The following is a 121,691-nucleotide window of genomic DNA, read 5'->3' as shown; positions in this document are numbered from 1 at the left end:
TAGATCTACACAGTGGCGGACCCAGGATTTATCTTGAGTGGGGGGCGGAAAAGTAAGGGGAAAATGTTTTAAAATGTTCAGATACAAGATTCAAATACAAAATATCAAATACAAATAAAATTGTTAAAATACAAAATAAATTATAAAATCACAACACAAAATTTATGATAAACTACGGGATAATACTCCTCTACTCCTCAATACAAGGCCTTGTACTTGACACTTAGCGACTACCTAGATGAATCCTCAAAAGTTGATTTTCTATTTTTCCATTCTTGAACCAAATGTTATTACAACCAAATGCTATTTCAGTTTCTAAGTTCTAACTAAAATAATTACATAAGAAAAAATTAAGCAATACATTATACATAAATCAGTCCATCACGGCCAGATATGCATAGTATCATACTATCATATTCAATTCCTCATATTACATAAGCAAAAACGTTCAACACAGATTACCAATATATCATATATGCATAGTAAGATATTCAATTCCTCATTTTTTTTTATGCAACACCATAGCTAAATGCCTAAATCAAAGATTCACATTCACAGAATTCCAATTTCCAAATAAGCATAAATCACCATAGCTAAATCACAGATTCACAATTCAAAGAATTCCAATTTCCAAATAAGCATAAATCAGTCCATCACGGTCATTCACGTCATCAACCGCATCACATAATTACATAAATTAAACCAGCAACAAAGCCAACAAACAAAATTAGGGCAAAACCATAATTAGGGAAATTAAAGAAATTAGGGCAAAAACAAGATTACGGAAATTAAAGAAATTAGGGCAAAAACAAGATTAGGGAAATTAAAGAAAATAGGGCAAACAAAAAATTAGAGAAGTTGCTTATTGAATTATTGAAATTAAGCAAACAATTGAAAAAAATTGAACAAGGGTGAGAAGTTGAACCTGGACAGTTGGCGAAGCACAGGCGGTGAGGTGAGGCCTGAGGCAAAAGACGGTGGCCGGTGGCGACTGGAGAGGAAGAGGCGCCTTCTGGTCGACTGGTGGTGGCGAGCGGTGGCGGGTGGCGATGTAGGCGCAGACGCGAGAGGCCGAGAGGAGAGGCGAGGCGCAGAGAGAAAAAGATGAGAGCAGTCTATCTCGCATAACAAATGAAAATAAAATATAAAAAATAGTTTTATATATAACAACCCCAAAACGACGTTGTTTTGGGGCTGTCTAATTTTGGGCAGTGCCCCATGGCAGGTCCGCCACTGGATCTACACTTCTCACAAAATTTCAAGTCTTATTGTTAGCAAAGGGAATGAAACTAGAGATTACCTTCTAAATCTAAAGATTTCCGATGACGATGGAAGAAATCGGGTTGATAGATGTATTGACACCATTTTTTAAATCGAGAGACGAGAGTCAAAAGATATTGAGAGTGAGAGAGAAGATTAAAGTGAGAGGAGTCTTGAGAGAAATGATTTCAGTGCTGAGAGAGAGAGAGAGATAGGGTAGTGGGTAGAGGGGGGAAATGGCCAGGAGCATTAAATTGTTAAGGTTAGGCATTTAGACTGGAGGAAATTCGGCGGGCTGAAAAAAAATCCATTTAGAGATTTGGACCTATTTGTTTTCCATTTAAAAAAAGGTTAAGAGTATAAATAATGGAAACATATGAAATGGAAAGGGATGAATAAGAGAGAGGATTTTGGTGCTTATAAAGAGAGAATTAAAGGGGGGAAATGGTAAACAGCAAATAAATTGTTAGGGTTCGACATTTGGACTAGAGGAAATTAGGCGGGCTGAAAAAGACAAATTCTGTTTAGAGAATTGGGCCTATTTGTTTTCCATATAGAAAAGGTAAAGAGTATAAATAATAGAAATATATGAAATGGAAAGGGAGGAATAAGAGAGAGGATTTTGGTGCGTAGAGAGAGAGAGAGAGAGAGAGAGAGAGAGAGAGAGAGAGAGAGAGAGAGAGAGAGAGAGAGAGAGAAATCATAATTATCATATAAAGGGTTAGGGTTAGATATTTGGAGTTGGAGGAAATTGGGTGGGTCGACGAAGAAAAAATTTCATTTAGATAATTGGATCTATTTGTTTTCAATGTAGAAAAGGTAAAGAGTATACAAATGGAAATGTAAGAAACGGAAATGGAAAAAAATTTGACCATACTAAGTAGCCCTTAAATATTCAAGAGGGAATCGAAAAGCAATAAGATATTGAATAGAAATTACATTCCACTATTTGGTTTTCGGAAGAAATATATTTTAGAAAATGTATGTATATTTTGGTTCGGTTTAGAAATAGAAAAGTGCTAGATATATTAAATATAATATATTTAATATAATATATATTAAATATAATATAATATATCTATAATATAAATATATATATATATATATATATATATATATATATATATATATATATATATATATATAATATATTTGAGAAGAGAGAGAGGGTGAGGAATGCTTAACACTTGGTTGATCATAAAAGCTTGAATACAAAGACTATTTATACTAGATAAGATAACTCAAATGCTAAAATTAAGGAATTAATGCTCCATGTAAAGCTAACATCATGGCAATGTACTGCACCTATAATTACTCCCATTATTTTTAACCAACTAACTCATCTTACTTGGTTTAATATAATAATAATAATAATATTATTATTATTATTATTATTATTATTATAACATTGCCTCCTTTAAACCAAGTTGGATATATTGGTCATCCCAATATCTCCTTCTTCAATTTAAGAAATGTCTCCGTCTTCAAGTTGGATATACGGTCTTGTATTTCGTTCTGTAAACCCACTTTACTCCAATTGGCTTCTTCCCAAGAGGTACATCTGTTAACTCCCAGGTACCATTCTTCTCCATGGCACGTATCTCCTCATCCATCGCCTTAAGCCAATGAGTTTCTGTAGCAGCCTCCTCAAAAGATAAAGGATCACAATCTGCAAAAAGAGCAAATTGAATAATCTCTTCATCCGACAAGTCATTATCATGACCCAAAACATAATCTTGCAAGCGAGCTGGTAAGTGGCGCTCGCGTTGTGATCGTCGAACTGACGACTCTGGCTGTGAAGGAGACTGGACATTATCTGGAATCGGTTGCTCATAAACAATATTTTCAACAACAGGAATAACAACTGAACTTTCATCTTTAGCTAACCAATCCCAGGCACCATATTCATCAAAAGTGACATCACGACTTATAACAACCTTTTTAGTTTCAGGATTGTAGAGTTTATAAGCCTTTGAAGCGTCACTATAACCAATGAATATGCACTTCTCACCTTTATCATCCAACTTCTTTCTCAACGGATCTGGCACATGTGCATATGCCAAACATCCAAAAACCTTGAGATATTTGATAGAGGGTTTTCTCCCACTCCATGCTTCTTCGGGTGTCTTATCACGGACACTTTTAGTTGGACACCTATTCAACACATAGACAGCACAAGCAACAGCTTCTGCCCAAAAAGGCTTAGGCAGATTCTTGGATTTCAACATGCACCTTACCATATCCATGATAGACCTATTCTTCCTCTCAGCCACTCCATTTTGTTGTGGAGTGTATCTAGCTGTCATCTGGTGCTGAATGCCCTTCTCTTTCAGAAAATTATCACAGGCAATATATTTTGTACCTCTATCAGTTCTCAAGATTTTAATTTCATAACCACTCTGCTTTTCAACAAAAGCCTTAAATTGTTTGAAAACATCACATGCTTCAGACTTTTGCTTCAGAAAGTAAACCCATGTTTTCCTACTAAAATCATCAATGAAAGTAATAAAGTACTTACAACCTCCATGTGAGGGAACCTCCAACGAACACAGGTCTGAGTGAACAATCTCCAACTGTTTTGTAGCTCTCCTTGACTTGCCCACGGGAAAGGGATCTCTATGCTTCTTCCCAATCACACAAATCTCACAGATACGATCAGGGACATTCACAACAGGTAAATCAGAAACAAGTTCCTTTCTCGCAAGATAGTTCTACCCAGAAAAATGAAAATGCCCAAACCGCATATGCCATAACCAATTATCATCACAAACTTCAGAATTAAAGCAATCAAGGAGAGTATGCTTAATTTTCAAAGGAAATAGTCGATTTTGGGACATATTTACCTTTGCAATCAAAACTCCTTTAGCATCTTCAATGGTACAACACCCTTGAGCAATATGTATCTTATATCCTTTTTCTGACAACTGACCCAAACTCAACAAATTTTGGTGTAGTTCAGGAACATAGAACACATCGGATATAAAATTGTGAGTACCATCCTTCAACTGAATAGAGATTTTACCTTTTCCCAAAATTGGCACCTTTGACTTATTGCCAAACGTTACTTCAGACCGGACTGATTCATCTAGTTCGGAAAACAATTCTTTCTTCCCACACATATGGTTACTACACCCAGTATCCAAGAACCATATGTTCTTATCAGCAGAAAAACTATCACTGGCCAAAAGTAAGGTTTCAGAATTCTCACCAGACTTTTCAGCAGTATTTTCAGCAATGTTTGCTTGATTTCCACGATTGTTGTCCTCATTATACCAACAATCTGCAATCTTGTGCCCATACTTGCCACAATTGTAGCAATGAAATGGAAATTTACCTTGTTTGGTATTACCTCCACCTCTTCCTTGGTTGGAGTTACCACGTCCTCCTCCTTGGTTGAAGTTACCACGACCTCTTCCACTAGAACCTCCTCTTCCTCTTCCCCGACCTCTACCAGATCCTCCACCTCTTTGATTAGTGCCAGTCACATTAAGGGTGACTTGGCTCTTCAAAGCTTCTTCTGCTAGTGGTTCCGATTTTGACGCAATCCTGTCAATATGACTTTCTACCATACCTTTCAGCTCTGCAATTGATAAGAGCTCGGTTTTGTGTGACTCTGTTATTGAAGCCACCACATGGTCATACTTCATCGGCATAGTTCGAAGAACTTTTTCAACCACTGCACCATCTTCAATCGTATCTCCATATAGCCTCATCTTATTCATCATATCAATAAGACGAGTGAAATACGCATCTACTGTTTCTGTAGAGGTCATCTCACAATTATCGTACAACCTTCTCAACGACTGCAACTTAGACTTCTGTGCCCGATCGACTCCTTTGTGTGACACCTTTAAGATGTCCCAAGCTTGTTTTGCTGTTTGAGCACGAGCTAATTGCCCAAAAATGGAATAATGAACACCTTGGTGAATCTGACCCAAGGCCAATTTATCTCGCCGTATAGCGGCTATTTCAGCTCCTTCGGGTAGACCGGGATCAACAAAGCTCCAAAGATTTTGAGCTTGCAAATGTGTGGACATCATAATTTGCCAATAATTGTAATCGAGTTTCCCGTCCAATTTGGGACCCGTCCATACAATATTGAAATTTGCAGCCATATTTCACTACGGGAAATATCTCGGGGTTGAAAGGTTGACTGGCTCTGATACCAAATGTTAGATATATTAAATATAATATATTTAATATAATATATATTAAATATAATATAATATATATTTGAGAAGAGAGAGAGGGTGAGGAATGCTTAACACTTGGTTGATCATAAAAGCTTGAATACAAAGACTATTTATACTAGATTAGATAACTCAAATGCTAAAATTAAGGAATTAATGCTCCATGTAAAGCTAACATCATGGCCATGTACTGCACCTATAATTACTCCCATTATTTTTAACCAACTAACTCATCTTACTTGGTTTAATATAATAATAATAATATTATTATTATAACAAAAAGCAAGATATTGATAGGAATTATGTTCCACCATTATCTTTACTTATGCACATTCACTTTACTTATTTTTATATCATTACCTTCACCCACCAACCAAACCATCTAGTTACCACCACCTACCTACCTCAACAATCACTATTTCCTATTTTCCTCTAGTATAATCATATCAGTTTTACTCACCATGGCCTATTTATTTATTCCTACTACCACCTACCTATTTAGAGAAAATTTCAATTTTGGTCCACTGACTATTGGAGTTGTGTTAATTGTAACACTTGACTTTCAAAAATGTTAATTTAGTACCTTGACTATGCAATTTCATCAATTTTGGTCACGCCGACTAAATTACCGGCGAATTGTGACGGGAAAATCTTAATTCAAAATTTGAACCTAATTAGAAGGGGTAAAATCGTCTTTTCTTGTTCCTTTCAATTTGGGAAAGCTAATTGTCGACCAAAATTAAACCCCTCCAACTCCGGCGTCTGCTAATAAGCTATGAGCGGCGTGGAATTAAACCCCTCCATCTCCTCCGACCATGTGCAGCGACTACGACGGTGACGAAGAAAATATACATCGTGCACATGAAACATCACGAAAAGCCTTCTTCATTCGAAACCCACCAAGGTTGGTACGCCGCCCATCTCCAATCCTCAGAGGACTCCCTTTTGTACACCGCCCATCTCCAATCCTCACACACATTAATCTTGAAAATTGAAACTATTGGCAAACAAATAAAATATGCTAATAACCAATAATGCTCCACATAGCAGTGTTCAGAAATTGACAACTTGACAATGGAGGAATTAAACACAAAGAATTGCTACTTGTTGATGAAAAGGAAAGCAAACCCTGGAGAATAGGATGTCAAACTTTCATTGATGTCACCAATATTCTTCGCCTAGAAATAAGAAATGCAGATGCCTATAACGAATTGCTGTCGAGCCTAATCGACACTGCCGCCACCAGAATTCCGTCGCCGCCGATCAGAAATCTCTGCCACCTCCGGAATTAGTCCGGAGTGAATTCATGCCCTCTTCTCTGATTTCGCACTTCTTTTATACATCTAGCTCCTAACTGTACCTCCTATTGCAATTCCTACAGAACGCTCAGAGTTTCATGATCCACACCGCTCAGAGCTTCATTAGCCGACGCCGGAGATGGAGGTGTTTAATTTGGGTCAACAATTAACTTTTCCAAATTGGAAGGAACAAGAAAAGACGATTTTACCCCTTCTAATTAGGTTTAAATTTTGACTTAAGATTTTCCGGCCACAATTCGCCGGTAATTTGGCCGGCGTGACCAATATTGATATAAATTGTATAGTCAAGGTACTAATTTAACATTTTTAAAAGTCAAGTGTTGAAATTTTCTCTACCTATTTAATAGGCCCCTAACTATTAATATCCCACAATTTTGTGCTTACTTACCCATTACTACATATGCATTTATTGCATTCATATTTCTTTTACTTGTTTTACCATTATTTCACTAACTTAATCCCATCTACCAACACACAAGGCCACAACAAGCTACATAACTTCAACATTACTTGATATTTTTATCATTTACCACTACAATTTTATTGCTTTATGAAGAAAAGAATTTAATGCCAATTAATTTCATATTTTCTAAATTGACAAATATGTAGATTTAAACATATTATATAGCTTTCTAATGAAAATGAAAACAAGAAATTTTTTAAGAAATTATATATATATATATATATATATATATATATATATATATATATATATATATATATATATATATATATATAAAGAGAGAGAGAGAGAGAGATAAATAGATATGTAACAAAATAATACAAAAGCTATTTTTAGTTTGATAGTGGTTTATATCTCTTTTTCACTTTTAATTTCAGAAAAACTTGCAAATTCGGGCGTATTAGTTAAGCAAAATTAAGGAAATATAGAAAATGTATTTAATAAAATATGTTTCAAAATGAAAAAAACTTTCGCAATTTCAATTTCTTTACAAAGAAAACAATTTTTTTGTAGTCTAAATGGAAAACATAGATTTACACGGAAAAAAAAAATCATCTCTTATAGCTAGCAAAGGAGGTGAGACTAGAGATTACCTTCTCAATCTACGGAGTTTCGATTACAATGGAAGAGATTGGGTTGATAGATGTATAGACACCTTGTTTTTCAATCGAGAGACGAGAGTCAAAAGTGATTGAAAGTGAGAGAGAAGATTAAAGTGAGATGAGAATTGATACAGAGGATTTCAGTGTTTAGAGAGAGAGAGAGAGAGAGAGGGAGAGGGGTAGGTAGTAGATGGAAATGGTAAAGGGCATATAAAGGGTTAGGGTTAGACATTTGGACTTGTAGAAAATTCGGCGGCCCAACGAAAACAAATACCATTCAGAGAATTGGGCCTATTTGTTTTCCATTTAGAGAGAAAACCTAGAGAGAGAATGTAATCTACTATATAGAACAATGTAATATTTCGTATTTCCCTATTCTAATCTCATCCTAGCCTATTAAATAGCTTCCCTCCAATTAGCCTTCAAAAATCCACCAACCTTGCACTGCCAATTGCCCCGGCCCACGTGCGTGGGCCGGTCACTTATTCGTCACATGCCCATCCCACGCACTCCCCACGTCCGTTGGGTGATCCTAGCCCGCCTCTGGTTCGCTCCTTGTCTTGTAATGCTCCGACTTACGCCACCATGTCTCCTTTGAGCTGAATCTTTATAAATTCACAAGAATACAAAGTGTGGTAATAATTCATAACAGAGTGCACATTTATAGTTTAAATGTTCACTAATTGTACACAAAGGATTACAAATAGGCTCAAAACACACCCTTAAAAGACCTTAATTCTAGGTGTGTTTGGCACTTATCACAAAGGTACATTGAGCTTGATGAAAACATTGGAGATTAAATCTCTACTTGAGGGTCGTATTCCATGTAAACACTGGTGGAGCGATGGGTGAATCACTAAGTCGGACAGTTAAAACATGGATCTCCGATCTCCTTCGGATAGCTGAAAGTGTGGTTCTCCAAGCTCTTTATCCCATCTATGGAGCTTCAGCTGGTGCCCAACCATCATGAGAATATCACCTTTTTTAGAAACATGTGCAATTGAGAGTTTAGCATTACACAAAGCCATGTATGCAGTATTCTCTAAACTCCGGGGAAGTGGATCATGAACTGGTAAGTTTGAAATGCAGAGTAGTTTTGTCCAAGATTCTTTAACTCCATACTCATTCATTACCCAAACTTCCATTTGACGTTTATAATGAAAACCTGAAAAAAGCAATCATCTTGATCCACTTATACAAATGGCAGCCCCATGTTCAGGGATGGATAACGCTATAGATTTGGCAGCATGAGTGGTTAAATTAAAAGAAATTACGTTCCAATTCCAGTCACTGTCATCTAAGTTGTTGTTGCACCAGTAGAGACTACTACTCATAAACACAACAATTATGGGATTAACAAACCCACTAATAAACCCTCTTTTTCTTCTTTTCCAGGACCCATACTTAAAACTGTACACCAAAACCAAATTCTCATCACTATAGTCAGCATAATAAGCATAAATAACCTTGTAATCATCATTATACTCGTCGTATCCAAATCCAAATATTCTCATGTAGCCCAACTACCAGACATCTGGGATTGTCTTGAGGTTTACATTTGATGAAGGGTTCCAAATTATTATATTATAAGATTTTGCATGAAAACAAAACAGCCCTGTCCAAGAAGCCGAAAATTCAAAACCACCTCTAGGGACTAAGAGTGAGCGGTCATATGTAAAAAGCATGTGAAATGATGATTGCTTTTTTTCTGTTAGAGAAAACAATTATCTATAGCTAATCTGATTTACACTACTATATGTCAAGATCATATTATCCATTTTTGAATGCAATGACAATTTAGATGCAATTTGGCTAATTTTGGAGATGAGATTAAAGCACGCAAAGCTTTTGAAACACACCAAAATTATAATAGAGACTTCACAGGCAATCGTTTAAGGATTTCGATGATTATATCTTGATTCAATTTTGGTTGTGCTAGCTTAGGAGTTAGGAGTAGTGAATAACCACATTCACTTGGTCCTTAGCCTTCATGCCCACCTTCCCCCTCCCAAGCCTACACTTGGCCCGACCTACGCCTCCATCCCATCTAGGACTAGACTTGACTTTCACCTCACCATCGATTAGAACTCGTGACCTCCCCTCTGATACCAATCAAAAGACCTGAGCACAACACTATGCTTACTCCCCAAGGGGTCACCCATCTTGCGACTTCTGTAAGTCAAGCACACTAAACCACAGAGTCTTTGACTATTTGATTGTCATATCCTACTTAAAACCAATTGGTGATAACTAGGTAGACATTAATCATTTAATCACATCCCTCTATGGGTAGAGAGAGAGAGAGAGAGAGAGATAGATAGATATGTAACAAAATAATCCAAAAGCTATTTGAAGTTTGGTAGTGGTTTATATCTCTTTTTTACTTTTAATTGCCGAAAAACTTGCAAATTCGGGCGTATTAATTAAGCAAAATTTAGGAAATAAAGAAATAAAATATGTTTCGAAATGAAAAAACTTTCCCAATTTCAATTTCTTTACAAAGAAAACAATTTTTTTGTAGTCTAAATGGAAAACATAGATTTACACTTCTCAAAAAAAAAAATCAAGAAAGACAGATATAGAATGGGTTAGGTTTCAAGAAAGACAATTGGCTCAAGTGGTTTAGGGGTTGGGTAGAAAAGAAATAAGCTAAGGTTTAAAACTCAAAGATTACAATTAAACTTTAGGCTTGGTTTTTAAGCTACACAAGGAGAGGTTTTTGGTATGGATTTTGCTATTCTCCCAAATCAAAGAATACTTGGAAAAATTTAAGAAATGCACAAGGAATTATTGTAAGAACAACCAAGTGTAGGGATTGAAGGATTGGGCTAAGCACAAGGTAACTCAAGGATAGATGGCTACCACACAACAAGATTTAGATGCTAACTAAAGAAGTCACTTAGCAAGAAGAGAGTCTATACTAAGCATCCAACGAATTACTAACAAGGAAAACATGCCAAGGTTTGCCAAACAAAGACAACTACGAAACACAAGAGAACACTCAAGGCAGTAAAGAGCACAACACTCTCGGGAAACAAGGATAGGCTTGAAAACAAGGGTTACCTGCTAACTCTTCCTCCACCAGACCCTCCGACTCCGCCTGCGAACGCGCCATCACGAAGACTCTTCCCGGCGGCCTAGCTCCGACAGCTCCGCGACCTGAACTCCCTCCTGGTGCTCCTCCGACTCTCGGGGGTGGCGGCAACGCTCTCTGACCGGCAAGCTAGGGATACTTCGCGACTCTGTGACCATGATCCCCGCATCTGAAGCACTTGAACGCCTGGCCATAACAATCATGGCCCGCGTGCACCTTCCCACACCTACGACAACCAACCGACTTAGCTTGATCCTGAAGCTCCATTCTGATAGGTCCTTGAGAAGAAGATGACGCAACTCTAGCCGGGAAACTCGGTCGGGACTTCTTGAAGGTGGAAGAACCTCCACTCTCAACTCTCTTCCTGGCCAACTCCAACGAACCCCTCTGAAGCTGCTGAACACGAAACAGATCCGCAGCACACAGATACACATCCTTAAGGGAACTGGGCCTACTCACCGTCAACGCTTTTCGTGCCTCATAGTTTAGACCGGCAACGAAACGCTCAACCTTGGCAAGCTCTGTAGGCACCAGCATCCTTACGAAGCGCGCCAGCTCTAAGAACTTCTTGTGGTACTCAACCACAGATAGGGGTCCTTGCTGCAGATGAAGGAACTCATCAAACATGGCGGCTCGCACATGCGCTGGGTAGAACCTTTCGCACATTATGTCCTTGAGCGCGGTCCAATCAAACCCAGGCTCTTCAAGGAAGGTCGGACTTTCGTGGACCCACCACAAATCCGCTTCTTGGCAGAAGTCGAACGTTGCCAGTTCTACTCTCCTCTCTTCGGGGCAGCCCACCACGGTGAAGATCTTATCAAACATCCGTAGCCACTCTTCTAGGACTACAGGGTCTTTCTCGCCAGCGAAGGTTGGCGGCCGATGCCCTGACACCAAACGACCTACATCGCGATGCCCAGCAGGGGGAGGAGGCGGCACAGCTTAATTGTTGTTCAGCAAGGCTTCACTGAGCGACTGCATCGTCTGCGTCAGCTGATGGAGATTCTGAGCGAGCTGCTCGTTGGTCAGGGTCTCTCGGGTGCGAGCGCGGGGACGAGGAGGCATCGCAAACTACTACGACAATAACGAGATTACCAAAAGAGTAAACACGCAAGACAGAAAGCAACACAAATCTCACCGCGCAACCTAGAGTCCTAAGCCTAACACTTAGCTTCTTAAGGTCGCTTAGAGGTCTCAAAGCACACTTAACCACTTAGAAAGTCTAGACTTAACTCTTCCTAGGCTCAAACCTAGGCTCTGATACCAACTGTAACACCCCCCAAACAAGGCCTATATAAAAGCCCTAACACATGCAGATTAAACAACAAAACTAGCACAGCGGAAGATAAAACGGAAACTGGATAAAAAGAAATCCAACGGGGTGTTATGCCACGTCTATCGAACCCGGTAAACGCTAAGGCGAACAATCTGCAAGTGTATACAACTATCCCAAAACATCAGTCTATCTAACTACATTGGCGCACAGTCCACAAAAACCACAAAGCTAAAGGAGCTAAGCTACCAAGCTCTAGACATCGCGCTCGTCTAAACATCACCTGAAAGATAAAAAGATAAACATCGGGACGACGCCCGGTCAGCGAATAATGCTGGTAACCCACCAATACCGTTAAGTATCATATATAGATAGATATAAGTCATAAAACCATTTTCGAAACGGAATACATAAGTATATAAGTCAAAAGCCAAGATCAATAGACAACACGAGACTCATCACTCTCAAAGATAACACCGGGAACACATCCCAAACCACAAAGGTTAACCACAACACAAAGGATAAAGACTCACCCAACGGCAACACATGCCAAACAACACAAGCCTCCGTGACTACACACGTCACGAGAGAAGATCACACAACACCGGCTTTACAAGCCCTCGCAACATCACCCATCACGAGTTGGTATGCCTGCCTTATGCCCTGTTCCAACCTTATGGCTACCCCCAACCTTGTATCTTCTTTCCAACCATTACCTCTAGGAATCCCTAAACTTCTTAGTCCAACCTTTTCCCTCCTAGGACCGTCGTCCCCCACTAACAGACCACCAACAAAACCACCAATTTCACACACATGGCGACACACGCCTCGGCGACACACGCCTTACCCAAGAAATACGTGAACCTGACACACATGTCACACTCCATAATCACGTCACGGCCACCACGAGGACCGCTGCAATACCTTGGTGACTAGTGTCCCATACCACTAATCGTGCAATCCAGGTAAAGCCACACACACCACACCTCAACAGGAATCAATCAAAGGATTGCAATGAAGGTATGAAACATACTCAATCAAGGAACGGGTCACAGCCCAATAACAACAACGATGAATAACACAAGTTATCATCAACCAAACGGAAGGAACAAACAACTCAGACGCTAGCATTAAGACAACAAACTAGCATGCTTATCAACGGGGAAACTCAAGATAGTTCCGAGGAACACACAAGACACCTCTTGGTCCAACGAAACACAATGTTGAACACTTAGCACGATTCAAGACACCAAAGTCCTACATGGATACCTACCATATAGTTCTAGACGTACGAAACATCAAGAAGACACTCAAATAGTTCCACAAAAGAACATCGGGAAACCAAAAGATCAAATACCAAGACAAACAAATCACGGGGAACAAATCCCGAACGAACACCATCGTGTTCCCCGCGGGTGGACCCACGGGTAGTGCCCCACCCGTGGTCCCGCCCGCGGGTACACTACCCCACAGGCCTATGTACCCGCGGGTAGGGCGGAGGGTGGTGCCCCGCCCGCCGTTCCACCCGCGGGAACATCCCTGTTCCACAACAAATCCCTTCGGGGATTTTCTTCTCCAAACACAAATTCAAGTCCAAAACATGCCAAATCTCACCCAATACAACAAAATGACTTGAACCATGGAAAATGCCAAGCAATGGCACAAAGGAACCCTAAACACAAGCTCTAGATATGCAATATCACAAGATAGATGCATAAACCCTCACATTTCATAGCAAAGCACAAGTAGAATCCAAGAAATCACATATAGGTAAGCAAAATAGGTTTTGTAGAGCATGGGTTACCTCTTGAAGACCAAAAGACTTCACTTTACACCACAACAAGCTCTCCACTAGGCTCACCTTCCAAACCCACTTCAAGATTAAACCAAAAGATCATAAAGATCCTACCTTTAAGAAAAAGACAACTAAGATGGAACCAAAAACACAAGACAAGCTTAGATCTTACCCTCCTAGATGCCCAAATAGGTGAAAGGTTGAATCTTGGAAGCAAAACTTAGAATCTTGACAAGGGTCTCAACTTGGCTTGAAGAATAAGCTACATTTCTTTTCTAGAGAGAAGGTAGAGATATTTTTTCTAGGAATTGTAAGGAATGAAATGAAGAAGTCTTCTAGGTTAGGTTACAATACTAACTCTTGGTGAAAAGACAAGGATACCCTTACTAACCCTTAGAAAGTGTAAGGAACAAGGGAACTCCCCTCAAAGCACAAGGTACAACACAACTTAAAGGTTGACTAGTCAAATTCTAGTCCTTGAGTATTAAAAATCGGGATTTTAGGAATCAATTCCTCAAAAGATATAGAATTAATTACTCAATTAATTCATGGATTGAAATGTAGATTTTTGGGGTGTCACAGGTAGGTAGTATGTGGAAATGGTAAAGAACATATAAAGAGTTAAGGTCAGACATTTGGACTTGGAGAAAATTGGGCAGCCCAACGAAAAAAAAAAATACCATTCAGAGAATTGGGCCTATTTGTTTTCCATTTAGAGAGAATGTAATCTACTATATAAAACGATGTAATATTTCGTATTTCCCTATTCTAATCTCATCCTAGCCTATTAAATAGCTTCCCTCCAATTAGCCTTCAAAAATCCACCAACCTTGCACTGCCAATGCACCCGGCCCACGTGCTTGGGCCGGTCACTTATTTGTCCCATGCCCGTCCCACGCACTCCCCACATGCGTTGGGTGATCCTAGCCCGCCTCTGGTTCGCTCCTTGTCTTGCAATGCTCCGATTTATGCCACCATGTCTCCTTTGAGCTGAATCTTTATAAATTCACAAGAATACAAAGTGTGGTCATAATTCATAACACAATGCACATTTATAGTTTAAATGTTCACTAATTGTACACAAAGGATTACAAATAGGCTCAAAACACACCCTTAAAAGACCTTAATTTTAGGTGTCTTTGGCACTTATCACTAAGGTACATTGATCTTGAGGAAAGCATTATGTTAGAGGTTAAGAGTATAAATAATGGAAATATATGAAATGTAAAGGGATGAATAAGAGAGAGGATTTTGGTGCATAGAAAGAGAGAGTTAGAGGGGGGTGATGGTAAACAGCATATAAATTGTTAGGGTTAGACATTTGGACTAAATGAAATTGGGCAGGCTGACAAAAACAAATTATATTTAGAGAATTAGGCATATTTGTTTTCCATATAGAAAAGGTAAAGAGTATAAATAATAGAAATTTATGAAATGGAAAAGGACGAATAAGGGAGAGGATTTTTGTGGAGAGAGAGTGTAACACCCCCATGTTATGACCCTTGAACCCGGATTAATTATTTAATTAATTCCATTGAGAATAGTTAAAAGAGGATTTAATCTGGTTAGGATTCTATTAGTTAATTAATGTGGTCCACAATGAATCGTGGACCTTTGCCTAAACCAGAGCCTTTTAAGTCTGTTAGGATTAAAGAAAATGGGGTTTTACTATTCAGATTCTGATTAGGATTCCTAGATCTATATATAGGGTAGTAGAAAGCATTTAGAACCCTTCCCACCCATATCACTCGAAATTTCCCAAGAGACCTAGCCAAGGATTTCCCAATCGCCAAGCTTAGGAAAAGATCAATTGGAAGGAAATCTTGATGAAGGATCCTAGGAGTGGTTAGAGATTTATTTAAGGCTAAGAGGTAACACATGTCCTACAAAACCTATTTTCCTTGCTAACTTTTATTGATTGGCGCCTTTGAATAATTGTATGTATGAATTTGTGATTATGCCTTGATAGAGCTTGTCTTTAGGATTATGATGTGGATACCTGTTATTCTTGATGTTCTTGTTGATCTTGTATGGTGGTTTGCATGTTCTTGTATTTAATTACGTTTAGAGCTTGTCTTTAAGGTTTTATATTGTGGGTTCTTGATGTTCTTGAGGTTTTTGATGCTCTTGAACGATTATACGTTTGGTCTTCAATCTTGGCATGTTTAGGGCTTGTGGCTAGGGTGTAATTGTGTTGCTTCTTGGCTCGTTCTTGGTGTTTAAGTCCTTGTTATTGTCAATGTGTGTTGGGATGTGTTTGGACTTGATTTTTGTGTAAGTTTGATGAATTCCCGGGTTGGGAAAATAAGCAAAGAACATTCGTACCAGCGGGTAGTCGGTCGGGAGATGAACCCCCACCTGACCACCCGCCAGGTACGCCACCGTACTAGCGGGTGGACGACCACCTGCTGGTGTACCCACTAGTATAGTGCCGCCCGCTGGTACGGGCGGGGCGGTGTGTCGTTGGGTCCCATTTGTTGTTTCCCCGTACCCCGTTGTGCCCCGTGTGATGTTTGTGAGTCTAGTTTGATGTCGTGGATACCCAATTAGGAGTCGTGGGTCTTGGGTATTGCATGTGGTTTAAGTTGGTATCCCATTGGCCTAGGATGAGGTTTATATATTTCCTTACGAGTCTTGTGGTTGCCTTGTTGTCATTGGAGGTAGAGTCTAAATTGTTCCACGTGGGTTGTGTGTTGGTATTGTGTCAACCGTTGATAAGAGTCTATGTGTTTGGTTGTACCCTTCCCTTTGACTATCCCTTGTTGAAGTATTGTTGAGTGTCGAGCACTATTGTGATGGAAGGCAGATCTGATGGGGGGCCGCAGTACTTTTGGAATGTGGTGTTGCAGTACCTTTGGTGTTATGGGCTGCAGTACCTTTGGAGTGTGGTGTTGCAGTACCTTTGGCGTTATGGGCTGTAGTACTTTTTGGTGTGGTGCTGCAGTACTTTTGGAGTATGGTGCTGCAGTACCTTTGGCATGCGGTGGGCTGTAGTACTTTTGGAGTGTGGTGCTACAGTTCCTTTGATACATTATGGGCTGCAATACTTTTGGAGTGCAATGCTGCAGTACCTTCAGAGTGATATTGTGCCTTAATTTGGCGAAATAGATCTGATGGATGGAGTTTGAGTCTTGTTGCTGTCTTGTCTTGTGGTCTTAGGATGCATGCTAGTACCTTTATGTGTTTTTATAGTGTCGAGCCTGTTGGTATGTATCGAGTCCTGATCTTGGTTTTAAAGCTATAGTTGTTTAGGACTATATATGTATTCCCAAGTCTCAAAATGGTTTTCCTATATTTACTTATATTATACTCGACGCGTGGGAGTGGGTTACTCAGCATTATTCGCTGACGGTTGTTACACCATATGTTTTTCAGGTACTGACCAGTAGCTTCGGAGCACGCTAGATGGATTCGTGGACTTAGCTTTAGTTAGTTCTAGCCTTAGTTTAGATGACCTGTGCGCCTTGATTGTATTTGAATATCAATTGTGGATGATGCTAGTTTAGTTAATTGTGACCTGTGCATCTAGGTTCTCAAACCTAGATGTCGCATAGCACCCCGATACTTATGTTGTAAGATTCCGCTCTGTTGGGTATTAATGATAGTTTCATCTTATTTCGTAAGCTTTAAATGTTTTAAAAATTAGGGGTGTTACACACACACACACACACACAGAGGGGGGGATGGTAATTAGCCTATAAAGGGTTAGGGTTAGATATTTGGAGTTGGAGGAAATTGGGTGGGCCAATGAAGAAAAAAATTCATTTAGAGAATTGGGTCTATTTGTTTTCAATGTAGAAAAGGTAAAGAGTATAAAAATGGAAATGTAAGAAACGCTAATGGAAAAAAAAATTGTCCATACTAAGTAGCCCTTAAATATTCAAGAGGGAATCGAAAAGCAATAAAATATAGAATAGGAATTATATTCCACTATTTTTTTTCGGAAGAAATATATTTTAGAAATTGTATTTATTTTTTGGTTCGTTATAGAAATAAAAAAGCAAAATATTGATAAGAATTATATTTCACCACTATCTTTACTTATGCACATTCACTTTACTTATTTTTATATCATTACCTTCACCCACCTACCCAACCATCTAGCTACCACGACCTACCTACCTCAACCATCACTATTTAATATTTTCCTCTAGTATAATCATATCATTTTTACTAACCATGACCTATTTATTTATTCCTACTACCACCTACCTATTTAATACATCCCCCATTATCAATATCCCACAATTGTCTACTTACTTACCCATTACTACATATGCATTTATTGCATTCATATTTCTTTTACTTGTTTTACCATTATTTCACTCACTTAATCTCAGCTACCTACACACAAGGCCACAACAACCTACATAGCTACAATATAACTTGATATTTTTATCATTTACCACTACAATTTTATTGCTTTATGAAGAAAAGAATTTAATGCCAATTAATTTCATATTTTATAAATTGAAAAATATGTAGATTTAAACATATTATATAGCTTTCTAATGAAAATGAAAACATGATATTTTTTTAGAAATTATATATGTATATATATATATATATATATATATATATATATATATATATATATATATATATATATATATATATATAGAGAGAGAGAGAGAGAGAGAGAGAGAGAAATGTAACAAAATAATCCAAAAGCTATTTGAATTTTGGTAGTGGTTTATACTCTTTTTCACTTTTAATTGTCAAAAAACTTGCAAATTCGGACGTATTAAGTAAGCAAAATTTAGGAAATACAACAAAATTTAGGAAAATTTCGGATGTATTCAATAAAATATGTTTCGAAATGAAAATGTTTTCCCAATTTCAATTTATTTACAAAGAAAACTATTTTTCTGTAGTCTAAATGGAAAACATAGATCTACACTTCTCAAAAAAAAAAAAATCATGTCTTATAGCTAGTAAAGGAAATGAGACTAGAGATCAGGTTGATAGATGTATAGACACCTTGTTTTTCAATCGAGAGACGAGACGCAAAAGTGATTGAGAGCGAGAGAGAAGATTAAAGTGAGATGAGACTTGATACAGAGGATTTCAGTATTTAGAGAGAGAGAGGGGGGGGGGGTTAGTGGGTGGAAATGATAAAGAGCATATAAAGGATTAGGGTTAGACATTTGGACTTGGGGAAAATTGGGCGGCCCAACGAAAACAAATTCCATTCAGAGAATTTGGCCTATTTGTTTTCCATTTAGAAAAGATAAAAAATGTAAATATATGAAATGGAAATGGAGGATTAAGAGTGGGGATTTTGGTGCTTAGAGAGAGAGAGAGAGAAACTGGGACACATGAATTGTCGAGATATGAAGAAATTATCATGTTAGATGCAATTCGTGGTGTTCCTAAATTGAAATTGATACAGTTGGAGTTTGTGGAACCTGTTTAGCTAGAAAACATACAGAACACCCCACAAGGCCATCAAGAGCATCACTACTGATCGGTGTCTAGAACTTGTTCATGTAGACCTAGTCGGACCAACTCAAGTGGAAAACATTGCAGGTAAGAAGTATATTTTTGTATGTGTTCATGACTTTTCACATTTTTTGGATTGCTTTCTTAAGGGAAAAATCATAAGCATTTGATGCATTTAAAAAATTATGCATTCGACTTCAAAAAGAAAAGGACGAATCAATTATCATCATTCTTAGGTTAAGGAGTAATCATGAAAGGGAATTCAAGAATAACTCATACTCTGAATTTTGTTCAAAGCATGGTATAGAACACGAATTCTCTGCTCCAAAGATTGCACAACATAATAGTATTGTTGAACGTAAGAATTGGACTCTATAAGAAATGGCACGAGTCATGTTGAATGCAAAAAAGACTACCTCAATGTTTATGGACAGCGGCTGTTCATACAGCGTGACATACAGTCAACTGGCTTTATCTAGCTACGTCCTAGTATACAAATGACTCCATATGAAATATAGAAAGGTAAGAAGCCTAATCTGAAATATTTCCATATTTTTTGTACTAAGTGTTGCCAAATGATGGAATAAACATACTCATAGGAATTCTATACCATTCCAAGCATATTCCATGAATCAAACGTAATGCTAGTCTTTTTTATTCATGTTTGTTTTATTCTTCTTTGTTGAATCTTTCATTGGCAATTACACATTCTATTACTTTTGATATATCACTAATGGTTTTTAGGCCCAAGCAAACCATAGAATTGGAAAATATAGCGCGTATGAATTATGAGAATATGGGGTCTAAGAGTAAGATGTTGGATAACTTGTACCATTTCAGCCTCTTGAAATTGTTTCTTTGATATTTGGACAAGTACAAAACTCAAAGCATATACAAGATAATGAATTTAAAGAATGAGAAGATGATGATGACCAAGAAATAAGTTGTATCGGTCTTTTATATTATAAGCCTTGAGGAACGGTTGCTCTAGTCCATCAAATCTTTTGGAACGTGGGATGTTCTGCACAACTTTGAACCACATCCTCGCACAATGCCATGTATGAAGCACCTGCATGATCGCACGTAGTTTGCCCCACATAGGCACTCCTATGTGTTGGCATGCTCATGCTGGTGTGCAAGGCTAATAGCAATAGTGTGGGCTCACCGCACAAGGCACATAACCCCTGTGTAAGGTTTCTGTAACACCCTGTGTTACGGCCTCCGTATACGGACTAATCATAGAATTAATTCCGTTAACATATAATCAAAAAGGATTTAATTAGACTAGAATTCCCATTAATTTATTAGTATGGTCCACAATGGATCATGGACCCTTATCCTTAATCAAGTCTTTAATTCTATTAGGAATAGGGAAAGTGGGTCTTTACTATTCAGATTCTAGTTAGGACTCCTGAATCTATATATAGGGGATTAGAAGGCATTTAGAAACCCTACCACAATTAATTCTACCACGCGAGACATTCCTCGAGGAAACCTAGCAAAGGAATTCCCCACCGCCGAACCTAGGGAGATCCGTTGGAAGGAGATCTTAGAGAAGAACCTTAGTAGCCAAGGATATTGATTAGGGCTAAGAGGTAACCCATGTCTTACAAAACCTATTTTCCTTGCTATATCTTATTTATTGGCTCCTTTGATAATTGTATGGGTGATTATGTGATTGAGTCTTGATAGAGTTTTGCCTAGGGTTTATGATGTGTGTTTTGATTGATTATATGTGTGATCTTGTATTTAATTATGTCTAGAGCTTGTCCTTAGGGTTTATATCATGAATCACGTTTTTGTGATGTTCTTGGTATATTTGGGAGGGATTATGCATGATCGGGCGTTGAGTCTAGCCTAGGATTTATCATTAGGGCTTTGCATATAGTTTTCTTGATACTCTTGTGGTTCCGGATGCTCCTAAACCGTTATATGATTGATGTTAAGTCTTGGAATGTTTAGGAATCGTGTTACAACTTATTTGGAATGATTCTTGGTTTAGTCTTCGTTAATTGAATCCGTGATATTGTTGTTACGTGTTAGAATGTGTTTGGACATGGTTTCGAGTCCCCCGAACGAAATCGAAACCAGATTTTCTACCATAGTACCAGTGGGGGGTAGGTGGGGGGAACCAATCCCCACCACCTACCTGCTGCCCGAGACTGCCCAGTTCCAGCGGGTAGCCGGCGGGCAGGCGACTGCCCCCCGGGCACCCGCTGGAAACCAAAGCCGCCGCCGGCGGGTGGTCCTCCACCCGTCGCCCACCCGTTGGAAAAAGTTGGTGGGTTGTGATGTTTTTCCCCGTTTGATGTTTCCCCGTGTCCCGTTGTACCCCGTTTAACGTGTATGAGTCCCGTTTGATGTTTTGGATACCGTTCTAGGAATTTATGTGTAGTACGTATCGTTGTTATTATGCCTTGATTGTTATTGATTGATTATGTGTTGAGTGATTGAATGGTGATGGGTATCGTGGTCATTGCGCAATGATCGGTGTGACTGCTGATGATGAGATTGTGATTGGTGGAAATGAATTGTTGGCGGAAAGCATTACTAGTACTTGGTTATCGTGCTAAAGGCATGGACCACCCCTTAGACTAGCTGGCTAAAGGCTTGGGTCATGGTATAAGAGCCGCGGTGTCATGTTAGAGCTATATGCGCTAACCTCTTGCTATTGGTACTAGAGGCACGGACCATGCGAATGACACTTCGGTGCTACAATGTTGGTGGACTTGTTGGTGGTTACGGAGTGGGGCATGTAGTTGCTCCGGAGGATAAGGAGGAGGTATAAGGGTGGCCTGGAGGTACATGTTGGAACTGAAATAAGGATGGAGTGGTGTGAAAATGTTGGAACTTGGTATAAGTTTGGAAGATGGATTGTGTGACTTGATGATTAATTGCTGATTGATTGTCTTGAATCCCTTTGTTGTCTCTATTTGCTATTTATAAGCTTATCTGTCTATTATGTTTTGTATTGTGTTCTTAGGACACATGTTAGTCTTTATTATTGTCCTAGAGTGTTAAGTCTATTGTTGTGTCTCGAGTCTTGATCTTGGTTTAAATCTAGAGTTGCTCAAGTTATATATGTATTCCAGTTTCAAAATGATTTCCTATATTATATTTATTGTACTTAACGCGTGGGAGTGGGTTACTCAGCATTATTCGCTGACGGTCGCTACGATATGTTTTTCAGGTGATGATCATTAGCTGAGGAACGCGCTAGATGGACTCATAGTCTTAGTCTACTTAGTCCTAGATACAGTAGCCGGCCTGCGTGCCGTGGATTGTGTTTTGTTTATCGGCTTGTGGATTGCACCTGCCTGAATGGTCTTAGCCTGTGCACCTCGGTTCTCAAACTTAGGTGTGGCATAACACCCCGACAATTATGTTTAGCTTATGCTCTGTTTGGATAATTATTACAAGTTGCCTTTACTTTATAAGTCTTTAAATGATTTAAAAATTAGGGGTGTTACAGTTTCCACATGCCCAAACCTCTAGCCTTATATCACGCCCCTCCTTGTTCTGACTTGGGCACACTTTCTATAACACCCTCGATTTTTCGTCATAATTCAAAACTTAAATATAAAGATAAGTCTAATCATTAAATCAAAGCTTAGAGGAAGCTAATCAGTAAAATACGAGGGAGTTACGCCACATCTATCTGACTATAGATGCACATGCTAGAAGCTAAAACCAAATCCAAACATAAGTCAATATTAAATAATTCTAGGCTCACAGGCCACAAGTCTAGTCTAGAATAACAAAAGAGAAAGCTACGCTATCTAAGCCTTCGTCTAGCGCGCTCTCAAACGATCTACTCAACACCTGAAAACACAAGGGTAGCACCCGTCAGCGAATAATGCTGGTAACCCACCAATACTTGTTAAGTACAATATAATATAGATATAGAGAAAAGCATTTGAGACTTGGATACATTATATATAGTCTTTAAAACGAGAAATGGAGACAACATAAGACACATCATAGCATCACTCTCAAATAAATACCAACATCATCGGTTACTCAATAGATCAATAAGAACGACATAAGTAACATGCTTAACAACAAGATACATCATACGATAATCAATCAAGAGACAACACAAGTCATACTCATAAACCATGAGAGACAAGATTCACATTCAATGATATGTTCAAGTTCCGAGTTCCAAGTTCCAACCTTATGGCTACCCCCGACCTTATCTCAGTTCCAACCATTACCTCCTAGTGCCACCCTGTACACCAAGTCCAACCTTATCCCTCCGGAGCCTTTACATTGCTCCCCGCCTGCATCCGCCAGCTTGCCACCGAACGTAGACATTCATAATGTCATTAATCATTTAGTACTAATCATGATAGTATACCGCCAACATGTGAGCAAAGCTTAATAACATTACCACCAATCTCATAACATTCACATAATCATTGTCATAGAGGATTGAAGCCCATCAATAGCCCAATCAAGTATCAATAAACAGGTACATCATATGTACAAGATCATATCAAGGAATTCAATCAATAGATTTCAATGAAAGACATGAATCAACAATCAAACAACGATACAACAATGATAGACTTTAATCCAAAGATTATCATGATTGGCAACACAAGTTGTCAATCCTCATTGGGAAAAAATGAACAACCACATACTAGCATCAACAACAGCATAACTAGCATGTATATCAAAATGGCAAACATAACGGTTCAATCGAAAATCAACGACTTCACATTAATCCAACGAATCACAAGGTTGGACCATAAGCACGATTCAAGACTCATAATCCTATCATGGATACTTAGGACACCATTCTAGACATACGAAACATCAAAGGAGACACACAATTGCACAACGATTCAACAAAACGGAGGCCAAAGCATCACGTACCAGTGAGCGGAACGGTGGGTGGACAACCACCCGCCACTCTCCCATACACGTACCAGCGGGTGGAACCACGGGTGGGCCTCCACCCGCGGCTCTGCCCGCCGGTCCTTTTCCTTCCACCCTCGGGTGGAACGGCGGGTGGACAGCCACCCGTTGTTCCGCCCGCGGGTACATACCTGTACCCACCAATTTCCCTTCAGGGAAAAACATCAACAAAGCCAAGTTCAAGTCCAAAATACCCAAAACCTCACATTCAACAAAGAAATGACTTGAACACATGAATAGCATTTATGAACCCTAGATACAAGCTCTAACATGCATAAACACAAGATTATGCATCAAATCACTCAAGAACATCAAGAACATCAGTAGAGTAGCAAGAAATCATCATAGCAAGTATAAAATAGGTTTTGTAGAGCATGGGTTACCTTTGTAGTCTAAAAAACACTTCCTCAACCTCCTAAACCTCTCCTTGAAGTTCTTCCTCAACAAGGTCTTCTCACACAACCAAACCACACAAAGAAGACCAACACTTAGATAAAGATTAGGTAAAACCCACTAAAAACACTATCTAAGCTAAGATCTTACCCTTCCTAGAGTCTTGATGGTGGAAAGGTGGAATCTTGGAGAACTTTCATGCAAGGTTGAAGAAAGATTTGGTTGGCTTGGAGAATAAGCTACACCTCTAGAGAGAAGGTAGAGAGTCTCGTGTTTTCTTGTCAAATGTAGGAAATGAAGTATAGTCTTGTTAGGGTAAGGCTTGAATGCCAAGTAAGGGTGAAAGGACTAGTATGCCCTCCCTTATTAAAAAGGTCAGGAAGACATAAAAAAAAGGCTAGGTACAACTTATAAAGCTCAAGGTATTTTCTTTTGACTAAACCAATTGACCAAGGGATTGGTCAATTTAAGTCCTCTGACTTTTAAATATGAAATTGGAAGGGAAATTCACAAGGAAGATTTGTAATTAATTACATAATTAACTCTATTTAAGAATTGAATTTTCGGGGTGTCACACTTTCCTTTGCACCTCAACCCTCCTCCCTCCCCAACTTTGTTCCCTAGTCCAATTTGCATCCTTTATATTTACCCCCCCCCCCCCCCCCCCCCCCCCAAAAAAAAAAAAAAAAAAAAAAAAAAAAACATTGCTCCATCAATCGATCCATACTCCCTTCCTTTGCTCTTGAAACTTCCACTCCCTAGGTCTAATTGAATCCTAAACCCAAACCCCAATTCCCTATCACAAGTAGGGATGTCAATCGTATCGAGTTACCCCATTCAATTTCAGTCTTGCCTTATCAGGTTGTCGACTTATCGATTCAAATTAATTTTTTCTGGTTGGTTTTAAAATTCTTGGTCGTAATCCTAAAACCTAGAACTGTTGAGCTTATCAGGCAAGCTTAATGATGAGTGTTAAATTGTACTACTTTTATGGTACATTTATTGCCCAAATTTGGATTAGAATTGCTAATTATGTGCTTAAAATGACCAAATATGTGATATATTATGAAGAGGAACTACTTTTGACAATTTTGTATTTTGAAGGTAAAAAGGGCAATTTAGAGCTCAATTTGATGTGTATGAAGTCATATTGGCACAAAGGTGTGTTCTCGAGGTACTGAGATGTCAAGAAAGTAAAAAAAGAGTGATTTGGAAGTATCATTGTTGGTCCCAAGGTGTTGGGTTACAAGTCTAGAGGGTGTGGTGAATAGACTTGTAAACTTTAAAACAAATCAAAACCTTCATATCCAAGAAAACTTGAACTCAAAATTTAGAATTTAATACAAAGTACACGGCAGAAATATTTTAACTCCTTTTTAATTATCTTGCACATTTTTACTCTTGTAAAATTTTAGGTTTGATTAGTTAATGCTTAATGTAAAATTTGTAAATAAAAGAGAGGGAGAGGGAGATATTTTTATAGTGATTCGGGCAAATCTAGCCTACTCGACTCTTCTCTTATAACTCCTATGAAGATTGCACTATTATCACTTTAATACAATGAAAAGAACTTGAGCCTTGATCACAAAGCCGGCCTCAAGTCTTTAAGTTTTTCACAGGTATACACCACTTGTTACTCCACCTCTTTCTACTTCTCAAAGTAGAGAGTGTTGGTTGATCACACAAGAGTTGTTGATTCTCCAACATGAAGTTTTAGCTCTTGAGATTTCTCTCTCACTAGTCGTGGATTTGTATTCTCGTATGTTTTTCTCTCTTAACAACTTTCAGTTGACTAGCACATCATTCAGCTTCGAATGGGGGTATTTATTATAGACCTATTTGAATATGTATGTTGGATGGAACAAATTCAAATGTCTATTACCAGTATAATGACCAATGTGTATTGCACAAGTTGCTTTTGCTCAAATTTTCAGCCATATATTGTTTCTATTTTTTAAAAGTAACCTTAGGATAGTTTAGTCTCAGAAGGTTATAGCACAGTAACTTCCAAAAGGTCATTTAGTTAACCTTCCGATTTTTAACTTTCCGGTTAGTAAAGTTCATCATCTAAGTTAAACTTCCAGATGTACATTGTGAATATTCCTAAGTCTAGAAAATAAAAAGAATTGGTGAACTAACTTTCAAACATAACACTTGTTCCTAACAAGGTTACTTTTCAAACTTAGTTTACCTTCCGATTTTTAACTTTTCGGTTAGTAAAGCTCATCCTCTAAGTGAAGCTTTCAGATTTACATTGTGAATATTCCTAAGTCTAGAAAATAAAAAGAATTAGAGAACTAACTTTCAAACATAACACTTGTTCCTAACATAAATAAGTGCATTTGAGCACTTATCACTATCTGTTCTATACTTTCTCAATATGTTGCAGCCTAAAGAGTCAATACCCCACCACCGGGGTTTGATCCTGTGACCTTCCCTCGATGAGATCCACATAGGTGTCATCTGAGCACAAGGTACTTAACATAGATAAAATAAACTTATCTATTTTGACCCACACATCCTCAATAATGCCTCTAGGATACTTAATTAGCTTAATAGACCTATCAATCAATTGAGTACTCATACAGGTTGGTTTAGACTCCCACAACCCTAATTTTTAAAATAGAAAGTAAGGCATTAAATTAATACTAGCTCCCAAATCAGCCAAAATCTTCTCTACATACAAATAACCTTGATGACAGGGTAAAGTAAAACTTCTTAGGTCCTTTATTTCCTTTGGGATCTTGTTGAGTAAAATTGCATAGAAATCTTTAGTCAAAGTAAATATAGGTAACTCTTCTAGGTTCTTTTTCTTGGTTAAAATATCCATCAAGAATTTTGCATAGTTGGGCATCTATGCTATGACCCCAACAAATTAAAAGGAAGATTAAATAACTCTAGAAATTTATTGAATTGATTGTGTTTCTTCTCTTTTCTAAACCTAGATAGATAAGGCAAAAGGGGTCTATCCTCCATCAAATTTGCAAATTCTCTACTATTTGTTCTACATCCTTGCAAATCTCTCTCACTTTCCTATTATATTATTATAAATATAATAATATAATAATAAAATAATAATAATAATAATAATAATAATAAATTATGGGACAAATTTGCTAGCCACATGGACAACTTACCAAAATAAACAATAATTTTTTGGATTCTCATATCATCTTGTCAATGCTATCTTTGTTGGGATAATCTCAGCCTTACATGAGGACCCCATTGGTAATTGAGAGACATCTCTTCAATTAGTACCTAAACCTAAGTTGGGGTTTTGCTATTTAGTGTGCCACCTGCTAAAGTTGGGGTTTTGCTATTTAGTGTGCCACCTGCTATTGCATCTATTAATTGCTTTGTGGAATGATTCAGACCTTAGTAAAAAGTTTGAACTTAATCCTTACCTTCAAGTAAACCATGATGGGAGTATCTCCTTAATAGCTCCTTAAAAAAAAAATAAATAAATAAAAATAAAAAATTAAGAACTTTTAGTGAATCAGAAATTGAACAAGAAGCATTATATTAGACACACAAACAAAAAAGGAAAATGATACATGGGGACCTCTATAGAGTAAAACTCTACTCTTAACATGTTTCATGATTGTATTAATAAAAGATAAAAAAGAATAATTGTATGATCCACACTAGTTTTTAGAGGAACTAAAACAAACCGTACAAGCAAAGAGTAAAAAATGGAATATAAACTAAAAGGATGTGTAGTATTCCTTAACTGAATATACTTATCGGCAATTTATATCACGGACCATGAATTAAAACAATGTAGTACAGAATTCATATTTTAAGATACAGAATTTCATAACACAAAACACAAAAAAATCACAACACAAGACACATAGTAGAACATTATGGACCCAGCTAGGTTGAAAAGACGGGTACATAATTCATACTCATAAGGTACAAAATTTCATAACACAAGACATAAAATTATAACACAAGACAACACATGTTATATATTTACTTATTTTTCAAATATGATTTAAGTACACAATTTGTGTTCATAGGCATAAAACCTCACAACACAAACACATAAAGTCATAACATAAAACACAATTATTAATTTGTTTCAGGTACAAAATTCATACATAAAGTACAGAATTTCATAACGCAAAACACAAAACACAAACACATGAACCAGGATCCATAGTGCAATGTGAACCCTCAGTCCATGGTATAACGATTGATACTCATCCTTTCCCCAAACAAAAGGTGGAACTTGTACAAATGGAATGGAAACCACACACATCGTACTAACGCTGTACATATGAACAGCAGAATCAGGAATATGAAACTAGGCTTTCATTGTAGGTAGCCATTTGAACCAAAAGATGGTTATTTGGAGGAAACATTTTAATCAGCGCCGAAGAATCATCTCTCAACCTATACAAAAGCAGTTTGTCCAGATCATACTGCAGCAAAACCTCATCCACATTCTGGGTCACAAACACAGGCGAAATGCTGATATCGTAATCCAATGAAAACGACACCAATTTCCCCCAACATTCCTCCGCCATGCCATAGTTCTTCAACGCCCATATATGCAACGTCTCGGGAGAGCACTGGCAAGAGGCCACCAGAATATTTCCACCCAAAACGCCTAATCTCCAAAAGGGTCTTTGGTCTTCGTAGCTGTCTGGTAGTGTTATGGTCCGAAGCGTCTCCGTGGCCAAATCAAACGCATAAATCTCCGAACAAAAACCCCACCTGAGACTACTGCCTCCCAAGTAAACAACTCCGTTGAGAAAAACTCCATTACCATGGGGAAAGTTTTCACTGTAATAAAAACCCGGAATCACTCTCCAAGACTTGGCGTTTCTGCTGTAAACCATAACGGTGTTTTCAAACATGCCGTCGGGATCATCAATAGGAGGCGAGGAACCCAATATCTTCACCAGTTTATAATCGTCGTGGAACTCATCATACCCAAATCCATATGTTACATACCCAACATCCTTAATTTCATAACCTGGGTCGTCTATTATGCTTGTTTGTCTCGTGGATGGGTTCCAGAACGAGAGTTTATACGAGGAGGTCAACAGACACAGTAATCCGTTGCAGGAACCCAGAATGCAGAGCGAAGGTATATCGGCAGTTTTCTGAAAGCGGTCGAGCTCAACTACTCTGACAATACAGGAATTTTCACAAACTATGGAGTAAGAAGAACAGATCTCGGGTTGACCAAACCGGGTGGCCATGAGAGCAAGCCGTTTGGGCCCAAATTTCTTTGAAAACTCGAGATGGGTTTTGATGAATTGAGGACTGGAGATCAAAGAAAGCCAGCATTTGGAAACACACCTGAATCGTAGGAGTGACTTGACGGGCAACCTCAGGAGAATATCAAGGATGATTTCTTGTGGGAGATCTGGGAATTCTTGGAGATGAACACTGGTTTCTACTTTGTTAGCTAACTCATCCATCTTCTGCTCTGCACTTGCCATGCATCAAAGCTCTGGCTGGCTCTGTGATTGCTTGAGGTTTGTTTGTGTACTGTAAACTGGGAAAAGTCAAAGTATTAGATCTATAATGCAATCCTTGACACCCTGTACTAGATCTATGTGCTATAAAAAATGAAAAACTTAATGAAGGACAAAGACTTGTTTGTTTTAAGCTGAAGTCAACTTCATTAAAATATGGGAAATCTGGTACAAAGCCTAGGCCCTAGGGGCAACCAAAAGCTCTAGAGCAACAATACCAAGAAAGGGCATGCATGGGCATTCCAATTCAGTACATATACATCAAAATAGAGTAATTACACAAAAAAAGTTGTGTAAATCCCGATTGTACTCATTGCCTTGAGTCCATTGACATCAACAATGGCACCAAGCTATCTCAGCAATGACGCACAGCCAAAAGAAAAAACAAAGAAGCATGTATTTTTAAGCCAGTCATCAACAGTTTCAGTTCTCAAAACTACAAAAAATATGTGCTAAGAGGTTGACTGGCCCCACATGTCCATGGTCTTCCATACCATGTGAGAGAAAGAGCAATGCTAGATGAGGTGCTTCCAGATTTCAGGTACAGCATACTTGCTTACCAGACAAGATGCTGCAAGGTACAGTACTCCATGTGTTTTATCAAGCAAGTACACTGTAATAAAGATGCTATTTTCCTTAGCAGACCAAATGACCTAGTGTTCATGAGGCCGGTGCATCAAGGTTGATGGTGTCACTTGAAATCTTGAATTGAGTGCAAAGCCTCAGTGTCCCTTCTCTTTCCCTGCGGCCACGCTCATGGGATTCCAATGATTATAGAACTAACTGTTGAGAATAATTGTCATTTAAACCTCCAAACAACATCTGAGAGAACCCTGCAAAGCATAAAATCTTCACAATGGTAGAAATAAATGATTTGATGGTGATCATGTACAAACAAATAATAAAAAAATCTTACCAAACTGTTAATCATATGTCGTTCTATAAGCTTAGGAAAGGGACCAGACCCCTATAATTGAATTCCTTGTTTCTCTAGTCCGCCAATTTCATTTCTTCCCAGAGAAAGAATTATTTCCATGGAATGTGTCAATCTGAGTGGGAATGCAAAACAGAAGAGCAAAGATTATCTTTTGTAATCCTTTTGTTTACATTGGAAACAAGGGCATAGTTTTGGCTATCATAACATGCAGTCATAAACGCTGTAAGAGTTATTTTATCAACAATTTGGCATTTATCTAACAATTTATGGAAAAACAACGCTGCCATGTCAACCTTCTTTTCACTGCAAAGCTTTCTGATCAATGTATCAACTGTACGAGTCCATAACCTTTTATCTAATCTATCTAAGAGGACGATTGCAGTGGAAGGCTCTTCCCTCTTGCAAAACTCATAAGCTATTGTTAACCGTGTGACTTCACATGGGGAAATTCCTTTATCCATCATTGTGTCATAATGTTTTCTAGCCTCGTCCAACATAGACTCCTTGCAAAGACCACTAACCAGAGCACCATAAGTAACGCAATCAGGTGCACAGCCATATTCTCCCATGCTCTGGAAGAACTTCATTGCAGAACTGATATTTTTGTCTCTACAGTATCCAGATATCATGGACGTGAAAGTTTCCTTTGTTGGAACCAAACCTAATTTAATTGCATCATCAAAAAGCTTTTCACTTTCTTTCATCCTCTTTTCCCTGCATTGTGCCGCAATTAGCGTGGTGTATGTATGAATGTCAGGGTTGATACCAAACTTTACCATCTTACACCAAAGTGCAAAAGCTAGCCTACTGTCAGCGTGTTTACAACAGTCTGATATGAGAATGGTATATGTAACTAAATCTGCAGATAGCCCAGTTTCCAGTCCTTTCTTTAATAATTTATATGCTTCTCGAGCCTCTCCCTTTTTACAGAGTCCATCAATTACTGAATTATATGTACCAATGGTAAGCAACAAATCATCTTTCTTCATTACTTCCATCAACTCATAAGCACGAGTGAAATTACCCACTTTGCAATACCCATCAATGAGAGAAGTATAGGTTTGAGCATTAGGGACCAACCCTTGTTCCTGCATTCTACTCAGAAGCATCTCTGCACGGTTCAATTTTTCCTCCTTGCAATATCCAGTGATCATCACTGTATATGTATGCACGTTTGGCTTGTAACTATCGCTCCTCACAAGTTTCAAGAAAAGCCTAAATGCCTTTTCGGTCCAACCCTTCTTACAAAGACCATCAATTAGTGCTGTATGAGTAAACACATTGGGTTTCCAACCCTTCCCAACCATTTCCTCTAACAGTTCAAACGCTTGTTTAACACTGCCACGCTTAGACAACCCATTTATCAAACAAGTAAAATTTATCAAGTTTGGAGTCAAGCCTAGTTCAATTAACCTATTAAAAATCCAAAATGCTCTGTTCACAAACCCCTTTTGGCAAAGCACACTCATAATTAATGTACAAGTCGCATTGTCCGCAATAAAACCCTTTTCCAGCATTGCACTCATCCATCTATCTGCATCCATAGCTCTCCCTAATTTACAGTAAGCAACAACCATTGACTCAAAACAAAAAGAATCTGGATAAAGACCTCTTTCACACATTTCATCAAACACATGCTCAGCAATCTCTATACACCCCGTTTCAGCAGCTACACTTACAATGCAGTTCAAAGTCCTCGCACTAAAAACCAATCCTTGGTTCCGCATCTCAAAAACCATATCTACAGCCTCCTTCAACATCCCAATCTCACCAAAATTCTTGACCATGCAATGTATGACTTCATGGGCTCTATCAAAATTCCCATTTCTAATCAAACACATCGATGAAACTATGTAAAGCCGCATAAAGTGCCTAAATTTTGGGTATCTAATTGCCCAATGAAAGAAACTCAAGGCAGCAATTGAGCCCGCCTCATCAGCCAAAGAAGCCACAACAGTAATACACTGTTCTGGAGTCAAGAGTTCGCTATCCAAAGGCAGTTCTAGTTTTGGCAACAAGGATTTGAAATGGGTATTTTCTTGATTGCTATAAGATTCATAAACCAGAGAGCAGACTCTTTGGATGACAGAGTTGTGCTCTGAAGAGGACGAGGAAAAAGTAATGGGGTTTGAGTAAAGATCAGTTTGAGTGTGAAAATATGTGAGCTTGGGTTTGGCAAGGAAGATGCCATCGAGGAGTGTAGTGGAAAAAACTCTGAGCTGCAAATGAAGACGATGGAACGCAAGCAGAACCATGAACAAACTTCAACAGGTCAACAAAAATGGATTCAAAGATATTCAACTCTTATGTTGTCATGCACTCCTGTGGTCCTGCCAAATGCTAAACCTATAAATCAATGTATAAATAATACCTAACAATATTACAATACAACTAAAAATAAATTAATTGAAAAATTATTTTAAAAAATAATATTTTGAAAAGATAACTAAATGACTAAAATAAGAAAATTAATGTATATTTACCCAAAACCTCTTACCCTTGATGATGAACTTTACACTTCGACTAATCAATCATAGGTTCCAAATTAGTCTTTGATAAACCTAAAAACAAATCAATGTAAACTTTTTAAAATAATTAGACAATGAACTATAAGTCTATGAGAAATTAACTTTTAAATAAATAAGTAAATAAGTGATATTGATATATACCCAAATCGAATATATCTAACTCAGCAATTTCATGCTCAATTTCGTCATCTGTTGAACCTACATTTCCTTCCATGTTCTAAATGATGGGTTGCTATTTCAACTTTTTTCAAGCATCTATATGCTCTTTAAGTGTATATATACAACACTTTAAATTGAAATATTTTTGTTTCACCCAAACTCTTATAAGATACACAAATCATAATATATCTTCTCAAAATTTTGTAGAAACTGTCAAGCAAAAAGTATCTGACACTATTTTCAAAATCTTGTTACTATGAAATCCAGTCAATTAATGGTCATGCATGGCATAGGGATATGGCATACCTTGAAAAAGGAAAACCTTACATATAATTTCAAAAATCTGGATTTTCAAACCGAACAGATCTGCAGATGTGTGTGTCATGTAGGATGAAAAGGAAAAGTTATTGATACAATACTTAAATAATATGGAGTAACAATATATAATAGACTAACAGATTAACATATATGAGGTGAATACTGAACAGACAGGTCTAAAAAAAATGAAGCATCAAAACTCAAACATTAAACTGAGGCTCGCAGATTGAAAATATAAAGATTTGTATCAGACAGATCTAAAGTGAGAGAGATTGAAAGTTCTATGGCTGACCTTATTGCTATTTTGCCTTAGTCGTGGCTTGCCTGAAGCATAGATCGGGAGGAAAGCACAATTGTCAACTCATTATCAGACTATTGGAGCATTGGCTGTTGTCCTTTGAAGCGTTGGAAATTTGGAACGAGGTCAGCAGGGCTAAAATGGAGATCTGAGGTCTAACAAGTGAGAATAATAGTCAGTAGACAATAGCATAGAAACATAAGAATCAAACAAACAAACAAACGAACAAACAAAAAAAGTCCACAATTGAAGGTCAAAATTGATTATATAATTCACTCAAGCATGTCTTCTGTTTTGTCTTTTGGGAGGGTTAATTGTTGGCAGTTCCTAAGAGAATTGAAAATATTGTTTAAATTGTTGACTACCAGAACCAATACCTTCATACATGATGAATAATTAGATTTATATTTGTTCTTTGCGTGTGCTTAATTATAGCTAACCAAGACAATGTAGTGTGTGTATCACAGACAGGAAAAAAACTATTCATGTGGGAGATGCATAAGTTCAGGGTAAGCATACTAACTATGGAAGTCAATTACTTGTTACAAGATATTGTGCAGCAACTTTCTGATTGTGCTAATTAACTAATTTTTGCATTTGGAATCATTGGATGATTATAAAATGCCAGTATACAATTCATGCTCTGCAATGAAAATTACCTACATGAATGCAGAATAAACAGGTTCTTTAAATCTTAACATTATGGGAGCTATATCCTCAATTGAGGATTTCATACTATAACATGAGAAAAAACACTAGAATCAGCAAATCAATGTAAGATTTTCCCTAATAATATATATTGTATATTATATATTAGGGCCTTAATTAAGTGGTGCAAGTGGACGAGGCTTATTAAGTGGTCTAGTTGGACTGAATAACTAGAGGTTGTTAGTCCACCAAACACTGTGCCTAATATAATCCTGGATTGATGGGATACAGGATGATTGATGATATAGCCATGGTTGCAGTAGGCGCTAGGCGCTAGTCGGGCGCCCGGACAGCGCCTACCGCCTAGACGGTCTAGGCGGTGCCTAGGCGAAATCTAGGCGGGCGCCAAAAAAACAGTGGTAGACTTGCAGTTTGACAAATTTAATGAGGTTGTTTTCAACATTTAATCAAATAACACATCCAAATAAATGAATTAATGATAATTCATAAGTCATAACATCAAAATAATGGTTTTCAAAAAATATATATATATATATATATATTAAAACAATATTAAAAATTAGAAATAATCAAATACTTCAATCATCCAAAGATACAAAGTATCAAACTAGTCTACGAGTGTATATATGTCATATTATATATATATATATATATATATATATATATATATATATATATATATATATATATATATATATATATATATATATATATATATATATATATATGCACCCGCGCGCGCACACACATATATAATAAAAAAATAGGCTGAGCCGATCAGGTTAACTCGACCGAAATTGACGAGTTAACTCGACTAACTTAGACGTTAGGCGGCCAAATCGGCCGAGTTAGGCGCTAGGCGGACGCCTAGGCGGTCGGTAACCTAGGCAAGCGCCTAGGGGGGAAATCGCCACGGTCTAGAGGCTAGACCGATTTTTACAACCCTGGATATAGCACATTCAAGTTTCAGAGTATTATCCTAAGTTTTCTTATTACACTAACCAACCAATGAGTCTTGCGTTTCCACTGATGAATGTATAAAGAAGCTCATGTATGGGAAATTTTCACGAAATGGAACAAATTTAATGATCTCAAAATGAAGAAACACCAACACTTTCCCACTTCACAAAGATATATGACATTAAACAAACAAAACAAAACAAAATTGAAGCTCAATAAATCCCAAACTGAAGTGAAATCAGAAGACAACTTACAAAATCGGGTAAGGAACAGTATGTCAGGTACGACAACCACCAGCCTCCGGCAGCAGCAGCTTCAAACGGAAATAGAAATCTGAACAATTCGACAGGACGTGGGGATGAGTTGGTGTAATTTGTGTGCTTTCTCTACAGCAACACGCCCTAATCAGAAGAAAACGAATATTGAAATTTACTCTTTTTTTTAATAGTATTGATAGTATTGATTTTATTATAATACTAATACTAATATTTTTTTATGCGGGTAAAAAATAGGTGTCCAATATTAATACATTATATTAAAATTTTAAATTTATTTAAATTTTAGATATTTAAATTATTCTAAATAATCCTCTCAAAAAAAAAATTATTCTAAATAATAATAAGAGTTTATTACCAAAATGGTCCCTCGACTATTGCAAAATTATCAATTTAGTCCTTGACAATTTTTCTTACTCAATTAAGTCATCGACTTTAAAAATGTTAACCAATTTGGTCCTCCGTTAAAAATTTCATCCATAAACTGTTAAATTTAAGGATAAAGAGGTAATTTCATATATTTTATTTATTAGGAATAAGGGTCAAATAGACCATCCAACTGCACACAATAATTCAATTAGGCCACTGAACCTAAAAAACTAACAATTGGGTCCCTAAACTAACCAATTTCAAACAATTCTTTCAATTTGAAGGTTTCCAACAGGTCAACAGGTCATCCTTCCAAATTAATTGTTTTTTAAAAATAAATTTTTAAAATTAATTATTTAAATTTAAAAAAATATTTTTTAAAAAAAATAACTGGACTGGCCGAGACGGTTGTCTCCGGCCGGGGTATGTTTTTTTATTTTAAACAAAATTTAAAATTAATTATTTTTTAAAAAAATAATTAATTTGAGATGGTGACCTGTTGACCTGTTGGAAACCTTGCAATTGGAAGAATTGTTTGAAATTGATTAGTTTAGGAACCTAATTGTTGGTTTTTTAGGTTCAATGGTCTAATTGCATTATCCTGTGTAGTTCGATGGCCTATTTGACCCTTATTCCTATTTATTAAAACTTTTCTTTCTTCCTAGTCTTTCCACTCCCTTCATCGATGCCTGGTTTAGACGATTGGGATCATCCTTTCATTGATCTAGAGCTCCTAGAAATCGAAGCCGCTTTCCAATCTGCCACCAACAAGCGCAACGATTCTGATAACTCCTCCACTCCCCGCTGTCGAAGATTAGGTTAACGCGATGGAAATAAATTTCGCCGGAACCATTGAATGGAAACCCACTTCCAAATGAGGTAGGTATAAGGTATACAGCTCTCCATCTGCCCTGCAACTTTTTTTCCGGCGACATATTAATGCTCGTTGTTTGTTGAGGCTTAAGAAAGCTTATCGAGATGTAGAATGATGAGGGACAAAACATGGATCTTTACATTCTCAGGAAATGCTCTGCAACCGAATTTTCATCTTCTTCATACTAGATTACTTGCATTCTTGCTACAAATTCGCAGACAGGTTTTGGACTTAGCAGTAGATAGGTTAGAAATAATGTCTTCTTTCCGTAGCTTCAGATTTTGATTTTTCACTACTGGTTCTCTGATGGGTTCCATGGCCCTTTGTCTGACCTCAAACAACCTCCATGTTCAGTACAAGTACAGCTACCGCCTTTCATCAACGACTTCAAGCTGTTTGCGTTGGTAACAGTCACCAAGAACATGACCATCCAATACACCATCTAGGGTTCTGAGTCAGGTCTGAGGCAATACATGGCTAACGGTCTACCGTTAAGAGGCAACACAACAGGAACATCAATTATGGCGGGAGATCAACACGGCTACGCTTCCGCTCTCATACGAGGTCAGGTTTCTTGTATCCTATGATTTATTATAGTTAGATTATTTATATCTAACATTTGGTATCAGAACCTGTATAATCTCTGTCTGGTTGATTGTTTTGCTTTAGACACAAAAATTATTTCGAAAAATTAATATTAAGTTTATGTACATAAAGTTTACTGTACATGTTCTTTTTTCGAAATTTTGCATGTTTTTGTTCTACTGCCTGGTTTTCTTTTGTCATACGCCGGATTTAATTTTTTTTTTCTTTCGGCATAACGAGGATCGTTCGCCGGTGTTTGGACTCCGGTCGTCGCGGCGGTGGGTAGCGTTGCGGCGCGGCTTGGTCATTGGCATTGCGATGGCGAGAGAAGGTGGACAGCGAGATGGTGGGAGCGGCGGTGTTGTCTCCGGCCGGCCTCTCTTCCAAAGATCTCTGTCTTCCTCCTTCAGTGATGCCGAATTCAGTTGGAAAAGGAAATCAATAACGGAGAACGACGGCGCGACATGGAGTTGTTCACGGCGAGAGACGGAGATCAGAGATGGCGCCATGGCGGTACCTTCCCTGCTTCTTTGCTGCTTCGCTTGTTCTCCGGTGATTAATTGGAAAAGGAAAACTGGTACATTTGTTTTCTTATCAAAAGGCAATTTTCCTTTATTTACCATATTAATATTTGCTTTATTTAATATTACGTATTAATTATGTTAAATGGTAATTATTTAGTTTCAAATTACCATATTTATATTATTTTAATTAATATTGTATATTATTTTGGCAAATGGTAAATGTATGGTAATTGCTTGTTTTGTAATATTGATGCCCTTCAGTTTTTACTTAATTTTGGCATTAAATTTATAATTAAATTATTATTCAATTATGGACAAATATTAAAATTTAAATTTGCTATTTGAATTTTAATTTAATATTGAGATTATATTTAATTACTTAAAGTATTGCAATTTATTTAGAGTTTATGGGTTAATAATATATTAATATGCAAAATCAAAGCATGCTAGGTATATTTATTCAATAATTATTTTGTTATTATAATTATACATTCATAATAGCATGCATTAAAGTTGGATTTAGCATATTATTAACTCATAAATTCATTATTAAAATATCATTCAATTTTGGATCTTTAAGCCAATTTTGGACATTATGGTCTATTAAGGTAGCTTGTTTTGGTTTCCCATTAATTTTGAGCACATTTTAGTATTATGTGTCTCTGGGACTTTAGAACCTATTTTGAACAAGCTATTTGAGACCTATCTTGGGTCATGAAAGTATGGATCCCACCATTTTGATTGATATTTTAATAATAATTATAGCACCTTATAACATGTTTATTAAGTTTTAATTATTATTAACTACCATATTTTGGTATTCATCGTTGGTAATAATATTAAGTTTTGGGTCTATTTCAGTACTTAGACCATTTTTTATTCATGTTATAATTCACTTGGGTCATTGAGGTTTATGGGCCTAATTTGAGTGATTAAGTGCTATAATTATTGTCTCGGCCTGTTTAGAGACATTAAGAATTTAAGGATTTAATTGTTATTTTGGCCATTAAGAACTATAACTATTGTTTAAGTTGATTAAATTTTTAATCTATCAATAGTTTTTCAGGGTCTTGATAATATTAAATCTTTAATTTTATGGCAAAAGCAATATAGTTGGTATATTGTTAGAATAATGGTAATTTGGTTATTACCTAACTTCAGTCTCTCTAACTATCATAATAGTCATGATTAATTATTATGTGGTAAAATTGAGATTAAGTATTTGACATCCCTTAATTACAGTTTTGCCACTTATTAAGCTAAATTTGGCATTATTAATTACTGTTATTAAGTTTAGGGGCTAATCTCATTTTATTACTTTCCATAATAATTATTAATGGTAATCTGCTATATTTGGTACATTGGCATGATTACCACTTCATTTTACATGACTATTAATGTTGGTAATTAAGTCCTACCAATAAATTTTTTAACGTACCATTGGACGCTGCATCGAGTTTATTGACACCGATAATGAAGATTGGGAGAATTCTGGAGTCTTTTCTTCTCTTGTGGATCGTCATCGTTGTTAGCGCAAAGGGCAGATGCGGTTTGCATCATTAAGGTTAGCCATTAATTATCTTTTATGGTTATTATTGATAATTAGTGCTATAGTTACATTTAACCGCTATTTTGGACTAGTCACATATTTTATTTTTTAGAAAAATGGAAACATTAAAAAATGCATTACCATACTTTAGTTTGTCGTTATTATTAATGTTAATAGTGATTATAATGTTACTTATTGCTATTAATAATTAATTAATTAATAATGACATTAATATTGTTATGGTATTCAGTTATGCACCTTGAACTGTTTCCAAATAAATTTATGTGACAATACTCCAGTTCGAAAAATAATTTTCTGGACATTAATATTTTTTGGACTTCAAATTTTATTAAGTTTTCAAAATTTTATCCGAAAACATTTATAAGTGTTAGCGGTTTTAACCATTGTTTTTTCATATTTAGTCTCGTACATAATGTGATAATATTATTATGGCTATTTATTGCTATTTTGATTATTTGCAATTTTGCCATTCATAATAATAATATTATTATCTGGATTATGGAGAGTGATTTTGAATCAATTTAGTAATTTTGAAAAAACATATTTTCTAGGCAATTGACTTTTGCCATTAATTCCATAATTTATTTAGGTCTTTGAATTATGATTGTCCATATTTGGTTAAGTATGAATAAATGAATATTTCGTTTAAATTCATATTCTTTAGTTGGTTCATACTCTTTAGATTGTTTTATGCATTCGATCACATTAAGTGCATAATATTAAGTTTAATTATGCAATTAGGGCTTGTGAGATTTTAATTTACAAATGATAGCATATCCTTTTGGTTTGATATTGTTTGAATTTGTAAATTCAATTATTTCTCATGAATTTGATCTTCATGCATTAAAACATTTTACCATGGTCTTACAGTTTAAAAATTCAAAGTATATATCCAGTACATTATTATTCAAAATGTTGGGTCTCTTTTGGTTTGGACTCATTGGTGTTTGAATATTAAGTTTATACTTTGAAATCTCATATTGTAAATTTGTCTTAAGTTATGCAATTTATTTGAAGTATATGAGTTTAATGTTTAATTTTATGCATATTCGTCCTAAGCATAATATTATGTTTTAAATTATGCAATTTTATTATGCCTTTAGCAATGCATACTTTGAGATGGAATTATATTAGTTCCTGTTTAAGTTGGACTTATGCATAAACTTCAGTTGCAGTAGTGTCTGACGTTAAGCACTTTTAGTCCGCTATTTTTAGTTCACCATTTAAGCTTTATCATAGGTGAACTTTACAGTTTTCTGGTGTATACCCTACAGTTTTAGGTTCTTACCCCCAAACAGTTATACATTAAGTATATATGAATCGGGGAAACATACTATTTTTAATGGCCATGACTTAAGAACATCTTGTGCCACCAGTCTCCTTGAATTGATACTCTATTTAAGAAATTGGTTTTCAGTGAGACTTAGTCTCTAACCACATTTCCTTGGAGTATATTTAGATTTTCCCATCACAATCTGGTATAATCTGTTTGTCAAAATTTTAAGTATTTCTTGCCAATGTGATTTTATTTCGGTTCATTAAAGAATAGCAAAAGCATCTTTAATTTACTGAAGTCTCTTAAGTTTTCAATCTTGGTTAATTAAGGAATAGCTACAGCATATTCAGCTACCTAAGATTGTTAAGTTTTAATCACATAAAGTTTAGGCAAGAATTTGATAATTGTCTAGTGATCTTATAATTTTAATTTGGTTTGAGAGTAGCCACAGCATCCTTAATCTGTTAAAATTATATATTAAGCGGTTTATTTTGATCACATAAAATTTTAGACATATCATTTGTGATTAATTGTATGTAATATGATGAAATTTAGCCCACAGGCAATTTTGTTATATTTGTATAATTAATCAGGATGAAATACTGGACTACGGTCATAATTTAGCCCACATGCAATTATGTATCGGAATGTAGTTTAGTAGTTTTATCAGTGACGATAGAAATAAATCAATTTATTTACTTTATGGTTATTTGTAAATTATTTCCAATTCTATCATGAAGTTTAGTTTTATGATGTAAACTTTAGATCATATTTCTTAATTTGCCCACAGGGATTAAGAAAAGGAACATGATCTCTTAAGTTTTTTTTTTATCATAATGGGGAGTAATGAATCTTATTGAATAAAACTTTAGCCTACAGGCAAGTTTTATATCATTTGATTCTTCAACTCATTTGATAGTTGTTTCATCATAAATAAAATTTTTCAGTTGGATCTAATTGAGTAAAACTTTAGCCCACAGGCAAGTTTTATGTTACTAGATTCTTCTGGCTCTTTAGTAATTGAGATAAAATATTATCATAAGGGTTTCTTAATTAGATTTAATAGAATTAAAACTTTAGCCCATAGGCAAGTTTTATGTCAATAAATCACTTAACCCATTAGATAATAATTTTATCACAATTCTTAGAATTTATAAATTTAGTTCAATTATAATTCTAAGGTTCATGGTTTGCATTGGCAAAACATGTATTCAGTCACTTCCCAAAATTTAGCAACTTCTATTAATTAATTCACGAATCTTGCTCGGTTCTTCGGACTAACTGTAGTAAGTTACGTGATTTGACATACATCTTTTGGATTCCATTAATAATAAAATGTATCTTTTGAGCCAAATTCTAACTTGGTTTTGGAAGGTGTATTTTTATTTTAGTATGTCCAACGATGGTGGGGAATTATATCTTCATTATTTAGTTGGACTTTAATTGGAACCAAAAGTTAATTATTTAGTATGTCCAACTAATGGTGGGGAATTATGTCTTTATTTGTTAGTTGGTCAATAAATCAATTATGAGTATGTATGTTATTAAGTTCATTTTATTAAGAGATAATTCCAGAATTAGTCCTCCGACTATCATGATTTTCCACAATTGGTCCTTGACTTTTAATTTGGACAATTTAGACCCTTGACTATCAAAAAGTTTCCGATGTTGGTCCTTCCGTTATCATGTGGTTAAGTGAACGTTAAAATGAAGGCTAAAATTGTCTTTTAACCCCTTAACGTATTTTCCAACAAAAAACACTTCCTTCTTCTCCGGTCAATCTCCGTAGAATCTGTATTTCCGATTCGGTAGCTGATCTCAGTGTTAGCTGTAGCAAACGCCACTACCTATGGTGACAGTGTTGGAGGTGGAGCCGCCGAGCCTGTTGAGGTACGTGATTGGAGCCGCCATCATGATGGCCGGCGTCGTTTTGCCTCTCGGCTACATGATGTTCCGCAACAAGTGTGTGCCTTCCTCTTCTTACTCCAAACAGACGTAGGAACAAGGTTTTGATATAGAGGTGTGCAAGAGGAAACTCAGGAAAGTGTCAAAAGCTTCTTTTTTATACTTTGATGAGAGAGGGGGGGGGGGGGGGGGTAGCAAAAAGGTGGGAGGAGAGCTCTGCTGCATATTATTGTAAATGCATTAAAATCCATTTTGTAGTGTGTTCAATTGATTAGACATTTCAATGGATATGGGTGTTGATTCCTAGAGTTTTAGTTTGGTTATGTTTTCATGACTGGGGTCACACGATGGCTCTTATTGCTACTGATCAAATAAGAAAGAAAGAAATTATTGATGTTTAACCGTGAAAAAACAAAAACAAAAAAAACATCCATAGCGTATGATTTCTCCCGACCTCACCGCCGGGGAAAAGGAAGCGGTTATGACCATGGCGGAAAAGGAGAGAGAAGAAAGGACGCGTGGGTGATGGGTGGATGCGACTGCGAATACGGCGTCAGTGGCGATGTGAAAGAGCCGCCGAGCCCGGTGCCGCCGTCGCCACCCCCGGCGAGGAGAGAGCCCAAGGCGGTGGACGAAGATCTAACATCCATAGCGTATACGCGATTGATGGAGGTCGCTGCTCACCGGAGATGGATGTCGTCGGACCTGCTGCCTTCGCCGGGAAGAGGGCCAACCGTCGTTGCTGTTGACGAGAGAGGGAGGGAGGAGCAAAAACGAAGGTTCAGCAGCCACCGCCCACCTGCTACGCCGGAGCTTGCCTTCTGTTGACCGATCTCGCCGGAGGAGAAGAAGATGTTGCAGGATCTGCTATCATCTCTGTTTCGCCGGATCCACTACCATCTCTGTTTTTAAACTACTGTGGTTCTCTGTGATTGCTGGCAAGGAAAGAAAATTTAAGGCTAGGGGGAGATGAAGCTGAGGGGGAGTGAAGAAGAGTGAGGATGGAGGTGGCGATAGCTTTGGTGGCCATTGATGGGGTTGCCTCTTGCCGCCAAAGAGAGAGAGAGATGGTGATGGTGGGTAAAGCCGAGGGAGAGAGAGAGCAGATACAAAGGTTTTGTTTTTTTTTTTTTTAAACCGTATATGGAGTTTAATAGCGTATATGGAGGAGATACATGATGTATTATACGCAAGGGACATAAAAAGACTTTTTTAACCCTCATTTTAACGTTCATTTAACAACATTATAACAGAAGGACCAATATTGGAAACTTTTTGATAGTCAAGGGTTTAAATTGTCTAAATTAAAAGTCAAGGACTAATTATGGAAAATCATGATAGTCAGAGGACTAATGCTGGAATTAACTCTAATAATAATAATAATAATAATAATAATAATAAAATAAATAAATAAGAAAGATGGAGTTTGATGGCATCTCCACCTCTCAAAAACTAAACAAGCGCTTCCTCTTCCAAATATAAAAGTACACCCAACCCTCCAAAAACAAAAGGGTGAAAACAAACCTCACAACACCATTATTTTTCATCTCTCATTCTTTAATTCTTTTCTTTGTCTCAAAACTCTTCCTCTCTCGATCTCCCTCTAGGCTCTAGGCTGAGAGAGAGAGAGATCGAGAGAGAGAGAGAAAGCAATTAAGAAGCAACCAATTCAATATAATTATGGGTTGTGGGGAATCAAAGCATGCCACTGCAACAGCTAACACTGCCATTACCAAGAGATCTTCCTCTTCAAGAACCAATTCCCAGAAGGAGAGACCCCCATTGGATCAACAACCAGAAACACCTGCAAATAATGATGCCACCAAGAACCCACCTCAATCTGCTCCTCAAAAGGGTGACAATAATATTATTCATATTATAAAGGAGAGCAAAGGCGGAGACGAAAAGGCCCTCGAGGCGAAGGAAAGCAAGAATGGTGCAAAGGAGACAATAATTGATAAAACAGCCAAAGTGGAAGAAAAGGAAAATGGAGCACAGGCCAGCAAGGAAGGATCTCTTGAACAAAATGGTTTGTTACCAAAATTCAATCATCTCTGATCTGATCTTGCTTTCACAACTTCTTATTATTTGCCTGATAATTATATATAATTTATAATGATGTTATGCATTATTTCATCTACAGAAGATGTTAATACAAATGAAGAATACAGCTGCTTCTGAGGCAAAAACAGAAATCAAACCACAACCATAAGAGAAGATTGAAAAACCAATCTGATACTAAATCAGATGCTCATTTCATCTGTATGAGAAATCATTTTTATCTATTTCACATTATGGGTAATTTTAATGCCACATTCTTCTTTCCATCAAATATACAAAACATGTAAAAGTGGAGAGTATATATCATATATTCATTTTGTTGTGGAGGATAGAAGCATTGCATGGGCTTTTTAGTATCAAGTTCTCATACTAATTTGGTTCCTCCAGTATGCACATTTACCTAATTTTGTCATTAACTTTAAAAATTATCTAATTTAGTTATCTTGATTATTGATTTCACACTCAATCTGATCCTTCGTTAGATTCTTCGTCTAAGACCAATTAAATGCAAGAAAAATAGTATCAAACCACTACATGAGGTAAATGTGAACATTCTATTACAAGCTAGCTCCAATGACAATAGAGGTTGAAAGTTAATGATATAATGTGACAAAATTTAAACGAGCATAACTAAATATGACCGATATCATAATAGTTGAAGACTAAAAGCGAAATTTGACCTTTTAAAGAATTATAATATAATGGTGAGGAGATGAAAATAATGTATGTTCCTTAATCATGGTGGATTCTGTGGATCTTGATGCCCTAGTGGGGAATGATTTGTATTTTTTTAATGGCTGGATAATCACCCATTAATTTCCTCATTTCATTTGTAACTACTACTATAATAATTATATCTAATGACTATTTGATTGGACTAATTTTGTGAATTGAACCGCTAATTAAGATGTCTTCAAGCCTTCACCATTGTTGAGCTATTGAGCTTATGCCATTAACTACCATTCTAATCACTCCAATCCTCACTATTTCAGATACACCTTAAAAAGAATATTTTTTAAAAAAATGTTTAACTTTTCATAAATTCAATATAGGTAACAATATTTCAGCAAACGGGATTAGACATGTATGGTTAGTCACCTCACATGACCACTTCGGTTAAAAAACAAACAAGTAAATAACCTTACGAGCTAAGCACTTTGTGCTCAGAAGGCATGTAGTGACATCTCCTATACAACAATGTTTTAGAGTTAATTGCATTCAAAAAAATAACCCTACGACTCGAACTATTAACTCATTTGATTCTTGCCAATTACATCAAATAATCATAAAGTGCCAACCATGCCCACATTATCTTCCTAAATTAAATTCATTGATTAATTACAAAGTGTGTGGTTGGTGGTGGTGGGGGATGGTTGGGTGTGTTTTCAGTGTATATTTATTTATTTATATAAATATACAGAGTGTGTATGTATATTTAATTATATAAACATATTTATATATTTATTACTATTATTATTATTATTATTTTTATAATATAAGAATCGGTTGACAGGACAATTAAAATATTTTAAAATAATTCTAAATTCTAAATTACTTAAGAAAATGAAGATAATCACATAAAAGTAAAACATTATCATCACATCAACTTTAGAGTAGAACAATATTACCAGCAAAATAATATATTAAACCAAACAAACTAATATAATATTATAATACTCATATTACTTCAATAATTTTATATTACCTGAACCAAACGACTCTTGAAATTTCCATGCAACATAGCCGTCAGTGACGTTACAAGTACAGATTACGGAGTACAAAATAGCATTTCGTCGAAGCACTATCCTTTTGAAGGGGAAACCCCAAAACTACAACATAAGAAGTAAAAAGAGTCAATGGCTGCAAGGACGAACAATGATCATATGCGTTCTCAATAGCCAATAGGGGCGGAATTATTATGCATTTTGGACAAAGCTTCTACTTTGTTCAATTGGTAAACAAAAACCGCGGTCCTGTCAATCCGCGATCTGCAGAAGAGCCTTGCCTTGCAAGCTTCTGAATACGTGAAGAGAGATCCTCGGCCTGAACAAATTTGCAAACAGCCACGGATGTTAGGCGGGCTGCTATCAACACTAACAGCATAAACGAATGAATGAATTCAATAACTATATTACAGCCAAAACAATGGGATTGATTCCCTACTTTCCACATTAATGTCTAACTTCAAGGCACTCAATTAACCACCCACGCTTAATTTCTAGCGAATGAGAACACAATGCAAAGTTGTATTTGTACCAAATGTTGAGTCAAATAATGTGGAATGGCATGCCATAACTCTGCATATTTATTAGATACTCAATAAATCGAACCACCATATGATGATTTAATAAGTAGATAGATCAGAGCCAAATTAATTTGGTAACCACAAGGTTACAAGTTCGACTCCCAACGAGAGTGGCCTAGCCTTCTTGGTTTGAGCCGGTTATATGCCATCCGATGCAAAGAGAACTATTCAATGGATGAAAAAGTGTATACAACAAACATTCTTGCAGTCCACGGGGAAAAGTAAAAAAGACAAATTTCAAAGAAACCAGGCACAAATAATATGCGTGTATTGTATGTATAGTTATTACCTTTTCATCAACCCAGACCAGTGAACTCAACTGATTGTTCAAAATGCGGACAACAACATCAAGTGGATTCACGCCATCAGTTAGTTCTCCACCCTACACAATAAAGAAAGAAAGATAATCATCTAATACAGTCAGCATGCAAGATACCAATGTGAAACAAAGTCCTCGGAAGAAAATCATCAAATGGGAGGTATGGGACCTGGTTTGCATTAAGAGAATTAATGATCGACTTTATCTGCTCCATCATCTTTTCCATTTCCCTCTCTACAAATTCTGCCTGTTCATACCTAAAATAAATGCCAAAATGATAGGTGATAACCATGTTATTAAATACTTGATTGATACCAGTGAATACATCTTTACATTAAAGAAAGGTTTTCCAATTACAAAATGCTGGAAAACTAGGTATTGAGTTTGACAGGTCCATATATCCATAAGCTTTGAGTCCACAAAATAAGCTAAAATATGAACTACAAAACAAAGTATTGCCTTATAAACTCACATTGCATCTCTTGTATATGCAGCTTCATCATCAAGAAGCATTTCACGCTCATCTTTATATATCCGTCCAGCTTCTTCTTCCATACTCTGCAATGCCTTGTCAACCTAACAGCAGATAAAACAAATAAGCTTCTGAAATAGCGCCAACCTTCCATGAAAAATTCACAAGCAGCTTGAATGCAATCAATCAGTGAAGCCAATCACCCACAGGTATACATGCATGCATACATACATATATAGGTATTGGATCAAATAAAAAGAGGCGCTCAGGTAAAAAAAAAATGGGGTGAGATCTCAGCCCTTGATCTGGTCCAGAACAATTTCGAAGTTGAGGTGCATAGATTTATACAATTATACTACAAAGTGTATAAGTTTTATACTACAAGAGCATAAGTTTATACTACCATTTTATAAACTTATGCACCTGTAGTATAAAACTTATGCACTTCAAAGTTAGAGATATTTACAAAAATGCCACCACATTTTTCCTAAACTAATTTGAAAGTGCGAAGTATATAATATCAAGTGCATAGGCTTATAGTACAAAGTTTGAAAAAATCTCCTTTTTTAGAGGAGTTGATCTGGACACCAGATCAACGGCTACGGCTTAGATTTCATCCCTTTTTTTACTTGGGCACCTCTTTTCACCTGATCTTACCCCTATATATATATATATATATATATATATATATATATATATATATATATATATATATATATATATATATATATATATATATATAATCATGATAAAATGAGTCCACCCTTTCCTATGAGTCCGTGTGGACAGATCTGATCCATTAAAAACTAGAGATCAATAGTCTAGATTTTTCCAACTGTGCAACTCTGATACTATGCAATTACACAGTTGCACAGTTGGGAAAATCTAGACCATTGATCTTTAGCTTTTAATGGACCAGATCTGTCCACACGGACTCATGGGAAGGGGTGGACTCACTTGAACAATGGCATATATATATATATAGACATCTCCAACACTGATAGCAATGCAGAGGTTTCAGGAACTCAAGATGCAAAAGATAAATATAGGAGAACCCCGCTACTAACATACCTCATCTTGATGTGTCTCAATTAACTCAAGCTGTCGCTCTAGGCTAGCCTGTGTCTCAACAACCTTTGCAACTTCACTCTGACACAAAATAAAGTGCAGACATTGAATGAAATATTCCACAAAAACCACACAATTAGATGAGATCGCACCATATTAAAGCAATACTTTGTCCAGCCTAGTTATGATGAAAGAGATGATAAGATGCCAAAGATGAATGTTTTATAGATACCATACCAAATGCACATGTATGGAGATTTTCAACTTACATCTCCAGTCTATTGCATTCTGGCATTACATTAAGTACATTAACAATTCTCATTTACACTAAAGAATATAAAACCTCAAGCTTAAGGAGGATATCACGGTTTTGTAAGATCCTCCTGTCCCATTCAGCAATTGCATTGGCTTGCTTTCGGAAATTTGTCGTGCGCTCCTGCAGCTCTGCATTCCATTCCTTGATGACCTTCCAGAAACAAAAAACACATAATAACATGTTTGCTATTTAGACAGCTCTATACAACAACACAAAACACGTGGAAACGACCCAAATGCTATCAAGTATTAGATAAATTGATATCACAACAAATACCAGTCTAATTTGATATTTGATAACTTACTTCCTCTATAGTTTTTCCGGTAATTTCAGATGGTAACTTAGGTGAGGTCCCTGTTGCAGCACTTGTACTCAGTGTAGTCCTGTAGGAGAAAGTGGCAAACCAGAAGAAAGCAAAGCAATCAGGTCCAATATTGTAAAGATAGTCTTCTAAAATATATACAATAGGAAAAGATGCCTAAAACTGGTTTCACGGTTTGTTTATCATCTCTTTACTATACAATTAGAACTCAGTAAGCACACCTAAGTTTGAGTAATCTGAGTATGAAAAGATATTAGATTGGGTAGAGCCCCATGCATACCCACTACTAGTTGTTGCTATTGGAGCAGATGATGTTTGAGCAGCAGAAGTGGAAACTGAAGTTGTACCAGCAGAACTAGAAGTGAGTCCACCTGAGGAAAAGGTTTACCAGAAGAATTTTAAAAAATTGAATATTTGAATTGCATCAAAGAAGCACTACACATAAGTGAATGGAAACAAAAGAAATACAAAAGGCTAAGAATGAAAAAGGAGGAATACACTATATATTAATCATTACAAATTCCAGGAAGCAGCATGAAAGATTGAAGATCATGTTAGTATATAGTTTTTATATAATCTTTATTATGCTCTAAGGATATTTTGTAGTTCAAAATAGCATTCATTCACTAACGAGATTGGTTCAGTCCAGTCTGCTTCTATTTTCCAGTTTATGAGACGTTAATAAAATCTTAATATGGTTACAGAATTAACTGCAGACATACAAACCAGTCATTTGTAGTTTGTACAACAATGTCTTATATTATATCGAGAACTTGTTTGCAGAGTAAACACAACAAATCTAAAAGTTGCACACCAATGATATTACTATAGGAATTAGATAGCAAGATTATATCCCAGACTAATTTATTACCCAAAAAAACTCACCAAGGACTGGTAATGAAGTTGACTGCGGTTGTGAAGATGGAGCAGTTGATGGTGTTTTTAAAGACATTGAAAAAGAGCTCGCAGGAACAGTAAATGAAGGTGCATTCATGGTACTAGAACCAGAAATAGAAGTTGCACTAGTAGCTGAAGAAGAAGAACCAGCAACAGCAGGAAATGTCAAAGACAAGCCAGTGCTGGAAGCAGCAGAAGATGCCACACTACCAGCAGGAATTGAGGCACTGGTGGTTGTAGTAACTGTTGAAAACTGAGGTGATGAAACAGTTGAAAGGTTTAAAGCAGCAGGCTTTGAAGCTACACTACTCGAGGTAGCTGACACTAATGTGGATGTTTGAAGACTAGATGAAGTCCCAAATGAAAAGGCAGATATACCCGAAGACGATGAATTCAAGCTAGGAATTGTGACAGAAGAAACTGAAGTGGTTGAAGCAGTTCCAGCCCCATTTGAAAATGAAAATCTTGAGCCTGAAGTGGGCAAGAAGGGTGATGAAGATGCAGAAGATGCTGAGGAGCTTGAGCCAGGAGTAATGGAAAATGAAAATGTAGGTGCAGCAGATGCTGTCGAACTCAAAATTGAAGCACTGGATAAGGAGAATGCTGGCATGGAAGACGTTGAAGTCACACTTGAGGTGTTGGGCAAAGAAAATGCTGGTGCCGAAGATGCTGAACTTGTGGTGGAAGCTGTTGGGAAAGAAAATGATGGTGCAGAAGATCCTGAGCTTGGGGTGGTAGCACTGGAAAATGATGCTGTTGGTGCTGAAGACACAACGCCTGTAGATGAAAACGAAGATGATGCCAAACTGCCAGCTGCTGTGGGGGGAAACAGAAAACCGGAGGCAGAAGAAGCTGAGCTTGAAGCTGAAGATACCGAAAATACAGGGGTTGACGAAGCTGATGATGCACCAAAAGCAGGAGCTGATGTCCCAAACAGTGATACAGTAGAGGGCACTGTACCTGAATTAGATGAAGATCCAGAGGATCCAGAGCCCAAGGAAGACCCAAAAGGTGTAGAAGCTCCAAAAGAAGTTGCTCCAAACATTGGGGAACTAACGGAGGTTGTGGTCGGGAGGGAAGAAGCAGATCCAAATAAATTTGTTGAAGATCCAGAACCCAAAGAAGCTCCAAATGCATTGGAAGTGGTAAACACGCCAGATCCAAATGGTGAAGTAGAACCTGTAGTAGCAGATGAAGCTGCGGTGGCAGATGAACCAAAAGCGCCAGATCCAAATAAATTTGTTGATGCTCCGGAACTGGAATTAGCTCCAAATATGGATGGAGTGATACCCACACTAGGTCCAAATGGCGAAGTAGTAGCAGTAGTAACAGATGAAGTTGTGGCAGCAGAAGAGGCAGTGCCAAATCCGAAACTGGTGGATGAAGTACTGAAGCTAGGGTTTGACATAGAAAACCCAAATGGGGACGAGGATGAGGTGGTGGCAGCGGCACTAGGGGTTGAGGTGAAGGAGAAAGGTGAGGAAGATGATGAAGAGTTGGAAAAAGAGAAGCCCGTGGCCATTGTACTAGAACTAGAAGTCAGTACACCTGCAGAAAATGTGTATAACATTAATAAGTGAAGTACACCTAAGAAGCATTGCAAATAAATTCATTAAAACAAAAAAAAAAAATGCAGAAAGCTAGGGCATAGATTCACCATTACAATTAGTGCTAGGGATAACCATGTTTTATATAGATCTATAACTTGACTGTGAAGTATGCAGAACAAATGTAGAATTTGTGTACTTTAGCCATTTGAATTCAAACACTAAACTAAAAAGACAGACAAGAATGCCAGAAATAAATTAAACTAAAAATTATTAATTTTAAAAACACTTAAACACTAATGACTAATCAGGTCTTAAGAACTTGGCATTATCTCAAAAACTGGTTGCTAAATTCAATTAATGTCAATGCGTTCAATCATCAGTCATTCCAAATACTCAACATTAAATGCAGGATACAAATAAAAAGAATTTAAAAAAAAAAAAAAAAAAAAAGGCTTTTCCAAATAAATTTTAGAATAAATGAAGGTACATAACACACAAAACAGTTTCCTCTGGTTGCAAACTAATTTATATTCAAACATTAAACAAGCAAGAAATTGATTAAGTGAATCAACTACACACGTGAAAATGCATATGAAAGACAATCATGTCCAATGCATACATTACAAAACCAAATCAAACTATAGAGATTTTAAATCAAACTCCATGAAATGCTTCAAAAAGTTCGAATGAAACCCAAAACCACAATACACTAAGTTTTTGCATCCAAATACAACAACAAAAGTTCAGCTTTAGGGTGGCATAATATTTAAATTATTTGGCTAACATATCCTAGTGCTAACTGTCAACCTAAAACAACCACCATCCATGTTACATCCAAATCAAAGAACCTGTTTATATTAAGAGATTCCAACCATTTCTTCATACCATACATATAGTCAATAGTCCTCATATTCTTAGAGCTGTCAAAATAGGTCAGCCCAACCCGTATGGGCTGGTCCGTCACGGGTCAAGGAAAAATGTACCGAACTCAGACCGGCCCATGTTTGAAAACGGGTTGGGTTTCTCCTGGTCAATCCATCTAAAATCCGGGTTAAACGGGCCACTCGATGGATTGGGCCCGTTTTGAGTGCTCTACTCATTCTGGATGTACAAAGGGGTCATTGAGTCGATTTTTTTTTAAAGGAATGAATAATTAACCGTACTAAACCAACTTGGTTGGCCTAAGTGACTGTGCACTCCCATTCTTTAAGAGAGGTCGGGAGTTCAAACCCCCTCTCATACGGAAAAACCAATCTGATCAGCACTTCGCCCCTTAACTGGGCCGGCCCGATGCGAGTCTAAGTATGGTACGGACTTAAAGGTACCTCCTACCGTTAGGGTCTTCTCAAAACACAACGTGGTCTAACAAACAAAAAATGCTAGGTTTAATATGACCGCTTGCACTTGGTTTCAGTTTTGAAAGCAGAAAGCCTAGACTATGTTATGTGAAAAAAATAAAACAACATATTACTATATTAGCATTAAGAGAGTTATGTCACAGGCTCACAGCATTATTATAGGAACAAGGAACCAAGATATTGATTTTCTATTAAAATTAAACTATTACAATTTTCTATTACAATGCTAACAAGGAACTTGGTTTCAGTTTTGAAAGCAGAAAGCCTAGACTGTTATGTGAAAAAAATAAAACAACATATTAGCATTAAGAGAGTTATGTCACAGGCTCACAGCATTATTATAGGAACAAGGAACCAAGATATTGATTTTCTATTACAATTAAACTATTACAATTTTCTATTACAATGCTAACAAGGAACTTGGTTTCAGTTTTGAAAGCAGAAAGCCTAGACTATGTTATGTGAAAAAAAAATAAAACAACATATTAGCATTAAGAGAGTTATGTCACAGGCTCACAGCATTATTATAGGAACAAGGAACCAAGATATTAATTTTCTATTACAATTAAACCATCAACGGCAGTTATTCGGTTATTCCTTCTAGGACTAGGAAAATATTCCAAGCCATAAAATTTCATTTGAAGCAAATCTTTCAAAGATAAAACCTAGCTTCATGTCAAACAACCACAATCGATGTAGAAGTTCAAATTATCAACAAGAAGCAAGGTAACTTCTGATGAATATTTTGGAGATGTGCAGAGGGAAAAACATGGGAGGGGAGGGGGGGAACCAACCAAATGGGATAACTTCATGTATTAAAAACAAAATTAATAATGAATATTGATACAATATTAATAATAAATAATTTATACAAGGATTGAACAAGCACAAAGCTTCCTGCCAGTCCAAGAATGCGAAGGGAAATTGGGAAAATTTTTAGGGTTTAGGGTTTAAGAAATTTAAAAAGTAGAAACAGAAAACTTGAGCAGCGATGCTTACTGCGACGACGCAGACGATGAGACTTCGACACCGATGGCCGACGGGAGCAGATGGGCGACGAACTGGACGACGGTTGACTGAGCGGCGATGGACCTCCGACGTCGCAGCGTCGATTGGAGTGCTGGGTGAGTAGAGATATGCGATATGCGAAGGGTAGGCTGGTAGCGGCAATTTCTTTAGTTTTTAAAATTTTGTTTGTTTCACTCAAAACTCTAACCGTAACCGTATCAATTAATTTTTTGTTTTGAAAAAAAAAATAATATTTTTGTTAATTTTAGAAAAAATGGTCAAATCGATTATCGATCCCTTAAACTTTATTCTAAAATTAAATAAAATCTAAATTTATAAAAATTACAATTAAATCTAACAATTCCTAATTTTTGTACATTCAAGCTCAAACAAACACGGTAACCTTTTACGTAATAATTAACATGCCATTCTTTTTAAATATTAGGTTGAGAAAGTATGTTTGAACAGATACTATAATGAATAGAGTCAGTAGTATTCAAAAAAAATATTAAAATAAAATAAAAATCAAAGATGACGGACATGTCCGCCTCCTTCTTTGTCTCCAAATATGGAGAAAAAGAAGGGAAAGAATTGTATTATATATATAGAGTTAACGGCAGTTATGGACGGTCATAGTTGCCTTCTTCTTCTTCCCTCCTTTATCTCTATATATAAAGAGAAAGAAATGAAAACAATTTATTTTTAAATGTTGAACGTAGTGATGGGTGATAGTCATGATTGTCTTCTTCTTCTATCACCCTCTTTTGTCTTTAATCTGAAAATGAAAAAGGTTTGAAGAATGATAATTTTTCGTCTCCAAATCTGAATACGAATAATACAATAACAATAAATTATAAAAGAATTTAAGAATTAAGTATATATCACAAAATACTCATGTTCTTATATACAGTATTATTATATATGTAATCAGCTAAAAATAATTAATTAATTTATCAAACACATTTTTATAATCAGCTAATACTAATTGTTGGTCAAACTAGCTAGATAAATAATTTGTTAACTATAAATACATAATGCAATTACATAATTCAAATGTTATTTTTGACCAATATCTACAATGCAATATGAACCTAGTCCATAGTATAATTTGCCAACAAATACAAATGTATTTTAAAAAATTAAAAATAAATACAAATTTATTTTAAAAATAATCAACTCGTAAATTTTAAATTCTTAACGACTTTTATCATGGCTCGTCATAGATTAAGTTAGGACGCTTTGACAACTTTAACAAAGCATACCTTCTAAAAGGACTTGTTGGTGGTCCAAAATTCAACATATTTGCCATTTCTCACATTCACCCATGTGACCATTTTCAACACTTCCCTAATCCCTAGTCCCTCCACCCTTGAAATCAAAGACTGGTTGGTAAATATAATAGGTTTAGTAGAAGAATTCTATTTGTTTGGAAATAAATATGAACTAAAATTAAAATAAATAAATAAATAATAAAAATATGTAGTACATATTGAATGTATGAGCAATAACCTTTTTTCTTTCTTTCTCATCTTTTAGTGTAATGTTGAAAAGTAATGGAAGAGAAAGGTAATGAATTTTATGATAACAGATTTGAATTAAATAGTAAGAATTGTAAGATAGTAAAAATATGTATGCAAACGTGATAATGGAATCAAATCATATATTAAGACTAGCATTGTGTACACACGATGTGCAAAAATTCATGCACAATATTAAAACATTGATAAATTCAAATAATTAAAAATTATAAATTGAATGATATATATACAAATAATATATGTATTTTGTACACACACATATATAATTTATCATTCATAGAAATTTAATTAAAATATAAGTAAGTATTAAATTAATATATAATGATTTTAATAAAATGATAATTAAAAATAGGAAAAAGATATGATAGATATAGGTGTATGGTAATAATGATGTGTTATTAAAGTTAGAATTAAAAATTAACGGTGTTATAACGGTGTAAGGATAATTTTGTGTAATAACATTGGAATGTACAACATTTAAAGTAAAATGTACACATTTATTTGCATACAAAAAGAGGGACATAAATCAAGGATATAACTTTCATTAAGGCTTATTATGTTTTTAGATATACAAGTTTTCAACCAAACTCAACCTTAGTGAAATTGAAAGAAGGATGACAACTCCGATTCAATTTAAGTTGCTGAACATAAACACAAATTAGGAATGATAATTCTACCCGCACTTTATTGGTTCCCTGCATTCTCGCACCAATAGGTTTTAAAATACCCGCATGATTTGAATAATGGGTCTGGGGATACCCGCGCGAGTATGGGGGCGAGTGTTTGGGAAGATATCCCCGCACTCGCACCCGCACTTATATATATACTAGTATTTTATATGCGCGATTCGCAAAATTAAGTGCCCAATATTAATATTTTATATTAAATTTTTAGATTTATTTAGATTTTATATATTTAAATTATTGTAAATAATAATAATAATAATAATAATAATAATAATAATAATAATAATAATAATAATAATAATAATAACAATAACAATAATGTAAAACATTTTAAGAAATTTAATTTTTATATTTATGAAATAATTAACATATAACTTCAATATATAATGTGTATATATTATATTATTGTTGAAGAAGATAAGAAAATATATGGTGGATACATGTGCATTGTAACAATAGTAGAAAAAAATAATGAAAATTATAACGTATGACTGTATGAGTATATTTGACCAACATATTGCATAATGTATTTAATATATATATTATTAAATACACCATTAGGTATGCATAAATGCACCACACAGTGATCGTAAATACACCATTATGTGTGATGTATTTTTTTTTTTTTGTGGTGTATTTTTTGGCATTTCATTCTGGTGTATTTTTTGAGATGCGTTCGCACTTCTCTCCTGGACAAATCATTCGCACAGGAGTGTAACCCCCTCCCTCTCTCTCTCTCTTTCTTTCTCTCTCTCTCTCTCTCTATATATATATATATATATATATATATATATATATATATATATATATATATATATATATATATATTTATAATACTTCTGTTATTAATATTCACTTATTATATATGTTTATGTATCTTTTATAATTAAAAATGTATAATGAATTAAACTTCTTTATGAGTTAGTGCATCGGGAATTCAATTGCATTAACATCTAATTGTCTTAGTTTTTTTTGTTTATTTATGAAAAAGACAACACAAATAACACAATTTGCAAACACTTAAATACTTAATACAACTTATACTACCAACACAATTTTAATTCAAATTAAAGACTAACATTGTTGACTTATAAAAAGAATTCATGCAATAATTAAATTATAGTTATAAAATTTTTATTAGATTTAAGTGTACTTAAGAGTGCCATCCATCCATGGTCGGGTGACTTGCAATACTTATGTTGGCCTTTTGGAACGGATTGCGCATAGGTTAGAAGGGTGGAAGGCCAAAACTCTGTCGCTTGCTGGGAGAGTACATTAAAGAAATCTGTTCTGAACGCTATCCCGGTTTACACCATGCAGACCGCAGCACTCCCGAAAGGAATTTGCGATGAAATTTAAAAAATGACCAGACGCTTTATATGGGGTAGAAATGAGCTTACAGGGGGAAACAAAATGAGTCCAGTAAGTTGGGATTTGGTTACAACGGGAAGGGCGAATGGTGGCCTCGGTCTAAAGAAACTACATGAGATGAACATTGCGTCCATGACCAAACTCTGCTGGAGATTCAGGACGGAATCAAAGGCTCTATGGCAACCACCCTAGCAACGAAATACAAATGCCAGGTTGGTGCTCGAATGGACATTTCTAGCAGACAGACTTCATCAAATGTATGGAGAGGTATGTCCACTGCGAGTGAATGGCTAGAAAAGGGCATCATGCGTACGGTACGTAATGGCGAGAACACCCGCTTCTGGATGGATAAATGGCTCTATCCATACTCTTTGTACGAGAAACTTCTTCGACCGCTCAGTCTTCCCGAGCTGTACGCAAATGTTGACGAATATTTAGACAAGGCCAGAGGTTGGAAGTGGGAAAATTTGGAACAGAATTTGCCTCGGGAGGAATTAGAAACACTTGTAGGCTTCGAATTAGTGAGGGAAGACGTGTGCGACGAATGGGGTTGGAGCCCGGATGCCCATGGAAGATTCTCGGTGAAATTTGCGTATGGGTTGATAACCGAAGGTCATGCTAGCGATATAGACAAGTTTTGGAAGCTGATTTGGAAGTTGCGGGTGCCGGCCAGAGTCTCTATGTTCCTCTGGCTAGTGCGACATGAGAGGATCTTTACGAATGCTGACCGTGAAAGGCGCCATCTGACTTCTAATGCATGTTGTTTTCGTTGTGCAGGACAAAGGGAAGACCTAAATCATTTGTTTCGGAGATGTGTGGTGACCAGAAACATCTGGGAGGCGGCTTTACATTGGAGAACGGTCGAGAAGCTGCGTAGGTTGGACTGGGCAGAATGGCTCAAGACAAATCTACAAGGAGATGCTAAAAATGGCTTCTCGGAGGGTTGGCCTGAGCGTTTCGCATGCAGGTTATGGTGGCTGTGGAGGTGGCGGAATGACGAGTTTTTCAACGGGAACCTTATGCCTCTAGACCAAAAGATCACTTAGCTCCAGAAATATGACAATGAAGTGGCAAGGGCCTTCAAGAAAAAATGGAAACCTATGAACAAACCACCCTCTGCCGTTACCACTTCGATGGCGTGGAAGATACCGATGAGGGGCTGGCTGAAGCTTAATGTTGATGGGTGCTGCAAACAAAGGGGCTTAGCGAGCTGTGGTGGTGTGCTTCGGGTTGAGGATGGCAGGTGGTGTTGGGGTTTCTCCTACAAAATTGGAAGGTGTTCTGTTGAAGCTACTGAGGCATGGGGAGTTCTCCAGGGGCTACGAATGGCGAAAAATTTTGGCGCCACGAGGATAATTCTCAAATGCGATTCTAAGAACGTAGTGGAATGTTTGCGCAAGGAAGGCGGATGGAAGGACCAAAATCACAACATTGGCTGACTGTGCATACAAGAAGCGGCTAGTTTTTTTGGAAGTACATTATGAGCATATTTACAGAGAGCAGAACATGGTGGCTGACAAGATGGCATCGCAGGATGTAATGAACGAGAGAGGGCTTCGTCTTTTTTCATCACCTCCGCCAGAGTTAATGGAGCTGGTGGCTCTGGATCGGGTTGAAAGTGAGAGTCGCCTAACGGTGCTTCCTCTCCACGCAGAATTATTGAGTCATCAAGGGATGTCAGGGCGTTTTGAGTAGGGCGCTTTGAGTAGTTGTTTTGGGTATCCCCTCATCTCAGATAAATAAATAAATAAAAAAAAAGAATTGCAAGTTAGATATTACCCGCACCCGCAAAATCCGTGTGGGACAAAGATGGTGTAGGAATTTTATTATCAGTGCCATGTGGAAAGTGGGTGGTGCGGAGCCATTGCCTCATTGCCATTCATAAATTCTACTGACAAACACAAGAAAGCAATTTACACTTGGGGACATGCCAATACCAGATATCAACCCTATAATCACCTCAAAATGATGCATCAAACACAAATTCTACACTCCTAGAACTGGAAGAAAAGAAGATGAAATGCATTCACAGATCAAATTCTCAGAAAACATCCCAGTTAAGAACAACCCCATAAAGAAGTACATGTTGATGTCCTACATTCATCATACATCTGCAACTTATCTACAGCTTTATATATATATATATATATATATATATATATATAAAACACAGATTCACACACAAAGATGCAGGATGATTAGAAAGCCCTCCATGAACTCAGAAAGCTAAGTCACGCCTTCTGCCAGTATTTCAGGTAGCCAATTCCATCCTCAGAGATGTAGCATTAATGACTACATAAAAAGAAAACAGGGAATTGAAGTTTAATGAACTTTACGGTTCTGCCAACTGAACCTTCTAGGAATAGTCAAGATACGAAAAGAGTAAGCCAAACGCGATGATGGAAAAGATAAATGTGCAACCCTAGTGTAATAAACATGCAACAAAGTACAATGGAGATGCCATATTAAATGTCAGTCATAAGAGAACCAAAATGACGCTCAACTGTAACTATTATCAACTAACGCTTATCTTACCTGATATGCTTCAGAGTTCAGTCTGGACTCCACCAAGAAAAAGAGACAGTATTAAGGGTGTGTTTGGTTGGCAGGTTTAACACTCAGGTATGGGTATGAAAGTGATTGTTATTGTTTGGTTAACTGGTTTTTAAAACATTACTATGGGTTTGGAATACCCCTATTCTCTTATTTTATAAGGTTTCATCCCATTATTCATCCTTAGCATAATCATTCCCATGCAAAATACTTTCATCTCATTCCACCCTACTACCTACAGCTGAAAAATGGGCTAACTTCTCAAAAAATCAATAGAAAAAATCACTGAAAATTGTTTATTCATCCTAACATACTATAAGAACAATAATATATTATCAAGTATTAGTCGAGCTTAATTTTGTCAATAACTAACTGCCATTATACAAACAACTAAGTCCTCAAGAGAACATCCATTTTATGCAAAAAGTGATAAGCATGAAGATATCAAACTCTTACGAAATTAACAATCAGAGATGAATGTCCGAATACCTTTGATTAGTCTCTGCCTTCTTTACTGATGTTGTTCTCTTCCGGGCGTTCCAGCTTCACCATCACCATCAGCAGCAGGTGAAACTAAGCTTTCTACATAGATATCCGCTTCAAGAACAGCACTGAAGTTAGTAATCTCGGGATACCGAAGTGCTTTACTTTTTGGATCAAAAACCACAATGGTTGATCCAAGCACTAGTACAACTTCACCATTCTTGGATATGCAAAGCGGGGAAGAGAACGTTCTGTTCCAATGATCATCCAAGGGTGGAATGGTGAACATCTTAGTCCATGACTCATTCACCCCATATTCCCTCATAACCCACAAATCCATGTGAGCTTTCTCGTACTGACAGAGCACACAGAGAGAGCCACAAAGCACTCCCAATGTCAAATCCGAGTTACCTTCTCCGAAATCGGGCCGTTCCACCTTTCCATACGTTTCCTTAGCGAGGTCTAGTGAAACAATTTCCCAGCCATTACTAGCACCAAAAGGAGACACTGCCCAATGAATCTTGCCATTGGCAAATTTACCTGCTTCATTCAATAAAAACCCACCCTTCAAATCCTCAATCTTCCTCCAAGAATCGCCTTTCATACTATACACCATAACCTCAGTCTCGCATGAGTTAGTGGTGTGAAAGATACAGAAAACCCCAACCACCTTATAATCATCATTCAACTCATCATACCCAAATCCATACATGAAATAGAACCCGGGCTTCAACTTAACCCTAGGATCAGGCACTTTCTTGAATTTTCCAGTGGTGGGGTTCCATATAAACAGATATTTCTCTTCAATGGCAATGCAAACCAGCCCATTGCAAGAACCGATTATCCAGACTGAATTATGGGGAGTTTTCATGGGATAATCAATATGAAATCCCTCGGTTAGAGGCTCTGACATTACAGATTGAAGGGAACATTGCATGACAGAAAAGGATCGTGGCCCAGCAAAACTAGCCTACTCGACTCTTCTCTTATAACTCCTAGGAAGATTGCACTATTATCACTTTAGTACAATGAAAAGAACTTGAGCCTTGATCACAAAGACAGCCTCAAGTCTTTAAGTTTTTCAATTCACAGGTATACACCACTTGTTACTCCGCCCCTTTCTACTTCTCAAAGTATAGAGTGTTGGTTGATCACACAAGAGTTGTTGATTCTCCAACATGAAGTTTTAGCTCTTGAGATTTCTCTCTCACTAGTCGTGGATTTGTATTCTCGTATGTTTTTCTCTCTTAACAACTTTCAGTTAACTAGCACATCATTCAGCTTCGAATGGGGATATTTATAGACCTATTTGAATATGTATGTTGGATGGAACAAATTCAAATGTCTATTACCAATTGTATAATGACCAATGTGTATTGCACAGGTTGCTTTTGCTCAAATTTCCCGCCATATATTGTTTCTATTTTTGAAAAGTAACCTTAGGATAGTTTAGCCTCAGAAGGTTATAGCACAGTAACTTCCAAAAGGTCATTTAGTTTACCTTCTGGTTTTTAACTTTCCGGTTAGTAAAGTTCATCATCAAAGTGAAACTTCCAGATTTACATTGTGAATATTCCTAAGTCTAGAAAATAAAAAGAATTGGAGAACTAACTTTCAAACATAACACTTGTTTCTAACAAAGTTACTTTTCAAACTTAGTTTACCTTCCGATTTTTAACTTTTCGGTTAGTAAAGTTCATCCTCTAAGGCTCTAAGTGAAGCTTTCAGATTTACATTGTGAATATTCCTAAGTCTAGAAAATAAAAAGAATTGGAGAACTAACTTTCAAACATAACACTTGTTCCTAACATAAATAAGTGCATTTGAGCACTTATCATTAAGTGTTCTATACTTTCTCAATCTGTTGCAGCCTAAAGAGTCAATACCCCACCACCGGGGTTTGATCCTGTGACCTTCCTTCAATGAGAGTCACATAGGTGTCATCTGAGCACAAGGTACTTTGTATAGATAAAATAAACTTATCTATTTTGACCAACACATCCTCAATAATGCCTCTAGGATACTTAGCTTAATAGACCTATCAATCAATTGAGTACTCATACAAGTTGGTTTAGACTCCCACAACCCTAATTTTTAAAATAGAATGTAAGGCATTAAATTAATACTAGCAAATCAGCCAAAATCTTCTCTACATACAAATAACCTTTAAGACGGGGTAAAGTAAAATTTCTTAGTTCCTTTAATTCCTTTGGGATCTTGTTGAGTAAAATTGCATAAAAATCTTCAGTCAAAGTAAATATAGGCAACTCTTCTAAGTTCTTTATGTAGCAAATTTGCTAGCCACACATAGACAACCCACCAAAATAAACAATATTTTTTTGAATTTTCACATCATCTTGCCAATGTTATCTTTGTTGAGATAATCTCAACCTTACATGAGGACCCCATTGGTAATTGAGAGTCATCTCTTCAATCCCATTGGTAATTGAAAGTCATCTCTTCAATTAGTACCTAAACCTAAGTTGGGGTTTTGCTATTTAGTGTGCCACCTGCTATTGCATCTATTAATTGCTTTGTGGAATGATTCAGACCTTAGTAAAAAGTTTGAACTTATCCTTACCTTCAAGTAAACCATGATGGGAGTATCTCCTTAATAGCTCCTTAAAAAACAAAAAAAAAAAAATAATAAATAAATAAATAAATTAATTAATTAATTAAGACACACAAACGAAAAAGGAAAATGATACATGGGGACCTCTATAGAGTAAAACTCTACTATTAACATGTGTGTCATGATTCTATTAATAAAAGATTAAAAATAATAATAATTGTGTGCTCCACACTAGTTCTTATAGGAACTAAAACAAACTGTACAAGCAAAGAGTAAAAAATGGAATATAAACTAAAAGGATGTGTAGTATTCCTTAACCAAATATACTTATCGACAATTTATATCATGCACTATGGATTAAAACAATGTAGTATAGAATTCATATTTGTAAGATACAAAATTTCATAACACAAAATACAAAAAATCACAACACAAGACACATAGCATAGCATTATGGACCAGCAAGGTTAAAAAGACGAGTACATAATTCATACTCATAAGGTACAAAATTTCATAACACAAGACATAAAATTATAATACAAGACAACACATGTTATATATTTACTTATTTTTCAAATATGATTTAAATACACAATTTGTGTTCATAGGCATAAAACCTCACAACACAAACACATAAAGTGATAACATAAAACATAATTATTAATTTGTTCCAAGTACAAAATTCATACATAAAGTACAGAATTTTATAACGCAAAACACAAACACATGAACCAGGATCCATAGTGCAATGTGAACCCTCGTCCATGGTATAACAAAGTATACTTATCCTTGTACAAATGGATTCACTGTACATATGAACAGCAGAATCAGGAATATGAAACTAGGCTTTCATTGTAGGTAGCCATTTGAACCAAAAGATGGTTATTTGGAGGAAACATTCGAATCAACAGCGAAGAATCATCTCTCAACCTATACAAAAGCAGTTTGTCCAGATCATACTGCAGCAAAACCTCATCCACATTCTGGGTCACAAACACAGGCGAAATGCTGATATCGTAATCCAATGAAAACGACACCAATTTCCCCCAACATTCCTCCGCCATGCCATAGTTCTTCAACGCCCATATATGCAACGTCTCGGGAGAGCACTGGCAACAGGCCACCAGAATATTTCCACCCAAGACGCCTAATCTCCAAAAGGGTCTTTGGCCTTCGTAGCTGTCTGGTAGTGTTATGGTCCGAAGCGTCTCTGTCGCCAAATCAAACGCATAAATCTCCGAACAAAAACCCAACCTGAGACTACTGCCTCCCAAGTGAACAACTCCGTTGAGAAAAACTCCATTACCATGGGGAAAGTTTTCACTGTAGTAAAAACCCGGAATCACTCTCCAAGACTTGGCGTTTCTGCTGTAAACCATAATGGTGTTTTCAAACATGCGGTTGGGATCATTAATAGGAGGCGAGGAACCCAATATCTTCACCAGTTTATAATCGTCGTGGGACTCATCGTACCCAAATCCATATGTTACATACCCAACATCCTTAATTTCATAACCCGGGTCGTCTATTATGCTTGTTTGTCTCGTGGATGGGTTCCAGATCGAGAGTTTATACGAGGAGGTCAACAGACACAGCAATCCATTGCAGGAACCCAGAATGCAGAGCGAAGGTATATCGGCAGTTTTCTGAAAGCGGTCGAGCTCAACTACTCTGACAATACAGGAATTTTCACAAACTATGGAGTAAGAAGAACAGATCTCAGGTTGACCAAACCGGGTGGCCATGAGAGCAAGCCGTTTGGGCCCAAATTTCTTTGAAAACTTGAGATGGGTTTTGATGAATTGAGGACTGGAGATCAAAGAAAGCCAGCATTTGGAAACGCACCTGAATCGTAGGAGTGACTTGACCGGCAACCTCAGGAGAATATCAAGGATGATTTCTTGTGGGAGATCTGGGAATTCTTGGAGATGAACACTGGTTTCTACTTTATTAGCTAACTCATCCATCTTCTGCTCTGCACTTGCCATGCATCAAAGCTCTGGCTGGCTCTGTGATTGCTTGAGGTTTGTTTGTGTACTGAAACTGGGAAAAGTCAAGTATTAGATCTATAATGCAATCCTTGACACCCTGTACTAGATCTATGTGATATAAAAAATGAAAAACTTAATGAAGGACAAAGACTTGTTTGTTTTAAGCTGAAGTCAACTTCATTAAAATATGGGAAATCTGGTACAAAGCCTAGGCCCTAGGGGCAACCAAAAGCTCTAGAGCAACAATACCAAGAAAGGGCATGCATGGGCATTCCAATTCAGTACATATACATCAAAATAGAGTAATTACACAAAAAAAGTTGTGTAAATCCCGATTGTACTCATTGCCTTGAGTCCATTGACATCAACAATGGCACCAAGCTATCTCAGCAATGACGCACAGCCAAAAGAAAAATCAAAGAAGCATGTATTTAACTATTTTTCAGCCAGTCATCAACAGTTTCAGTTCTCAAAACTACAAAAAAATATGTGCTAAGATAAGAGGTTGACTGGCCCCACATGTCCATGGTCTTCCATACCATGTGAGAGAGAGCAATGATAGATGAGGTGCTTCCAGATTTCAGGTACAGCATGCTTGCTTACCAGACAAGATGCTGCAAGGTACAGTACTCCATGTGTTTTATCAAGCAAGTACACTGTAATAAAGGTGCTATTTTCCTTAGCATACCAAATGACCTAGTGTTCATGAGGCCGGTGCATCAAGGTTGATGGTGTCACTTGAAATCTTGAATTGAGTGCAAAGCCTCAGTGTCCCTTCTCTTTCCCTGCGGCCTCGCTCATTGGATTCCAATGATTATAGAACTAACTGTTGAGAATAATTGTCATTTAAACCTCCAACATCTGAGAGAACCCTGCAAAGCATAAAATCTTCACAATGGTAGAAAATAAATGATTTGATGGTGATTATGTACAAACAAATAAAAAAAAAAATCCTACCAAACTGTTAATCATATGTCGTCCTATAAGCTTAGGAAAGGGACCAGACCCCTATAATTGAATTCCTTGTTTCTCTGGCCTGCCAATTTCATTTCTTCCCAGAGGAGAAAGAATTATTTCCATGGAATGTGTCAATCTGAGTGGGAATGCATAACAGAAGAGCAAAGATTATCTTTCGTAATCCTTTTGTTTACATTGGAAACAAGGGCATAGTTTTGGCTATCATAACATGCAGTCATAAACGCTGTAAGAGTTATTTTATCCACAATTTGGCATTTATCTAACAATTTATGGAAAAACAACGCTGCCATGTCAACCTTCTTTTCACTGCAAAGCTTTCTAATCAATGTATCAACTGTACGAGTCCATAACCTTTTGTCTAATCGATCTAAGAGGACGATTGCAGTGGAAGGCTCTTCCTTCTTGCAAAACTCATAAGCTATTGTTAACCGTGTGACTTCACATGGGGAAATTCCTTTATCCATCATTGTGTCATAATGTTTTCTAGCCTCATCCAACATAGACTCCTTGCAAAGACCACTAACCAGAGCACCATAAGTAACGCAATCAGGTGCACAGCCATATTCTCCCATGCTCTGGAAGAACTTCATAGCAGAACTGATATTTTTGTCTCTACAGTATCCAGATATCATGGACGTGAAAGTTTCCTTTGTCGGAACCAAACCTAATTTAATTGCATCATCAAAAAGCTTTTCACTTTCTTTCATCCTCTTTTCCCTGCATTGTGCCGCAATTAGCGTGGTGTATGTATGAATGTCAGGGTTGATACCAAACTTTACCATCTTACACCAAAGTGCAAAAGCTAGCCTACTGTCAGCGTGTTTACAACAGTCTGATATGAGAATGGTATATGTAACTAAATCTGCAGATAGCCCAGTTTCCAGTCCTTTCTTTAATAATTTATATGCTTCTCGAGCCTCTCCCTTTTTACAGAGTCCATCAATTACTGAATTATATGTACTAATGGTAAGCAACAAATCATCTTTCTTCATTACTTCCATCAACTCATAAGCACGAGTGAAATTACCAACTTTGCAGTACCCATCAACGAGAGAAGTATAGGTTTGAGCATTAGGGACCAACCCTTGTTCCTGCATTCTACTCAGAAGCATCTCTGCACGGTTCAATTTTTCCTCCTTGCAATATCCAGTGATCATCACTGTATATGTATGCACGTTTGGCTTGTAACTATCGCTCCTCACAAGTTTCAAGAAAAGCCTAAATGCCTTTTCAGTCCAACCCTTCTTACAAAGACCATCAATTAGTGCTGTATGGGTAAACACATTGGGTTTCCAACCCTTCCCAACCATTTCCTCTAACAGTTCAAACGCTTGTTTAACACTGCCACGCTTAGACAACCCATTTATCAAACAAGTAAAATTTATCAAGTTTGGAGTCAAGCCTAGTTCAATTAACCTATTAAAAATCCAAAATGCTCTGTTCACAAACCCCTTTTGGCAAAGCACACTCATAATTAATGTACAAGTCGCATTGTCCACAATAAAACCCTTTTCCAGCATTGCACTCATCCATCTATCTGCATCCACAGCTCTCCCCAATTTACAGTAAGCAACAACCATTGACTCAAAACAAAAAGAATCTGGATAAAGACCTCTTTCACACATTTCGTCAAACACATTCTCAGCAATCTCTATACACCCCATTTCAGCAGCTACACTTACAATGCAGTTCAAAGTCCTCGCACTAAAAACCAATCCTTGGTTCCGCATCTCAAAAACCATATGTACAGCCTCCTTCAACATCCCAATCTCACCAAAATTCTTGACCATGCAATGTATGACTTCATGGGTTCTATCAAAATTCCCATTTCTCATCAAACACATCGATGAAACTATGTAAAGCCGCATAAAGTGCCTAAATTTTGGGTATCTAATTGCCCAATGAAAGAAACTCAAGGCAGCAATTGAGCCCGCCTCATCAGCCAAAGAAGCCACAACAGTGATACACTGTTCTGGAGTCAAGAGTTCGCTATCCAAAGGCAGTTCTAGTTTTGGCAACATGGATTTGAAATGGGTATTTTCTTGATTGCTATAAGATTCATAAACCAGAGAGCAGACTCTTTGGATGACAGAGTTGTGCTCTGAAGAGGACGAGGAAAAAGTAATGGGGTTTGAGTAAAGATCAGTTTGAGTGTGAAAATATGTGAGCTTGGGTTTGGCAAGGAAGATGCCATCGAGGAGTGTAGTGGAAAAAACTCTGAGCTGCAAATGAAGACGATGGAACACAAGCAGAACCATGAACAAACTTCAACAGGTCAACAAAAATGGATTCAAAGATATTCAACTCTTATGTTGTCGTGCACTCCTGTGGTCCTGCCAAATGTTAAACCTATAAATAAATGTATAAATAATACCTAATAATATTACAATACAACTAAAATAAATTAAGTGAAATATTATTTTAAAAAATAATATTTTGAAAAGATAACTAAATGACTAAAATAAGAAAATTAACGTATATTTACCCAAATCCTCTTACCCTTGATGATGAACTTTACACTTCGACTAATCAATCATAGGTTCCAAATTAGTCTTTGATAAACCTAAAAACAAATCAATGTAAACTTTTTAAAATAATTAGACAATGAACTATAAGTCTATAAGAAATTATTAACTTTTAAATAAATAAGTAAATAAGTGATATTGATATATACCCAAATCGAATATATCTAACTCGGCAATTTCATGCTCAATTTTGTCATCTGTCGAACCTACATTTCCTTCCATGTTCTAAATGATGGGTTGCTATTTCAACTTTTTTCAAGCATCTATATGCTCTTTAAGTGTATATATACAAACACTTTCAATTGAAATATTTTTGTTTCACCCAAACTCTTATAAGATACACAAATCATAATATATCTTCTCAAAATTTTGTAGAAACTGTCAAGCAAAAAGTATCTGACACTATTTTCAAAATCTTGTTACTATGAAATCCAGTCAATTAATGGTCATGCATGGCATAGGGATATGGCATACCTTGAAAAAGGAAAACCTTACATATAATTTCAAAAATCTGGATTTTCAAACCGAACAGATCTGCAGATGTGTGTGTCATGTAGGAATGAAAAGGAAAAGTTATTGATACAATACTTAAATAATATGGAGTAACAATATATAACAGATAAACAGATTAACATATATGAGGTGAATACAGAACAGACAAGTCTAAAAAAATGAATCAAAACTCAAACATTAAACTGAGGCTCGCAGATTGAAACTATAAAGATGATATAATTCACTCAAGCATGTCTTCTGTTTTGTCTTTTGGGAGGGTTAATTGTTGGCAGTTCCTAAGAGAATTGAAATATTGTTGACTACCTGGACCAATAACTTCATACATGATGAATAATTAGATTTATATTTGTTCTTTGCGTGTGCTTAATTATAGCTAACCAAGACAATGTAGTGTGCGTATCAGTTATCACAGACAGGAAAAACACTATTCATGTGGGAGATGCATAAGTTCAGGGTAAGCATACTAACTATGGAGATCGATTACTTGTTACGAGATATTGTGCAGCAACTTTCTGATTGTGCTATTTAACTAATTTTTGCATTTGGAATCATTGGATGATTACCTACATGAATGCAGAATAAACAGGTTCTTTAAATCTTAACATTATGGGAGCTTTATCCTCAATTGAGGATTTCATACTATAACATGAGAAATAACACTAGAATCAGCAAATCAATGTAAGATTTTCCCTAATAATATATATTGTATATTATATATTAGGGCCTTAATTAAGTGGTGACGAGGCTTATTAAGTGGTCTAGTTCGACTGAATAACTAGAAGTTGTTAGTCCACAAACTCTGTGCCTAATATAATCCTAGATTGATGGGATACAGGATGATTGATGATATAGCACATTCAAGTTTCAGAGTATTATCCTAAGTTTTCTTATTACACTAGCCAACCAATGAGTCTTGCGTTTCCACTGATAAATGTATAAAGATTAAAGAAGCTCATGTATGGGAAATTTTCACGAAATGGAACAAATTTAATGATCTCAAAATGAAGAAACACCAACACTTTCCCACTTCACAAAGATATATGACATTAAACAAACAAAAACAAAATTGAAGCTCAATAAATCCCAAACTGAAGTGAAATCAGAAGACAACTTACAAAATCGGGTAAGGAACAGTATGTGAGGTACGACAACCACCAGCCTCCGGCAGCAGCAGCTTCAAACGGAAATCCAAATCTGAACAATTCGACAAGACGTGGGGATGAGTTGCTGTAATTTGAAATTTGTGTGCTTTCTCTACAGCAACACGCCCTAATCAGAAGAAAGCGAATATGGAAATTTACTCCTTTTTTTTTTTTTATAGTATTGATTTTATTATAATATAATCTATCTATCATTATAATAAAGCACTAAGTTTCTGTTTATGTCAAAATCCCGCCTAATAAAAATTAAGCCGTTCAATGGCACTACATGTCTTTTGTGATAATGGTTAAATAGACTCTCCAATATGCAGTATTATTATGTCACAGGCTCACAGCATTATTATAGGAACAAGGAACCATGATATTAATTTTCTATTACAATTAAACCATCAACGGCAGTTATTCGGTTATTCCTTCTAGGACTAGGAAAATATTCCAAGCCATAAAATTTCATTTGAAGCAAATCTTTCAAAGATAAAACCTAGCTTCATGTCAAACAACCACAATCGATGTAGAAGTTCAAATTATCAACAAGAAGCAAGGTAACTTCTGATGAATATTTTGGAGATGTGCAGAGGGAAAAACATGGGAGGGGAGGGGGGGAACCAACCAAATGGGATAACTTCATGTATTAAAAACAAAATTAATAATGAATATTGATACAATATTAATAATAAATAATTTATACAAGGATTGAACAAGCACAAAGCTTCCTGCCAGTCCAAGAATGCGAAGGGAAATTGGGAAAATTTTTAGGGTTTAGGGTTTAAGAAATTTAAAAAGTAGAAACAGAAAACTTGAGCAGCGATGCTTACTGCGACGACGCAGACGATGAGACTTCGACACCGATGGCCGACGGGAGCAGATGGGCGACGAACTGGACGACGGTTGACTGAGCGGCGATGGACCTCCGACGTCGCAGCGTCGATTGGAGTGCTGGGTGAGTAGAGATTTGCGATATGCGAAGGGTAGGCTGGTAGCGGCAATTTCTTTAGTTTTTAAAATTTTGTTTGTTTCACTCAAAACTCTACAAAGAATTGCTGTTAATTTTAGGAGTTACCGTATCAATTAATTTTTTGTTTTGAACAAAAAAAATTAATATTTTTTTGTTAATTTTAGAAAAAATGGTCAAATCGATAATGGATCCCTTAAACTTTATTCTAAAATTAAATAAAATCTTAAATTTTTAAAAATTACAATTATATCTAATTTTTGTACATTCAAGCTCAAACAAACATGGCAACCTTTTACGTAATAATTGACATGTCATTCTTCTAATATTAAGTTGAGAAAGTATGTTTGAACAGATATTGGCCCTATTTGGTAAAATGGCTGTTAGCTGATAACTGTTTACTGTTAGCTGATTGTGTTAATTAGATAGTATAAATAGTTAATAACATTAGCTGATTGTAGAAAAATGTTTGGTAAATTAGCTGTTTGCTGATAACTGTTTGGTATAATTTCTTTTCTCAAAAAGCTAATTAAAAAAGTTGTTAGGAGTAGCTTTTTTAATTTTAGCCTTTTGAAGTTGCAAAAAACTAATTAACCAAACATTTATATTGATATTTTAACTAAATCAAACAATTAATAGTGGTCAAATAAGCCAAAATTGGCCTATAGGCAAATTTTTTACCAAACAGTGCCATTATAATGTAATAGAGTCAGTAACATTTAAAAAAATATTAAAATAAAATAAAATCAAAGATGACGGACATGTCTGCATCCTTCTTTCTCTCCAAATATGGAGAGAAAGAAGGGAAAGAATTGTATTATATATATAGAGTTAACGGCAGTTATGGTCGACGGTCATAGTTGCCTTCTTCTTCTTCCCTCCTTTATCTCTATATATAAAGAGAAAGAAATGAAAACAATTTATTTTTAAATGTTGAACGTAGCGACCGGTGATAGTCATGATTGTCTTATTCTTCTATCATCCTTTTTTGTCTTTAATCTGAAAATGAAGAAGGTTTGAAAAATGATAATTTTTCGTCTCCAAATCTGAATACGATAAACAATAACAATAAATTATAAAAGAATTTAAGAATTAAGTATATATCACAAGATACTTATGTTCTTATATATTATTTTATACGTAATCAGCTACAAATAATTAATTAATTTATCAAACATATTTTTATAACCAACTAATACTAATTGCTGGTCAAACTAGCTAGATAAATAATTTGTTAACTGTAAATACATAATGCAATTACATAATTCAAATGTTGTTTTTGATCAATATCTACAATGCAATATGAACCTAGTCCATAGTATAATTTGCCAACAAATACAAATATGTTTTAAAAATAAATACAAATTTGTTTTAAAAATAATCAACTCATAAATCTTAAATTCTTAACGACTTTTATCATGGCTCGTCATAGATTAAGTTAGGACACTCTGACAACTTTAACAAAGCATACCTCCTAAAAGGACTTGTTGGTGGTCCAAAATTCAACATATTTGCCATTTCTCACATTCACCCATGTGCCCATTTTCAACACTTCCATAATCCCTAGTCCCTCCACCCTTGAAATCAAAGACTAGTTGGTAAATGTAATAGGTTTAAGTAGAAAAATTCTATTTGTTTGGAAATAAATATGAATTAAAATTAAAATAAATAAATAAATAAATAAAAATATGTAATACATATTGAATGTATGAGCAATAACGTTTTTTCTTTCTTTCTCATCTTTTAGTTTATTGTTCAAAAGTAATGGAAGAGAAAGGTAATGAATCTTATGAATATGATAAAAGATTTGAATTAAATAGTAAGAATTGTAAGATAGTAAAAATATGTATGCAAACGTGATAATGGAATCAAATCATATATACAAGTTTTCAACCAAACTCAACCTTAGTGAAATTGAAAGAAGGATGACAATTCCGAATCAATTTAAGCTGCTAAACACAAATTAGAAATGATAATTCTACCCGCACTTTATTGGTTCCCTGCATTCCCGCACCAATAGGTTTTAAAATATCCGGATGATTTGGATAATGGGTGTGGGGATGGGGCGAATTTTGTATACCCGCGCGGGTATGGGGACGAGTGCTTGGGAAGATATCCCCGCACTTATATATATACTAGTATTTTATATTCGCGATTTGCAAAATTAAGTGTCCAATATTAATATTTTATATTAAAATTTTAGATTTATTTAGATTTTAGATATAATAATAATAATAATAATAATAATAATAATAATAATGTAAAACATTTTAAGAAATTTAATTTTTATATTTATGAAATAATTAGCATATAACTTCAATATATAATGTGCATATATTATATTATTGTCGAAGAAGATAAGAAAATATATGGTGGATGCATGTGCATTGTAACAATATTGAAAAAAGATAACGAAAATTATAACGTATGAGTATATTTGACCAACATATTGCATATACAACTTTGATATCATAATGTATTTAATATATATATATATATATATATATATATATATATATAGGGTCAGGTTCCTGTGAGGTTAGGTCTTCCCGTGCGGTCAGTGCGGCATACACCATTAGGTATGCATAAATGCACCACACAGTGTTCATAAATACACCACCATTATGTGTGGTGTATTTTTTTTTTGGTGTATTTTTTTTTTTTTTTGTGGTGTATTTTTTGGCATTTCATTATGTATGGTGCATTTATGCATACCTAATGGTGTATGCCGCATTGACCGCACGGGAATACCTGACCTCACAGGAACCAATATATATAGGGTCGCGTTCAGGTGCGAATAAGTGCCCATGAGAGAAATGCACGCCACGTGTCAGCATTCATTGTTCGGGTGTACCTACTTTCACCTATAAGTGCACCTGCAAGTGCATGTAGTTTTTGTCTGTATTCATTGATCGGGTGCATCTACTTTTACCTATAAGTGCATCTACTTTCGTCTGCAATTGCATGTAATTTTGCCTTGTTAACATTCATTGATCTGAGTTCAGCAAGTAGTAATACCCCTGAAAACCACCCGCAAACATTCATGCACCTAGGTGCAACTACTTATAACTATTGAAACTAATTATAACTAGAGTTAATTACCGAAATGGTCCCTTGACTATAGCGAAATTACTAATTTGGTCCTTGACTATTTTTTTGACCAATTAAGTCCCTCAACTTTAAAAATCTTAACCAATTTGGTCCTTCGTTTGTTTGACCGTTAGTCAACCGTTAACTTGGAACCAAATTGGTAATTCTCTATAGTCAAGAGACCATTTTGGTAATTAACTTTAAGGGTGGGCAATTCGGTTCAGTTTTCTCGAATCGAACAGTACCAAACTAGTTAGATTCGGTAATATACCGAACAACCGAACGATAATAGATTCTTGTATACTGAACAGTTCGGTAAAAACTCGAACCGAACTGAATTGTTCAATAAAAACCGAACCGAATACTGTTTGAACTTTGGATTGCTATTTTGTTATATATTAGACTTTGGATATGGATTATGTAAACACATAACACATAGTATAGAACTTTTGATAACAAACTATAAAGAAATCAAATAAAATATTTACGAGAGATACCCGTGATAATATGAGTTGAACGGCAGAGCAAGTAGCAAGGGACTTGGATTTACTTTTTATTTATTATTATTTAAAAAAATCAAACGGTATTCGGTTCAGTTCAATTTTTTACCGAACAATTCGAATCGGTTCGGATCAATTTTTTATCGAACCGTTCAGTATACAAGAATCCAATACCGTTCGGTTGTTCGGTATATTACCAAACCAAACTAGCTCAATTTGGTTCGGTACGATTCGATTTGAGAAAACTAAACCGAATTGCCCACCCCTAATGTTAATTACCAAAATGGTCTCTTGACTATAGCAAAATTACCAATTTGGTCCCAAGTTAACGGTTGACTAACGGTCAAACTAACGGAGGACCAAATTGGTTAAAATTTTTAAAGTTGAGGGACTTAATTGGTTAAAAAAAATAGTTAAGGGCCAAATTGGTAATTTCACTATAGTCAAATGACCATTTTGGTAATTAACTCTTATAACTTTAGGTGCAACTAGTTATAACTATAGGTGCAACTAGTATTGATGCTCCGTGTAAATTTTTATTTACACCTATAATACATTTTAAACGCACTTGTAATACATTTTACTTGCACTTCAATGTTCAATTATTTACGAAAATGTCATCATATATTTTTTTTTTAATTTAAAAATCAATGTTTCTCATCCATTAGATCTGGACACGTGGACAGATGGGATGCATTCACACTTCTCTCCTGGGCAAATCATTCGCACAGGAGTGTAACTCTCTCTCTCTCTATATATATATATAATACTTCTGTTATTAATATTCACTTATTATATATGTTTATGTATCTTTTATAATTAAAAATGCATAATGAATTAAACTTCTTTATGAGCTAGCATCGGGAATTCAATTGCATTAACATCAAAATGTCTTAGTTTTTTGTTTATTTATGAAAAAGACAACACAAATAACACAATGTGCAAACACTTAAATACTTAATACAACTTATAACTACCAATACAATTTTAATTCCAATTAAAGACTAACATTATTGACTTATAAAAAGAATTCATACAATAATTAAATTATAGTTATAAAATTTTTATTAGATTTAAGTGTTATATTATTGATTAGAGTTGGGGACATGCCAATACCAGATATCAACCCTATAATCACCTCAAAATGATGCATCAAACACAACTTCTACACTCCTAGAACTGGAAGAAAAGAAGATGAAATGCATTCACAGATCAAATTATGAATAAACAACCATTTCTCAATTCTCAATTCTCATCTAAAGAACAACAAAGAGCAGCAGCCACATTCTGACCAATCAGTCACAGAACATCACCAAAAACTAGTTGAAGACGAGGAAATTTGCAAGATAAGACGCAATTTGTAATATATCTGATATGAAGTACTGTAATAACTAGCATACGGTTTTACTCTCTTATACTGAAACATTCAAGCTCCCCACTCCCCAGTATATATTAGACCATGAAAATAGAACTTCATGTTAGGATGAAAATCTACTCAAAAGAACACCGTTCTATTTCAGAAAACATCCCCGTTAAGAACAACCCCATAAAGAAGTACATGTTGATGTCCTACATTCATCATACATCTGCAACTTATCTACAGCTTTATATATATATATATATATATATATCAAACACAGGTTCACACACAAAGATGCGGGATGATTAGAAAGTCCTCCATGAACTCGGAAAGCTAAGTCACGCCTTCTGCCAGTATTTCAGGTAGCCAATTCCATCCTCAGAAATGACTACATAAAAAGAAAACAGGGAAGTTTAATGAACTTTACGGTTCTGCCAACTGAACCTTCTAGGAATAGTCAAGATACGAAAAAAGTAAGCCAAACGCGATGATGGAAAAGATAAATGTGCAACCCTAGTGTAATAAACATGCAACAAAGTACAATGGAGATGCCATATTAAATGTCGGTCATAAGAGAACCAAAATGATGCTCAACTGTAACTATTATCAACTAACGCTTATCTTACCTGATATGCTTCAGAGTTCAGTCTGGACTCCACCAAGAAAAAGAGACAGTATTAAGGGTGTGTTTGGTTGGCAGGTTTAACACTCAGATATCGGTATGAAAGTGATTGTTATTGTTTGGTTGACTGGTTTTTAAAACACTACTATGCGTTTGGAATACCCCATTAATGGAAAAACCCATTCCGGGTTTCATCCCATTATTCATCCTTAGCCTAATCATTCCACCAAACTACCAAACATGCAAAATACTTTCACCAAAACCCATTACCATTACTTACCAGTATATTAATCAAGTATTAGTTGAGCTTAATTTTGTCAATAACTAACTGCCATTATACAAATGGCTAAGTCCTCAAGAGAACATACATTTTATGCAAAAAGTGATAAGCATGAAGATATCAAACTCTTACGAAATTAACAATCAGAGATGAATGTCCGAATACCTTTGATTAGTCTCTGCCTTCTTTACTGGTGTTGTTCTCTTCCGGGCGTTCCAGCTTCACCATCACCATCAGCAGCAGGTGAAACTAAGCTTTCTACATAGATATCCGCTTCAAGAACAGCACTGAAGTTAGTAATCTCGGGATACCGAAGTGCTTTACTTTTTGGATCAAAAACCACAATGGTTGATCCAAGCACTAGTACAACTTCACCATTCTTGGATATGCAAAGCGGGGAAGAGAACGTTCTGTTCCAATGATCATCCAAGGGTGGAATGGTGAACATCTTAGTCCATGACTCGTTCACCCCGTATTCCCTCATAACCCACAAATCCATGTGAGCTTTCTCGTACTGACAGAGCACACAGAGAGAGCCACAAAGCACTCCCAATGTCAAATCCGAGTTACCTTCTCCGAAATCGGGCCGTTCCACCTTTCCATACGTTTCCTTAGTGAGGTCTAGTGAAACAATTTCCCAGCCATTACTAGCACCAAAAGGAGACACTGCCCAATGAATCTTGCCATTGGCAAATTTACCTGCTTCATTCAATAAGAACCCACCCTTCAAATCCTCAATCTTCCTCCAAGAATCGCCTTTCATACTATACACCATAACCTCAGTCTCGCATGAGTTAGTGGTGTGAAAGATACAGAAAACCCCAACCACCTTATAATCATCATTCAACTCATCATACCCAAATCCATACATGAAATAGAACCCGGGCTTCAACTTAACCCTAGGATCAGGCACTTTCTTGAATTTTCCAGTGGTGGGGTTCCATATAAACAGATATTTCTCTTCAATGGCAATGCAAACCAGCCCATTGCAAGAACCGATTATCCAGACTGAATTATGGGGAGTTTTCATGGGATAATCAATATGAAATCCCTCGGTTAGAGGCTCTGACATTACAGATTGAAGGGAACATTGCATGACAGAAAATGATCGTGGCCCAGCAAAACTGCTTAGAAGTTTGTGGTAGGCATAATCCTTCCTAAAAGCCGATGCTTTGAGATGCAATTTCACGAATTCAGAGCTGGAAATTAGAGCGCACCATTCTTTGGATACGCAGCTGAATCTGGAGAGGGATTTGGCAGGCAGTCTTGAGAGGATTTCTGAAAGAATCTCTGGAAGGATCGGAGGGAAAACGAAGAGTGGATTTGTGGTAGAAGATTGAGTTGAAGTGGTGGGGATTTGGGTTTGAAGATGGGTAGATTTGCTTCTCTTTGGCTCTTGATGCGAAGGGCTTTTACATTTGGGTTCCATTTCAGCGTAGAGATTTGATGCTCTTTAGGTTTTGGTCTGTGAGGAAAATGAAACATAAATATCACTCCATTTTCTCACTACTATAATCCACTTCTTTGTTTTTTATTGTCTGTCTCTTTTATTCATTTATTTTTTCCCTCAATCCTCAATACTATATCCACTTTTTTTTTTCGTGATTTTCTCTTTTATAGACTAAATATAAAATGTAGTTATATAGTTTTTTTTTTTTTTTTTTGAATGTAGTTATATAGTTAAATTTTTTAAAAAATAGAAAAAGGGTCAAATAAGCCATCGAACTTTAGCTTAAAAGTCAATTAGGTCTTTAAACTTTTTAAATGTGCAATTACACACATCAACAACTCATTTAGATACAATGAAGTCCAAAAACAAGTTAATGACCTGTTATCACAGGTCATTAGGGTTCAGGCCACATTCCGGCGAATTTTTCAACAAAAAAAACGACCAACAATCGACCCAGATTTACCGAAAATTTTACCGATCACTTTTTTTTTTTTTTTTTTTTTGGTCAGAAAATTCGCCAGAAGGTGGGCTGAACTCTAATGACTTGTAATAGCATGTCATTAATTTATTTTTGGGCTTCATTGCACTTAACGGGGTGTTTGGTTGGAAGGAAGGAATTAAGGGGGAAAGAAATTGTAATTCGGTGGGAAAAGAATAAAGTAAGAATTACAATTACATTACTTGGTAGGAATGAATAATGAAAATGGAATAAGTGATATAAAGACTAAAATACCCTGGTGTGTAATAATTTTAATAATAACATTCAAGAACAAATATGTCTTTTCCATCCCTTTCCCTTTGGATGAATTCATTGAATTGCAATTCATAGGGGACCTATGAATTGCAATTCAATGAATTGAGGGAATTGCAATTCCCCCCAACCAAACAATGTAGTTTATCATTTCATTGAATTGCAATTCAATTCCAACCCAATTCATGTCAACCAAACACCCCTAAATAAATTGTCGAGGGGTGTAATTGCACCATTAAAAAGTTGAGGGGCCTAATTGACTTTTAAACTAAAGTTGGAGGGTCTATTTGACCATTTTCCAAAAAAAAAATTTAATTAAACACCTTAGCTCTTTACTTTTATGTAATTTAGTTAATACTTTTTAAAACTCGAGAACTAACGACAACTTGAAAGTCTTTGTTATCGATGATATTCAACTTGTTTAGCATTTGTTGTAATTGTGTTCAAGAAAATGAAGTTTCAAAATATGATTTCTTGATTTGTCAATTCTCTATGTTTTTATCGTGTTTTTCTATTGTCTTCTTCGATTTGATTTTGCGAAAATTTACTTTAATATTCAAGTTTAAGTCTCATTTCAATTCAGGTATAAGTTAGATTGTAGTACTAAAAATAAATAATGGTATATTTCCTAAATGTGGACTTTGATTGTAGCAATATGAATCCGGGATGTGATATGTAAAAAGAAAGAAAAAAAATGAAGTTTTGTCGATTTTAAAATTATTTTTTTTTTTAAATCAAAATAAAATAGCAATTACTCTTTTATCCTTTATATATACGAATTACGAATGGCTACTTGGAACTTGGAAGAACTCTTCTGCTTTTACTGCATTGTTTGAGAAAATGCAGGGGTTTTGGAAGGCTGGTCGGCTAGCTAGGGTTTTGAGGAATCCATCGCCAATTCTGCTCAACTCCGAACGACTTCACTCACCCACTATCCACGCCATTGATGCTTCTCATAGCTCTTCTCTATGGCGCTGCTATCCCACGAACCTTCTTTCCTCCTCCTACTCAGGTTTACGCTCCGCATCTCTCCCTCCCTCTGTATATATGCGTTAGCGTGTGAATCTTTAATTGAAGAAATCAATTTTTTATTTTTGTTGTTGTTGTTGTGAAATCTCAAATGCCGAAGTAGAATGCTTATTAAATCTCAATGGTTAATAGACGTCAGTATAAGTGAAATTTGGGAGCTTGTATTTGCACATGGCTTGTAAAAATTGAAATTGCGTGGGACCATAATTTTTGCCGGAAATATATATATATTTTTTTGTTTTGTTTTGTTTTGTTCTTGTAAAGATTTTTGTGTGGAAATGAAGCAAGGAGTAAAGCGAAAGAAAAATGCTGATAAAATATGAAATCTAATGATAAAACTTCAGTTTTGAATTACAAAACTAGAAGTGTAAGGGAAAAGGATTTGGAGGAAATTTCTGTGCTGCCTTTTATTTGCTTACAATGGGTATTTAAAAACAATGCGGCAAAGAAATGACTAATGGTGATGGGGTTTTTACTTGAAAACATGCTATGGGAATGTCCAAAAAGTATGGCTAGTTGCAACAGAACATGAACATTAAAAGAAACAAAAATAAAGTAAAATTGAAGCCGAGTCCTCATATCTCATTGCTGTACATGTATATGGAATTAGGCTTAGACTGACGTGCAAACCCCTGTGGAAAGCTCTCATCATCTAAAATGTTCCGGTTCTTCTGGATATTGCAGTTTAGGAAAAGAAAAATTAAAGATGTAGAAATTCACATTACTGAAAGGGAAAAATTGTGTGTTGTTTAAACCTGGACAGTTAACTAGTTAAGCTACATATAAATAGATAAATTTTAGATCTTTTTGTGTGTGTGTGTGGTCTACATTTCACATTAGCTTTGTGGTAATTTATTTTTCTTTTATGGACCTTTTTACTCACATTGTTTAGTCATTATATTCTCCATAGCATCTAAGAAGAAATATCTAGCACATAGATTTACTAAAGTTGATATTATGGGCTATCAGGGATTTCTGGAAATCCCACGCAGGTGGAATCAAAACTTCAAAGAGAAGCGTTGTCATCTTCTATATGCCATATGATGCAGAGGGTGTCATATTCTTCTGAAGCAACTGTAGTTGAAAGTGGCTCTACAGGTGATAGTTGTTTTATGAATGGTTTGAGCTCTGTTTCTGGAAGAATAGTTGGCCAAGCTAACTTACATTGCTGTTCTAAATGCAGAAACTGTGAAGGAAATATACGAAAAGATTCTGAAGTCTATTGTGGATAAAAAATCGGCTCCTCCAAATGCTTTTTTGTGGTCACTAATTGAAAAATGTGCAAACCATGATGATATTAAGCTTCTCTTTAACATTTTACAGAGACTTCGAATATTTGTTAGTTATTCTTCCTTACCTGTAAATTGATAAGTGCTCCTATCTTTGATTTTAATTGACCCATTTTGCTGTATTTTATGCATATGTAGAGACTGTCAAATCTACGTATCCATGAAAATTTCAATTGCGCACTCTGTCAGGAAGTTACAAAGGCATGCATACGCATAGGTGCCATTGAGTTTGGTATGAACACTGATATGTTAAGTTCTACTTTTAGCTATGAACTTGAGAACTTTGTTTGAATACTTTTTTCTAGAATCATCATGTCTGCTTTATCATGTGCAGGTAAAAAGGCATTATTTAAGCACAATGTGTATGGATTAAGTCCTAATATTGGATCTGCTCACCATTTATTGGTATGTAAGGATTTTTGCTTCTATGAAGTTTGATGTTATGCTTTCATAAACAAAAGGATACATATATGCATATGCATACATGTGTGTGTGTGTGTGTGTCTGTTTATTTATTGATTGTGGTTGTACCACAAAACTTTCATGCAGAAATTTCTTGTGGTTCTTTATTTGCCAAGTCTGGGTTTTATATGACTGCAGATGTATGCTAAACAGCATAATGATGTTAGTCTCATGGTAGATATTATGAGACTCGTGCAGAAGAATGATTTACCTCTACAGCCAGGAACTGCAGATTTAGTTTTGAGGTATGCAACAATAATGCCAAAAGTCCAACATGCTTGTATCTCTTTACTATTCTTTTGCATAAGTCTTAATTTTTTAGGCATAAAGTTTTGCTAAATCCACACTTATGTGTGGAACAATATCGATGAAGACTCAAGACACCCAAAATGAATAATCCATTTGGATTAATATTGTTTCATATAATATTAAAGCAAATTCATTTAGGTACATAGAAATGCTTGAGACTCATAGTTGTCCTCATTGGATATGGCTATTTGCAGGGTTTGTTATGAAAATGATAAGTGGGAGTTAATGTGTAAGTATGGAAAAAGATTTACCAAGGCAGGAGTAAAGTTGCGTCAGGCTTCATTTGACTTGTGGATGGAATTTGCTGCAAAAATGGGTACCTGCAACCTTCTCAATGCCTATAGTAGTCTACTACTCTACAAGTGTATCACTTAATATGTAGGGGAAATTTATCCATTCTTAACCCTCTTTCATTAAAGGGGGTTGTTGATATGTTCCACTAATATTTTACTATCCTCTGTAGGAGATGTTGATTCTCTTTGGAAAATTGAGAAGATAAGATCAGAATCCATGAAACATCACACAATTTCCAGTGCATTTTCATGTGCTAAGGTAGTGCTTTGCACATCCACTTTTATACCTAATCCAATTGTATTATATGTCCTCTATTCTTGCTTCCCCGTTTTTGATTAAGCAGATTCATAGGGATATATAAATGAATAGGTATATTCATATTCATGACATAAGCAACACATTTGTTATGTATTTCACAGGGTTTGTTGATTGGTCACAAACCTGAAGAAGCTGCTGCAATCATTCAAGTATTTTATGAGGTAGGCAATAATTCCTGAGTGATTTATAGGAAAATTGTTACATCTTGTTCTTCCATGGAATGTAATAAAATAAAAAAGCAACGACTCTTTCTCTCTATCTGCCTCCGTGTCTTTTAGGCTTATAAGTTTAAACAGAGCTAGAGTCTCTTAAATGCTTCACCAACAAATTTCCTTGTGGTTAAAAGTGAATAGTGGTTGAACTTTTTTACTGTTATCTTGTATATTTTTGTTACATATATTTTTACATTACTGTATGCACTTGGCAGAGTTTACCTGACTCGAAGAGGGCAAGTATTGTGGCTGAACTTCAAAAGCTAGCAACTGAGTGGCCTTTGGAAGTTCTAAAGCGTCAAAAGGAGGAGAGCAGAAAGGTAAACCTACCTAATCTGTGATTTGGCAATAGCATTGATATCTCTTTAGCAGACTTAATGGATGTGGTTTATGGAAATGCTTTATCACACCGTTGTGTTCATTAGGAATTGGCTAGCACTCTACAAAATGGTGTTCCTGCCATGATCAATGCACTATCAAGCATAGGCGCAAATGTGAAAGTAAATATGGAAGATCTGAGCAGAGAAGGTGTGTTGTCTTGACCAAGGGAACATTTTGCGGTCATTTGACGTCTCATATTCTATACTTGGTATTGGTATACTGGAGAATCAGCAACTACTAGGAAGCATGCCGCAGTTGACCTCTCTTTGCAAAAGATGCAAACCTTTATAGGCTTCTACTTGACTTAAGAACACTTATTATTAGTTTTATCATTTGAGGCTCTGTATCAATCTTTCAATCTTTTAAAACTTCCAGTTTTGACTCTGAAAGTTTGGTGTTCTAAGGTTAGTAGGAGGTTCAGTGGGTTTACTCAATTCAAACCATGTTTTTCTTCTCAAACTCCAAGTCTGAGAATAATGTCCATTGCATGCATTTTTCCTTCATAAAATGTATGCATAACTCTAATAATAAGGTTTTTTGACTTTTTTTTTCCCTGCATTTTTGGACTGGGTTATAGAAATTGGTGGAAACAGATGCTCAGCTAGTTATTTCAGCATTGTAGTCTAATATATAATCTTCTTTCTGAATTTGAAATTATTATTTATGATATTAAAGAAGCCATGATGCAGTTTAGCGATGTGAGTTTCAATTTTATTAGGAGGTCTACGAATCGGGCCGCCCATGTGTTTGCAAAGAAGACCGTTTCTTTGCCTAACCCGGGGGTGTGGTATGTTGCTCCCTCCATCTTTCGTTCATGTTCTCATGTTGGATTCAATGATTTTATGGTGTGTTTGGAAATCAGAAAAATGACTTCTGAAAAATATTTTTTGAAAAATAAGTTATTTTGTTATTTCTAGTGTTTGGTTGCATTTCAAAAAAGTGTCTTGGTGAGTTTGGTTCATTTTTCGGAAAATGAACAGAAAAGAAAATGGTTAAATACTTTAAACTTTATCTGGTCAACTCTGAAGAAAAAATCAGCTACCAATGACAGTTGCCTGCCATTAGAGAAGGAACGACCAACTGGTTGCCTTCCCATCTTAGAAAAGCTGATCACTGTCACCTTCTCCAGCGAGGGGTGACCAATTGGTTGCCGGGGAGATAAGTCGGGAAAGATGGCTGATACAAAATGTCCGGAAGCGAAGAGAAGAGGCCTGGAAAATGGCTTCCCCCAAAGAAGAGGCTTGGAAAATGACTTCCCTCAATGTTTTCAAGAAAAACATGATGATTTTTCTCTTTGACCAGAATTGATTTTTCATTACTTTAATTTTCGAAGCCTTGCCAAACACTAAAAATCCAAAAAATGATTTACAGAAATCATTTTCTGAAAAATGAGTTTCCAAACACACCCTAAGTTTTTTTTTTTTTTTTTCAAATAACAACAACGTCGTTGGTATATATAGTATGCATATAAGCAAAGTCGTACTAAAATTTGAACTTTTTTATTTAAAAAAAAAAACAAAATTTAGAGTTGTCAAACAACGAAAAAGGAATTGAATATATTCTACCATTTTCATCCATATATATATGGCTCCCAAAACGATATGATGATGTATACAAATCATATATTCTTATTTTCTGTAACAATCATATCTGCACACTGCACCCATCCAAAATAAATTCCAAATATCTGCACTAATCCTTCCGTCTCTACGCACAATTTCACTCCATAATATATTTCAATTTTTTTTTTTTTAAAATCTTTATTCTATTCATTACTATCGTCAGACAAATGACATCAAATGAATGCATAATTTCCTCCTCTAGTGATTATGCTCTGTTTCTAAATTTTGACTACAACGTGACTACAAAATTTAGGCTCCGTTTGAAAAATAATTTTTAAAAATAATTTTTAAAAAATGACTAATTTTCTGAAAATAATTTAAAATTTTAATGTTTGGGGAAAATTATCTTTTTTTTTTTTTTTTTTTTTTTTTTTGTTTAGCTGAAAGTCAACAAATTTCATTTTTTATAGTTCATTTTTCCAAAAATAACATATTATTTGTTATAATAATAATAATAATAATAATAATAATAATAATAATAATAATAATAATAATAATAATGCGCGTTCGCACAGACTTAATTTAATCTAGACCATTAAAAATATTAGATGGATGCACGTGATGTGTTCTCACGTTCTCACCTAGTCACCTAAACACATGTACTCATATGATCTTAAATCTAAATCTCTCTCTCTCTCTCTCTCTCTCTCTCTCTCTCTCTCTCTCTCTCTCTATATATATATATATAGAATCGCACTCAGGTGCGAATGCTTCGCCCAAGAGCGAAATAGGAATGAATTCTGTCCGTCCACGTGTCCAGATCTAATGGATGAGAAACACTGATTTTTTAAAGGAATAATAGTCAAATAGGCCATCGAACTGCACCCGATGAAACAATTAGGCCACTGAACTTAAAAAACCAACAATTAGGTCCCTAAACTAATCAATTTCAAACAATTTTTTCAATTTGAAGGTTTCCAACAGGTCAACAGGTCATCCTTCCAAATTAATTATTTTTTAAAATTTAAATTTTAAAAATTAATTAGTTTTAAATTAAACTTAAAAAAAAAAAACTTGTTCCGGCCCGGCTGGATTCCAGTTTTTTTTTTTTTTTTTTTTTTTTTAAAGTTTAATTTAAAACTAATTTATTTTTTAAAAAATAATTAATTTGGGAGATGACCTGTTGACCTGTTGGAAACCTTCAAATTAGAAGAATTGTTTAAAATTAATTAGTTTAGGGAGCTAATTGTTGGTTTTTTTAGGTTCAATGGCCTAATAGTTTTATCGTGTGCAATTCGATGACCTATTTAACCCTTATTCCTTTTTTAAAAAAGCGCGGTGACATTTTTGTAAATAATTGAACATCGAAGTGCAAGTAAAATGTATTATAAGTGCATATAAAATGTATTATAAGTGCAAGTAAAAAATTTACACTGAGCATCAATACTAAGTGCACCTATAGTTCTAAGTAGTTGCACCTATCAATGGGGGCTATTATATTAAATCCACAAGGATTCTATGTGGCATCAATGACCACCCCTATCATACACTGTTTTACACCCTTAATGGCGGAAGCTTTCGCTTGCAAGGAAGCTTTGTCATGGCTCAGACACCGACGGGAAACTGATATAGACCTCTACACGGATTGTTTGGTACTACAACAATATCTTTCGTCTACTACGCACTCGTTGCGCTCTTATGTAGGCTATGCCATTGATAGCTGCAAAACTAGTATGGCATCTTTTGATTACTGCTTGATTCACTATGTTCCTAGACTAGACAATTATTTAGCGCATACATTAGCTACTTCTGCAATTAATCAGCTCTCTAGTATGTACGCGGACTTAACCCCACCAGACTCTATTTCAGCATATTTCGAATAAATGCCGCACAGGCTCCTTTCAAAAAAAAAAAAAAAGTAGTTGCACCTATAATTCTAAGTAGTTGCACATATAGTTATAAGTAGTTGCACCTAAGTGCATGAATGTTTGCGGGTGGTTTTCAGGGGTATTACTACCCGCTGAACTCAGATCAATGAATGTCAACAAGGCAAAATTACATGCACTTATAGGTGAAAGTAAGTGCACCTATAGTTATAAGTAGTTGCACCTATAGTTATAAATAGTTGCACCTATAGTTATAAGCACACCCAGGTGCATGAATGTTTGATGAAAGTGAATGCTAACAAGGCAAAATTACATGCACTTATAGGTGAAAGTAGGTGCACTTGTAAGTGATTTTACTTGCACTTCGATGTTCAATTATTTAAGAAAATGCCACCGTGTTTTTTTAAGCTATTAGATCTGGACACGTGTCACACACTGATTCGTTCGCATATTCCTTCCTGGACACTTATTCGCACCTTAGTGCATCCATATATATAGGAAGGTTCAAGTGGCGACGGTGTCTTACGGTGCGGCGTCACCAATAGTTCAACAAATATACACCATCAACGTTAGGAAAATACATCATAAAACACACACAAATTAGGTACGCATCACAAAAACACACCATTAGGTGTGAGTAAAAACACCATACAGTGTTCGGAAATACATCATTGGGGGTGGTGAGTTATGGTTTATATTTTTAGGTCTGTTGTGTATTTTTTGTGATTTTTTTTTAATTTAGAATTATGTGTCTACAATGCGTTTATTCAAAAAACATTATTTATTATCAATAAATTAAATAAGAGAAATAATTTCATTAGTTATATTGTCTTTATTTTTCTCCAATATAAATTTTTTTTACATTTAAATTCATCAATTGATTATATTCGCTACATTGTCCCTACAATGTCTTTATTTTTTTTAAAAAATTATTCATTATCAATAAATTAATTAAGAGAAATAATTTTATTAGTTATAGTCTTTATTTTTCTCCAATGTAAAAATTCTATTCATTCAAATTCATCAATGGATTATATTCACTACATTGTCTATATCTTTTTTTGTGCACTATGTTTTCAATTAAATATTGATGATTTTATTGGAACCGGGTATAGGGATACAGAACGAGGGAAGGGCGCTAGGCCCAAAACGATGCGTATAAAAGCCTGAGGTACAGGTCCCAAAACAGTGACCCAAATACAAAGAACGAGGCCCATAGGGTAGGCTATAACTAAATATGCTACTTGCAGAAATCAAACCCAGGTGGCTGGGTTGAGAGTATGAGATCAAGACCACTAGACCGTAGTGCCTGTCGTGTCTGAGTTGCCTTTAGCTAAGGATCCGGGACCCTTATTTATAGCCTGCCCCCTGCCCTCCTAGGCCTCCACGTGCTTTAGTCGCCACTTCATCCTTTTCCGTACGCCAATCTGCACGTTCACCATGCTTCCGAAATTCTCGTGCCCCTTACATGCACCCTCCACCCCGGGCCGCCGGGTGACCCGGCGCTGCCCGCGCCCAGCTGTGCTCGCGACCACCGCCCTCGCGTCCCCGCGCGGGGGCATCCAGCCACGCCCCTGGGCCGCGCGATGGGCGTGGTGTCGCCAGCCGGCGACTCGCCTTGGCCGTGGGCGGTAGCGGCCTCTGCCCTCGCGCCCTCGCATCCACACCGCGCACGCTGACTAACATCTTCCACCATGCACGCCGCACCTACCTCTCCCTCCCCACGCCGCACCTACCTCTCCCTCCCCACGCCGTACCTACCTCCCCCTCACGCCGTACCTACCTCCCGCACCTACCTCCACCCCCTCACGCCGTACCTACCTCCCCCCTCACGCCATACCTACCTCCCCCCTTCCGGTCCATGCTCTTCACCCCGGCCCACCATGCGTGCTTGTCTTCCGAGCTCAATAAGACTTGGGCCAACTTCCTTCTTTCACCACCCCCAAACTTTCCCAATAAAATGGACGCCCTAGGTCCCATATCCCCATCAAATATCAAAGTTATAATACAAAATAATGCTATATATTTATTTACCAAGTATTTTATTAATACCATGAAAAAACTAAAAAAAAAAAATAATTAATAAAGCCAATCATATTAACTACTTGATGGATTCGTTGGCAAAGAGAGTATTCAAATCACACAACAAATTGAAGTGAGAACTATCTCGCAATGTCCTTGTTTTATATTAGCAGATTTGACCAGTGAATTATATCAACGGTTGGTAAAAAGATATTTGAAAAAATTAGCTGTTTAGATTAACATGTAAAATGACTTAATGATATATATAATAATAATAATAATAATAATAATAATAATAATAATAATAATTATTATTATTATTATTATTATTATTATTGTTATTATTATTATCTTAAAAAATAAAAAAATCTAAAAAAATCTAATTAAACTAATCATATTAACTATTTGAGGGATTTATTGACAAAAAGAGTATTCAAATCACACAATAAATTGAAGTGGGAAACTAACTCGTAATGTCCTTGTTTGGCAATCAGTAGTTAACTCTTCAATATTAGTATATATTTAGTGTGTGTTTGGTTGATAGGTTTTGCCCATAGGAATGAGTATGAAAGTGATTGTTATTGTTTGGTTGATAGGTTTTTAGAACACTACTATGGGTTTCGAATGCCCCATCAATTGAAAAACTCATACCCAAATAAAATAAGAGTTTCATTCCCTTATTCATTATCAAGCACTATTATTAGTAACTAGGGGTGGGAATAGGCTAGGCCGGGCTAGACTTTTAAAATTTAGGCCTAGGCCTGTTAGAAAATATAAAGCCTAGGCCTGGGCCTGGGCCTGTATATAGGCTTTTTTTTAGGCTCAAGCCTGGGCCTACAGTAAGCCTGGCCTGGCCTGAAGCCTTTTTAAAAGCCTATTTAATAAATAGGCTTTTAAAAAGGCTTCAAAGTAGGTTCTAAATAGGCTTTGAGCCTATTTAAATAGGCTCAAAGCCTATTTAAAGCCTACATTTTAATATTTACCTGTAAATAATGATCATATTATTAAATTACATCAACCAATAATCATGAATGACAAAACCAAATTCATATTTCATAATAAAATTTCCAACAAGACAAGTTTAATAAATAAGAGTTCATAATACAAAAACCAAGTCCTTAATACAAAAGTCATATCACAAGTTTAACAACAACAGAAATTATAAGCCCACAATACAAACATACAAACATTATACTTAATAATATTCAAACATAAAATGAAAAAGTCATGGCTTCAACATAATCTCCTCTTGTCCAGAATTCTCCTACACAATAAAAAAAATGAGAATAAATAATGAAGTCCATTATAAGTTCAAGTGCTCATAATTCATAAATCATAAATATATTAAAATAATAAGTGGTAATATATAATAATATAAAATATTAAAGTAATAAGTAGATTCTTACCTTTGATTTTTTCTTCAGCCCATACTTGTTACGAAGCCAATCCCCACCACAAATAGGAGCTTCAATAGATTGCTCATTTAAGCTAGCACGATATTCATCAATCACCCTTCCCCCAGCACTAAATGTAGATTCAGATGCCACACTTGAAATAGGAACAGCTAGTATATTAGAAGCCATCTTTGATAAAACTTTAAACTTTGGACTATTATTTTTCCACCACGCCAAGGCACAAAAGGGTGAAGAAGAAGAAGGAATAAAAAGATTTTCCTCAAGATAAGTCTCCAACTCTGATTTCGTAAGAGGAATTGATTGACTTTGGTATACCATACTCAATAATTCTTGCATCCCTTTATCCATTTTTTGTCCACCATCAACCGGTGTGCTGATTTCAACATTGACTTCACTATGTCCACTCGTAGAAGAAGCATCTTGATTATACAAGTTCACATAATCAAGATATAATTCTTCTAATGCCCTTTTCACCTTCTCCACATTCTTTTCAACATCACTTGGTGTTTTATACAATAAGGGAAAAGTTATCTTAACACCATTTAATTTCATCCTTGGATCTAAAACACATGCAATAGACATTAGCAAATTACACTCTACCATTAGCAAGTTCAATTTCTTCAAAATCATTCCATACCGGTGATGTTTTTTTCCGCTTTTTTGTTATGATTGAATCATCAGCAACCGATTCAACCCTATTAACTTCTTCAGAATTGTTACTTTGAATTGGTTGACTTGAAGAAATTGATGGAGCTGTAGTTGTAACTTGCACATTAACTTCTTCAGGAATAGATTCATTTGTATTGTTACTTGTCATCCTATATAATTTTATAAATATTTTACCATCAATACACAAACAAAGTAACATCTAGTATCCATCTAATATTAAATATTATAAACAACTAAACATGCAGAAGAAGTCTTAGAAACTTTGCAATGAGAGGTCATAAATAAAGCCATGCAGAAATAACAAAAACAACATAAAGAAAGAAAATTAGTATAGTAATTACTCAACAAAACTAATTAGCAGAAAATTACTACAGACATAATTAGCATAAACAAAAGAAAATTACTAGCAGAAACTAATTAGCATAAACAAAGAAAATTAATAAAGACATATGTATACAGTAAAGTAAACTAATTACTAAACTAAACTAATTAACAGAAAATTAGTAATTACTAAACAAAAAAGATCAGATTTTCAAAAAACTAAACTAATTACTAAACACTAACCTAATTAGCATAAACAAAGAAAATTAATAAAGACACATGTATACAGTAAACTAAACTAATTAGCAAAAAATTAATAATTACTAAACTAAAAAGATTAGATTTTACTAAACTAAACTAATTAGCAGAAAATTACTAAACACATAATTAGCATAAACAAAGAAAATTAATAAAGACATATGTATACAGTAAAGTAAACTAATTACTAAACTAAACTAATTAACAGAAAATTAGTAATTACTAAACTAAAAAGATCAGATTTTCAAAAAACTAAACTAATTACTAAACACTAACCTAATTAGCATAAACAAAGAAAATTAATAAAGACACATGTATACAGTAAACTAAACTAATTAGCAGAAAATTAGTAATTACTAAACTAAAAAGATTAGATTTTACTAAACTAAACTAATTAGCAGAAAATTACTAAACACATAATTAGCATAAACAAAACTAAATTACTAGCAGAAAGTCAGAAACTAATTACCAAACACTAATTCAAAAAACTAAACTAATTACTAAACACTAACCTAATTAACATAAACAAAGAGATGAAAGAATACAATATACAGTAAACTAAACTACTAACTCAACACTAACCTAATTACCATAAACAAAGAATATAGTATACAGTAAACTAAACTACTTTGCAGAAAATTAGTAATTAATTACTAAACTAATTACTAAACAGTAAACACTAACCTCCATCTTTAGTTTATATTACTAAACAAGTAAGCAAAACTAAACTAATGGCAGAAAATAATAGTAGAAAACTACACTAACCTCTTTAATTTCTAGCCCGTCGTAGCCAAGTTGAATAGCAGAAGAGCAGTTGTCCTCTCCACTCGTCTCTCGAAGCCTCGCCGCTCACAGCCTCCGCGTCACTGATGTTTATCGCAAGATTCGCAACTTCCGCGTCGGCAATTTGGGGAAGACAGTAAGATACAACAATTCGACAAAGCCACAACTCCCACAAGACTGCTAGGGTTATCTGACTTTATACTTATATATATATACTGGGTTATACTATAATTATTAAAAAATATTAGTTATAAAATATAATATAAAATAATTAAATATATATTATATATATATATATATATATATATATATATATATATATATATATATATATATATATATATATATTATAATAATTATATATATAAACAGGCCAGGCCTGCAGGCTCGTAGGCCAGGCTTTCGTATATAGGCCTGGGCCTATTTAACTAAATAGGCTATTTAATAGGTCTAGGCCTGGCCTTTTAACTAAACAGGCCAGGCCCTAAACAGGCCAGGCCATAGGCCCCTGTGTAGGGGCCTGGCCTATTCCCACCCCTATTAGTAACCATTCTCATTCCACCCTACTACCAAACATGTTAAATACTTTCACCAAAACCCATTACCATAACCATGTATTTGATACCCATTCCGATTCCGATTCTCATGTGCGAACCAAACACACCCTTAATATTTTATTTGCTCTCCCTTATGTCCCGTATTTGGTTTCAACCATACCTATACAATTATTTTATTGACAATTATAATCAATCTTGACTATATTATCTTGCATTTGTAAACTTAGAATTACCTATTTAAATACGCAAATTCAACATTCAATTATCTATGCATGAACAATTTCAATATAATCTTGCCTTGATATACTTTAAAGTACTTATTTAGAAAAAAATATTGGACATTATCCCAATCGCGTAATGCGCGTAAAAAACGTAACTAGTATGTATATGTGTCTGTTGTACATTTTATCTCCATTAAGTTACAAGCTAATTACTAAGTATTGTAATTAATATAGTTCATTGTACTTATATATAAAAAAAGAATTAGTAATAAAGCCAAATTTATTAATAGCACATACAAAATAAAGGGGGAAAATACCCTCAACAGCTTGCAATACAAAAAAGAAGCCGCAGCAGTGGTACAACACATTATTCATCATTACTTATATATCATTGCTCCATATCTATAGAGTTAGGAAAATTGGAGCAATAACTATATATATGGGTGAAATAGCTATTTTAGTTCACCAAGAACAATATCTGCCACCAATATATTATTTAATAAAGTGGCAAATTACGTCTTGACTAAACTCGTCATAACTTAGGAATTAAAGGTGGTCAAAAATATAACCCAATAACTATTAGGTTTGTACCACAGGTATAAGAGCACCAAAAATGCAATATTTTCAAGTATTAATTAAACCCATAATGCTCCTGCTTTCTTAAGCATTGGCTTCAAAGATCTCTGGAGATGAAGGGTCATGACCTCACTCTCTCCCCCCACCAACTGGCCGCCGATGAACACCGCCGGAACAGTAGGGTTGCAGCCGAGCGCCACCAGCGCTTGTTCTACATCCCGGCCCCGGGGAATCTGGTCCAGCTCGTGCACCGCCGGATAAACCCCAAGGTCACTAAACAGCGACTTGATGGAGTGGCTCATGCAACAATAGCTCTTGCTGAAGATCACCGCCGGCTTCTCCGCCACCATTCTCCTTACTCTCTCCATCTATTCGGGCTCACTCAAGTCTGGGTACCTGTCTGATCTATTCGTGTTCGCTTAGGTTTGGTGGGAATGGTGGCCGGCAAGAACCCATATTTATAGCGTGATTTGGTACGATATTTTGGTTGGTTGTGGTTTTACATACGTAAGACGTGTGTTTTTTGGGGGTACATACGTAAGATATATCATTACTCATTAGTTGATGTGATGATAGTGATTGGTGTGATGCAGATCGCCACAAACACATACAGCTAGTAAAAATGGAGAGAGAGAGAGAGAGAGAGAGAGAAGAAAAAGGTGTTTTGTAGGTAGCTAGCATGCATGCGATAACGATTCTCTGCATACGGGAATATAATGGAGAATTGTCCATTATTGGTACGACTCCCTTTTTGCATATATTGTAGTGATTGGGAGAAAATTTCAATTTTGGTCATATGACTATATAGGTTTTGTTAATTTTAGCACCTGATTTTTGAAAGTGTTAATTTAGTACCTTGAGTATGTAATTTTTGTCAATTTTGGTCACTCTGACCAAATTACCGGTCAAATTTCGCCGGGAAAAAGACGATTTTACCATAATTCAAAAGACGATTTTGCCCCTCAAATTATAGACTAAATGAAGGATTAAGTTTTTCCAGCGAAATTTGATCGGAAATTTAATCGGAGTGACCAAAATTGATAAAAATTGCATAGTCAAGGTACTAAATTGACACTTTTGAAAGTCGGGTGCTGAAATTAACAAAGCCCCTATAGTCATATGACCAAAATTGAAATTTCCTCTAGTGTTTGGTAACATAGTTAGTTTAACAATTAATTTTGATGTATTTATTCATTATTAGCTCTTTTTTTTTTTTTTTTTGAAAATTCATTATTAGCTCTTTGATTTAGTTAAATCGTCAAATATAAGTGTTTGATTAATTAGTTTTTTGTAACAATTTATTGTTTCAAAACATTAAAATTCAAAAAATTGTTCGATCATCTTTTTGAGAAAGTTATTTTGCATGTAATCAACTATCAACTAATAACTAGGGGTGTTCATTCGGTTAACCGAACCGAATTTATTTTTGCTTTAACCGTTAACCGAACCGAAATTTACTCTACCGATTTAACCGAACTGAACTTTTTTTCGGTTAATCGGTCGGTTAACCGAAATTTTTCCCCCTAAAATTGAAAATCCTTAAAATAACTACTAAAATAATAAATCCAATTAAAATACATATTCATAGTCCAAACCATAAATTAATGTCTTCATAAACATACAAAAACAATATCATAAGTCCATAATCCATAGTCCAAACCATAATATATTATATATTATATATATATTCCAAAATTCGGTTAACCGTTCGGTTAATTCGGTTAACCGACACTTTCGAACCGAATTAACCGTTAACCGAATTTTGGGAAAACCTTTAACCATTCACCGAACCGAAATATTTCGGTTCGAAAACGGTTAACCAATTGAAGCATGTGCTCCATCTCAACTAAAAGCCTAAGCTGATAGTTGGATTGCACGTTAATGGCTATATGCTCACACGCCCCCTCACGTGTACGGTGGATTCCAACCAACACGTGGACCGATAAACCGTTGTCGCTTATGAGTGACGTTGAGATTCGAACCCATGACCTTTGGTCTGGCTCTAATACCAAATTGAAGCATGTGCTCCATCTCAACTAAAAGCCTAAGCTGATAGTTGGATTGCACGTTAATGGCTATATGCTCACATAACCGAATTTCGTCGGTTCGGTCGGTTAACCGAAATTTCTCCGAAATTTGCACACCCCTACTAATAACTAATTTACCAAACATCTTTCAACAATCAGCTAATACTATCAAATAGTCAAACACACTAACTCAAACATCTAACAAATATTTATCAAACACCCACTATATATCTTCAGCCATAACTCTATCTTGTATTTTTTATTTAAAAAATGGTACTTTTAGTCAATCAAATATATGTGTTATTTGATTTATATTTAGAACAACCTCAATAATGATAGTTTTTTTTTTTTTTTTTTAAATGATTTTTATAGTGACAATTAAGAGAGGGGAAAGAGAGAAGAGGGAAAAAAGGAAAGAAAGAAAAAAAGAATTAACAATTTTTTTTAAAAAATACAATAGTATTTACACGTCCAGTTGGTGCATGCAGCCGGGCATGACAGGTGCACTTGATTCGCACATGCAAATACTTTTAAATTTTTATTACCAATTAATGAGTTTCACAAAAGAAAAAAAATTAATTTGCACGAGAAAAACCCACCTAAAATTTTTATCTCCCATCCGTGAAAAAATTACTCACAAATTTTTAATTTTTTTTTTTTCTGAAAGAACCACCCAAAATCCATTGATGGGCCGAGGTTGCTCTTAGTTTATAAATTCTTTAAGGTTGTGGTGAATTTAGTCTAAAGTGATGAAACATTTAATTTTGACGGGATAGAGATATAGAAAAAGTGTGGGAGAAGAATACATTATATTTATAATGAAACTCAGGCGAGTTTAGATAGTCCATATATTACTCATTTTTTTTTTTTTGAAAATCCATATATTACTCATTTAAATGTTAAATTTGTTATAAATATATTCGATGAAGATTTATTTGTAAAGGACATAATGGATGATTTTATGACTCATTATGTTTATTTATGTCTTTTTGTATTAGTTATATATGGAAGTGTATTTCATGTATATCAGACAACCAATGATGAAAAAAAAATTGATGATTCTCCCTAGCTTATCTCTTTATTCTGATTTTCTTTTTTAATGAGGCGACTAATACAATTTATATTTTTACATATATCATGTACTCTTTTCTTCTACTAAGTTTTTTCCCATGTGATTTTCCTAGTAAAGTTTTTAATGAGTCATGAATATATTTTTTATTGTACTCTTTTCTTATCTAGGTTTTTTCCATAGAGTTTTTCTAGCAAGTTTGTATCAAAGCAAGATTGTAGACAAATAATGTCAAAGGGAGAGTGTTATAAATATATTCAATGGACATTTATTTGTAACAGACATAACAGATAATTTTATGGCTCGTTATGTTTATTTATGTCCTTTTGTATTAGTTATATATAGAAGTGTACTTCATGTATATCAGATAGCAGATGATGAAAAAAATTTGATGATTCTCCCTTGATCTCTTTATTCTGATTTTCTTTTTAACAACATTTTAAAAACTCTAGCTTTTTAAGATTTTTTTTTGGTAAATTATTTTCTCCTTCTAAGTTCACATTTTAATGTGATGATAAAACTCTTTATTTTTATTGGTTGTCCATGAATTGATTGACTTCACGACAAGTGAAAAAAATTTACTTAATATTCAAATAGAATTATGATGAGTGTGTAACATTTACTTGATTGGGTGTGTAATATTTACTCGATTTATAATTTTTTTCTCCTTACTAAAATTAATATCTTTTGTTTAGAGAGTGTCAAATTGAATACTTATAGAAGAACGTTGCCAAATTTTCAAAAAAAATACGTTTAAAAGGTTGGACTTTGAGTATTTATTAGTCGAAATTAATGTTTTCGTCACCTCATGGACAAATTTCGTCACAAACTTGATAACTTAAAGATTAAATATAATTACATGTATAATTTAGGGATTACATTGATTATTTAATTGCCTACTATTTAATGTTCAAAATTGTCATTTCCCCCTTATATCGCATCCCAATATATCTGATAATAACATTAATTTAAATGAATTTTGAATCAAACTATTACCAAATTATATAAATTTTCATATGGTATAAAGTACCCCACGATTATAAAAGTAAGCTGAATTGATAAATATCACACTATAAAATTTAACTCCTATTAAGAAGAAAGCTTGACCTAAACCTCTCCTACCTAAAACTTTGCGTTTATCCAACATTTTGGAATAATTCTTTCTCAATCTCAAAAAGAATATTGACATTTTCGTTTTAGTATATTTTATATGATAGATTTTAGTTTAGTAATATAATATGTTTGTGGATGTAAAGTAAAACTTGTTGGAAAAATAGCGTAAAATGACATATTAAGTGGCTAATGTGTTTTGTCCGTGCTCTAGTTCGACGAGTTCGTTTGTTTGGGTGCACAAACGTTGAACCGTTGTACGTTTTATCCTGAGAAACCTAGGTCACAACGCTCCTAGCACTTTTGGGAGGTGACAAATAAGGTTTTAAGGAAAGACAGACACTTTGCCTAACTCGTACTTTCTTTCTTTCTTCTTCTTCTTTCTTGTTTTGGATTATGCTCTAAGCAAAAATTCGTTCTTTCTTGTTGATTTGGAATTATAATCTAAGGATTATATTTTCTTTTTGGTTGATATATATTGGTATATCTTTTTTCGTAGATATACATGTATACATAACCGTTGGGTCCGTTTTATATATATTTGTGGGTGTGTGTGTGTATATATATATATATATATATATATATATATATATATATATATATATATATATATATATATATATATATATATATATATATATATATATATATATATATATATATATATATTTTGGTTCCTGTGAGGTCATGTCTTCCCGTGCGGTCAGTGCGGCATACACCATTAGGTATGTTTAAATGCACCATACAGTGTTCGAAAATACACCAGAATGAAATGTCAAAAAATACACCACACAACAAAAAATACACCACACATAATGGTGTATTTATGAACACTGTGTGGTGCATTTTTGCATACCTAATGGTGTATGCCGCACTGACCGCACGGGAAGACATGACCTCACAGGAACCTGACCATATATATATATATATATATATATATATATATATATATATATATATATATATATATATATATATATATATATATATATATATATATATATATATATATTTCGGATATATATCTAATAATATTTTATATATATTTCGTGTGTATATATATAAATATTATTTTACGGATATTAAATCGATTTTGGTTCATTATCACCAACAATCTTAAAACCTTATCATTTTTTATAATGAACAAATCGGTGGAGTCCAAGAGTATTGGATCCGTGAATGTTGCCGGATGTGCACATTCAAATGGTCAGAACGGCAACAATGTTGCACATTCCGTGATGCCAGTTGATGGCAGCAACGTTGGAAATGACTGTTAGCATTTGGGTTAATTAGAGGATATAACTATTAGTTGATAACATTAACTGATTGTAAAAATGTGTTTGATAAATTAGATGTTAGCTGATAACTGTTTGGTATAATTTTTTTTTTCTCAAAAAGCTAATTGACAAAGTTGCTTTGAGTAGCTTTTTGAATTTTAACATTTTGGAGTACAAAAAGCTAATTAACCAAACACTTATATTGATTTTTAAACCAAGTCAAACAACTAATAGTAGTTAAATAAGTCAAAATTAACCTATATGCTAACTATTTTACCAAATAGAACTTATATCTTCTAATTAACCCAATCAGCTAATAGGTAACAGTCATTTATCCGCCTTGATTTATTTTGACAAAATATACATTAAAGTGCGGTTATATTCAAATATAATGGGTTCATTTTTAAAGATAACTATTACTACTACTTACCAATGATATGTGTTTCAAGTGAAAAGGATTTGAATTCTCTCAAGTAAAGTCAATTTTGAATTCAAATCTTATAAATAAAATAAGTATTGAGAATTGCTTGATTCGATAAAAATTGAAATTCTAAGGAATTATGATATTAAAAGATATACAGCTAAGGGTTGGATGAGAGCAATATAATTATGATTACGATTTATGGATGAAACATTCTATATGGGAGGCACCTTTCCAAAAAGGCATCTGATCTGCTGAGTTGGAATTATCCAATTGGGAAACTTTATTTTGTCTTGGAATAAAAAGGATTGGCATCTAATTCACTAAGGCCCAAAGTGCAAAAGGCAGCAAGCTAAGAGAAAGAATGCAAATTTGTATGTAATTCCACCACACATATCATCCCATTGCTTGCCCACTCCTATTCTCTATTCTCTAAACGCACTTTACCAAAGTCTTTTTGTTTTCTAAGCTAGCTTGGCACCTCAGCTCATATCTCTTTTCTTATTTTGTACTAGCTATATGCAAACATGCATTTTTTTTTTTTTTGGATATCATGAATGTACATTATAATTTATGTGATACAATTAATTAATAGTTGGAGATTTGAAGAGTCAAGTCTAATATCTTAATATCGGAGTATGACGCTAGCTATTACGTAAATATAAGAAAATAAAATTACACATTCGCTACTAGCTATAACCCCTGATATAGCAATATAATAATAATCACCTAATAATTAGTATCAGAGCAGGTAATGACTTTTAAGTCCAACATCATGCCAAACAAGTATTTATTAGTGTCAAACTTGCATCTTGTATTCTTAATGATCATCATAAGTGAGATTTGTTTTTGTTTCGGCACATTTAAACACACAATTCAACTATATATATATATATATATATATATATATATATATATATATATATATATATATATATATAAAAGAATTCACACTCATTCTTATATGTTTGTTCTTAATTGTAGTGGATTAGAGCTGTTGATCTTCTAAATGGATGGCTATAAGAAGAGTTTTTAATTAGTTTTTTCATTGACACAAATTCTAATATGATCGATTCTAAAACAAGGAGAAATAAAAAGAGAAAATTGGGATGACATTATATCTCAAATTTTAAAGAGCACCATGAACAACTACAAAGTGCACCCTAAGTAAAACTCTAGTATAGAGTGCATGCGATAACATGTAGTATATGTCCACTTAATATCTGCGACTCTAAAAGTGTGCATCCAATGATATGTAAAAGTGTATTTCATTTTCACATATCATTATGTGCACTTTGTAATATTACTCAATGTATTTTGTAAATTTTGTTTAAGTACACTACAATTAAAATTTGAGATATTTGTTAAAATATCACAATATTTTTTTTTTCTCTATTTTAGGATTGTTGATTTTTCCAAAGTTGGATGAGTATTTCATTTCTTCTAAACACCAATTCTCACATGATCAACCCCCATGCATTTCCACTCCCTTAGAAACAGAAATACACATAGAGATTTATTTTCAGGTGAGAACATTTCTTAATTAACTGAGAACATGCGAACTTCTTAGTAATGTACGGTAAGTTATACATGAATGCGCAATAACTACTTCAGTTTTGTGACTATTACATGAATACACAGTGAACTCATGTAGTAATTACTGGGCATTATTCATGTAGTAATTTAAGTGCATTCACGTAGTAGTTTTGGTGCATTCAAGTAGTAGATGCAATGCATTTATGTAGTAGTCACGGAGCTGGAGTAGTTATTTTACATTCATGAAGAACTTAGCGTGCATTACTGAAGAATTCCACATATTACATTACTGAAGAATTCCGCATGTTGTCAACAGCTACATATTATTATTATTATGATTATTATTATTCTCTATATATACCATCCACCCTTGCGGCTTCTCGATGGTTAGCAATTGAATTGGAATATTGATATCTTGGTCGTGTTGATATATGGTCACGTAACATAAAAAGTGTGTCCATGTTAATTGTATGAGTCTCAAACTATATATTCTTTGTTTACTTTTCTTAGCTTGCTCCATTCTGATTCATATATAGATCTATATTATATTCTAGCACTCACCAATATATCGTGGATCAGGTCCATATTTTATCGTGGATACTAATCTAAAACAATATCATTTTGCTTAAATTCATTATTACTTACCTTTGTTAGTATGTACATAATTTGTTAACGACAAACACATAAATTTATATATGTAAGCGCATAATATGCTATTTAGAAATTTTCTCAAGTTGGGCGACCTATAACATAAAATATTCATGGCATATTTACTTCAGAAAACTATTCTCTATTTTTTGTTTTCTAATTTTAAAGTTTTCATTCTCCGTGTTTTTTTATTTTTGTTTTGTTTTGTTAGAAAACTTGTTTACTAACAAGTTTCTTAATTTTTTTTTTAGATTAACATTATAAAATTAACAAAAAATTAGGTGTGAGTGATTTTTAGACCTTATATTTAAAATATCTTAATATGTTTGGTTTAAATGAATTAAGTATAACATTTTACTTTTAAATCTAATATATGTAAGATTTTTACATTTTATATCCGAACCAAATTTATATCAGTATATAACATAACTTAAAATATATGAACCAATAACTTATTATGTTCATCTAAAATTTAGTTTAGATAATGTTACATTTTTGAGCTAATATTTAAAATATTATTAGATATATTCATTTGTGTGTGTGTGTGTGTGTATATATATATATATATATATATATATATATATATATATATATATATATATATATATATATATTACTGTGAAGTCTAATATATGTAAAATTAAAAATCTGATATCTGGAACAAAATTATATTATGATATAACATAACTGAAAATATCCAAACTAATTAATAATATATTGATGAGTTCAATCAAAATCTAAAACTTGGTGCATGTAGATTATTTCAAGCAATTTTTAAGTGTGCTAATATGAATAATGTCTAACTTTAAGCGTAAACAAATAAGTTATGTGTATATAAGTAAATGCGGGTAGGAAAGGTAGAAGATGGTGATAAGTAAAAAAAAAAAGATGATAATGAATATAATCATAGTAATGAATGAATAAATATGTAAGTAAATAATAATAATGGTTAGAATGTGGTTATAGTGATATATAATAGATGATATAGATTTTGTTTTCTATTTATCAAATAATTTTTAAAAGTTCTCTAGTTTTCTAGAAAAATGAAAACTGTTTCCCCTTTTTAAAATGAAAAAATATGCTAGTAAACACATTTTATGCATTAATGAATTCTCCAATTCTTTAGTATTTAAAAAATTGGAGAAATTCTCCAGTTAATAAACGAGCCCTCAAAGTTGTGTGAAGAGAACAATTTAACCTCTTCACCTCTACTACCTAATTAAGTAACTACATACCTTGCCATCAACCTAACTCATCATTTGATAATTTGTATCTATATTACTTATATGTAACCATTTACTTTATATACACACAAAGGGGAGGCTAAAGGGAATGTGGGTGGGGGATGGGGAGCAATTGCTCCCATTGACACCCCACCCCCCACCCCCCAACCCCCGCCCTCCCTATCCCCCGCCCTCTTCCTGAATTTGCCCCTGATTCTAATCATACTATAAGTTTATTTTATGTGAACTCTAAGTAAATAAATTTAAAGCTTGAAATTTATAAATTAATTGAGTACGATAATATATACCTTTTGAATTTAATGTATTGAGTTTATGAATTTATATTATTGCGTTTATGCAATTGTCTAAACTTGTTGTATTGGCTTAGTAATCTTATTCTTCGTTTTTTAATGCAATTATGAGGTTGTATTCAATTATCATTTTAATGTAGTTTTGAATCAACATTTGACATATAATCATGATTATGATATATTTTTAAATTATATTATTTAGTTGAAAATTAACAATTTTTTATTATGAGTTTAATGTATTGATTTTATGAACTTATAGTTAAAAAAGTACTCTGCATATATCTACAATTAACAGATTATGTACATTTAATTAATAAATTATATACATACAACACCAAAGCTATTTTTGATTGAGCATAAAATAACATGCCACAAGGACAATTTCTAAAAACTATGAATTCATAGTTTTTGGACTAAGCAATGTGAACCCTGGTCCACGATATACCAACCGGTTAGTGCTCTAAATTTATATATTAGACTCTTCTACGTAACTAGAATAGTATTTGTCTTTGTTGACTCAAAGTATTTTGTCAAAGTTATGTGCAAAAAGAATTCCAGTTCTATAAATGAATATCAGTACTAAGAGGAATAATTATTGATGAATACTAGTTCTAAAGGGATTTGTTGATGAAGATTTTCTAGTTCTATTTTGATTAGGAATAGTTTGTTATTCACGAATCTGTTAGGAATAGCTACTATAAATAGGGGATGTCCTTTATTGTAGAACTCAAGCTTTCAAGATCTAATTGTGAGGTACGAGAGTCTTTGAGAATAGGATACTAAATTCCCCTAGAAAGTAGTACATGTGTTTAGGTTTCAATAGTTTGGTAGGAAAGATCATTCTATTGTGTAATCTCAGGTTCCAAACAGTGTACTTTAAATATTGAGCTTTTAGTGGATTTAAGCAAGTTCTCAAATTGAGAAGTGCCTTGCAGATTAGGGTTGTTTGCCCGAACTGCGTTACAGATTGTTTGTGTTACTTCTTTAGTTTTGGTGCTGCGCTTTACAAATTTTCAATTGGTATCAGAGCCAAACTGCTTAAATTATTAGCAGGATCCTAATAGAGTTTCCCAGAGAAGGGCTGTCAAGCACCAGGCCCCCTGCTCTCGTTGGTACAAATTTCTCCTACTGGAAAGCTAGAATGAAAATCTATATTTTGGCACAAGGAGAAGGAGTTTGGGAAGCCGTTGAGAAAGAATGGAAGAATCCAGTTGATGATAAAGGTAATCAAAAACCTAAAACAGAATGGAATGAAGAAGAGCGAAGGGAATATAATTACAATTCAAAAGCAATGAATGCTATTTATGGAGCGGTAAGTGAAGATACTTTCAAACTAATCGCTACCACTGGCATAGCTAAAATTGCATGGGATATACTATGCGATCATCACGAAGGAAATACTTCTGTTAAGCAATCCAAGCTGCAAATGATACAAACACAGTTTGAGAATTTAAAAATGGAAGAAGATGAAGATATCTCACAGTTTAGTGCAAGAGTTTTAGGGATTGCTGGAGATGCGTTTAACCTAGGCGAACCTATTCCTGAACCTAGGCTCGTCAAAAAGGTTCTACGTTCCCTACCTGAGAGATTTATGATAAAGGTTACAGCCATCCAAGAAAACAAAGATCTAAACACCTACAAACTCAGTGATCTAATGGGAAATCTTCAAACATATGAGCTTGAGATACTGCAAAAAGGGAAAAATAATGACAAAGGAATTGCGCTCCAATCAAAGCAGAAAGAGAGTCCAGAAATTGATACTGAAACCATGGAACAATCAATTGCTCTCCTAACAAAGAATTTCAACAGAGTACTCAAAAAATTCAACAAATTTAGAAGCAAAAGTGCTTCAATCAATCAAGGGAACTTCCCTACTGGACAAAATCAATCTATTTCAAAAGGAAGGGAGAGTCTAAAACCTGAAGGAATTCAATGCTACGAGTGCAAAGGGTTTGGACACATCCAGTCAGAATGTCCAACATATTTTAAAAGGAAGAACAAAACATATGTGGCAACAATAAGCGATGACTCAGATAGTGAAGAGGACACCAACACTAATTTCGTAGCATTCACCGCAAATCATGAGAACGACAACGGAAACGAAAATGATATGCAAGAACTGCTAGAGTCATATACCCAATTGTATGCTAAATGGGAACAAATCATCAAAGTGAATCTAGAGCTCATGCAAGAAAATCAGTTTCTAAAAGGTGAAAAAGAGAGAGAAGAAAAGCGCCTCAAAGAAACTCAAAATGAATTATTAGAATCTAAAAACAGAGAGGCCAAACTGTTACAAGAAATCAAGACACTAGATGGAAGGCCTAGATCTCCAAATCCAGCGTCCAGTGAAAGCCACTCTTCTGAAAATCCTGAGGTGTCACAACATCACTTTCAACACCGAAGGAGAATCAGATGTTATTACTGCCACAAATTGGGACACATAAAGGCGTATTGCTTCAAAAGACAAAATGATCTCTATTACAGACAAAACAACAGAGATTGGGCAATACAAAGCAAAAATAACAACAAGAAAGTATGGGTAAGAAAGGAACAAACACAAGATGTTGTGTATACCTCAGAAACAAGCCAAGAACAAAGTGTTTGGTATTTTGACAGCGGATGTTCAAGACATATGACAGGAAATCCACATTATCTTGAGAATATCCAGTACAAAAATGAAGGGCATGTCACTTTTGGAGATGGAGGAAAAGGACAGATTATCGCAAGTGGCACTTTGAATGTCCATGGACTGCCCAGATTACCAAGAGTCTTTTTGGTACAAGGACTCAAAGCAAACCTTATCAGTATAAGTCAACTGTGTGATGATGAACTCAAAGTAGAATTTTCCAAAGAGAATTGTAAAGTCTACAACCAAAAACATGAATGTGTTATGATGGGGAAAAGATCATCTGATAAAAGCTACACATGGGATGGTGATCTAACCTGTCATTAATCTACCATCAATCAAACACCACTGTGACATCAACTAAGGGGGAGAAAGACAGAGACCAAGGTGTTTGCCAAAAATTTGACAAAGGGGGAGAATGTTGACTCAAAGTATTTTGTCAAAGTTATGTGCAAAAAGAATTCCAGTTCTATAAATGAATATCAGTACTAAGAGGAATAGTTATTGATGAATACTAGTTCTAAGGGGATTTGTTGTTGAAGATTTTCTAGTTCTATTTTGATTAGGAATAGTTTGTTATTCACGAATCTGTTAGGAATAGCTACTATAAATAGGGGATGTCCTTTATTGTAGAACTCAAGCTTTCAAGATCTAATTGTGAGGTACTTGAGTCTTTGAGAATAGGATACTAAATTCCCCTAGAAAGTAGTACATGTGTTTAGGTTTCAATAGTTTGGTAGGAAAGATCATTCTATTGTGCAATCTCAGGTTCCAAACAGTGTACTTTTAATATTGAGCTTTTAGTGGATTTAGGCAAGTTCTCAAATTGAGAAGTGCCTCGCAGATTAGGATTGTTTGCCCGAACTGCGTTACAGATTGTTTGTGTTACTTCTTTAGTTTTGGTGCTGCGCTTTACAAATTTTCAGTCTTGTATATATTTGTTGCCCATAACAGGCTCTATTGGATCTCAAAGGGTTACACACACACATATATACACACACACCACACACAATTGAGAAAAGAATAAAAATAAAGTTTAATATATAGTATCAACATAAAATTTAGGCAGGCATGATGCCTTCTGTCTTTTTGGGCCGGGAGTGTCTAAAAAAGATAAATGTTGTATGTAGTTGATAGATCGACATGGTAATAATGTATGGCTATCTATTATACATGCATAAGAAATTGTTTTTTAGTGAATTGAATATGCTTAAAAGCACCACTTTATGAGATTATTGATAGTCCTCCCGAAGATATAAGTACTATAGTCTATACATCTAATACCATCAATAGAGTATGTTCTTAAGTAATTAACAAGAACTAATTAAATACAAATCTCTAATAAGCTTAACATGTATAAAATACCATGTATATCATCAATTACTTCTCACTTCATTTCGATCTATTCTTACATATATGTCCATGCAATCTTGCAGATCAGAGACAAGAAAAAAATTTGTTTCTTTTGGACCATATACTTTTGATTAAATCTTTACAAAGAAAATAAAAATTAACCTCCAAATATTTTATCTAATCATAATAAGTGATATTTTGAGTGAAATAAATAACACTATTCCTACCTCATAAGGAATAGCTAAATTTTTAATATGTCAAAAATACCTTTAATTTGTGTATATTCTTTGTTAATTTAAATAAATAAATAAATAAATAAATAAATAAATAAATAAATAAATAAATAAATAAATAAATAAATAAATAAATAAATAAATAAATAAATAAATAAATAAATAAATAAATAAATATATATATATATATATATATATATATATATATATATATATATATATATATATATATATATATATATATATATATATATATATATATATATATATATATATATATATATATATATATATATAAATACACACACACACACATATTACGTGTCTACAGACACATAATTTATTAACTAAAGATATAATATATTAATTGCATACACATTTTTTTTAGACTAGAATCCACAATAAAAAATGGACCCCAATCCATGGTATAACAATGGTAAGAACACACTATATCCGCAAATTATGTTGTGCAACCGTGTGCACCATGTATGGTGCACACGATTGCAAAAACAACGTCGTTTTGTCTAAAAACGTGCGTCCCACTTAAAGGAAAAAAATTCAAGTTTGATTCCCGGCAATAGCATTTTTTTGTGCATAATTTGAATTATATATCCACAATGAGTGAACTAAATATCCACAATGAATGAACTAAATATCCACAGTGAATGAATAACAAAAAATTCAGAATGAATGAACTAAATATCCACAATGAATGAACTAAATTTCCACAATGAATGAACAACATAATGCTGTTGAGAGGAATCAAAATTAATTTATTTTTAAAATGAAACGCGTATTTTTAGTCAAAACACATCGTTTTGCAACCGTGTGCACCATAAAGTATAACTATTGCACTATATCTATTTATGAGTGACCTACCTATAGAATCCTTTTGATGGGGAAGAAAGGCCCAAATGGTTGCACATGCATTAATTGGGTCAACTATTATTATTAGTCTATCAAACTGGACATGTCTCTTAAATTCAAATACCCTTGAAGATTCACTTCATTACTAACTTGGGAAACTGAGATTTAAGGGCAAATTATATTGTGCATCCGTGTACGCACAATGTATTGTGCACTCTAAGAGTTATGTGTATTATATTGAGAGTCTATGTTTTATTATGTTAAGAGTTTGTGTATTATGTATTATGTTAAATTATGTGTATTATATTAGAAGTTTATGTGTATTCTAATATACAATTATGTACATACGAAACAAGAGATTTTTACATACAATTGTGTATTCTAAAGGCGGGTGGGAATTGGAGTCGGTTTGGACGAAGGAGTTCGGTTAGAGGTCATCAGAGTGCTTCGGGAGAACTGATTGGTTTTTGCTTGGGGCCCCGAGGATATGCTGGGAGTCGATTGCTCGATTATCTCGCATAAACTAGCAGTGGATTCGAGTTATCGACCCGTGATCCAAAAGAAGATGTACCTAGCTAATGACCGACACGAGTTCGTCAAGAAAGAGGTGGACACGCTGGTAGCCGCAGGCCACATTCGGGAAGTAAAATACCCGGACTGGCTGGCCAATGTGGTTTTAATGCCAAAACCACCATCTTGAAGGATGTGCGTCGATTATACCGACCTTAACAAAGCTTGCCCAAAAGATCCTTTTCCCCTACCCAGGATCGATAGCTGATGGACGAGACAGCGGGGTCGGTCCTGGTGCACGATATAACAATTGAGATTTAAGTATTATTAAAAAAAGTCTCAAATTGATAAAGAAATCCCATAAAAACCATTGTTGTAGACTGATATTGAGTTGATTAGACTTACGCATGTATTTATTTCAATTCAGAAGTGGTGGTCATTTGATTTGATGAATTCGACAACTTTGAGTTAATAAAAAATAATTTAAAGATTAAAGTATCGGAAGAAGACAACCGTTATGGTTTCTATTTGGCAACAATAAAGCCATAGCTATCTTGTGTCAAGATCTAGACCTTTATAACATGAAGGTAGCAAGAGGTTAAAATCTAGACCTTTGTGAAATAAAACAACAATAGATGTCTTATTTAGGTTAGCGAATAGCTATAGCTATCTTTGTAAGTATTAGTGTCAAGTGCTATTCTAGTTAGTGCTACGTTAACGATATATATAATGACGAAATTGCATTATTTTATCAATGTAAGGTATCTCATTACAACATTTTTTTTTTCTTAAATTAGAAGACTCAATTACATACCCTATTCACTTGACGATATAAGTTTGACACATTTTGTGATACTAGTTAAATCAATGCCCAATGCTAAAAGAAATTGTATAACTACTTCATCAAAATAAATATAAAACTATTATAGTTTTATTAAATTGTTAATTCGTTTAGAATTTTATATTTATTGATCGTATTTTATTCTAACAAAATATTTGTATAATATATAATATATTAAGTAATTAAAATCATCACTAATCATATTCAACATTCAACAATTATCATGGACGAATCTACAATAGGGTAGCTGAACCCCCTTATTTATATATATATATATATATATATATATATATATATATATAATCAAAATTTTAGGTACAAATTACTAAGGACTTGAGTAGCATATTTGGTTGCAAACTTAGATATAACATGAAATGTCAAGGGATTGAAGCCCACTGTATTATGTTTCAATAGTTATGCTGTGCAGCCGAATGTACCATGCGCATGGTGCATACGGTTCAAAACGATGTCGTTTTGATAAAAACGCGCGTCCCACTTTAAAAAAAAAAAATCCAGGTTCGATTATCAGCAATAACATTATTGTGGATATATAGTTATGAATTTCTGGATATATAGTTATAAATTTGTGGATATATAGTTATGAATTTATGAATATTTAGTTCATTCATTGTAGATATTTAGTTCATTCATTGTAGATATATTTACTTCATTCATTCACTGTGGATATATAGTTATGAATTTATGGATATATAGTTATGAATTTCTGGATATATAGTTATGAATTTATGGATATTTAGTTCATTCATTGTGGATATTTAGTTCAATCATATATTGTGGATATTTAGTTCATTCATTGTGGATTTTTACTTCATTCATTTATTCATTGTGAATTTTTACTTCATTCATTCACTGTGGATATATAGTTATGAAATTGTGGTTATATAGTTATGAATTTCTGGATATATAGTTATGAATTTCTGGATATATAAAAATGCTATTGCCGGGAATCGAACCTGATTTCTTCTTTTAAGTGGGACGCGCGTTTTTTTAACCAAAATGGCGCCGTTTTGCAATCGTATGCACCTTGCAAGGTGCATTCGGTTGCACAACATAATTTGCAATTATGTTTGTTGTATATTTTAGCTTCTTTTCTTTATTTTAGGCCTTCTAACCCTTCAGTAAATTAAATGTTTCAAAGTCTACTTTTTTGTGAATCATTTAGTTAATGTAGTCCATAAGTTAATATTATACTTCATCGTATTCAGTGGCGGACCTAGAAATTTTGTCCAGTGGGAGCGAAACATTATAGTTTAAAAAACAATGAAACACTTAAAGAAATATAGTCATAAATAATTAAATATTATTGGATGTAGGCGAAAAATAAAACACATTAAAACTTTATAAAAATACTCATAACAAAATATGAAACATAACTAATTTGATAAAATAATTCAAATAAAAAATAGATTATAAATTACACATCTCATGGGAGCGAAACATTATAGTTTAAAAAACAATGAAACACTTAAAGAAATATAGTCATAAATAATTAAATATTATTGGATGTAGGCGAAAAATAAAACACATTAAAACTTTATAAAAATACTCATAACAAAATATGAAACATAACTAATTTGATAAAATAATTCAAATAAAAAATAGATTATAAATTACACATCTCATTATTAATCTAAAAAAAGTCATAAAGAATTGATTTTTTGAAAACCATAAAAAAGTAAGTAGTTAAAACTTAAAAAAGCCGAACAGAAGGGATTAAAAATAAAGATCATTTTGTTGAACAACAAGGGATTTGAACCCCAAGCCATATATAACATTAAACACGCACCTTGCCAACTTTCTCAGCTCACCTATTGTTTATTTTTCTCTATTATATATATATATATATATATATATATATATATATATATATATATATATATATATAGAATAAAGTTCGAATGCGGCGGAGTCTTACCGTGCGGCGGAATTCCAGAATACACCAACAATGTAATAAAAACACACCACAATGAAATGTAATAAAACATCACAAAATACACTACAGACTCAAAAAAAAAAAAAAATACACCATATAACTCACCACCCCCAATAGTGTATTTTCGAACAGTGTATGGTGTTTTTACTCACACCTAATGGTGTGTGTTTGGTGATGCAGGGCCCTGTTTACTCTGTTTTTTGTGGTGTATTTTCCAAACGTTGATGGTGCATATTTGTTGAACTATTGGTATTGCCGCACCGTAAGAAATCGCCGCATCGTAAGACACTGCCGCACCTAAACTCGCATATATATATATATATATATATATATATATATATATATATATATATATATATATATATATATATATATATATATATATATATATATATAGACTTCGAATCCGGTGCACCCCCTAATTATATGATCCTGTGAGATTTCTTGATATCCATAGATTGATTCCCAATCAATGGTTGAGCTCATGAGATCTTCCTAGAATAAAATAAAGATTTATCATTAACTAGGGGTGTTAACAGTAATTGTACCTAATGGCCTAATTATGGTTAAAATTATTATGGGAAGTTATGCATGAATCAAGGGATATTAATACAGTAAATATATATGGGGTGATACATCACATGGGAAAAAGGTAAAAAACAAGGCGCGAGGCATTTCATGTTGGAAGCCGGACCAGTGAGGTTGGACGAGCAAAAATCTACCATCTCAGGTGTGTGCATAATAGGTACACAATTTGTGCGTGTTTAGTTACTGTAATTGATTTTTAACTGGCTTGCGAGTTTCAAAGTTTTAGCACTAAAAACCCAACAAACTGTATGTGTGTTTGTGCGTATATAGGAGAATGCGACGAGTGTGGAAACCAACATATACACCAACCACTTTTGTTTTGGGAGGCCGTTTGGGGATAATTTGGTATGTACCAGTGAGTGCGTGGAAGTATAATATGTTGATCAAAATGATGGGTATAATGTGACAAATGCGAATGTGAGCTGCTGTGTATGAATATTAGAAACCCCAGTATAGACGCGTATGAATGGGAAATTTTTTTTTTCCCCCGAATTTGTGTAATCGATTTTTGGTTGTCGACGTTTTTGAATTTGGCTATCTGTTATCGGAAAGTTGCTGGTTAAACTTGACATTTAATTTGCAAATGACAAACGCCCAGTAGTAAAAAAATGTGGCCGTTTAGCACCTAATGAACTAAATGTGGTGGATGCGTGTGCCTATGTATGTTTGTGCACGTGAGTGTAACCTAAGGGCCGACATGTGGTTTCATGGTTTCACGAAGGTGTATATACTTGTGCGTATTGCCTCAATGGCGTGCGTATTGGTTGATGCATGATAGTGTATCCGGAAAGACCGATGTCGAATGTGGTAGCTGGTGCACGAAAGTATGAAGCCTTGTGCACCACGCGTATAATGACTCGTCCACAATTTGGGCTTCCTATATTATGAACAATGTGTAATCTGGGTGAGTGCGTGATAGTAAACAGCCTTGTGCACTATGCATATAATGAGTTCCCATAAATGCGATCATTGTGTATACTTAGCTGTGTTTCAGTGAGTGCAGGTGCACGGCAGTATGAAGCCTTGGGCACCACGCCTATCATGAGTCGTCCACAATTTGGTCTTTGTATATACTGAACCGGGATTTATATGGATGAGTGCGTTGTAGACTATATCCTTGTGCACTACGCATATAATGAGTTGCCATGCATGCGATCATTGAGTATACTTATCTGTGTTTGAGTGGGTGCATCGTGTATTGCAAATCCGTGCATGGCGCCTTAATTCCATGCGAATGTGTCAACTATGTTTTTTAAACTCCATTACGAATAATACGAATCATTACGCAGGTGACATAAGCATGGAAGAAGGAGGGAAAATCCAACACTGTGTGATGGATGAATCTCAAGACGGTACGAGCATTTGGTTTACGGAATGTGACCCATCGATAAAACCAGCTGTCGATCAGGTGTTTGATACGTTGGAAGATGGCATCGCGTACTACAAGATGGACTACCGCTCAAAGGCGTGTGTTTTTCTTGGGTACTCGGACGCGTTTTACGGCTACCGGTGTCTTGATGTCCAGTCTAGACGCATTTACATATCCAAGCATGTTATGCTTTTAGTGTTGTAATTTTTTTTGGCTGATCGAACTAAATGTCGTTGGATTAGTGGGGGGATTTGTTATGGTATGTGCGTATACATGTTTTGGCGTGTGTATTTGTGTAGTTGTGTGGATTTCCGTATGTTTAATAATGATTTAATGGCCGGACTGAATAGCATTGGGTAGTATGTGTCGGCGTATCTGGCGTTAATTTTTTTGGTGTAGGATGCATAGTATGAAAATGGTTTGTGCGCATTAGTCTACCGGCGTGTGCGAATGGGTTATGTTGTGTGCATTTTAATAATGGTAGCGTGTGCATTTCGCTGAAGGTAATGTCGGATGTGAGGAAAGGCGTTTCGTCCGCACCAATGCACACTACACCGTTAGTAATTACTTAGGTAATAAAAAAAAATTTGCATGCAAAGTAACGCACATGCCAAGTGTAGTTACATTCTTTAATAGGGAAAAAAATATTATGCCAAATCTATTATGCCATGAATACAGACACATGGTTATTACATTCGTATAGCCCCGGCTTACTCACAATTAAAAATAATACACACGACAAGATGCAATTATGCGAAGACTCCCACCCAATGCACCAATGCACACACCACGTTACCTTTTAATAAGCAACAAAAAAGGCTACATGAAATAACACATACGCCAAGTGATTCACACACGCTATTGCACAATAATGCAGACGTTAGCCAATGTTTTGCACACACCATCCAACACCAATACACACAAAACCATAGGTAATTTCTTAGGCAATAAAAAAAATCTGCATAAAAGAAACGCATTGGCCCAGTGTTGTTACACTCATTATTAGGAAAACAAAAATCTCGCCAGCATAACAAATTAAAAAAAAAAAAAACATTATGCAAAGTCTATGATCTACTGATGCACACACTCGCCAGCATAACGCACCCGCTACCGTCTGAGGTCCCCAGGCTACTGCACTCGTGGAATTTGAACAAGTCGAATTTCTGTCACAACAAACAGGAATATTTGTTTACACTTAAATTAAAAGAAACACAAAAGTCACAACAATCATCCATTAATGACCAACAAAATATTATAAAAACAAGAAAAAAAAAAGGAATATTTACAGTAAAAAAAACCAACAGATAGCAATCCAAAAAAACATGCCCCAAGCTATTGCAGAAGAACAAGAGGACATCACCATTTGATGGGCAGATGTCTGAGCAGTCATCCACAAAAATATGGGAGAAGGCGTTCTGGATGGATGAATATACAAAAGCTCAGTGGGCTGCTGGAAGGTGGTTGCAGCTTGGATTTCAGGTTTAGCAGGTCTTCACCAACCCAATCCACGTCAACTCTTCCTTTTTTTTTTTCTTTTTTTTTTTTTTCTTTTTTTCCGTTTTCCTTTCCTCTCTTTCTCTCTTTTTTCATCATGTTTCTGTTTTCCTTTTGCTTTGAATTTTACCATTCTTTTTTTTTTCTTTTCTCTCTTTTTTAACTTCCCTTTTATGTTTTACATACTCTCCATTCCTCCACCCTTTCAAACCAGTCCATACAGCATTCACCCTTGAATTTTCAATGTAACTCCTACCCTCCACACGCACAAACAAAAAACAAATGCACAGTCCAGAAAAAAGAATAATCTTGATGACTACCATACCACCCCACCTTAGCGCCGAATATCCCCCACCACAACCCCGACCGGAAAAAAAAAACCCATTAACAACGCCCTCACCGCCACCGAAACGCAAAAATGCATAAAAAAATACAAAAAACAAAAAAACAAAAAGAAAACCCACAACTAAATGAACCCTAACCAAGCAACCACCGCCTAACACCGCCAATCCCCCCGCCTCCCAGCCCCCGAAAACACCAACCACAAAACCCCAGTGTTAGAACCCACAATCTGAAGAAAAAAATCCCAAAAAAATACACATGCACAGATCGACTCATTCGCCCAGGAAAAATACAAAAACCACGATGAGCAATCAACACCTTTGGACCAGTAAACAAACCCCCAACACACAAAAAAAAAAAAAAAAAAAAAAAAAAACTGACAGAATACCTGGAAGGGAATCGGAAGAACATCCCTAAAGACGCTTAGACCGCCTGGAGCTCGAACCCACCATGAAGAACACTGATACGTCACAAGCAGAGCGGAACCGACACAGACAAGCCCTACCGTACTGGACGGAGAAGACACGAAAGGAAGATGAATGGGTGGTCTAAGCGAGAAGACGTAAGAAGACTAGATTGATGAAGAGACGGCAATGTGAGAGAGAAGAAAGAGAAGATATACCTAATATAACTCTACACAGGCCCAAAAATTCGGCGGCAATAATGACTTGACATGTTAAAGATAATTACAAAAGACAATACTGCCCCTAACTTAATACACACAGCGCACGTGGATTCAAGAAATGCATCACATCTGAGACGTTCAAAAATAAAAATAAAAGAACAGGATCTAGGCTCACGATGTCACCTAACTAGGGGGGTTTCACTGGATTCGAAATCTATATATATATATATATATATATATATATATATATATATATATATATATATATATATATATATATATATATATATATGCACACATACATACAAGGGCTATATATGGCGTGGGGGTGGGGTGAGTGGGGACAGCTGCCCCCACTGTAGGTCCGTCCCTGATCTTATTCGAATTAATTTTAAAAAAAAAAATCTTAAAGTTGATCTAACTAAACAAAGCTTCTTTTCTTTATTTTAACTCTTTCAACCCTTCAACAAATTAAATATATATTTTAAAAAATCTAATTTTTTTGTGAATCATTTATTTAATGTTGTCCATAAGTTTATATCACACTCCATTGTATTCGAATTAATTTAGAAAAATTTAAAAAGTTGATCTAACTTAAAAAAAATTAAAATTAAAGTATTTATGAATATAATGTCTTTTCTGTTCAAATTATTTTATCTAATTGATTATGTTTCATATTTTGCCATAAATATTTTTATAATATTTGAAATTATTTTAAAATGTCACCCTACCTAAGTATAGTTTGGCTCCGCCCCTAACTATATTGTAGTCTATCATAAATATTATTGTATTGTAATTTATAATGTATTTTGTATTTTAACCATATTATGGGTGTTGATATTTTGTCATTAGCATTTCTAACATCATTTGAACTACGGCCCCACTCAGCTAATTTTCTGGATCCACCCCTGACAATTATACTATCAAATATATATGTAGTTGATAATAAATTACTTCATTTTGTTGAAACACAAAGAAATGAAAGAAAAAAATATTAAATTTATTTTGAACATCACAAGATATGAGTTAAAAGTTTATATATACCAACACTATAAAAATTATGCAATTAAAATATACCCAATTAGAAAAAAATTTCAACACAATCCATAGAAAGAGGTAAAAAATAAATCCTTAGATTGAAAATTGTGTAGGCAAAACTAAGAAAAGTGTAAAATTAGAAACTATTTGTAAAAGTACAAGAAATGAAGATTAATATATAAGTTATCAGTGCAACCAATTACATAAACATAGTTTTAATTTCAAATATATATAACATAACGGTTTTAAGAAAAAAATATAAAAAATAAGGAGTAAAATTGAATATATATATATATATATATATATATATATATATATATATATATAACACAATTATAATCATATGAGAACTTTTTTTTAAACAGAAAATTAAGAACCAATTTTAATCGTCTATTTAACCAGATCTAACTATTTTAGAGTAGAGAAAATGTGATGATATTTTGATAATATTCTTCAACCTTAAATGTGCACTTTGCAACACTACATTGTGCATTTTGATTGGTTTAGAAGTACAATAATGCACTTAAAGTTTACATTATATTTTAGTGTTTATGGTTTAAATTTTTTTTTTTTCTATTTAGGGTTTAGTATTTATAGTTTAGGATTATGGTTTAGTATTTTTGTTTAGGTTTTAAGGTTTGTCAAATGTACTCTATACTATTAAAAATTGCATTTTATAGTGATGCGAAGTGCACTTAAATTAAAATTCATTTTTTTAAAAAAATATCAAATTTCTTCAAATTTGTTAGATTTTTTCCAGATGGACGGTTGAGATTGATTTTTATTGATTCCAAGGGAAAGAAAAAATTTAGAAGGGGGGAGGGGAATTGAATATACTTTCACGATTTTTAAAACCTTTTTAAAATGATATGATTAGATTAATTGCTTAACGGAAGTCTTAAGCTTTTGCTTTAAATGATTTTGTAGTAGTAAGATAAAGCTAAGCATGTGTGTGTGTTCATTCAGCTCAAAAAATTAAATAGATAGGAGTAAAGATTGAGTCAAGTATTTTTAGTGGTTCGGGTCTCCACTCTTCTCCTTAACACGAGATTTCACTAATATCAATTCAATACAAATGAACTTATAGTCTTTCACGTTAATAGCAAACTAAGCCAACTAAGTTACTTGCAATAATCTCCAAATAGCAATCCTTCCAACAAATTTCTTCACAAAGTTGCGTGTTCTTCAGTGCCTCACCACATCCTTCAATGGTCGTCATCCACCAAGTAGTATTGAGAGAAGTATTTGTTGATCTTTGAGACAAGAAAAGTTAGTCTAAAGGTTAAACTTTGGACATATCTAGACAATTCTTTGAAGCATTTTAGCTCTTGAAAAAGTTGGGTATGTACTCTTTAGCTCTAACTTTTGAAATATCTTAACTTCGTAAATTTTCATGCTTTAGAAGTTGTTATTTATATTGAGAGTTGAAGGCTTTGGAAATTTAAACGTTTGAAATCTTCTTGTTGGTGCCTTCTAAAATGGTAGGTGTCCAAAATTTGTCATTTTCTACTTTTCCGCAACACACCACTTACCAGTGGGTAAAAACCATTTTCATTTTAGAGTTAATTCCATATTTTGTTTCTATATTTATAGGTGTCAATCCACTTTTAGTCTTTTTTTTTTTTTCTTTTTTTTCAAAACATCCCCTTTGGTCCTAGTATTATTGTGACATGACCATTGTTTGTCATCTGTCAACAAAATCGTTTAAATGACGTTAAATACAAGAAAATTTTGGTCTATCCAGTTCTAAGTGATAAGTCATTTTATGACATTTTTGGTCCTAAATTTATGTGTCATTTCATTTTTAGTCATTTTTTTTTTCAAAATATCCCTGTTGGTCCTAGCATTATCCTTACATGATTGTTTTTTATCCTTCATCAACAAATATGTTTAAATGACATTAAGAATAACGTTATTAACAATTCAAAATCCTCCTATTTTTGTTTTTTTTTTTCTTGGCAATAAAATTGTTATCAATTCATAAGCATACTGCAAAATCCAAAAAAGTGCAATTGAAAAGATCACAAGTCTACTTCATGGCAAACCTAAGTCTAGTGCATAAATCTACTTCTTAAAAATGCATTAGACTTGTGGTCAATTCTATTACCAAGAAGAAAAAAAAAAAAAAAGAGAATTTTGAATGGTTAATAATGCCATTTTTAGTGTAATTTAAATATATTTGTTGACAAAGGACCAAAAAGGGTCATGCCACAATAATGCTAGGACAAACGGGGATATTTTGAAAAAAAAAAGGACTAAAAGTGGAATGACACATAAATTTTGGACCAAAAAGGAAAAATGACATAACACTTAGAACTGAATAGACAAAAAATGTTATTGTATTTAATGTCATTTAAACGATTTTGTTGACAGATGACCAAAAATGATTATGCCACAATAATACTAGGACTAAATGATGATGTTTTGAAAAAAGAAAAGGACTAAATGTGGACTGACACATATAAATCTAAGACAAAAAATGGAAAATGACATAACACTTAGAACTGAATAGACCAAAATGTCATTGTATTTAATGTCATTTAAACGGCTTGTTGACAGATGACAAAAAATGATTATGCCACAATAATACTAGGACTAAAGGATGATGTTTTGAAAAAAAAGGACTAAAAGTGGATTGACACCCATAAATCTAGGACCAAAAATGAAATTAACTCTTTCATTTTTGGTGAAATGATTGTTTTGGATTGGTGCATGTCCAAAAAACATGTTTGCTTATTGTTAGAAGATATCTTATTGTCAAGTGTCCTTAGAGAGTACGTGTGCCTATTAATAGCTCGATCTTATCACAAAATCTTAGGAAACATTCTCCGTAAACTCCGTAGGTCTTCTGGTGGACCATTGAAGTTGCTGCATGCCAAAGGTCTATCGGTCCTGACTAAATACTTCCGAGGATCAACCAAGGTTAGATGATAGAACGACATCTATCAAAAGACCTATACACATGAATTTTGGAGTCTGTTGTTGACCTAATTTGAACAAAGATGGGTTCTACTGCACCCATCTACTAGTGTGAACCCGTGAGTTCTTCCAAATAAGGGTGAAATTGATAACAAAACCCTCTAGTAGGCTACTGAAAGTGAGCACAATCAACTATGAGAGG

At 34.8% G+C, this 121,691-nt stretch overlaps 9 protein-coding genes across 20 annotated transcripts; 2 read left to right on the top strand and 7 right to left on the bottom strand.

Moving 5' to 3' along the window:
• Positions 1-29,049: 29,049 nt before the first annotated feature.
• On the bottom strand, positions 29,050-30,210 carry LOC109174979 (F-box/kelch-repeat protein At3g06240-like). Its single transcript, XM_019324226.1, has one exon. The coding sequence runs from the start codon at positions 30,208-30,210 to the stop codon at positions 29,050-29,052; it is 1,161 nt and encodes a 386-aa protein (XP_019179771.1).
• Positions 30,211-30,224: 14 nt separating this feature from the next.
• LOC109174995 (pentatricopeptide repeat-containing protein At4g19890-like) lies at positions 30,225-70,436 on the bottom strand. Of its 5 annotated transcripts, none has more exons than XM_019324247.1 (5): positions 70,341-70,436; positions 69,841-69,904; positions 67,321-69,674; positions 66,903-67,235; positions 30,225-30,266 (listed from the first exon to the last, which is right to left on the bottom strand). In XM_019324247.1, the coding sequence occupies exon 3, from the start codon at positions 69,597-69,599 to the stop codon at positions 67,452-67,454; it is 2,148 nt and encodes a 715-aa protein (XP_019179792.1). In that variant the 5' UTR covers positions 69,600-69,674; positions 69,841-69,904; positions 70,341-70,436; the 3' UTR covers positions 30,225-30,266; positions 66,903-67,235; positions 67,321-67,451. The 5 variants fall into 5 exon arrangements, with proteins under 5 accessions (XP_019179792.1, XP_019179794.1, XP_019179793.1 ...); XM_019324249.1 differs by having other exon boundaries at positions 30,236-30,266; positions 66,883-67,235; XM_019324250.1 differs by lacking the exons at positions 30,225-30,266; positions 66,903-67,235 and adding exons at positions 30,374-30,423; positions 30,460-31,079.
• LOC109174994 (pentatricopeptide repeat-containing protein At4g19890-like) lies at positions 31,202-36,501 on the bottom strand. 5 transcript variants are annotated; one of them, XM_019324240.1, is made up of 4 exons: positions 36,370-36,501; positions 34,481-34,641; positions 33,681-33,744; positions 31,202-33,513 (listed from the first exon to the last, which is right to left on the bottom strand). In XM_019324240.1, exon 4 carries the CDS (start codon positions 33,436-33,438, stop codon positions 31,291-31,293), a length of 2,148 nt encoding a protein of 715 aa, XP_019179785.1. In that variant the 5' UTR covers positions 33,439-33,513; positions 33,681-33,744; positions 34,481-34,641; positions 36,370-36,501; the 3' UTR covers positions 31,202-31,290. The 5 variants fall into 5 exon arrangements, with proteins under 5 accessions (XP_019179785.1, XP_019179786.1, XP_019179788.1 ...); XM_019324241.1 differs by having other exon boundaries at positions 31,202-33,529; positions 36,370-36,499; XM_019324243.1 differs by having other exon boundaries at positions 31,202-33,523; positions 36,370-36,499.
• Positions 45,007-45,935, top strand: LOC109174999. Of its 2 annotated transcripts, XM_019324258.1 has the most exons (3): positions 45,016-45,124; positions 45,163-45,522; positions 45,637-45,935. In XM_019324258.1, exons 2-3 carry the CDS (start codon positions 45,174-45,176, stop codon positions 45,672-45,674), a joined length of 387 nt encoding a protein of 128 aa, XP_019179803.1. In that variant the 5' UTR covers positions 45,016-45,124; positions 45,163-45,173; the 3' UTR covers positions 45,675-45,935. The 2 variants fall into 2 exon arrangements, with proteins under 2 accessions (XP_019179802.1, XP_019179803.1); XM_019324257.1 differs by having other exon boundaries at positions 45,007-45,522.
• Positions 47,232-72,407, bottom strand: LOC109174993 (nuclear pore complex protein NUP62-like). The gene is made up of 11 exons (XM_019324239.1): positions 72,372-72,407; positions 55,161-55,191; positions 51,242-52,801; positions 50,637-50,727; positions 50,339-50,417; positions 50,062-50,184; positions 49,722-49,799; positions 48,651-48,754; positions 48,348-48,435; positions 48,149-48,241; positions 47,232-47,597 (listed from the first exon to the last, which is right to left on the bottom strand). The coding sequence occupies exons 3-11, from the start codon at positions 52,773-52,775 to the stop codon at positions 47,502-47,504; spliced, it is 2,286 nt and encodes a 761-aa protein (XP_019179784.1). The 5' UTR covers positions 52,776-52,801; positions 55,161-55,191; positions 72,372-72,407; the 3' UTR covers positions 47,232-47,501.
• LOC109174996 (F-box/kelch-repeat protein At3g23880-like) lies at positions 60,827-79,838 on the bottom strand. Of its 3 annotated transcripts, XM_019324253.1 has the most exons (3): positions 78,514-79,838; positions 61,807-61,818; positions 60,827-61,056 (listed from the first exon to the last, which is right to left on the bottom strand). In XM_019324253.1, the coding sequence occupies exon 1, from the start codon at positions 79,770-79,772 to the stop codon at positions 78,531-78,533; it is 1,242 nt and encodes a 413-aa protein (XP_019179798.1). In that variant the 5' UTR covers positions 79,773-79,838; the 3' UTR covers positions 60,827-61,056; positions 61,807-61,818; positions 78,514-78,530. The 3 variants fall into 3 exon arrangements, with proteins under 3 accessions (XP_019179798.1, XP_019179799.1, XP_019179796.1); XM_019324254.1 differs by lacking the exon at positions 61,807-61,818 and having other exon boundaries at positions 78,509-79,838; XM_019324251.1 differs by lacking the exons at positions 60,827-61,056; positions 61,807-61,818 and adding an exon at positions 77,420-77,829 and having other exon boundaries at positions 78,509-79,838.
• Positions 79,839-81,332: 1,494 nt separating this feature from the next.
• LOC109174997 lies at positions 81,333-85,396 on the top strand. Its single transcript, XM_019324255.1, has 11 exons — positions 81,333-81,556; positions 82,543-82,671; positions 82,757-82,911; positions 83,001-83,094; positions 83,197-83,267; positions 83,463-83,569; positions 83,828-83,949; positions 84,097-84,185; positions 84,347-84,406; positions 84,673-84,777; positions 84,883-85,396. Exons 1-11 carry the CDS (start codon positions 81,385-81,387, stop codon positions 84,997-84,999), a joined length of 1,221 nt encoding a protein of 406 aa, XP_019179800.1. The 5' UTR covers positions 81,333-81,384; the 3' UTR covers positions 85,000-85,396.
• Positions 85,397-91,475: 6,079 nt separating this feature from the next.
• Positions 91,476-92,076, bottom strand: LOC109174998 (zinc finger BED domain-containing protein RICESLEEPER 2-like). Its single transcript, XM_019324256.1, has 2 exons — positions 91,715-92,076; positions 91,476-91,572 (listed from the first exon to the last, which is right to left on the bottom strand). Exons 1-2 carry the CDS (start codon positions 92,069-92,071, stop codon positions 91,534-91,536), a joined length of 396 nt encoding a protein of 131 aa, XP_019179801.1. The 5' UTR covers positions 92,072-92,076; the 3' UTR covers positions 91,476-91,533.
• Positions 92,077-94,794: 2,718 nt separating this feature from the next.
• LOC109175000 (monothiol glutaredoxin-S3-like) lies at positions 94,795-95,548 on the bottom strand. Its single transcript, XM_019324259.1, has one exon. It carries the CDS (start codon positions 95,474-95,476, stop codon positions 95,168-95,170), a length of 309 nt encoding a protein of 102 aa, XP_019179804.1. The 5' UTR covers positions 95,477-95,548; the 3' UTR covers positions 94,795-95,167.
• Positions 95,549-121,691: the final 26,143 nt, after the last annotated feature.

This window comes from Ipomoea nil, unplaced genomic scaffold (assembly GCF_001879475.1).
Source record: "Ipomoea nil cultivar Tokyo-kokei standard unplaced genomic scaffold, Asagao_1.1 scaffold0679, whole genome shotgun sequence".
Classification (NCBI taxonomy): domain Eukaryota; kingdom Viridiplantae; phylum Streptophyta; class Magnoliopsida; order Solanales; family Convolvulaceae; genus Ipomoea; species Ipomoea nil.
This window is presented reverse-complemented; position numbering and strand designations above follow the sequence as displayed.

Coding starts and splice junctions, on each gene's coding strand:
- LOC109174995 (XM_019324247.1), bottom strand. CDS start 69,599: ATGGTTCTGCTTGTGTTCCATCGTCTTCATTTGCAGCTCAGAGTTTTT.
- LOC109174997 (XM_019324255.1), top strand. CDS start 81,385: ATGCAGGGGTTTTGGAAGGCTGGTCGGCTAGCTAGGGTTTTGAGGAAT. Junction 84,407..84,672: donor TCATTCAAGTATTTTATGAG/GTAGGCAATAAT, acceptor TGCACTTGGCAG/AGTTTACCTGACTCGAAGAG. Junction 84,778..84,882: donor AAAAGGAGGAGAGCAGAAAG/GTAAACCTACCT, acceptor TGTGTTCATTAG/GAATTGGCTAGCACTCTACA.
- LOC109175000 (XM_019324259.1), bottom strand. CDS start 95,476: ATGGAGAGAGTAAGGAGAATGGTGGCGGAGAAGCCGGCGGTGATCTTC.
- LOC109174993 (XM_019324239.1), bottom strand. CDS start 52,775: ATGGCCACGGGCTTCTCTTTTTCCAACTCTTCATCATCTTCCTCACCT. Junction 50,728..51,241: donor AACTTCATTACCAGTCCTTG/GTGAGTTTTTTT, acceptor CCTTTTCCTCAG/GTGGACTCACTTCTAGTTCT. Junction 50,418..50,636: donor ATAGCAACAACTAGTAGTGG/GTATGCATGGGG, acceptor TTTCTCCTACAG/GACTACACTGAGTACAAGTG.
- LOC109174999 (XM_019324257.1), top strand. CDS start 45,174: ATGGGTTGTGGGGAATCAAAGCATGCCACTGCAACAGCTAACACTGCC. Junction 45,523..45,636: donor AGGATCTCTTGAACAAAATG/GTTTGTTACCAA, acceptor TTTCATCTACAG/AAGATGTTAATACAAATGAA.
- LOC109174996 (XM_019324254.1), bottom strand. CDS start 79,772: ATGGAACCCAAATGTAAAAGCCCTTCGCATCAAGAGCCAAAGAGAAGC.
- LOC109174979 (XM_019324226.1), bottom strand. CDS start 30,210: ATGGCAAGTGCAGAGCAGAAGATGGATGAGTTAGCTAACAAAGTAGAA.
- LOC109174998 (XM_019324256.1), bottom strand. CDS start 92,071: ATGGATAAAGGGATGCAAGAATTATTGAGTATGGTATACCAAAGTCAA. Junction 91,573..91,714: donor GGCTGAAGAAAAAATCAAAG/GTAAGAATCTAC, acceptor TTTATTGTGTAG/GAGAATTCTGGACAAGAGGA.
- LOC109174994 (XM_019324240.1), bottom strand. CDS start 33,438: ATGGTTCTGCTTGCGTTCCATCGTCTTCATTTGCAGCTCAGAGTTTTT.